Raw genomic sequence first — 144,179 nt, forward strand, 5'->3', positions numbered from 1 at the left:
GCAAAAAGCTGTTAATTGGTAATAAACAACTATCGAAAAGCGCTTTAATATGGCTGTTTCAGAGGCTCCGAAAACAATTTACTCAAATGTTGCATTATATAAATTCTTTATAACATATTTATGGTTAAAACTTAAACTAAGGGGTATAAGTATAATTAAACGAATCTTTAAAATACGAGAGAGTGGTTTAGAAAGAAATATATATAGTTGCAACGTGCATCATGTCTTATATTTTTTTATTTATTAACATGATACGTCAGCATCTTTCTCTGTAACATTTATTTTGCGGAAAGCTTGTCATTCCCAAAAACTACGGTTCGCCCGTAATATAACTGAAATTATTCCCGCACTGTTATTATCACTTAATACTATGTTGTAACAATCATATTTTCTGTATCATCGGCAGCTAAACTTCGGGCGAGTTCGTGCGTTTCCGCATACGTCCGGAAATACCACGGAAACGGCAAATAAAGAAATAATCACCAATTTTTAAACGTCTAGGGAAGCAAGAAGACATTAAAATAATTTCAAAGTAAAAACATATATAAAAAGTTTATTGTCTGTAGAATACTTCAATAGGATAATAAATATTCTCAAAATATGAATAAAGTGGCTACAGGGAAAAGAATAAGATACGTATCACAGGTTTTTGCTTATTTTATTCAGTAACTATATGCAGTAAACAGAGACTGATAGTGATGTTTTTTAATCGCCAAGGGAAGCATTAATTCTTCATTTTAGATAAATATTTTTTATATCTTTGTAAAGAGAAAAGAATGACGAACACTTCAATAGGATAATAAATATTGTGTGTTCATTCTAATTAAAACAATATTTGTTCGTACTTTTTTTCCTTCTTTGTTTCTATTGGAAAATATCAACCAGATAAAAAACGATATCGCACTGCCAGGTGATTTCAAGGGGGATAATTTTACCGATAAGACGACAAAATTTACCTAATTGTTGATCATGATGCTTTCTGACACGGCAGGCATGTAGGGTGTGATCGAACTGTCCATCCGTTCGTCATTCCGAACTCAATAGCTCCTATAGTTTCAATCTATTTCGAATGCAACTTGGTATACATCATCAACATGAAGTGGACATCCGGTTAAAATAAACTTATACATTCGCAGCATGAAGTAGACATTAACAGATTATTGTCTGGACTTTTCATGTACGATTTTTTTTTTGCTGGAGTTGCGGCCCAGTTACGCACTTTCATCATGCAATTGCAAGGAGCATGTATCATACAATGTTGACATCACTCTCGTTACGTTTCTCAACTGTTGAAAAACACATATTGAAAACAACTGGATATATAAATTCAATTAAAATATAGCTTTGAAAAAAATATTATTCCCTAATTTTAATATGAAAATGGGAGCTGCCTATTTGATGGGAAACCTGATCATGTTAAGTGTAATTTTTTGGTCTTTCCGTGGAATCGCAGAAAGGGTCATTTCATTACTTTTCTTCCAATAATTTTCCGTTCCGTTATTTTCAGTATCATTTAGGAATAGATAAATCTGAGGCGAATCTTTCAAAAATATATATATCTTAATTTTTAACTTCATATGAAGGTAACGAGTTACATGTATATACAATTGATTCGAAACCACTCCAATAAGACTTTAGAGGTGATAACTTAAGGACAATTATATTTTGTTTGTCAGTGTAAGATCAGCGAAGGTTTCGCTGAGGGTCGCCGGAATAAAGATATAAACAATGCCATTTTTAACCAAACTTCTGATGTTTAACTGGCTCTAACAGGTTTCCGCCACATCGACGTTTCTGTTTCAAAATGATTATATTGCGACAAGGAAAACCAAAAAAAACTCCTCCATGGTTGTTTGCCTCAGTTTTGTAGTGTTTAAAGTCGGTATGTGTTGTGAACTGCCGATAGAGGATTTCATAGATATTGCAAATTACCCTTTTCCATCAAACTTAATACGGTATGCTTTTTCTTAAACTTCATTCTTTTGCACAGCATGCATGCATACATTTTCATATGCGGACCTGTTTTGCCTATGTCTTCTGGCCTGTTTCGTCGGGTGTTTTGATACTCTTTCTTCTGCAAAAGCATAAGGTATATGAGTTTTTGGAGTCTTAAAGTTTACTTTTTATATTAATGTACAAGAGCGGCTTTGTGTTTTACATGACATACCTTCTGTTGCTGTTGCGTGTGCTTGGCATTCACCTTGGAACAATGGGTTTAGACAGATGTTAAGTGCGCACTATAAACCGTTTTGACCTTCCCAGTGGTGGTTATACCACTGACCGTTCCTAGGCAGTGCCCACTGTGTTGCTTTGTTGGTTTTGTCATAGTGTGTTTGCTTTGTCTTGTTTAAGAACGTAGCTTTACCTGTTAGATACCTATCCTTGTGTTTTCATTTCATATTCGTCCTTTCCTTATTTGGACAGACATACTTGGAACAAATTTTTGCAGAGTATCGGATGAATTCTTATCATCGCATGAATCTTTTTGTTTCAGTTTTACAAAGAATGGGTGTAACATTAAACTAAATATTATATTTTACTGTCAGAAACAATAGCACACAGTTTAGTTTGGTCCAAAATAGCGGTTTCAGCCAATTCAAATGGACCGTTTACAGGATAGTTGTTGAAACAACACCTGCGGTTTAACACTTCAGCCATGCTATCCCAAATTTTCCTCATACATCTAAGATGCCGTTGTTGTATATCTCACGGAAACTGGGAGTAAAATAATGTATGATCATTTAGGTCGAAGGTTCTTGAGAAATCAAATTCCATTTAGCACCTCCTTTTCACATCCTTGTCTTACAACTTGACATAATGCATCGTAAAGCCACCTGTGTTTAGGATAAAACCAACGTATACACATACTTTTCGCTGAGTTTGTATACCTACATTAGGAGTTACAGGCTGCGGTGCATTTCAGGATTGTGCTTATGTTCATTTACGTTTTCCTCATCGAAGTAAGGGCAGCATGTGCCTTTCTCAAACGAGTTAAATCCCAAATGAACGCTCCTAGTAATATTTGGTTTCTAAACTTTTATGGAAAAAACATTACATTTTGGCAATTAAATATAAACTGCTGGAGGAATTGAGGCCACAAGGCTCAGCTGAAGTTGTAATGTTTCGAAGTCCATAACACACAAAAAAACGGACGCGAATGTCCCGACAATATGCTTATGTCCGCTTCATGTTGATTGAATATACAAGAAAGTGTTTCAGACGGACATAAACTATATGCCTCCAAGGTCTTCAACACCAAGGACATAAAATACTGCGTTACGAGATCTGGCAGAGAAAACCGATGCTTCTGTCTTGTCAGCTGTTAGTCGAAAATAGAAAGAAATGTTTCCTTTTCTTTTGCTTAATATTTTGGTTGTTCTTTGGTCTTTTTCAATGGGTGTGTTTGCCCGCTCAATTAGAGTAGTCAGTTAAATGATAAGCCTATCACATCAGCTGACTCACTGCATGAAGTCATTCACCGTCCACCTCTTATCCATGTGGAAATGTTGCCAAATACTTACGGATACCAGTAACTCTTCTTACTTTAACTACATGTACATATAATCGTAATTGTTTTGAAAAGATATGGCTTTTGTTAGTCTGCAAACTGCATACCAGTTTAAATGGAGATAAGGTTATAACAAGTTAAATTTTGTTTCCATGCTTCTCATCGGCGTCCATGACAGTTCGTTAATAAAAGTGAAAGAAGAATTATTTGAGATGCCCTGTCATTCCCTTTCTATGATTAGCTCCTCGTTGTCAATCATTAACTATTCCTAAAGGATAAAACTGAATTTGCCCAGTCTAACATGAAATATCATCTGTTTTCAGACGTCAATGGACATATTTTACACAGCCTTAGTATTGATAAAGTTAATTTGTATTTCCGAGCAACATAGATTAGCTGATTCTATTCCCAATTAAAAGCTTTAAATGCAGAAATACCAACCTTCTTGGTTTAGATCTCGGTTGATTACTAAACGTCTATAAAAACTTTTTTTCTGCTTACTGAAGTAATTTGCAGTGGTACAAAGAATGGGTGACAAAAACATAAATCTTTCAAAAGCGAGGAATGGCTTTCATACACTCTTTGATTTTTGCATTGAAGATTTCGAAACTGAATGTGAAATATTTAATCAATTCTTCATTTCATCAAACGCATTGACGAAACGTCAGATCCTGGAAATCATTCCTAATTTGCATCGTTTCGATATTTGCAAGTATTTTCTCTAAAAATGTACAACTGTGTTTTGCATAAAACATATAAAACAGAAAGAGAAATATTAAGTAATTTTTCATTTATTGCAACGAGGACATTCAGCAATTTATTATAGTATGCCTAACATCAAAATAAAAAATAAAATAAATGTTAAATCCACATGATACATAGATGTGTGATTAATTTTCTGTTAATACATACCATAAGCAGGGCATTGATATTTTTCAACGTGACAAAAAATGCTAGTAGCAATTCAACAAAGATCACAAGAGTAAGTACATTTGTATTACAAAAATCCAAACTTTTGATGAAAACAGCACCAAAACTTGGTAAGCTTTATATAAACTTTGACATAAACATGTACACACAGGATGTCAATGTCTATACATCTAAGATGTTGTAGAAAGTAACGATATTGTCTTAATGAAATCTGATAGACATCGAAAAATTGGGGTGCAAAACATAAGAGGTAAATATTCTGTCATGAGCGTAAATTATCAATAATAAAAGAAATATTTTCCAATATTACGGACTTCTTCCATGAATAATATGATAGCCAATGTGAATGCGAGGATTGACAATATTGAAAGAAATATTGAACACAAAGTCACAAACATTTTGGACAAGAGGATAAACAAAGAAATGAAAAAGGTTCGGGATGAAATAGAAGAGATTAGAACAAACTTATCCGCAGAAATGCAAGCGAACATGGAGAACACAAGTGAAACAATAAAAGATATTCAGACAACACTTGTAGATATGGAACACTTTAGAAAATGTCAATCAGATGACATTTCGTTAAATATAGTTATACGCAAAGTTCATGAGACTGGAAATGAGAACACACTGCGGAAGGTCAACGACATTTTACGGGATGGAGTGAAGGTGTCTGCAAGAGCGGTTAAAGCGGTCCGTAAGGGTGCATCTGGAGGAAAAGACGATCGAGTGATTATTGCGACTATGGCAAATGCCGAGGATAAATCTACTGTGTTGAAAAATAAGAAAGTTTTGATGGAAAATGAAAGATATAAAAGTGTTTTTATTCATAATGACCAGTCTAAGGAAGAGCGGCTTTATGCAAGCAACTTAAAGAAAGTGATTGAATGTGTGAAAAAAGGTGAAGCTAGTCAGTTGCAATTTAGGGGGTCACGTGTAGTGGTCAGTAATTCTAATCGGAGAAGGGAAAGTAGTTGTGATCGCTCATCCGGTCGTGAGCGCATGGGCGAGAGAAAAAACGACAGTGGAAGCTCTGTTCGGTCAGGGCAGGGGCATAGAAACTATGATGACAGTAAGAATGAGCACAGGCGCGGCAGTTTCAGAGGTCGTGCTGGCAACAGAGGTCGACGATAGGAATTGCATTGTGGGCTTTGGAACATACCAGGATGGAACTGTGATATAGACTCGGATAACTTTAAGATTCGTGAATCTTGTATTGGCTTTTGTAATTGTGATATATTGGCTCTTACTGAAACACATCTAAAAGGAAAAGATAATATTTCTTTAGATAATCATTTTTGGATTGGCCAAAATAGGGTTACTTTACATAAACGGGCAAAATTGGGATCTGGGGGTGTTGGGTTTTTGATTAAAGAAAATCTTTTAGATGAGTTTCACATTGAAACAGTTGATGATAGCTTTGAGGGTATATTGTGGATTAAACTTACAAGTTTGTCAGATTCTACATACAGTATTTATACATGTGTGTGCTACTTGCCACCTGAAAATTCAACTAGACAAATTGATGTCAATGAGTTTTTCGACCATTTGCTTTGTACTATTGCTGAATTTCAACATTTTGCAAATCGTATGTATGTTTGTGGGGATTTTAATAGTCACTGTGCTGATAATTTTGACTATATACAAGGTGTGGATAGTTTGCCGGACAGAGAGGTCTTAGATTATTCACTGAATGCCTATGGCAATATTTTTACTGAATTTCTGATAAATACTAATTTCTGTATTTTAAATGGCCGTAATACAATCAGAAATGATTTCACATTTATAGGGCCACAAGGCACTTCGGTGGTTGATTTTTGTATTGTTCCGTATGAAATGTTAAATTTTTGTAAGGATTTTGAAGTTTTAAGAACAACAGATTTAGTTTCACAAAGTCAGTGTGTTTTTTAATGTTACAAATGGCGTGCCAGACCATTCCTTTTTAAAATGGAAATTGGACATAGATGTCTATATTCCAGTAAACCCTGCTGTAGAATTATCATGTAATAAAACCATTTTTGAAACAAATGTTTTACCTCCAGACTTTTTATGCACAAATGATGTTATTGGTAGAATAAATGCAGCAATTGTTAATTTAGAAAATGGTATTTGTAATCAACAAACACTAGATACAAATTACTGGAAAATTGTTAGTTCTATTTATTCCGATATGAAGGAAAAACTTAATTCTAAGTCATTTGTGTACACTTCGTCCAAATGTACAAACAAAAGGTTACGTAGAGGTAAACCATGGTGGACTGATGAGTTGACTCTACTTTGGAACGAGGTGAGTGTTGCCGAAAAAACTTGGCTAAAATGCAAAACACTACAAAAGAGGGATCTTAAACATGTATATTTGCGAAAGAGAAAAGAATTCGATCGTTTGGTCCAGCGTAAGAAACGTGCGCATTCTCGAAGTGTACAAAATGACATAGAAAAGCTAGCAGATACTAATTGTAATGATTTTTGGAAAAAGATTGGGAATATAGGTCTTGGTACCGAGAGACGTAAAAATGTTCCTTTTGAGGTTGTTGTTGATGGTATGGTTAGTAAAGATCCTGAAATTGTTTTAGAGAAATGGAAGTCTGATTTCTGCACTCTGTTAAACCCGGTATATATTGTCAATGAGGATAATGTAGTGGGTAGACCGGTAAGTACATGTCTGGAGCTAGGTGATGCCTCTGGGGAAGTGTTTGATTGTATTATTACTCATGAGGAAGTGTTGTATGTCTTGAGAAAGGCAAAATAGGTAAAGCACCTGGGTTCGATGATATTCCTGTGGATTTACTGAAAAATGAAACAGCCTTGGTAATGTTGATAGACCTCTTCAATCACTGTTTTACCAATGGAATGGTTCCGTCTGATTGGTCAAAAGGGGTCATAACACCTGTTCCAAAAATTCTACAGCAGATCCTCGTGACCCGCTTTCTTACAGAGGCATTACCCTGGCCCCAGTCATGTATAAGTTATATGCCAGTGTACTAAATGAAAGAATTTACAAATGGTGTGAAGAAAATAACATCATAAATGATGAGCAGAATGGGTTTGTCAAGGGTAGGAGTACCATAGACCATGTTTCTTCGATTACTAATATCATAGAGACAAGAAAACTTAAAAAACAGTGTACGTTTGCAGCATTCATAGATTTCCGAAAAGCATATGACTTTATTAATCGGAGCAAACTATGGGATAAGTTACAGAAATCAGGTCTGAAGGGTAGACTACTTCAAGCAGTACATTCTCTTTATAAAGATGTAAAATGTTGTATTAGAGTGAATGGTTTTGATACATCATGGTTCAATGTAAACTGTGGATTGAAACAGGGCTGTTCGTTATCACCTATTTATTTAACATGTACATCAATGATCTGGTAGATTATTTGAAAGACTAAATGTTGGTTTAAAGATAATAATGAAATTGTATGCATAATGTTATACGCGGACGATGTTGTCCTACTGGCTGAAACGGCAGAAGACCTGCAAATTTTACTTGATAGTCTTAAAATGGTGTGATACAAATGCTATGTCTGTAAATTGTGATAAGTCAAAGGTTATACATTTAGAGCTAAAAGTACAAATCTGACATCTTTTAGCTTTAAAATATGTAACCAAAATATATGATATTGTCATAGTATAGATATTTGGTCTAATATTGAATGAGTTTATGGATTACGCTGAAATGGCAAAGTCAATAGCACTGTCTGCTGGAAGAGCACTTGGTCTGCTCATATCAAAAAGTAAACAGGTAGGGGGTTTTCAATACACGACATTCTCGAAGCTGTACGACAGCACAGTTTGGCCTATTTTAAACTATGGTGCTTCTATTTGGGGTGACCAGTCCTTCTCCTGTATAAACGCTATTCAGAATCGAGCAATGCGGTACTTCTTAGGGGTCGGAAAATATACCCCAAATGTGGCGGTAATTGGAGAAATGGGGTGGAAACCATCCATAGTACGGCAATGGGGGTCGGTTGTACGGCAGCTTTGTAGAATGTCAAATATGGATAATGGAAGGCTTAACCAAAAGATCTTTGATTGGGCCAGACGGAGTGCTTCGTCCAGGTGTAAAAACCAATATTTCAGAATATGTAAAATGTTTAATAGCATTGATGTAGATGTTAATAACACACAAGTTTTAAGTGCAAAGAATGTTGTTGACATGGTAGAAAGTAAAATAGTATCAGTTGAACTTGATAAATGGAAGATGTTATTAAATAGGAATGTCTCAAATAGAAGTAGTGGTGGTAACAAACTTAGAACTTATAGACTGTTTAAAGAGGAACCTGGTGTTGAAAAATATTTGCAATATAATTTACCATTTCATCATAGAAGTGCTTTGTCAAAATTTAGGTGTGGTGTGGCACCAATCCGTCTTGAAACCGGTCGGTTTGAAAATCTGGATGTTAATAGTAGAACATGTTTTAATTGTAATTTGTGTGTTGAGGACGAGATCCATGTCCTTCTGCACTGTCCGGTATACAATGAAATCCGTGAGGAATTGTATGTGGAAATACGAAATGTTTGTAACACTTTTGAGATGTTGTCTGATAGAGAGAAACTTTGCTTTATACTTCAGAATTCTGATATAGTAAAATTTTTCTGCCAAAGCCTGCTTCCAAATACTTCAATTTAGACGCTTAAAACTGTTCAGGAGATAAATTTTATAAATTCAGTGTTCACTGATGAACTTTGTTTTTAGAACTTTTAACAAGTAATGTTTTAGAAGAAATTTTAAAATAAGATGGTAAGCGGAAATGACTCTGTAGTTGTAATATATAGTATTCTGGTTTTATATTTTACAACTTAGGTGCAGATAATTTTGACAAATCTGGTGTTCACTGTGAACTTTGTTTTTTTTTTTTTTTTTTTTTTTTTTAGAACCTTTGAGAAGTACTTTTAGTTTAAGTAGGAATTTTAAAATAAGATGGTAAGCTGAAATGACTCTGTAGTTGTAATATATAGTATTTTGATTTTATATTTTACAACTTAGGTGCAGATAATTTTGACAAATCTGGTGTTCACTGTGAACTTTGTGTTTTAGAACCTTTGAGAAGTAATTTTAGTTTAAGTAGAAATTTTAAAATAAGATGGTAAGCTGGAATGACTCTGTAGTTGTAATATATAGTATTCTGGTTTTATATTTTACAACTTAGGTGCAGATAATTTTGACAAATCTGGTGTTCACTGTGAACTTTGTTCTTTTTAGAACCTTTGAGAAGTAATTTTAGTTTAAGTAGAAATTTTAAAATAAGATGGTAAGCTGAAATGACTCTATAGTTGTAATATATAGTATTCTGGTTTTATATTTTACAACTTAGGTGCAGATAATTTTGACAAATCTGGTGTTCACTGTGAACTTTATTTTTTTCTTTTAGAACCTTTGAGAAGTAATTTTAGTTTAAGGAGAAGTTTTTAAAATAATATGAATTTTTGGCTGTAAGTTTGAAATGACTCTAGCAGTAATAAGTAGCAGTTTGTTTATATATTTTATCAATACCTTCTAATGACTCAAGAAAATTGGAAATTATGAATTAGCTTAATATGAATTTTGTACATCATGCTTAAAAGATTATAAATAGGAATATTCATAAATTTTAGCTAATTTTTTTTTTTGTATATATATATAACTATATAATATCATAGCCAAACAAAATAGAATATATACACTTCGTAATTAATGAGCTAAATATTGGTTATAATATTTAACAGAACAGAACTGTTCGGGTTATAATATTGGTAGAATGTAAATAGAATTTTAATAATGATTTTTAATAGGGATGTTTTATAGTCTCTTATAATTCCTATGAAGGAGTGGCTTTGTGTTATGTTAATGGTTTTATCTGTATATTGTAATGTACACAAAGATGAGACTCTAATAAAATATGACTTGACTTGACTTGACTTGACTTGACTCCTTTTTCCTGACAAAATTATCTCTATTAAACTGTGTGATTTTTTTCTTCACACATTTTTCTTTCATTTCTCAGTTTTGACTAGCGACAGCACATTATAAAATTATTGTCTGTCTTCTTTGCTCATACCTACAAGACGTATCAACATTACGTAATTTGTTAGCATTATAAGCTTCCATTTAATATTAAGAAGTTTCTTATTTTATTCCTGCTGTGTTCCATCCTGTTTTCGCGACTCTCAAAGTTACAGACCTAAAAAGACATAAGTTCGGAAAAAGTCAGTTGATCATATATGTTTGATCTGCTGATTTGTAAAAAATGCCTGCATAGGTAAAACTATTTTCTATTACAAAAATTAGTTAAATATCAGAGAAATCTTAAAACATGGAGAAAATCTTTTTATTTGTTGAAACAACGGATATTAAAAAAAGTTGCCCTATTCTAGGAGATCCGCAGCAGAATCACCAACAGCAGATTGTGATGTCATTCAAAGATATAAATAGTAGAAACCAATGGACTCGATATGAAATAACATTTGGATGACTTTGAATGTACCAAAGTTTATTTTTCTGCAAAATGGAATACATTGCAAAACTGTATGAGAGTTAGGACGGTCACAATGACTTTAAACATAAAACTGAAAGTGTATGTAAATCTATTGGCGTGTGTGCCAGGACGACACAAAGAAAGGTATTGCATAAACCGCGCGCAAGCCAACGCAACATCACGAAACATCCTACATTATCCACCATAGGTAAACCAACGACAGCCTTTACACCTGACGTACGTATATAAGAATTTAAACATCACGCAAAATATTTGAAGACGAGTTTCAGATGTTATCATCGACGAAATGACACACGTATTTGTTTTAACGGGCTGAATACAAAAAGACAAGTTTTAAATGAAAAGTATACAACAGTTGACATTTTTGCGGCAATATTTTTCGCATGTATTAATCATGTTTTTTTATCAGTGACGATAAAATGTGAAGAACATCAAAATGTGAATAAATGCAAGAGTCATAACGCCCCTCTAATCACCTGACAACTCGTTCTGTAGATTCTCATTAACCGTGACTTGCTTTTTAGCTCAATATATGTATATATGGATACAAAATATGTCTCATTTTCAAATGAGGCATATACAATTTAATTATCGTTAAAACAATATGAAACCAAAGTAAAGTAATACCATGAGAAATGAACAAAGGATACTGCATTCTTTATATAAAAATAATAGTTGGTTAAATACTTGTGAAAAGGAATAAGAAATGTCAAAATACAATTCTTCTCAGATGACATTGACCTTTATTCTGTTGACAAAAAGACACTAACATTGTGTTCATCTATAAAGTTTATAGAATATTAAAATAGTTGATATAGAAATTACTTGATATAAAAAGTATCTATCTAAATGTGTCATTTTTTTTTCAAAATTGGTGACATGACCTTTGACGTGGAAAGAACAAAATGGGATAATGACGGCAATCGTAAAAACGTAACAACGCGATTACATTGTGATCTTAGACCAAAGCATTTTCTAGTTATTTGGCAAAAATGTTCTACTGTTCTGGGTCAATGTGACATTGACTTTTGATCTACTGACCTCAAAATCAATATAGGTCATCAACCTCCATTTCAGGTTTCGTAGGCCCAAGCGTTCTCAAGCGATCACCCGGAAACGGTTCAACTGTTCCGGGTCACTGTGACCTTGCCCTTTGACCTATTGATCTCAAAATCAACAGGGGTCATTTGCTGGTCATGATCAACCACTCTATAAAGTTTCGTGATCATAGGCCTAAGCGTTCTCGAAACGCGTCCGGAAACCGTTTAAATGTTCTGTGTCACTGTGACCTTGACCTTTAGCCTACTTACCTCAAAATCGATAGAGGTCATTTGCAGGTCATGACCTGTCTGTCTGTCTGTCAACGTTAATGATCATAGGCCGAAGCATTCTTGAGTTATCATCTGGAAACCGTAGACCTGTTCTTGGGCAATGTGACCTTGACCTTTGACCTACTGACCTCAAAGTCAATAGTGTTCACCTGCTGGTCATGATCAACCTTCCTATTAAGTTTCGTGATCCTAGACCCAAGAGTTTTCAAGTTATCTTCCAGAACTTTTAAACTGTTCAGGATCACTATGACCTTGACCTTTGACCTACTAAACTCAAAATCAATAGGGGTAATTCGCTGGTCATGATCAACTTCCAAGTCAAGTTTTGCGACCCTAGGCCCAAACGTTCTCAAGTTATCGTCCGGAAACCGTTTATCTGTTCCGGGTCACTGTGAACTTGCCCTTTGACCTACTAATCTCAAAATCAATAGGGTCATCTGCTGGTTATGGCTAACGTTCCTATCAACTTTCATGATCCTAGGCCTAAGCGTTCTTGAGTTATCCATCTGGAAACCGATTGGTCAACATACCGACCGACCGGCAGACAGACCGGCCGACATCTGCAAAACAATATAACCCTCCATCTTCGAAGTGGGGCATAAAAATAGTGTTTCATAACCCATAAGCACGTCCTTTACCACTTATAACATCGTTTTTGAAAAGATAGCAAAACAAAACTATTCAAAAACCAAACTTAAAATGTACCATTAAAACTGATGTCTAATTTTTCTATAATTTGACAAATTAAAGGCCGCAACTCCCATATATGCACATTTTTGTTCTGAGTACCCAGACCGATTAATAATTTCCGCCGACATACATTTCGCATAAAATGATGGGACATTTATATTACATAAATAAGTATATTGTGGGTTTTGTATACCAAAGCCTTTTATAAATGATTTCAAAAGGACATAACTCTGACCCTTATAATTTACCATTAAAAAGGTGGGTAGAGGTTATGTTATTTCAACATTACTGTGGTTATTCAAAATGCGCATCGAGTTGACAATAATGCCATTGATACAAGGAAGAACTATGTCGTATATAAAAAGTTATTGTGTGTTAACTGACAACTTTTGCTTTCTCGTCAAGGAAATGTTTATCAAAAACCTATCAATTTGGATCTATTTTGGTCGGGTAAACTTTGCTTTTTATATTTTACATCGTGTTAATATACTTTACTGGAGGCGTGTGACCTTATTTTATTAATAATAGATACATTAAGAAGCTGCATCGCCAAAACATGTGGTGTACGAATGCATATTAGTTTGATAAACTTAATGTACGCTCAAAATGGTTGGTTTTAGATTAATTGTGTACATATAATTGGCACCATCGAGGTTATTTTTCATATCCAGAATATGTATTTCTAGAGACTAACATATATTGGAAGTTGAATGATAGCACAGTCAATTTATTTTGCGTCAGCTCCAGTCATGTTCCTTTGTGACAGGCATTCCATTCTGTTTAAGTCTTCCCTTTTGCTTTATTTGTCAAGTTATTTTATTTTTTCTCAGTTCGAATATGCCACGTTACAAGAAAAAGTCTAGACTAACGCTATACTTGAAATAATAAATATATCATCAGGCAGATTACAATGGCGTAACGTCATAACAATAAAATAAAAAATGTACGGAAAACGTGATAAATAGACGGTGCGGCAAACTCAACATGAACATTCATGACAATGCTGTGAAATGCATCTTAAGAATATCCCTTTGCACATACAGAAAAATCCTGAAGCAAGCAGAAACAGATACCGTTCTAATAAAAAGGGAGAAAATAACAGTTACTATAACTAAGTTACTGTAACTCACTTCTGCACGACGCATAAGTTAATGAGTAACATTTCAATACAATCGTCATGTAATTAAAACATATGTAATAACAGTTCAAAAATCAGTACTGCAGATAGAAAACATACTCAATCTACTCACGAGTCGTTTATGAAAACGGTGATATAAGTAAAATTTATAAATTTCACCAAACGTTCAACAATATCAATGGCCATCTTCCTCTATAATATTTAACAAATAAGATATTAACTTCACATGTAGAAAATCCTCATCAAATGTATTTAAGAAATAATTTATTACAAAACCGTGTCTTAACACTATTTTTACACGATGGCTGTTATACGCCGGGCGTAATAATTTCACGAGGGCGCAGCCCAATTGAAAGTACTTCGAACTACATATAACCGCCCGAGTGTATATTTCTCGATGCATACAATATGGCGCTAAATATCACGTCGACGTAACGTCAACATAAAATTGTTGTGATTATTTAAGCATTGCTAATCAAATTAGAATTAAGAAATAATTTATTGCAAAAGAGTGTTTTAACACTATTTAAGCACGATGGGCGGTTATACGTCGTGCGTAATAATTTCACGAGGGCGCAGCCCGAATGTAATTATTTGTACGACGTATTACCGCCCAAGTGTATAAATAGTGTCAAGAAGCTCTTTTGCTATATATTATTTCGATTCTAATATTCCCTTAATCTTAAACAGTAGATAAAATATAGTAGCGCTTCTTTCTGGTCGCAACAAAAATTTTGACGTCACCGCACGTTAACGTGACGTCATTCTAGAGTAAGCGTGTTTTAACAGAGACAAGTATATTAGAATTATAATTTAAGTAACGCAGAAATGGTATATTGTTTAAAAAAACTGCCACTTTTTATTGGGAGTGCACACTTAACTTGTGTTTTGCTATATAGGTTTAAGAGTGTCAACTTTTTAAACCTAATTCATTAATGTTAATACATTTGTACATATAAACTATATAAACATTATGTAGTATTTTTCCATATTTTCAAATATGTAAATTGAGTCTAGTATATCTTTAAAGGTAGACAATAAAATTTCCAAAACCAACTGTCTTTTTAGGAAAAATTTGAACACAAATACAAATGACAAAAAGATTGAAGGCCTTAATATTACGTACGAATTGACAACATCATATTTACCAACAATGTATTATCAATGAGTAATCATATAAATTGAAATTCTAAAATGTACGCCATAAAAAAAAAACATATTAGTTTTAAAAGCCTGCCGAGTGTGCGGACTTAAAATATGATTGCAGTCTCATTAGTATATACAGGCAGCAATAGTTTGGTGGGTTGATAACCTAACTAGTCTTCCTGGATTCTGTACTACCTGTTCTCCGCACGTAACTGTCAACATCTCCGCGTGAATCAGACGAATGAGTTCAGACACATTGTCTCTTTTTATCAAATATATATAATATTAAATCAAACTTTTTCTTGAATTCAAGCTCTAAGAAGTACGGGAGCTAAATATAAAATTTAGTTTTTATAAATTCTACATCAGATTAAGCGATATTGCCAGATATGTGTTGAAACATAAATTAATTGCTTCTTATTTGTAGAGCTTTATTTACACTTTATCTGCCTAAACAAAGCATATTTTAGGCGTACAGTTATGTTATTGGACCAGTAAACATACTTACACTTTGTGAATGCGTTTTCTGGATATCATGCACAAGTGAGTGTCACTTTTTTTTTTTAATTCATTTTGTCATATAGCTTGTTTGCAGAATTTCTTTAATAAATCATAATCTGTGAGTGTCATTTAACGGTAATATTTCATGATTTCAGATGGCGTGTCCGCGTGTTGTTAACAAACACAACAACCATCCCCAGCTTTTATTATATTTGACTGGCTTATTATAGTAGGTTGTCCCCCTTGAAAATTATCCGATACGCAATATTGGTTTCCCTATTGACATTACTTTGAGCAAGAGATTATATAGGAAATTTATTTGTAATGATTAATTTCTAATATGTCTTTTGGTTTGTGAATATTTTACCAGATATGACAGGAAACTTCAATTTCTTCTCTTCAAGTTAATGTGAAAATATTTATTCTAACTGAACATCTTCTTGCTTCCACTTTTGTTTTAAAAGTATCACCGTCGCTTATATTGAACATATAGTGAAAAACAGTAAACTTTTCAATTTCTTCTACTTTAGAGGCAAATAAATCATATTTTCCAAAGCATGACAATTTATTATCACATATGTAGGTATTTTTGACTTTATAAACAATACAATAATATAATTTTAAGTGTAATAGGGTAAAGGCTTCCTGCTTCCATTTTACTTCAAAGTGTACCAAGAAATAAAAAAAACTTGTGGATTTCTTAAAGTTCTGATGTAACTTAAACCGTTTTAATTTACGGAACTGCATATACCAACAACTGATGTACGATTCAATATAGTCTTTAAAATAATAACGTTCATAATTGTCTAATTGATAAAAAAAAATACAAAAGAATGAAAAGAACAGAATAGAACAAGCAGAGCTTTGATTTTTCACCAAACTTTTTATGGAAACAATACGAATGAACATAAATTACATAATTTCCGACTGAAAGCTAAATATCTTTGGAATATTGAAACATTCGACGACAGGAGAAAAACTACTTCAAAGAATACTTTTCTAATGAAATAGTGTAATTTGCAAGTTAGGCCCTCACTGAAAGCTGGAGAGAGGGGGGAGAGAATGTGTACATTTATTTAAACAAAAGACACAGCATGATTTCCACGATGTGCAAAGACAGGGTGAAATTAACAGACGCGCAATATCATGTCTACTTTAGAAATGAAATCCAAGCTTGAAAAAAAAACAATTGCATGCTTTCCATGAGTTTGCACGGTAGGATTATCTCTTTAGAACGACCTACATTTTTTGCCACGGTTTTGTTCGTGGAAAACATGAAAAACAGTCACCTTTACAGCTAAAGACTTCAGTTTACACGATAAATTTGATTTCATGATTGAATTGTATAGTATGTACAAACACATATCTGAATGGCATGTTTGATTTATGTATAATCAAGTAACTTGGACACTATAAATAAGTAGACAGGATGAATCAGAGCTAATTGTTTAAAAAAATGAGTTAGGATCTCTATGATACACGTAGAAAAAATCAGAAACTTGATTCATAATTCAATAGATTCTTTCTTTCTTTGATTTCTATGGAAAACCTTGGATCAAGACCAGTTAATAAAACATGTGTGCGCGTGTTTTAGTAACATGTATGTTTTTTAAGTTTGTTAAATTGCTCGGGTTTTTCTTTGCCATTGCCTGTCAAATACAGTATTGTTTAGTTTATTACTTTAATTTATTGTAATACCATGTTTTAAAAGGCAAACTTCTAGACATGAAAGTTAAACAAAAGTACCGTTATATGGACAAGAACAATCAGTCAAAATGGAATACATGTATCTTCACACAAGTTTCGTTTTTCTCGAGGAAAACTATTATGTATACATGCGTTTGTTGGAAAGCTCGTTTATGAACTAATTTTCGGAATTCAATGTTCGCAGGATTCAAAAAAAAAAGTTTCAAAAGAAAAGAAATTTATTTAAATGTTTTCATTTTCTGTTACATGACAGCACGAATTTAGCAATATCATAAGCTAACATAGTGTTTTTTACAGAAATGTTTTATATCTTTACATGAATAATACTTCTATATGAATCTATAAAACAACATGATTTATATAAAAAAAAAACTGGCTACATGTTTTGTTGCTTTCTATGGAGTAACATGCGACCCTTATTTCCGTGTATTACCTAAAGCAAAATGCATGTATTAGATCAATGCAAAATCCATGACAGAATTATTGACTTAGGTAATGAAAGACACGACTTGAGCTAATGTAAGGGAGGAAATCCAGTTTGAAGGGAATTGCTTTAACACAGTCAATAATTAAGGGAGAGAATTCTTGCAAATTCTCGTTAAAAGCTGACCATGTTATGCATTCAATAACTTTTTAATACGATTCATCGCGCGTTGCTAAAATTTGTAATATACTCACCAATGTAGTCGTCACATGATGTGTGGACGACTTTATTCTTTAAATTAACAAACTTGAGATAAATTAGGTAAAATTAGGTAAAATGTGTATTTACCTACTTTCACTTGCGCTGATATCCACCATTTTAGTTTAAGGAGGTAGGTTACCTTGTTACCCGGTAGGGTAAATTCAAATTAGTTGAACCGCAGTGATTTTTTGTATTTCGTGTAATTTAATGTTTTAACTGCTACAATCTCAGTTCCGTTTATCTCTGTTCCTTCAAGTACAATTTTTATCCAGGTTTGAAGTACATGACCCTCTTCAGGTATTTTATATAGAAAGAAGCGGGAAAATACGGATATTTAACACATTTCAGTATATTTTGGTTTCATTGTTATCCGTAGAAGTCTGCATAATTAATAGTTTTACTAGTATGCGCATTAGCTTTCTAATAAAAGCTTAAAATGTATATGTCGTGGGGCGTATGAAAACGGGTTTTTCGACGGCTTCAGTGCCATTCTGTTATTGACCAACATGGAATATTTGGGTAATATGATTAGCGAAATACCAAGAACTTTAAATTACATGGTACTATGTTTTTCTTAAAGTTTAGAGTAACCATGGCAACAGAGATGTTTAAAATAGCTTATATGTTGCTTTTAATCGTAATTTCTTATAAAAAATATTATATAAAATTATCTTTCTTGTTAATGTAGCTTTAAAACATCTTATTTCTAACGTTAGTAATATTTTCGTATGAATTGCAGTTAATTTAACAAATTTCACAGCTTAAAATATTTACAGCAGTGCCTTTCGTCTGACATTTTTATTGAAAAATCGTTCTGCATGCTGCTATTATTCTCATGGATATTGTTGAAATGATTAAAATAAAAAGCCGAAGCTGTGTTCCTTAAATAGACCAGTGCCAACGCTTTTGAATTTTACAATTAGACATATAGGTCACGGGCTTCGTTTCCATGGTAACATCAATTTAATTCAAGACACCACAATTTTATACTGAAATTTGAACAATTTTAGAGCTTAGTTTTAGTATTTAAGTAACAAATTATCAAAGGAAACTGGGAAATAGGTTTAACAAATCAAACTGCCCAATTTTTATTTGTAAATGACCGTAATAAGTTACCTTTCAGCCAACTATATTCCCAATCACATCAGTTACCATCATCCATTTTCTTACATTCCGCATAACATTTCAATATAATTACATAAAAGAAGCAAAATATTGATCATTTTTCAGAGCAAAAGACTAATAAAAAGTATTTTAGCAAATAATGGCTGTTTAAAAATAGTTCAGATAAAGAAAAAGCACAGAATAACGTACTTTCAAAATAAAAGCTATTAATTTTGCGCGGTAGCTGACACGTAACGTCATGACGTCAATGACGTCATTTTAAGGCAACAATGTTTTGAAGCGTTTCTGCGGCAATTTATTCATTATTCCTGCATTATTAAACCATTAAACATAAGATCGGAGGCAGGTTCAAGATTTATTTCCAGAAGAATGGATATACAAACACATTTAGTTTGTCGTAAACGTCGTCGTAAATCGTCATGTTAGCTTCCGGTTGGACATGCGCAGTTACAGATATCAAGGTAACCTACCTCCTTGAAAGAAAAAGCGAAAAGGAGTAAATTTAGCTGGTTGTAGCCTGGAGTTACCAGTATTGGTGGGGTTATGCATTCATCTCTTATGCATTTATCTAAACTTGGGTTAAATGTATACTAATATGAAATAAGGCAAAGCCTTAAAGCGTGCTCAAAGAAATCGGATTTAGCTAAAAATATTATGCATCATTTTCTTGTCACAAAGAAACTATTCCCTATTCACAAGAATTCAGGAGAACCCATTCACTTGAAAAAGTCTACATTTAGTGTCACCATACCTGTAACAGTGAATATCATACGTGCAAAAATTATGGGAAGCCGGTGTCACGAATTGAGGACGGATTACACCAAACCGGAAATGACTACTCAGTGTTACATGTGAAGTAGTCCAAAATGTAGTTCCATGCTATGGATGAAATCTGGTATAATGAGTGACATGAGGAGGTGACAGTTAAATTTTTGGCTTATGTTTATTGCTTATAGTACTGAGAATAGATCTAGACCATTTTCATTGTAAATTTCTTGGAACAAGTTTTATTCTTTGCGAAAAATGTCTACCTACGCGTAACTGCTAAACGGCTGTTTTCATGGGGGCATTTTTAGAGGGTGATGTTTCTCAGAACAGATTATTTTTCTTATATTCAACATAACATGTCAATATTTTTCTATTTTTGATAAGAAGACATGTTATACTAAATGACCATATATGGTTTTCATATCATTGAAATGCTCTAAAGTGCTGAAAATGAGGTCTGAATGTTTTGTTATTAATATGAAATAAATAAGGACTTGAATTGGTAGAGTGTAACCTTGAATGAAGTTCTGTATTCACTCCGGAAAGAAGTACTTCCTGTGAGCACCTATCCGCTAGGGTGCGCTTTTTAAAAACTTCCGACGAAACTTTTCAAATCCATCACCAAGTGTGCAAGTATACTTGCATTACCGTAAAGCTCGATTCTCGAGGAGCTCCCTTGGGCCTGCTCTTCGAGCTCACTATTAAAATGAACTTATTTTGATACATTATTTACTTGTGCATCCTGAAGAGATCCAAATTATTTAAAATCAGCTTTCAATTTCAAAACAGAGCCTTGGTAACAACATGACCCCTAATATGAAAAAGGCAAAGCCTCTGAGCGAGCGTAGCTTAAACGACAAAGAAACTATTCACTGCTTAAAATAAATCCGAGAACCTATTCACTTGAAAAGAAACAAAAATTTAGTGTCATTATACCTGTAACAGCGAATATCATACGTTGCAAAATTTATGGAAAGCCGGTGTCTCGGTGACGTCATTACCTGTTTGCGGCGTTCTTTTGGCTTTATGCTTATTTATGACATTTTATTCCATTTTCTGGCCAATGCTTGATCTTTTAAAAGAAAATCATATTTTTTTCTACCAACTGGAAATCTTTCTTGCATTATATTTGAGTGCTGCATAATATTCAGCAATCAAATGAAGTTTTGTATTCACTGCCAACAAAGCATTTCCTGTGAGCTCCTGACCTCTAGGCATGAAGGGGGCAATTGGCCGGATATACCTCCGTGGTCCACTCGAATGTAGTCCATATCAATATATAGTGCAATTTTCCCGCCTAGTAAAGGCCCTTTTCATGCCAGATATAAGCTTTATTGATGCTTGATTGTAAAAAGGAATGTCCGCAGATGATTTTAAGCTACGTTATATGCTTCAAAAGTTGATTTGAAGCTGCCTTGTAAAATGAAAGTGAAAGTAGGTATTTCCTGATGTCTACCTACGCAATATTAGCGTTTCCATCACGTGTCTCAGTCACGTGACCATGGTTTCGCTGCATTATGGTCGACCCCATATTTTTTGGGTATATTTTGATTGCCTAAAGACAGACCTTCAAGACAAGGGTAGTCTCGCAGGAAGTGAAAGGCTAAAAGTCTTGATAAAATTATGTTATAAGTTGTTAATTTTATATAGAAAATAGTAGCGGATGCATTTAATACCTTCATACCTAAATCTAGGGACACGCACTTCATAAAATAAAAGCAAAATTGAAATTATTTCCATCACATAACTTTTTTTAAAAATAAAGACACCTAATGAACATAGAGATTGTAACTCAAATATAAAATTTAAAAAAAAAAAAAAAAACAACAATTTTCCCGACTTTGATGGAAGTAGAACAAATGGCGGCGCCAGACGAGAGGAAAATTTTTCAGCTACTTCACTTTGCCCCATTCGGCACACCTTTATTATATTCGCCTACACATTGCCGTAAGACGAGCTACGTGCTCGCAATTGCGCTTCGCGCAATTGCTCGCGAGCTACGCTCGCTATAAACAGTATGTCTAAATGCCGCCACCTGAATCAGTGTACTCACAGTCCATATGGTTAAGTGATATTAATGTCCAAAACATTAAAGTTATCCTAAAAGCAATACGTTCTTATCATGAAGAAGAATATATTTACTGGTATTTGTAATATTTGTATCAAGTAAGGTTAACCATAGCACTGGCAGTGAAAACCACCTAACCGCCATTTGCATGCATCAGTATAAGGAGTGGATGATGGTGACATCTTTTGTAGTTACATTGTTCCAATCGAGTGAATACAAATGAGATGCAATTATTCAACTGCAATCTTTCCATTTCTGGCCGAAAAAAAAAACAAGATTCATTTACATCCACATATAAATGGAGGTAAAGCAGTACATTTTACAACGAAAATATATAAGAAGATGAAATTTTGGGATTAAATTGTATGCTTAGTCTGGGTAATGCATATTATTTTACTATATATTTGTAGGCTGAACACCACTAAATCCAGCTGTTCTTTATTTCATATAAAATGCACTCACTTCATAACGGTGTTTCAACATTTTCTAGCATATCAGATTTTCAGAGACTTATATTCCCATAAAGAACTAGATCGCTACTTTAGAAAAACAAAAAGAAAAGGGGGTGTTAACTTTTATATAAGAAAACTACAGTTCGTTAAATACAACCCGCTGAATTTACTACTTTTCGCTTCTTTCAATTTCTCTTTTCGTGACATTAAATTCTTACGCCGCCATTTTTATCTAGCATGCGATAGGAACATGCCGATTTCATTACAATGCAAAGTGATACATACTGAAACGCGGTAGGGTAAAAGTAAGCACGTTGCTGCCGAGAAAATGCACTAGGAAAGGAAAAAAGATTAGTACTATTTATATTTGGACTACTTGTGACTAGACCTGCGGAGGCTTACATTCTATTTGGTAGTGATCAGCCTATAAGAGAAAATTTTTGTCTGATTTTTCCATGAATTTGCATTCATTCTCAAGGTACACCTATTTCACAATGATTCTGCTTTGTTTTGGTGCAAAATATTGAGAAAATGTAGAGAAATGACAATTCATTACAGGTCACCCCCATCCCCAAAAATATGCAAAATTTAGCCCTGTGCAAGCAATATTTCAATTAATTTTACCTTATTCGTGGAATTTACATTTACCATCCATTTAATCGTTACGATGTTTGTCATTTTCATTCAGAAACATGCTAATTTCAATATTATTTAGACAACTGAAGTGCTAAACTGCGAGAAAAGACATTTACTAGGTCCTAAAACGAACCAAAATAGTGCCACCTGGTCGAAAATTCGATCTAAATTCCAAAAACACAAGAAATTTAAGCGTTTTCAGCCATTTGTTACCGTTTTACATCATAAAGAATAGATTAATGGCATTTCCATTCATTTTCGAGGGCTTTCAGAAAATAACATGTTTTGCCCCTTATAGGCTGAACACCACTAAATCCAGCTGTTCTTTATTTCATATAAAATGCACTCACTTCATAACGGTGTTTCAACATTTTCTAGCATATCAGATTTTCAGAGACTTATATTCCCATAAAGAACTAGATCGCTACTTTAGAAAAACAAAAAGAAAAGGGGGTGTTAACTTTTATATAAGAAAACTACAGTTCGTTAAATACAACCCGCTGAATTTACTACTTTTCGCTTCTTTCAATTTCTCTTTTCGTGACATTAAATTCTTACGCCGCCATTTTTATCTAGCATGCGATAGGAACATGCCGATTTCATTACAATGCAAAGTGATACATACTGAAACGCGGTAGGGTAAAAGTAAGCACGTTGCTGCCGAGAAAATGCACTAGGAAAGGAAAAAAGATTAGTACTATTTATATTTGGACTACTTGTGACTAGACCTGCGGAGGCTTACATTCTATTTGGTAGTGATCAGCCTGTAATTTCGGCAGATGTTGAAATACATCCTACAAACCACTGTTTCAATTGGTTAAAAAGTGTGGAAAGTCGAGGAGATTTTGTAACAGTGGTAAAACCTAATAAGAAATTCATGAAAATTTATATTGGTATTTCAAAATCATCATCACATTTTATTTAAGACGCATTTTGCAAAGTTTGACAGCAGTGATGTAGTTAGTAAGTTTACACAAGCAGTGCAAAAACTTATTATGTCATACGACTCCCTGTTCAAACAGAGTACAATATAGAAGATACAAATTTTATTCAAAGTCGGTGTTACATGTATAGACAACATTATGTATAGCTATTGACCGACATAAATAACAAAAGTATAATTAATAACATAATAATTAAAGGTGTAGTGCCTGCCTATTAAATAGAGCTACAACGTTAGAAAATAACAGTTAATAAATAGTACATGAATTATACATACAAATTGGTTAAACCTGAAATACATCTGGTAATCTTGACCTAGGCCTAAAAGCTAATTAAAAGCAAGCAGAGATTAAAACACTGAATTGAAAAAGAACACTAATGTGTTTTTAGAAAAAAGTGCATGCTTAAACAAAATACACCGATTCTGGTGACCCACTGATTTGAAGGTAGCTGTACGATAAGATAAGATAAGATAAATTTTATTTTGAGTCGGCAAGACAAGCAAACAATACAACATAAGCACTCTAGGTGCTTTTGAACCGACTATATGTTAACAAATTAATAAGGAACAAAAGTAAAACAAGCTGTAAAAGAAGGACATGGTTAAAAAACATATGAACATAAGAATAATTATTGTTGCAAATTAACCTAAAAATTACATCTAGCACAAAGACAGAACATTATAATGACATTGTACAATCAGGGAGATCTAGTATATAAAACAGACCATGCATATTAGCACATGAAAAGAAACATAAAAATGACATGGCAGCATTTTGAATGTGATACTGATATATTTTAGATTTAACAGCCATGTAAAGCAGTACATTTAAGACAATATAATAGATTTAAAAACCATGTAACAGCTGCTGTTCTAGGTCGGTGACCTAAACACTGCCATAAGAAAATAAATGTAAAAAAGTGAAGCCATCAAAACAAACATAAAAATGCATAATTTAAAAGAAAGCTAAAGGAAGTTATCATCTCAGGATCAGACATGAGGTGAACTGAACAGCAACTACTACATGATAGCAAGAAAAATTAAAGAAAGCATAGCTGCAGGAAAAGCCAAGCAAATACCAACTGCATGCAAGACATAACTGAAAGACAAGGCAAAATAAGAAAATAATACTACTGCATGATGAAAATCAAGAAAGCACAACTGCAGGAAAAATAAATAATATACAACTACATGCAAGCAAAACCAAAAAAAAAACGATATTCAATTAGCTTTAGTTGTCTTATAAAAGCTAGAAGCACTTTTTCTTTTTGTATAGTAGTGGCTAGAAAATGTCGGAAAAAAGTCAATTTTATATCAAATAAAGAACAGCTGGATTTAGTGGTGTTCAGCCTTGATCTGGAGGGCTGGTACTCTACACACCGAAAATTATTGCGCGCAAAGCGGTAACCAGCCTGTATTCCGGGTTATTCGGCGCATATATAATAGGAATCAGGGAATCAGGAACCAAAATGTCTGCCAAAACAAAAACCAGGTGGGGGTCAGATGTCAAGCACTATCAAATTTCACACAGTGTTCTTAGGGAGAGTAGGCTTGTGATGTGGCAGTTGCCTGAAAAAGATTAAAGATTATCTTCATTATTTACAATATAAATAAAATTTAAAGAGAGATTATCTGCCATTATTTAAAAGGAGCTACTGAAACATGGCGAGGATCTTGCAGTTGTTGGTGCTGGTGTCTGCAATGATTCCTAGTTTTTGTGTTGAAAAAGAAAATCAAGGTACATATAAAACTTTACTGTTATAAATACTTATGCTGTAAATTATAATTTATACTTATTGAAAAATTAGATACACAAGCGTAGCCTGGTTAATGAGAGGAATTATCAAAAGTAGACATTGTGTTTTTTTGGAATGTGAAGGTGATTCCGCAATCATTTCCAAGTCTACGTGACTAGGTACATGTATATGTAGAATGTCCCAGGTTTAGATTAAGCTGATAAAGATCTACAAAGGTTATAGGGCGTATGGTAGCCTTACTCATTTCAGTCATTAGGCTTATGGGATGGCTTATTTTTTGTCCAGATGATATTTTACTAACATCGTTGGAATGCTGATTTAATTGAAAATTACATCAAAATTAATATGAATAGTAAGTCCATTTATTGAAATGAATGATATATACAAAAATTATGTATACATGGTTGTTGGAAATAAATTATACTGAATACTAGATATAGCATCAGCGATCTAGTGAGCTTCACAGATCTTACACAACTAGACGGTACCCTGTGTAAAAATTGCATGTCCATGCATATATTAATAAGTAAATTAAGAGCTTGAGTCCTGCTGTAGAAACTTACGTCTGGTGAACCCAAAAGCTTCATCATTCAGAAGTTACACAAAAAGAATTCATCATTTCAGTAAAATGTTTGCATCAGCTACTACATAATACATATCGAAAAGTTAAAGCTATTTTCATTTTATATCATAATTAAATGCTTTTGACACCTAAGCAAGTGCCTAAAACAATTATGAAATCAATGTCTACAAGTCACCTTTGGTCAGACTGACCAGTGCTCAGTCTACTGTACCTATATCTGTTTAATCAAAGAGCTATAAAAAAATAATTACTTCTTTGGTTTAATCAACATTGGTTTGTTTGCAAGTTGTTACTCTAGAGATATTCTAATTTCTATATACAATAATTGTTCAAGAACCAAAAGTACTATATAAAAATATGCTTTCAATTACCCACTTCCTACATAGTTTAACTGTTACTTCGGTTGCTTAGTGGAATTTTAAATTGAGGTACTTCTGCATGTTTGATTAACAGAAAGTGACAGTGTATTTAAACTTTTATCCAGAAAACCTAAAATAATGCCTGGTAGCCATAATACAGGCAGCATTTATGTTGCTTGGAATCTATTATATATTCTATGTATTCAGTGTAAAACAGTCTGCACTACTGTCTTCCTTAAGATTCCTTTTGACAAAGGGTTTTGATATCAAATAATTCAAAACAGCAACATTAAAATAAGCAGCAAGGTAATGACTACATTATTGTTATTTGGCAAACTGTGAAAAATATGAGCAAAGTTATTACAGACTTATACAATTTTATTTATGTGTCCATATGATTGATTATAGTTGGATGATCTACAGGCTAAAGCTGTGAATAGTTCATTAAAATCTCAATCTGTTTTGTGGTACTTTTTCTGTACACAAAAATGTCATCCAAACTGTGATTTTCCCATACAAGGTTTAAGCCCATAGTGAAGATTGACTAGAGGACCATTACTTCCAAATCTGCCTTACATTGAATCAAGCACATAACACTGTCTTTTGAACTGACTGAATTTCCTTCATGTACAATGATGCTTTGAAGAAATACACATTCTGCTGAAATATTTGTTTCAAACATGCATTTAGTTTACTTTTTTAATGTGTCAGGTTCAACATTCTCAACTGTCTGCAAATATTTTTCATCCAAATATGATTGTTTGTTCTATACTCCTTTTGCAGTAGAAACTAATAACAGCTGATCTTTTATTGAGTTGACATCCTCTTATATTGTGCCAACATACCAGTTACAGATGGTCGTCATTAAGGGTCAGGGGGATTTTCTCCCAGCTGTAGGGATATGAGCTCAGCTGCTTTTCCGGAAGTTCTAAATGGGAGGGCCCCCAGACCCTGCTCTGTTTTGCAATTTTTGCCTTTCTGTTATATTAATTTATGACACTGCTGATTTAAATGATTTTTTTTCCCATTCAAAAACATTTTATAAATTTACCTTTTAAGGGCCAAACTGACATTCATTGATTGCCAATGTATCTTCAGTGTTTGCCTTACTTATTTCTCTTGTATTATACAGCCGCCTAATGTTGTTAATTTTTGATATTTTTTATGCCTTTTCAGAGTTACTGTTGGTTACTATAGCAACAGAAGAAAAGGATGGTCTGAGGAGGTATTTGAGAAGTACAAAGAAATACGACTTAGACACAAAGGTATCATTATGTTGATAATTCAACAACAAATGTAAATTTACTGCAGCAGCAATTAATAGACAATAAACATTACATTACCAATTATTTCTTTGCAGGTTACAATATTTAAGACATGGTTTGGTGAAGTCTCCAGTGCCATTTACAAAGGGGCAATTTAGGAATCCGTTATTAGAGTTAAATTTTATTTCACTGAAAAACGCAAACTGTCAAAGTCATTCTCATGTTTGTTTCTTAGAAAAGCCTGCTGTGGTACCAAGAATAGAGGTTGTTCCTCCAAAATTAGTTTTTAACACATGAGCTCTCAATCTAGTAGCAAAAATGTTATCTACTGCCATACCATTTGCCTAAAATAGGCCAATTTGTTTTACATTTGCGGGATAAGCCATTTTGCCACTGGCAACTATTAGGCATTTGTTTGGCTTTCTGACACAACCCGCATCTATCCGTCATACGCATCTATGTGCTTGTCTTTTGAGATACCTTACATGTAGGCTAAGTGTCAGATCATGTATTTTCATATAAATTCGGATATACATTTCGAAATTTGTGGTCAATTCCTGTAAAGGTAGAAATATACCACAAAAAAAAATTTGTTGACTTACTTGGAATGGGTCACAATAGAAACTTATATCAGTATTAGAACTTTGTTACTTTCTACCTGTACACATGACCAGCATACACCGGAGCATTCTTTTATTCTAAAACCTGCGAGAATTTTTTCTTTTTTTTTTCTTCGTACCCAGATACTGGTTGGGAACCATTTTCCGGACACATTTTCATATTTCGGATCCATTATTCCCTAAAAAGGTATTTGACATAAATGAAACCCACACTGTACAAACTTCAGCTCCTTCCAAGTCCGATGTTGTAATCAGCATCGCGTTGTGACGTAAAATATGGGTTCCATGGGGCCTCAAATGGGGTCACTAAAATAAGTTATTTTTCCCGTCAGGTAAGCCAGTATCCGGACAAATATTTTGACAGTGTTTTGTTTTTAATTTGATATCAAAATAAGTAATAAAACTATTTCTACACATTTCTTTATCATTCATCTCTTCAAAATTGCACATGAAACATAACCCGACGTTCAATAGCAGCTACGAAAGCAAACCGAGGTTGACTATAAAAAAATCAGATTTCGTCTTATACGAATTCTTGATCATTCCAATAGATATAGAATAAAATTAGTGCAAAAATCGACAGCCCTGCATCTTACGTCACCTTTAGCGTGAAATTAAAAGTAGAACATATCAGCAAACAATCATTATGTAGTTTGATTATTTCTTCCCCACTTGATACCTCGGCATGTGTGAACTACTGCGCATGCGCAATGCTATCTTCATGCCCCGTTAAGACAGAAAGTTGTTTTGTAAACGCAGGTGAGTTATCATCAAATACCCAAACATTATACAGCCTAATAAAATAGTGGTTTGTTGTAGACATGAAGAACAAACATCTAAATTATCTAGATAAAACAATTACACAAATAACAAAGAAATAAAGCGGATAATACATGTGTCCGGAAACTGGTCCTGTCCAGAAAAAGGTTCCTAACCAGTAGTGTAATAGGAATTTGCCCAATATAATTCAAATTTTTATCCTATTTGTGATAATTACTTGTTGCAAGTCACTAGATTTATGAAGATCATGCTTTTTATCTGTATAATAAACAGACATGGTTTCTAACATCCCTAAATCTTGATCATTGCTTTAAACTTAACTTTTTATTAATTAATTTAATCCATAATTTTGTTAGCAATATAAGCTTTTTTACCCATTTAAACTTTGGTATGCGTATGCTCTGGGGGTGTGGGATTAATTAGTAAATGAAATACTGCTTCCTAAAATACATAAAAATTCTAAATATAGTAACTACTACTTGCGACTAGAATGTGATGAATTTTAAGATCCTTGTACTTTTCGCTGGTTGTTCTTTTCTCATGCGTAACAAACAACAGTAAGTGTTGTATTCATAACAGTAAAGGCATTGTTTTGTACATGAAATATTTGTGTTGGTGTAACTGCTGATTATAGAGCTATATTGTTGACCATACTGGTTTGAGTTAAATATGATAAATTTGTGTGGATGCAGTTACATGTAGATCTGTAATATAAAATTTTATTGGCGTACATTTTGAAAAAATTAAATGAAAAATTCTGATGATTCTTCTAATTTAAAATATGGCAGCTGAAATTTTCAAATTTACTTTTTTCGTAGTTCAGTTAAATAGTGCAAAAAAAGTATATCTTCTAGAATCTAGGGAATTATGTAACTATTTTTCATAGGTTTTTTCCTATGTCGGTTATCCACCAATTATTCTATCTAGTCTGTTTAGAACTAGGAGGACACAGTGTTGTCACAGTGACTTGGAAACTATTCGAAGTTATTTTTCATTGACCTTAAAACATGTAAAATGGGAGAAAATGTTTTTTTTAATTGAAAAAGTTTTATTTAGATATAATTTAAGGATTGTTCCTAGCAAACACACCACGTTGTTATGACGTTTTTCTTTGACATTGCTTTTTAGTTGATAATGGAAGGTGTTTTGACATCTTTTTGGTCATGTTGGAAAGACGTCTTTTTCACAACGTTGGAAAGATGTCAATTATAATAGCAGTGCTTGAAAGACGTCTTTCCACAGCGTTCATCCACCACCGAAATCAAGACCAAAACATAATTATAATTACTGTGTCTTGTCTTGTATACAAGAGTGTATTGAGTAATGGAATAGTCTGGACTCTCAAGATGTATCTTAACGTATTGGATTGAGTAAGAAAACACATCAAATATGATTCATTCGGAATGTTTTTATTATTAAGTACACAAATATACCATTCAGTTAAAAGAAAATGACATTTTGTGGATACACTTAATCTTGACTATTCAAAAGCCTTAAATGTAACAAAACAATCAGTGAAATACAATGACATACCTAGAATAAATGGGCAACCTTTATGCTTGTATGTAACGAAGCATCATGCAACATTAAACAACAGCTGTCAGAGAATATATAGCAATCATGCTCAACTATTTCAAAGCTGAATAGAGAAAAGGGGCATATATCTAAAGACACAATTAAGAACCATCACAGGATTGGTAACCCGTGTGTCATATGATTTGGCTGATGATGTTAAAGCTCGCCCACATCTTGGGTGAAATATTTCAACCAAGTTTGGCATAGAATGTACATGTATATATGACACTGTGGGTTAAAATAAAAGTTAGATATTGGTAAAAGTTATTATCTGGATCAGGGGAAAGAACTCTTTCAAGTTAATCTGACTAACCTCACGAATTGGGCTATTCAAGAAATTATCACCCCCCCCCACATGTTGAAGCCTTTTTTTTTTTTGGAGGGTGGGTAATTTACAGATAAGGGAACAGAGGCGTATATAGAGGGAAGGAGTGGGGCAAGCGGTATTTTGTTTTTGTATTGTGGAAGCAATTCTCTAAACCTATACTGTGTTGGTGCATCGTAAAACCCAAATAAATAAATAGCTAAGCCGGGGAAGAGGGATTTTACAGATAAATTGAAAGCAAATTAATGGAGGGGAGGGGGTATTTGGAGGGAAGATGTGGAGGTGGGTATTTTGAGGTAACCAGGGTGTGAAAGGGAGAGAGGGGTTAAAATGTCTTCAGAAGAGAGGGCAATTTTCTTTAAAAAAACTGCTTTCTCACATTGGGGGAATATTTTCTGGAAAAACTCATTATGCTCAACACTGAAAGAATAAAAGGCATACACTTAATTTGCAATAAAGTATTCATGCAGTTGAATTATTTTTTGAACTTAAAAGATTTATAAAGTATCCTGGAGTTACCAATATTTGTGGGGATAAGGATTCAACTCTAACTTGTGCATTTACCTCATCTTGGTTAAATGTATTAAAATGGACTGACTATTTACATTTGTGCATCTTCAAGAGATCCAAATTATTTAAAACCAGCTTTCATATTGAAATAAGAGCGTTTTTGATAACATGACCCGCTATAAATATCATGTGACCCCCTATAAATATCATGTGACCCGCTATAAATATCATGTGACCCCCTATAAATATCATGTGACCCGCTATAAATATCATGTGACCCCCTATAAATATCATGTGATCCCCTATAAATATCATGTGACCCGCTATAAATATCATGTGACCCCCTATAAATATCATGTCTACTAAAATGCTGTCACCACATACAGTGCACTCATAGTCCATATTGTTAGGTGATATTAAAAAAACTGAAAGTATGTCAAAAAATTAAAGTTACCCTAAAATCAGTACTTTCTAATCATGAAGATGAATAGAATTACAGGTATTTGTAATATTTGTGTCAAGTAAAATTAATAAATTCATAGCACAGGCAACTTAGAAGCCACCAATCGGTCTCACCACCATCTGCATGCAGTAGTAGAAGGTGTGGCTGTTGGTGACATCCGTTGTAGTTACATTTTCACAGTTGAGTGAATAAAGATTGGGTGTAACTATTCAACTTGTAATGAATCTTCCAATTTCTGGCCTGAAAGCATGAATCATTTACACCCACTAATATAAACAAATGCAGGTAAAAGATGAAATTTTGGGAATACTCTGCATGCTAATTCTGGTAATACAATGTTATATCATTTTACTGTATGTTTTTAAATTCAGCAAAATTAATGTTAAAACTATACCCTAGAAGTTCATATTTCAACTGGTTAAAAAATTTAATGAGGAATCTGGAGAATTTGCAACAGTCAGGTAAAGTGTAATAAGAAATTTTTAAAATTTACACATGGATATGCATTTTAAGTCATTGTCACTTTCATGTTTAAGACACATTTTGTAAAGTTTACACAACCAGAGCAAAAACTGATGATGTCATACGCCTCCCTGTTCTAACAATGCACAAACTTGCACCGATTTGTGCCCCACTGATTCAGGTACCTGTATGATGATAAAGATAAGGACATTGTTTCAATGTTTTTACAACATTCGAATAGCTACGCCAGAATTTGGTCGTTGCAAAGCTGTTGCAACGTTGGATTCTGGTCACGGACACCGAAACTTTAAATCCTTGGATGTGTTTCTTACGTTGTGTTTTGCTGGGTTTATTTACAGTACATTGTGAATTTTATGTACAGTACAACCTCTCCAGAGCAGCCCTCTATTAAGCAAAAACCTCTCTGTAGACAGCATCATCAAAGTTTCCCTAAGCTGAAATATACTATCAAATTTACCTCTCCAGAACAACAACCTCTACATAACAGCCAATATTTGCACCTCCCAAAGGGTGTTGCTCTACAGAGGTCGCACTGTAGTTTGCTTACAACTGAATCAACAAAATAAAAGAAATCTGATTTTTTTCCTGCTTATGTTGTACAGTAAATCATTGATGTTTTGTTATGTTCATCAAAGACATAATTTGAATATTTACACTAGGTTTTTGGTCTGGGCACGGAATGGCGGGGTGGAGATATGACAGCCCAGGGTGGAGGACACAAGATTAACATTCTGAAAGAAGAACTGGCCCAGTATAAAGACAGAGAGGACCTTATCCTTATGTTCACTGACAGGTAGGGTTCATTATAGATGAAATTAAATGAGACAGACTTTTGAAACTGTATAAAATGATTGCTGCCCAGGGTTCACACTGGCTCATTAAAGATTGTTACTTTCAATGTAAAAGTGACAGAGAACTTTTGGTAAAATAGTCTTAGTTTAAAGGTCACATGAAAAAATACATAGCCACTTTCATAGAATTGTTGCATACAGTTTAGGTGTAGACTGACAGGTACCTTCCTGCCTCTGAAGATATTTTACATGTATTTAAAATAATAAGGTAATATCATTCATTTAGTCATTTTAATTGTTTCTACCAAAGGATTTGTCATGTCAGATCTGATGCTGATTTTTAGCTCACCTGTCACAAAGTGACAAGGTGAGCTTTTGTGATCGCGCGGTGTCCGTCGTCCGTCCGTCAGTCTGTGCGTCCGTCCGTCCGTCCGTAAACTTTTGCTTGTGACCACTCTAGAGGTCACATTTTTCATGGGATCTTTATGAAAATTGGTCAGAATATTCATCTTGATGATATCTAGGTCAAGTTCGAAACTGGGTCACGTGCGGTCAAAAACTAGGTCAGTAGGTCTAAAAATAGAAAAACCTTGTGACCACTCTAGAGGTCACATTTTTCATGGGATCTTCATGAAAGTTAATCAGAATGTTCATCTTGATGATATCTAGGTCAAGTTTGAAACTGGGTCACTTGCGGTCAAAAACTAGGTCAGTAGGTCTAAAAATAGAAAAACCTTGTGACCACTCTAGAGGTCACATTTTTCATGGGATCTTCATGAAAGTTGGTCAGAATGTTCATCTTGATGATATCTAGATCAAGTTCGAAACTGGGTCACGTGCCTTCAAAAACTAGGTCAGTAGGTCTAAAAATAGAAAAACCTTGTGACCTCTCTAGAGGCCATATATTTCACAAGATCTTCATGAAAATTGGTCAGAACGTTCACCTTGATGATATCTAGGTCAAGTTCGACACTCGGTCACGTGCCATCAAAAACTAGGTCAGTAGGTCAAATAATAGAAAAACCTTGTGACCTCTCTAAAGGCCATATTTTTCATGGGATCTGTATGAAAGTTGGTCTGAATGTTCATCTTGATGATATCTAGGTCAAGTTCGAAACTGGGTCACGTGCTATCAAAAACTAGGTCAGTAGGTCTAAAAATAGAAAAACCTTGTGACCTCTCTAGAGGCCATATATTTCATGACATCTTCATGAAAATTGGTCAGAACGTTCACCTTGATGATATCTAGGTCAAGTTCGAAAGTGGGTCACGTGCCATCAAAAACTAAGTCAGTAGGTCAAATAATAGAAAAACCTTGTGAGCTCTCTAGAGGCCATATTTTTCATGGGATCTGTATGAAAGCTAATCTGAATGTTCATCTTGATGATATCTAGGTCAAGTTCGAAAGTGGGTCACGTGCCATCAAAAACTAGGTCAGTAGGTCAAATAATAGAAAAACCTTGTGACCTCTCTAGAGGCCATACTTGTGAATGGATCTCCATAAAAATTGGTCAGAATGTTCACCTTGATGATATCTAGGTCAAGTTTGAAACTGGGTCACGTGCCATAAAAAACTAGGTCAGTAGGTCAAATAATAAAAAACCTTGTGACATCTCTAGAGGCCATACTTTTCATTGGATCTGTATGAAAGTTGGTCTGAATGTTCATCTTGATGATATCTAGGTCAAGTTTGAAACTGAGTCAACTGTGTTCAAAAACTAGGTCAGTAGGTCTAAAATTATTAAAATCTTTTGACCTCTCTAGAGGCCATATTTTTCAATGGATCTTCATGAAAATTGATCTGAATGTTCACCTTGATGATATCTAGGTCAGTTTCGAAACTGGGTCATGTGCGGTCAAAAACTAGGCCAGTAGGTATAAAAATAGAAAAACCTTGTGACCTCTCTAGAGGCCATATTTTTCATGAGATCTTCATGAAAATTAGTGAGAATGTTCACCTTGATGATATCTAGGTAAAGTTCAAAACAGGGTCACGTACCTTCGAAAACTAGGTCAATAGGTCAAATAATAGAAAAACCTAGAGACCATATTTTTCAATGGATCTTCATGAAAATTGGTCAGAATTTTTATCTTGATAATATCTAGGTCAAGTTCAAAACTGGGTCACATGAGCTGAAAAACTAGGTCACTATATCAAATAATAGAAAAAACGACGTCATACTCAAAACTGGGTCATGTGGGAAGAGGTGAGCGATTCAGGACCATCATGGTCCTCTTGTTATACCTATTCACACATTCTTTGTTAGATAGACATTTATGTATACAGTATACTATATTCTGACTGTTGTTGTAGCATAATTTGTTTGCTATTTTCCAGTTACGATGTTGTGATCACAGCAGGGGCTTCAGAGGTCCTAGAAAAGTTCAGCAAGTTGGATGCACGTGTTCTCTTCTCCGCTGAGGGTTTCTGTTGGCCGGATTCTTCCCTTGCTGTAAGACTGCTTTATGTTTAACCTGTAGCCTCCTAAATTTCTGAAATGGACTAGTCTATCATTCAATTTGGGCAGTACTATTTATAAATTCAAAGGGGTGTTTACTGAAAATTTACTGACTGAATAGCAAACAGTTCAGACCATGATCAGTCTGCACAGAATCTGCATATTGTACCAGTGATAAAGATCAGATACAAGTTTTTACATCTGTTTATATTTGTTTTAAATAAGACTTCCTTAATCCGAAGAGTGGTGGCGCGGACACATGTTTGCAATTTTAAATGTTTACTTATTCTTTGTGGCAAGTAGGAACACCACTTAAACACCACCTCGTGACTTGTCATATTTGTATTATGTTCAGCAACAAAGCAAATATTGTAATTAGTATTTATTACTGATGACAGGTTTTGGTTACTTAGGAAAAATCATCATACCAAAAAAGAAATAATTATTTGATGGCTAATCTTTTAATCCAGCAAATACATTTTACTGCAGTGCTGTTTTGCACTGACTAAGGATCAAGTCAACTGTCCTTGGATTTCTGATTCCTTCTTGCATAATTTACATGAGATCAGTGTCGTTATGTATTTAATTTAAAACACACACACATGACTCTTGCATAAACCTTCTCTCCAAAATATAGATATATTAATAGGGTTATTATAACAGTAGCTCGATCTGGGATGCTGTATTCGGCTCGAGTGGATTTTTGCCAGACCGAATCTCGTGAGTGCGCAAGCGCCGATTGTGATCCAACTTTGCAAAATCCACGACACGAGAGCCGAACACAAAATCCCAAATCTAGCCACTGTTATAATATCTGTTCAAAAAGTTATCCTTTAGTCATGCTTGTTTTAAATAGGCTATCTGTAAAAGGAGAAAATTGCAGTTCCTATCAGTTTTAGTATAAAAAAGATTTTTTCTTTCCCTAGCAAAAAACATTTGTTGAATTTTGATTAAATAAAGTATTGTACTAAAGGAAACATATAGTCAATATCGACAGCTGAATTGAGTCTGAATATATCTTTTTCTTAACCAGAAATGTGCTGTTCTTGGCATAAGAATTGCTTTGATTTTAACAAAATTTTGATAACAGAATTGTTGTCATGCTCTTCTTTTCCCAAGAAGGATGGTAAAAACCGTTGATGATTTAATGTTACAATTTCATTTTAAGTTCAGTAATTTACTGCAATGAAGTTCAATCTTTGTTTAAAAATTATCTAGGTGCAAATTCATGTAACTTTAACAACAAGCAGGTATTTAACCTTTAGCCCGCTAAATATCTATAATGGACTGGTCCATCATTCAATTTGCATGGGCAGTACCAATTATTATTTGAAGGGGTGTTCGCTGAAAATTTACTGATTGAATAGCGAACAGTGCAGACCATGATCAGACTGCACGGATGTGCAGGCTGATCTTGGTCTGCACTGGTCGCAGAGGTAGTTCACTTGCAGCCAGTATGCTAAAGGTTAATTGTATCTCCATATTTTTTTTTACAGAACACATATCCTGGTGTAAAACTTCATGAAAAAAGATTTCTTTGTTCTGGAGGTAAGTGGAAGAGACTGCCAGTCTTAGATACTTTTCCTGTCACCATCTTATTCTACTAGATCTGCTGTAACTTTGACCTGTTCCTTTTTCTGAACAAAAATAATTGTGTCAATTTCAACATCTTGGACTCCTGGTTTATTGTTTTCATTTATCCCAATGAAATTTAGCTGTAACTGGTTGAGAAAATTTGTAGAATTGATCACTCTTGCTGTGCCTATTCAACTTCCTGGGGAAAAGCAGTCTTTGGGTCTAATTTTAAAGTAGAAATGATCATCACCTAAGTAGGGTTTGAATCTGTGTGTTGTCAGTTCAGCAACCCATATCTTGTCCACTACTTTATCACCGGCTTGCTGGATCACACAAGACTGTAGACTTAGTGGGACATGTCATCAGCTATGCAAGGCAGTATCTTTATTTTTGGTTAACATAAATATGGATTTCAATCTATGTAATCATACAGGTCTGAAATATTGAGCTGTTGTTAAATGTTGATAACTTTTGCAGGCTATATCTGTTGTGCAAAACATGTTTCAGATTATTTCCCTTGTTAACTTTGCAGGTTTCGTTGATTATGTACAAGGTGTGTATGAGATTATTTCCCATGTGAACTTTGCAGGTTTTGTTCATTATGCACAGGGTGTGTATGAGATTATTTCCCATGTAAACTTTGCAGGTTTTATTGATTATGCAGGAGATGTGTTTGAGATTATTTCCCATGTAAACTTTGCAGGTTTTGTTCATTATGCACAGGGTGTGTATGAGATTATTTCCCATGTAAACTTTGAAGGTTTCGTTCATTATGCACAGGGTGTGTATGAGATTATTTCCCTTGTTAACTTTGAAGGTTTCGTTGATTATGCACAGGGTGTGTATGAGATTATTTCCTATGTAAACTTTGCAGGTTTCGTTCATTATGCACAGGGTGTGTATGAGATTATTTCCCACGTAAACTTTGCAGGTTTCGTTCATTATGCACAGGGTGTGTATGAGATTATTTCCCATGTCAACTTTGCAGGTTTCGTTCATTATGCACAGGGTGTGTATGAGATTATTTCCCATGTAAACTTTGCAGGTTTCTTTCATTATGCACAGGGTGTGTATGAGATTATTTCCCATGTAAACTTTGCAGGTTTCGTTGATTATGCACAATGAGATTATTTACCTTCTTAACTTTGCAGGATTTATTGGCTATGCACGAGATGTGTATGAGATTATTTCCCATAATGCAGTGGCAGATTCTGATGATGACCAGCTGTATTACACAAAAATATTTCTGGATGAATCACTTAGGGTAAAAATTATTGATATATTTTATCGTGATGAATGATCACTGTAGTGATGAATGATCAGGTAATGTTCGGTGTGCATGAAGATCACTTGTTATTATTAAGGTTGAAGATTTCGTTCAAAATCAAAATGACAAACAAAAAAGTAGAGGTATATATTAAAAGATTTATTATGACAATAATTCAATCTGGAATTTTGTATTTGGCTCTGGTGGATTTTGACGGGTCAGATCACACTTGGTACTAATGCGCACCTCGATTTATCCGACTTGCCAAAATTCTCTTGAGCCGAATACAGCTTCCCATGTCAAGCAAATGTTATACATGTAATAACCCTATTGTATTTATTGTCAACTCATTTTCTTTCTTTCAGGAAAAATGGAATATTAAACTTGACAAGAGGTCTGAAATATTCATGAATCTACATGGAGCTCTTAGTGAGTATATAATATTATGTATAAAGCACTGCACCACTGATTCAAGTCCCTAATCATTTGTCTAAGTTGATTATATTTTAAGACTTAGTCTGCAGGCAGCAAGTGATTCTGCCTTTGCAACCAGTGCAGACCAAGATTAACCTGCACATCCATGCCATTAAAGTTTAAAGTAGAAAAATCTTTAAACAACTTCTTCCCATGAACCGATAGATGGATTTCTTTAAAATTGGTATTTAGAATCATTATTAGGTCCGCCCTCATATTTGTTCAAATGAGGGCATTTTACCTGTTTTATGTTTTTATATGCTTGACACATATTCATGATTCAGTGAGTGAGTGAGTTGGGTTTTACGGCGAATTGACACAAAATGGTCATATATGGCCGAGGATTCATGATTCAGTGTGTCATACATATATTCAAGGTCAAATAGACAAGGTCAGATGAGTGAAATAGGACTACTTTGGTCCTCTTGTTCGCATATTGGAAGTCTACCTCGGTACTCTGAGAGGTCTACCTCGGTACTCTGGGAGGTCTACCTTGGTACTCTTGGTCATTTTGGATGAAAGTGATTGTTAACAGAGGAGATTACATTTGTTGTTTTTTTTTTCAGGTGACATCATGCTTAAGTTCAAAGGTCAGCACAGTTTTCTCTACAATGTAAAAACAGGGACAGTACCTATTGTTATACATGGAAATGGCCCAATAAAGGTTAGTAACATGAAGTGATCGGTAGAATCGGTATATCAAAACACGGTTTAAATAAGACAAAATTTAATGTTATGTTCAGAAGGTTTGAAGGTAAGGATACAGGGTTTTTTCTTGCTGTTTTGGGAACATAGCATATACCCTCAAAATTGGGAAATTTGATGCGTAAATGTTCTGCATTGGGAAATATTTCATCCCATAGGATATAGTAAGGATGTATTTAATCACTTTCTCATACACTTGTTTGACATGTACAACCTCTTTAACATACTGTCATCACAAAATTGTCCATAATTTGGTTAATGTTTGTGCAATTTTGATGAAGTCTTTTTCAGAATGTAGTTTGGGAATTTTTGAACTCATTTTGGGAAAAATGCATACTTTTTGGCATTGGGAATATAGACCAATAACAGCTGTTAACAGCTGTAGAGAAAAACCTGGGATAGTCTCATTGTTGGCATTAGAATAAGGCCTGAAGATATTAACTAGCCAAATGATACAAAGAAAGTTTTTACTGAGATGAAAGGTTCTTTTCCCACCTATTTCAGTTCAGGATGTACCTGCTGTTAATAAACCCCTGCATCTGATATCTTGAGATTTTTAATTGAAAAGTTGCCAGGCTTTCTACTGTTTGCTCAGCATAGTGTATACCAGTTCTAATTGAGCCGTGCCATGAGAAAACCAACATAGTGGCTTTGCGACCAGCATGGATCCAGACCAGCCTGTGCATCAGCGCAGTCTGGTCAGGATATATGCTTTTCGCTAACAGTTTCTCTAATTGCGATAGGCTTTGAAAGCGAACAGTAGTGTAGGGTAACCAGAAACTATGAGTATACCATAGGTTAAACAGACACAGTGATAATAACATAGATTAACCAGACACAGTGACAGTACATTTAGTTAACCAGACACATTGACCATATGATAGGGTAACCAGACACAGAGACAGTAGTGTAATTTAAGTAGACACAGTAGAGGTACGATAGGCCAACCAGACAAAGTGACAGTGTGATAGGTCAACCAGACAAAGTGACAGTGTAGTAAGTCAACCAGACAAAGTGACAGCATGGTAGGTCAACCAGACAAAGTCACAATACAGTAGGTCAGCCAGACACAGTTACCGTGTGTTAGGTTAAATAAACAAAGTGACAGTACAGTAGGTCAACCAGACAAAGTGACAGCATGGTAGGCCAACCAGACACAGTGACAATACAGTAAGTTAGCCAGACACAGTTACCATGTGTTAGGTTAAATAAACACAGTGACAGTACGGTAGGTCAACCAGACAAAGTGACAGCGTGGTAGGCTAACCAGACACAGTGACAATGCAGTAGGTTAGCCAGACACAATTACCATGTGTTAGGTTAAATAAACACAGTGACAGTATGGTAGGCCAACCAGACACAGTGACAATACAGTAGGTCAGCCAGACACAGTGACAGTACAGTAGGTCAGCCAGACACAGTGACACAGTAGGTTAGCCAGACACAGTTACCATGTGTTAGGTTAAATAAACACAGTGACAGTATGGTAGGCCAGCCAGACACAGTGACAATACAGTAGGTCAGCTAGACACAGTGACAATACAGTAGGTCAGCCAGACACTGACAATACAGTAGGTTAGCCAGACACATTTACCATGTGTTAGGTTAAATAAACACAGTGACAGTATGGTAGGCCAACCAGACACAGTGACAATACAGTAGGTTAGCCAGACACAGTTACCATGTGTTAGGTTAAATAAACACAGTGACAGTATGGTAGGCGAACCAGACACAGTGACAATACAGTAGGTCAGCCAGACACAGTGACAGTACAGTAGGTCAGCCAGACACAGTGACAATACAGTAGGTCAGCCAGACACAGTGACAATACAGTAGGTCAGCCAGACACAGTGACAATACAGTAGGTCAGCCAGACACAGCGGCAGTACTGTAGGATAACCTGGCACTGTAACAGTATAGAAATCAACCAGACACAGTTACAATACAGTAGGTTAGCCAGAAAATAAAATTAAAAAATGAAAGAAAAATCATTGTATTTTTTCCTTTGATTCACTAAATAAAAATGATGTTTGTTCACTTACAGCCTGAGTTTAACAGATTGGCCAATTATTTGGCAGATAGTTGGACAACAAGTTCTGGATGTTCGGCTTGTGAGGAAGATACTATAAGTCTTGAGGGGCTGCAGGTTTGTACATATATGGACAAAACGTTTTAGGGGTGACAAGTTTGGGAGATGATAACTAAAGAATCTATGAATTTCATTTACATGTAGGAAGGGAGATGTTGAAAATAACTTACAATAGGGTACTTTTGGGTAAAACCTAAATCTTACGTATATTGTAAAGATAATTTGAATGTTTGTTTATTAGCTCACCTGAGCACAAAGTGCTCAAGGTGAGCTTTTGTGATCGCCCTGTGTCTGTTGTCGTCTATCGTCCGTCGTCAACAATTTGACTGTTAACACTCTAGAGGTCAAAATTTTGGCCCAATCTTAATGAAACTTGGCCAGAATGTTACCCTCAATAAAATCTTGGATGAGTTCGATATTTGGTCATCTGGGGTCAAAAACTAGGTCACCGGGTCAAATCAAAGGAAAAGCTTGTTAACACTCTAGAGGTCACAATTTTGACCCAATATTAATGAAACTTAGAATGTTACCCTGAATAAAATCTTGGATGAGTTTGATATTGGGTTATCTGGCGTCAAAAACTAGGTCACCAGGTCATATCAAAGGAAAAGCTTGTTAACACTGTAGAGGCCACATTTATGGTTGTATCTTCATGAAACTTGGTCAGGATGTTAATCATGATGATCTCAAAGTCCAGTTTTGAATCTGGGTCATGTAGGGTCAAACAAAAACTAGGTCACCAGGTCAAATCAAAGGAAAAGCTAGTTAACTCTCTAGAGGCCACATTTATAACCGTATCTTAATGAAATTTGGTCAGAATGTTAATCTTAATGATCTATAGGTCAAGTTCAGATCTGGGTCAGGTGGAGTCAAAAACTAGGTCACCAGATCAAATCAAATGAAAAGCTTGTTAACACTCTAGAGGCCACAATTATGACTTATCTTCATGAAACTTAGTCAGAATGTTAATCTTGATGATCTTTAGGTCAAGTTCGAATCTGGGTCATGTGGGGTCAAAATCTAGGTCACCAGGTCAAATCAAAGAAAAAGTTAGTTAACACTTTAGAGGCCACATTTATAACCATATCTTAATGAAACTATCTTGATGATCTTTAGGTCAATAGGTCAGGTGAGCGATACAGGTCCGTCATGGCCATCTTGTTTTTTTGTTTGCTTTGTGTGATCTAAATGATAAAATGATGTTTGTTGATTTCGTATATATATATATTTGTCAGGGCTTTTCTTGGCTTGACTTTGAATTGCTTGCTTCTCACAGCTACGAGGTGGGGACTTCACAATGCTGTGTAGAATTATTTCATGTGGGGAATTTGTCCATTTGGCTCGCCGTAGGTAGGTAATCCTACCCAGATGCTGAAATAATTTCCGGAGCAGCACCTGGAGTCTTCCTTTACCAATGAAAGTCAGAAGAGTGTGATTTATTATAAATTCTAAAATTTTGTCAGCATGCTTCGAAATCCAACAATAATAAAACATACTGCATGGTTTCAGGATGTAGATTATCCAACAATATTGATGGGCATATTTGTGGAACACCCGACTCCATTCTTGAGAGAAGCATTGCAGAAAGTGGCTGGCCTCGATTATCCTAAACAGAAAATTGATCTCTTAGTCCATAACAAAGTAAGTTAAACTTGCAGTAATCCCATTCAAAATGTAGTCAGTTAGCCTTTTGCTACACACATTTTATTCTTTCCTTTTGAAAATAAAATTGTGTGGCAATGATATATTTGTGGGAAAAGCAGATGATGTTGTAATGTCGTATAATTTTAAAAGTACCACTATAAATGAATAGTCTGTCTAACGCATCTGAAGTTATACTGATTCTTTAAGTTCTTGACCTTGCCCTCTGTCTTTTGAAAGGGACAGTTGATGAAGACAGGTAAAGATAATGTAGTCTTAATTTTTATTTTAGTCAACAAGGGCTTAGGTTAATGATTTTACTTACCGTGGGATTAAAGATACTAAAAAGCTACATACCTCCATTTGTTTAAAGTATTTGTACAGGCTTTTAGCTTCCTTGTATTTCAAAATTCCCCCAGTTGTGTTTGTACTCCAGTAGATCGCACATGACTGAAAGTTAGCCCATAACTTGAATTTATCTAATTATTTAAAACTGTTAAAACTCCTAACTGTATTTTATTATTACAGGTAAAGAACCACCAGAAAGATGTTGAACCTTTCGTGTCACAGTACGGCAAGTTATACAAATCTGTTAACACAATAAATGCTGCAGATAGTGTGAGCGAGAAAGCTGCAAGGAACTGGGCCGTGTAAGTTGTCACAATTGTGTTACTTATTTCTGGGTTTAGGTGAAAAGAGCCTATCAGTAAGATAGTTGACTCAAATTTTTATCATTTACAGTCAAACTTTGTTTGCTGAAACTTAAATAATTCAAACACCAACCTTTGCTCTAACTCATCATTACATTCCGGCAAAACCTCTATACAGTGCATTTTTTTGGTGGACTGGACAAATTTTGCTGGTCCGGTTTAGACTGTGGAGACTAGATAAAATTCCACACTCACTGGGAATTGAAAAACCTTACCACCAAGATGTGAGGGTGTAGGGTCACCGGGTGTCTTCTTCCTTAATTAAAGATGATAACATTCTGTATGACCATAGCTTCTAAATCCAATGAAATAAGAACTATAATTCTAATATAGAATCATACCTTCTTACTATTAATGCTGATTTACACACAAAATATTAAGGTATTTCACATCTATGTTTGTAGGGAGGAATGTATCAAGAAGGACTGTCAGTATTTTTTCAATGTTGATGGAGAGGTACATCTTGATAATGATCAGACTTTAAAACTGCTCATTCAGCAAAACAGGTGAGACAACTTTATAACTGATTAAATAATGAAAAAGGGGTCTCCATGGCCGAGTGATTAAGGTTGCTGACTTCAAATTACTCGCACCTCACCAGTGTGGGTTCAAGCCTCTCTTTGGGCATTGAATTCTTCCTGTGAGGAAGCCATCTAGCTGGCTTACGAAAGGCCAGTGGTTCTCCAGTGGTGCCCACCCTTGATGAAATAATGCACCAAGGGACACCTTGGGTCTTCCTCCACCACCAAAGCTGGAAAGTTGCCATATGACCTATAATTGTGTCGGTGCGACGTTTTACCCAACAAAAACAAAAATAACTAATGAAAATGATAACCTATTGTTTTCTGCCCATTTTATTTAGGTTTTAAACTTGTCTTCACTTCATACTAATTAGATCAAGCTTCAGTGTCAGATTTCAGAGTTGTGTAAGTTAAAACTATACAACAGTGGATCAGTTAACGAGCATAGAGCTGTTTAGGTGCACGGATAGCTCAGTGGTTTGCACACTGGCCTTCCAATCCTGAGGTCAGGGGTTCGATCCCTGGCAGCTACTCGGGAATTTTCAGAAACGCTTTACAGTGTTTCCCACCTAACTAGAGGTGTACTGGTCAGGAACCCAGGCAATCCTTGCGTGTACCAGTGCTATACACTGGGCACGTTAAAGAACCAGGCTGTCTATTCGCAACGAGCTAAGCTAAGTTAGCCGGACAAGCCTGTATCTGATTTCTGATCTCCCTGTGGTGGGGGCTTTGTCTCACTCTGTCCCTCTAGTCAGATCGCTCTGTGTCTGTACTAGTAGAGGATGAATTATGCCCCCTGTGTGGCTGCATTTGAACTATGTAAAGCGCCTTTGAATGTGAAATTGATCATGAAAAGGGCGCTATATAAATCTGGTATAATAATAATAATAATAATTAAAACAATGTGTATGAAAAAGAAAAAAAAATGTAAATATGATAATTATATTATATGAATTGTGATTTTGTAATAAAGATCTTCATGTGTACTTAAAACACACTCGTATAATTCATACCCAAATAGAATTTATTCGACTTGATCCATTTCTTAAATGAAGAATGATGTTAAACATAGCTAGTACAAAAGAAAGTCTGTTAAGGAATACTACAGCATCTGTGGTTATATTGTAGGTCAGTTTTAGCACCAGTGATGACCAGACGAGGCAAGGCATGGTCAAACTTCTGGGGAGCACTTAGTGCTACAGGTTTCTATGCTCGTTCAGAAGACTACATGGATATTGTACACGGAGATAAAATGTAAGTTTTGAGACAAATCTGAAAAGATTTGAATAAGAAATAAATTTATGTCAGTTGCAAACATCTGTTTTGTCTGTAACTAAATGGTTTGAAGCTTTCATAGCTTTGCAGAGCTGATCAATAGGGAAATGCAAGACTGTCAATGAAGAGGTTGCTGTTTCATGGCGAAGGTGACTGTTCTCTGTCGGTTTACACAGTATACGACAGCAGAAAAGTCATTTTCCTCTATCTCTCGATTTATTTACTAAATCCAGGAACAGAATCACTTAACTCAACTCAAATACCAACAGTGTTTTTATTATGGTTGTTACATGGGTTATTTATTGTGTAAAAAATTACTTTGGGGGAAATGGTTGGGGGAGTCTTTTTTCTAGCAAATATAGACTGTATATCCAACTTCAAATTTAACAATTATGACACTTTCCTAGTACTTTGTTTTTACTTATAACCTTAATGAACTTAAAACATTATTTTTTAAAAAGATATGAGGGGGGCGTTTTTTTAGTGGGAGGACATGAATAAGGAAATATATGGTGAAAGAAAAACCCATGACATAAATGTTATTTTTTGTTATTGTAGAGGACTGTGGAATGTTCCATACATGACAGGGGCGTATCTTGTACAGGGTCATGTTTTACCTTCGATGAGGAATGGTTATGACTCCAGTAGCCTTGATGCAGATATGGCCTTGTGTAAAACACTGAGAGAAAAGGTAACCAGGCCACAAAGTTCTAAAACTGAGTTTTGAAACCAGTCTAAAATTCTACCAATTTCATTGGTCAATTTCAAGATTGTGCTCAAAAACAGCCAATCAGATGCATGAAGTTTTGGACTGGTCTCCAGATTTTGTTTTCTTAGGCCCCTGCTGCTGTAGTTGTCAACAGTCAATTCAAAACTTGACAAAATTTTGCTGTAGCCTTGTTCACAATGAATTAGTATGGCAGAAGGTTTCCAGAGATTCTGGTTGTAGTGGAGGCAATACTCGTGCAAACTTTAAAGTATATTGGCGTTTGATAGAAATGAAGCATAAATACATTCTAAGATTTTTGATGACTAACTTTAAAGTCTAAATTTCAGTCTTAAAAACTTACAAATATGGTCTTGAAGTGCCATTTATCACTCAGTGTTTTGTTTTATTTGCCACTATTTGAATTTTTGTGACAATTTTAAAAGTATTCTTGCATTTCTTCAGATTTTTGTTCTATAATTAAAGATGAATACGTGTACTTGTTTCGTCTCCCCACATGTGAGGGAGATATATTGATTTTGTCTATCAGACAGTCAGTCTGTCCACCCTGTCTGTGTGTCATAAGTTTGTCTAGATTGCTGTTAAAGCTACTGGTAGGATTTCAGGATTTTAGCCAAACTTTGCAGAAATGCTCAGTGCCAAGGCTAATTTCATATTTCCACTTAATTTTTAGCTCACATGTCACAAAGTGACAAGGTGAGCTTTTGTGATCGCGTGTCGTCCGTCCGTCCATGCGTGTGTAAACTTTTGCTTGTGACCACTCTAGAGGACACATTTTTCATGGGATCTTTATGAAAGTTGGTCAGAATGTTCAGCTTGATGATATCTGGGTCAAGTTTGAAACTGGGTCATGTGCGGTCCAAAACTAGGTCAGTAGGTCTAAAAATAGAAAAACCTTGTGACCTCTCTAGATCTATACTTTTCAATGGATCTTCATGAAAGTTAGTCAGAATGTTCACCTTGATGATATCTAGGTCAAGTTCGAAATTGGGTCACGTGCCTTCAAAAACTAGGTCAGTAGGTCAAATAATAAAAAAACCTTGTGACCTCTCTAAAGGCCATACTTGTGAATGGATCTTCATGAAAATAGGTCAGAATGTTCACCTTGATGATATCTAGATCAAGTTTGAAACTGGGTCACGTGCCTTCAATAACTAGGTCAGTAGGTCTAAAAATAGAAAAACCTTGTGACCTCTCTAGAGGCCATACTTGTGAATGGATCTTCATGAAAATAGGTCAGAATGTTCACCTTGATGATATCTAGGTCAAGTTCGAAATTGGGTCACGTGCCTTCAAAAACTAGGTCAGTAGGTCAAATAATAAAAAAACCTTGTGACCTCTCTAGAGGCCATATTTTTCATGGGATCTGTATGGAAGTTGGTCTGAATGTTCATCTTGATAATATCTAGGTCAATTTTGAAACTGGGTCAACTGCGATCAAAAACTAGGTCAGCAGGTCTAAAAATAGAAAAACCTTGTGACCTCTCTAGAGGCCATACTTTTGAATGGATCTTCATGAAAGTAGGTCAGAATATTCACCTTGGTGATATCTAGGTCAAGTTCGAAACTGGGTTATGTGCTGTCAATAACTAGGTCAGTAGGTCAAATAATAAAAAAAACTTGTGACCTCTCTAGAGGCCATATTTTTCATGGGATCTGTATGGAAGTTGGTCTGAATGTTCATCTTGATGATATCTAGGTCAAATTTGAAACTGGGTCAACTGCGATCAAAAACTAGGTCAGTAGGTCTAAAAATAGAAAAACCTTGTGACCTCTCTAGAGGCCATACTTTTGAATGGATCTTCATGAAAATAGGTCAGAATGTTCACCTTGATGATATCTAGGTCAAGTTCGAAACTTGGTCACGTGCCATCAATAACTAGGTCAGTAGGTCAAATAATAAAAAACATTGTGACCCTCTAGAGGCCATATTTTTCAATTGATCTTCATAAAAATTGGTCAGAATTTTATCTTGATGATATCTAGGTGAGATTCAAAACTGGGTCACATGAGCTCAAAAACTAGGTCAGTATTTCAAATAATAGAAAAAACAAAGTCATACTCAGTTCAAAACTGGGTCATGTGGGGACAGGTGAGCGATTCAGGACCATCATGGTCCTCCTGTTTAGCAAAGTTATGGCCCCTTCAAGTTCAGTGTTTAAAAAGTTTTTTCCAGACTTTTTTCATACAGCTGACTTGATTTGAGTGAAGCTTTCTGGGATGATAAGTACCATGCCAGTTTCACATGAATTCTCCTGTATTTTACAAATTTTAAAGCTAAATGAAAATAAGCATAAAAAGTCTTGCAAATCTTTATTTAGAAGCAGAGGTGCATATATTATAATCAGTTATGACACATAACCATTGATCATGATACATGTTGTAGTTACTTGAATCATGGAATGTATCTTTCAAATTTATGAAAATTATAACTGTTAATTACCAAAGGTCCTTTTGTTACTTGATTTGTTGCAGAAAAATGAGCTCAACAAAACACAAAATTGAAATTAACTCCTTACATGGCATAATGGCATGCTCCAATAAATTCAAGAGGTGACTCTAAAACTTTAGGCTGCCTTAACATAAACCACTCCAAGCTATAGAATTACATGTCTTAAATGGACCCATGGAAACACTAATTGTGAAAAGATTGATAAAAATATTGGCAAATGCAGAATGAAAATCTGTTGTCAGATATTTTAACCCTTTCCCTGCTAAATTTTTGTGCCCCCCCATGAGTGGTGGGGGCATATAGATTTGGTCTTGTCCGTCCGTCTGTCCGTCCGTCCGTCCGAAGTTCGTGATGCGCCTAGCTCAAAAAGTATTTGATATAAATTGATGAAACCTTGCATGAGTCTTTATCATGATATGAACTTGCGCACCTCCTATTTTTCGTCTGGCTCCGCCCCCTATTTTCAGAGTTATGGCCCCTGAAATAGTCAAAAATGCACATTTTTAGCTCACATGTCACAAAGTGACAGTGTGAGCTTTTGTGATCGCGCAGCGTCCGTCGTCCGTCGTCCGTGCGTCTGTGCGTCCGTGCGTAAACTTTTGCTTGTGACCACTCTAGAGGTCACATTTTTCATGGGATCTTTATGAAAATTGGTCAGAATGTTCATCTTGATGATATCTAGGTCAAGTTCGAAACTGGGTCAACTGCGGTCAAAAACTAGGTCAGTAGGTCTAAAAATAGAAAAACCTTGTGACCTCTCTAGAGGCCATATTTTTCAGAAGATCTTCATGAAAATTGGTCTGAATGTTCACCTTGATGATATCTAGGTCAAGTTCGAAACTGGGTCACGTGCCGTCAAAAACTAGGTCAGTAGGTCAAATAATAGAAAAACCTTGTGACCTCTCTAGAGGCCATATTTTTCATTGGATCTGTATGAAAGTTGGTCTGAATGTTCATCTTGATGATATCTAGGTCAAGTTCGAAACTGGGTCAGCTGCGGTTAAAAACTAGGTCATTAGGTCTAAAAATAGAAAAACCTTGTGACCTCTCTAGAGGCCATACTTTTGAATGGATCTTCATGAAAATTGGTCTGAATGTTCACCTTGATGATATCTAGGTCAAGTTCTAAACTGGGTCACGTGCCATCAGAAACTAGGTCAGTAGGTCAAATAATTAAAAAAACCTTGTGACCTCTCTAGAGGCCATATTTTTCATGGGATCTGTATGAAGGTTAGTCTGAATGTTCATCTTGATGATATCTAGGTCAAGTTCGAAACTGGGTCAACTGTGGTTAAAAACTAGGTCAGTAGGTCTAAAAATAGAAAAACCTTGTGACCTCTCTAGATGCCATATTTTTCACAAGATCTTCATGAAAATTGGTCTGAATGTTCACCTTGATGATATCTAGGTCAAGTTCGAAACTGGGTCACGTGCCATCAGAAACTAGGTCAGTAGGTCAAATAATAGAAAAACCTTGTGACCTCTCTAGAGGCCATATTTTTCATGGGATCTGTATGAAAATTGGTCTGAATGTTCATCTTGATGATATCTAGGTCAAGTTCGAAACTTGATTAGCTGCGATCAAAAACTAGGTCATTAGGTCGAAAAATAGAAAAACCTTGTGACCTCTCTGGAGGCTATACTTTTGAATGGATCTTCATGAAAATTGGTCAGAATGTTCATCTTGATGATATCTAGGTCAGGTTTGAAACTGGGTCACGTGCCATCAATAACTAGGTCAGTAGGTCAAATAATGAAAAAACCTTGTGACCTCTCTAGAGGCCATATTTTTCATGGGATATATATGAAAGTTGGTCTGAATGTTCATCTTGATGATATCTAGGTCAGGTTCAAAACTGGGTCACATGAGGTCAAAAACTGGGTCACTATGTCAAATAATAGAAAAAAATGACGTCATACTCAGTTCAAAACTGGGTCATGTTGGGACAGGTGAGCGATTTAGGACCATCATGGTCCTCTTGTTATCTTGTGACACGCCTAGCTCAAAAAGTATTTGATATAGATTCATGAAACCTTGCATGAGTCTTAATCATGATATGAACTTGCTCACCTCCTATTTTTCATCTGGCTCCGCCCCCATTTTCAGAGTTATGGCCCCTGAAATAGTCAAAAATGCATATTTTCACCTTGTGACATGCCTAGCTCAAAAAGTGTTTGATATAGATTCATGAAATCTTGCATGAGTCTTAATCATGATATGAACTTGGGCACCTCCTATTTTTCGTCTGGCTCCGCCCCCTATTTTCAGAGTTATGGCCCCTGAAATAGTCAAAAATGCACATTTTCACCTTGTGACATGCCTAGCTCAAAAAGTATTTGATATAGATTCATGAAACCTTGCATGAGTCTTAATCATGATATGAACTTGTGCACCTCCTATTTTTTATCTGACTCCGCCCCCTATTTTCAGAGTTATGACCCCTGAAATAGTCAAAAATGCACATTTTCACCTTGTGACATGCCTAGCTCAAAAAGTATTTGATATAAATTCATGAAACCTTGCATGAGTCTTAATCATGATATGAATTTGTGCACCTCCTATTTTTCATTGGGTCCGCCCCTATTGTTAGAGTTATGGCCCCTGAAATAGTCAAAAATGTACATTTTCACTTTGTGATGCACCTAGCTCAAAACGTATTTAATATAAATGGTTGAAAACTTACATAAGTCTTAATCATGATATAAACTTGCACACCTCTAATTTTTTGGCTGGCTCCACCCCCTATTTTTAAAGTTATGGCCCCTGAAATAGCAAAAAAAATGCACTTTTTCACCTAATTATGTGCCTAGCTCAAAAATTATTTGATGTAAATTCAGAAAACCTTGCTGGAGTCTTTATCGGGATGTGACCTTGCACACTTGGCATTCTTCTTAAGAATCTTAGCTCTTATTACAGAGTTATGGCCTTTGAAATAGCCAAAATAGTGGATTATTTGTTTGTGATGCACATAGCTCAAAAAGTATATGGCCTAGAATAATGAATCCTTTTCATAAAATGTTTGTTGAGGCTATACCCTCAAACTGAGACTACAAACATTTGAATTATTGCCCCTTATTTGTGACAAATGTACCAGTGGGGGGCACACCCTGTGTCCTACAGACACATTCTAGTTATAATAAAGTTGTCCATCTTTCAATTTAGACAGTACCATTAACTGTTAAAAGGGGTGCTTACCAAAAAGATACTGACTGAATGATGAACAGTGCAGATTTTGATGAGACTGCATGGATGTACTGGCTGATCATGATCTACACTGGTCGCAAAGGCATAATCAATCATGATCAGTATGGTAAGGTTTAATACCAGGTCCTATAGTTTACTTTGAATTTTTCAGGGACATTTTATGTTTGTCACAAACAGAAAGGAGTTTGGATATCTAATCAACTGTGATGAAGCACAGACAGGACGCCTAAATATTGAATTGTGGGAAATTTTCAATAATCCATATGACTGGGAGAAACGATACATTCATCCAAACTATTCTCACAGTTTAGAGGAGACGTCCGTTATAGAACAGGTAAAGAGGTGGATTTTTATGCAGGAAAAAATAATGATTTAGCTCAAATTGATACAGAACTGGTAAATACATAAATTCTTCTATGCTTTAAAGATTATATTTTATCAAAGATGCTAGTTTTGAAATTGGCACTTAATTGTAAGAACAGTTACATGGTACAGAATGAAGGAATGCTGGTTTCTTTATCTGACGACTATTACATAATGAAAAGTGATATTAAACCCATATCAAATAAACAAATGATCTGACCAAAGAACTTTTGCCAGGAATGTCTGAAGGTTTCTATCTATGATTATATCTAATGTCAGTCACATAGATGTCTGTCGATACTATTTGGCTAAACCAACTTCATAATATATCCCCAATACAATAGTCATTCTTTATGATGCAGCATTATGTTTCCCAATACAATAGTCATTCTTTATGATGCAGCATTATGTTCCCCAATACAATAGTCATTCTTTATGATGCAGCATTATGTTCCCCAATACAATAGTCATTTTTTATGATGCAGCATTATGTTCCCCAATACAACAGTCATTCTTCATGATGCAGCATTATGTTCCCCAATACAACAGTCATTCTTCATGATGCAGCATTATGTTCCCCAATACAACAGTCATTCTTTATGATGCAGCATTATGTTTCCCAATACAATAGTCATTCTTTATGATGCAACATTATGTTCCCCAATACAATAGTCATTCTTTATGATGCAACATTATGTTTCACATGTCTTGAATTATAATGTATGATTTTCCCGAAAGTAAAACATACAATATTCATGTTGTAGCCGTGTCCCGATGTGTTCTGGTTCCCGATGATGACGGAGGAGTTCTGTGATGAGATGGTTGCAGAGATGGAATACTTTGATGGATGGTCAGGTGGCAAAAGCGAGGTTTGTAGCTTTTTCTTCCATGTTATGCTTAAGCCTTACCCTGCTAAATTTCTATAATGAACTTTTCAAACTTTTAATTTGATCAGAACCATTAACTGATAAAAGGGGTGCATATCAAAAAGATACTGACTGAATAGCAAATAGTGCAGCTCTTGTTTAGACTGCACAGATGTAATATTATGTAAAAGTTTAGTAACAGTTGATGAAAATTGAATGTACTTGTATATGACATCTAGGCATTTTTATGCCCCCGGCATCTACTGATGCGGGAGGCATATAGTGATCGTCCTGTCCATCCGTCCGTCCGTATGAGGTTAACCAAATGGGACCGTTTCGTCTAGCATCAATAGCCCTTACTAGAATGACTTGATACTAATGCAGATGTAACCTGTGACCATTCCTCATCTTCAGACATCACCTGACCTCAGTTTGACCTTGACCTTGACCTCAATTTGGACTTAGGTTGCTTTATATGGGCCATCTCTTGACTAACCAAATGGGACCGTTTCGTCTAGCATCAATACCGCTTACAAGAATGAATTGATACTAATACAGATGTATTCTGTGACCATTCCTCATCTTCAAACATCACCTGACCTCAGTTTGACCTTGACCTCATTTTGGACTTCGGTTGCTTTATATGGGCCATCTCTTGGTTAACCAAATGGAACCGTTTCGTCTAGCATAAATACCACTTACAAGAATGAATTGATACTACTACAGATGTAACCTGTGACCATTCCTCATCTTCAAACATCACCTGACCTCAGTTTGACCTTGACCTTGACCTCATTGTGGACTTAGGTTGCTTTATATGGGCCATCTCTTGGTTAACCAAATGGGACCGTTTCGTCTAGCATTAATACCACTTACAAGAATGAATTGATACTAATACAGATGTAACCTGTGACCATTCCTCATCTTCAGACATCACCTGACCTCAGTTTGACCTTGACCTCGTTTTGGACTTAGGTTGCTTTGTATCGACAAGGATGCCACCAGGGGCATCAAGCGTTTATTGAACGCAGCTCCTTGTTTAACTTACTGTGATGGACCTTTTTAATCTGTTAATGAAAAAATTCTTGGCAATATTAGTTTCATGCACTGTTCAGGCATTCTTCAGCAGTTAAAACATGGCTATAGAGAGAATGCCAAACTTGCGTATAAATACAGAATAGAACAGAAATTTCTGACTGTCATAAAGGGGCAAACTTTATTTCAGGGACTAATCCACATATTTCAGGCAGAAAATAATTTCTATCAAAAATCCATAAAAAGTGAGTACTCTGAAAGTGACTAGTGTTACAAACTTATTGACTTAGGATTTTTGCAAGATTTTCTTATTACTAACCAAAACTAGTGTGCAGAAGGTGGTAAACTGTTGCAGTACTATGAAATAATGTGGAAAATTACCATTCCTCTTGCATTTTTAGCTCATCAGATTTTTAGCTCACCTGAGCCAAAGGCTCATGGTGAGCTTTGTGACCGCTCAATGTCAGTCATCATTTGTGCGTCGTCAGTTTGTGTCTGTCAACATTTTCTAAAAAAATCTTCTTCTTGAAAACCACTGGGCAGAATTACTCCGAACTTCACAGGAATGATCCTTGGGTGGTCCCCTTTTAAAGTTGTTCAAAGAATTTAATTCCATGCAGAACTCTGGTTGCCATGGCAACCGAAAGGAAAAACTTTAAAAATCTTCTTGTCTAAAATCGCAAGGCACAGAGCCATGATATTTTGCATGTCACATCATCTTATGGTCCTCTATCAAGATTGTTCAAATTTTGCCCCTTGGTTGAAAAGAGGCCCCGCCCCGGGGGTCACAAGTTTTACATAGACTTATATAGTAAAAAACTTTAAAAATCTTCTTGTCTAAAACCACATGACCTAGGCCTTTGATATTTTGTTTGTAGCATTGCCTTGTGGACCTCTAACAAATTTGTTCCAATAATGCTCCTGGGGTGAAAAGAGGCCCTGCCCCGGAAGGTCTTCTGTTTTACATAGACTTATATAGGAAAAAAAAAATTCTTGCCTGAAACTGCAAGGCCTAGGCTTTTGATATTAAGTATTTTGCCTTTACTAGTGTTTCTCTACTAAAATTGTTCAAATTACATCCCAAGGGTGAAAAGAGGCCCTGCCCAGGGGAACCAAATATAAATAAACTTGTATAGGAAAAAAATTAAAGATCTTCTTGTCCGAAAATTCAAGGCCTAGGCATTTGATATTTGGTGTGTAACATTGCCTGGTGAGTTTGCCATTTGAAACATGTGGCTCATATTACGCAGGTGAGCGATTCAGGGTCATTATGACCCTCTTTTTTGAAAAAAATTATGAGTTATTGTCATCACTTGATCGGCGTCGGCGATGACAGGTTAAGTTTTATTTTTACGTCAGCTTTTCTTCTAAACTAACAAAGCTATTACTTTCAAACTTGCAACACTTGTTCACCATCATTAGCTGACTCTGTATAGCAAGAAACATAACTCCATCCTGCTTTTTGCAAGAATTATGGCCCCTTTTGGACTTAGAAAATATCAGATTTCTCGGTTAAGTTTTGAGTTTAGATCGGCTTTTCTCCTTTAGGGTCAAAGCAGTTGCTTTAAAACTTGGAGCATTTAGTCACCTTTAAAAGCCGACACTGCACATTAAGTACTGTAAGTCTGCATTGCTTTTTGCAAGAATTGTGGCCCCTTTTGGACTTAGATAATCATGGGTACTTCAATATTCTATAATACAGAGACAAAAAAATCAGAGGAGCGTTTGCACCTGCAAGGTAGGGTTCTTGTTAGTATATCTGTATTTTATTTCCACCCACTTTAACATTTATCAGTGTCATATATAATTCAGTGCCTAACTTGGTGGAAATGAACATGTTGAAAAATTTCACCCGACCTGTGGACACTTAGTTTTAAGGATTGAAAAACCATGAAACCTAATCATCAATATTTAGTACCGTCATTGTCAGTATTTAGGTAACTGTTGACATATGCCAACCAGGCATTAGAAAATTTAAAAAGATTAATACTTATTTTAGCTAGACAGTTTTAAAATTTTTCATTTTCTCTGTTTATTTGATTTACCGTTAATCATAACCTCTCTATAGTTTCCAGTTTATCTGCATTTTAGCAGTTGATGGATTTATTCTGTTATTTACCTTTTATATATATATTGATTTATAAATATATAAGATTGTATTCTGTAGGATGCAAGGTTAGCGGGTGGTTACGAGAATGTACCTACTGATGATGTGCACATGACTCAGGTTGGACTGCAGAACCAGTGGCTCGAGTTTCTACGAGCTTATGTTGCTCCCTTAGCAACGAAAGTTTATCCCGGATATTATAGCAATGTATGATTTGTGTGTAATGTAAACAATGCATGCTTGTATGATAGCCATTCCAGCCTTGCCTGCTATTTAGTTTAACCCTTTCGCTGCCTACAAGACGGATATACCCGTCCCACTTCTATGTCAACCTATTTACCCGTCTTTGGATTTCCCAACATTTATCCTATAAACAATGCAAATGACGTCACATGAATTTATCCCAATGCAACCAGTCATATTAAATGAATGTTTTCCATCTGTGCTTGCTGTTGTATTTTTAGAATACTGTACATAGGAAAGCCCATAATGACATAAGTGACTGGTAAATTTCCACATTTCAAAATGATAGACGGTGATTCAACTGCAGGGTAAAGTAAACAAAACAACTGCAATATTCCCTCTAAACATTAAAGATTCAATAAGGAAATTAGGTACTTCATATTGCTTTGTTTTCTAAATATAAATTTACAAACCAAGCGTATTCTTCAAAAATTTATAGCTTTTTAAGGTGATTCTTTCCCATCTAGCCCCTTCACTTTCTACATGTATGACGGGTATACCGGTCTCACATTTACGACAGCACATTTCAAAGTAAAACAAGATATTTTTTTTAATAAATCTGTTCACCTGTAGGTATTTATTATTATTCTTGCTAACAACTATTGGTTTTTGTATACTTTCTGTGAAAATTAAGCCGCTAAACTATTCTGTCAAAACTAAGGTGATTTTCAGGAAAGTGCCTTGGCAAATACAGTGTACATAAAATTATCAGGTCCTCGGCAGCGAAAGGGTTAACATTTATGTGTACTCTAATATTATACATAACTGTGGTATATGTCAGATTCTTCCTGCATTGTGAATGATGATTGAATGGCTTAACCCTTATATTCTAGGAGAGATGCAGCATTTGTTTTAATTGGCCAGTGATCAGCAAATTTGAAACTTAAAATATGTAAAATGCCTTGGGGAATTTGTGACATTTTCTTCAGTAAAATTTGTCCAACAAACAGCATTTTGAAAAAAAAAAATGGGAATGGAAATATTTTTAAAAAAAAGCTACTTTTGGCAAAAGAAACATCTCCGCTGCCTGTATGTATGTATGGGACAGATGTCTTCCAAGTACAAAAATGTACCAATAAATCAAGGAAAACAATTTATGGAATGTTAGATGCATGACTGGGTTATTCTTTTTTTTTGCAGGTAACATAAATAGATTACTTTTCCATTTCATTGAAATAGGACCAAGGTTGACCTTACCTTGAATAGGACTAAGGTTGACAGATGGTGTTCTCTCAAGCCACCAGTTCACTTTCTATAGGCAAGTTATTTTCCTTGAGTGAAGAAGGTTTATACTATTGAAGACAAAAGGGCTGTTTTGTTAATAAAAATTGTATGTTTTACTACAGCAGGGAACTGGATTAATATCAGAAATTTAATCTACATGCCTGAAATAACCTTGATTATTACACAAACAACCTTTAGAAAAATAAATCTATTTTTATCATATCTTGCTGGGAGGCCTGTTTATTGTAATAGTACTGTCCTAAAATAAAAAGTAATAAAAAATGACAAAATACTTTCAAATAATGAAGTTCAGAAAAAAAGTGGGTAAGACAAAATTCTCCGTGGAAAAATTTTGTAAAATTACTAGAATTTTTTTTTGTAATTGTGAGTTTTGTCCGATTTTTGCAATTAAAAAAATAATTGACAGCATTAAAGGTAATGGAATAGAGTAGATCTTACTATCACCCTCAGACACCTTTATAATGTTATTCAGTCTTGAAAATCACTTAAACACCTACCATGCTAAATTTCTAAAAAGGACTGGTCCATTATTCAATTTTTGCAGTACCATTTGTTACTGAAAATTTACTTACTGAATAGCGAACAGTGCCTGCATAGATGTGCAGGCTGATCTTGGTCTGCACTGGTCGCAAATGCAAATACTAATTAAAACCCTACCATTAATTTGGTGAACCAAACAGTTGATAGCTAAACTCCAATTAAAAAAAGGCATAAATCAAGTTAATGACTTCCCAGTCTTTCAGCACTTAACCATGTACTTTTGTGTTTTAGAGAATTCATTCCAGTTTGTGTAGAACTTGATTAATATTTCTTAACCAAGTCAGACTAGATGTCACAAGTTGAATCACCAGCAGTTCTAGAGATCAAGTGAAGGATTAACCCTGGCTTGGATGCTGGATTGAGTTTATATGATTTGTTTGATCAGTGTTTGCATGAACCTTGCTCATTTGTTTAATTTTAGGATCCACGTTTAGAATCAGGTTATGAAAGTGTTCCCACAGATGACATTCATATGACTCAAGTGGGCTTGCAGGAACATTGGCTTGAGGTTTTGAAAAACTATATAGTACCACTAACGCTTAAAGTATACCCTCAATTTTATGATGTTGATGATGTGAGTAATCTACATGTTTGAGTTTAATCCTTACTCTGCTAAATTTCTATAATGAACTTGTCCATCTTTCAGTTTAGACAGTACCATTAACTGTTAAAAAGGGTGCTTACCAAAAAGATACTGACTGAATGACAAACAGTGCAGACCATGATCAGACTGCATGGATATGCATGCTGATCTTGGTCTGCACTGGTTGCAAAGGCAGAATCACTTGCCGCCAACAGGCTTGAGGGTAATGTTAAATTAACTGTACCCAGCCTAATATATGGCTGTTGATGGACCAGCTTTTTATTTATGATTTAAACTTAAAAATATACTGTAGGTACAAGGTTTGTTCAGACAGACACAATTATGAAAATGAAAGATAAAACGTTGTATGTTAGAACCATAGACGTATGTCATGTGTTGAAGTTGCTCGATTGATCCAGTGATGAAAGTCTTGTTTAGAAACTGTAAAATTGGTCCGGAGAATATAAGTCATGTGAAGAAGCTATAAATTGAAGATTGATCAATGGTCGAAAGTCATATTTAGAAGTTATAAGATTGATCCGTAGATGTAAGTCATGTGAGAAAATTGTCAAGTACTTTTTAGTACAATTTAAGCACTTAGGAGAAGTCTTTGAAAGAAGCAATTATTGCTGTTGTATAAGAAATAAGGAAAAAGAATTTTGTTCAACACTGTTACTGCTTGAAGCTATAAACTTCAACTAAGTGATAAACTAAACAAAACATCAAGGAAATCCAGAAGTGAACTCGGACTCCCAAGATGATAGCAATATTTTTAATGATCTTACTTTAAGGTAGTTCTGCACGTTTGGATCAGTTTTTTTTCTATAATGTAGAATTTGATTAAACTCTGATTTTTCAAAACTTCAGAATATACCTAGAAAATTCAGCAAATAAAAAAGATAGGGTCGTATGGTTGATTTTTTGCTAGACTGATTTGAAAAATTTGGACCTCACGCAATATCTTATAATGGGAGTCTATGGGAAAATCATTACTTTCATAACATTTTCACGAATAGAAATTTTTCTACAATGTAGATTTTGAAGAAACTTCTTACAGTTGTAAATAAACACATGGCCTATAATTATGACTCCCACCACACAGTGGTGTGGGAGACATATTGATTTACTCCAGTCTGTCTGTGTGTCTGTCACAAAGCTTGTCCGCACTCTAAGTTGAACATTTCTCATCCGATTTTCACCAAACTTGAACAAAATGTGTTTGACCATAAGACCTCGGCCAAGTTCGATAACTAGCCAAATCGGTCCAGGCGTTTTGGAGTTATGGCCCTTGAATTACCAAAAATCGGTCTTTTTACTCTTGTCCGCACTCTAATTCGAATATTTCTGATCCAATCTTCACCAAACTTAAACAAAACGTGTTTGACCATGAGACCTCAGCCAAGTTCGATAACTAGCCAAATCGGTCCAGGCATTTTGGAGTTACGGCCCTTGAATTATCGAAAAATTGGCCTTTTTATACGCCCGTTTGAAAAACGGGACGTATTATGGGAACGCCCCTGGCGGGCGGGCGGGTTGGCGGGCGGGCGGGCGGCGTCCACAGACCTTGTCCGGAGCATATCTTCTACATGCATGAAGGGATTTTGATGAAACTTGGCACAGTTGTTCACCATCATGAGACGGAGTGTCATGCGCAAGAACCAGGTCCCTAGGTCTAAGGTCAAGGTCACACTTAGAGGTCAAAGGTCAAATTCAAGAATGACTTTGTCCGGACCATATCTTCTTCATGCATAGAGGGATTTTGATGAAAGTTGGCACAATTGTTCATCATCATGAGAAGGAGTGTCATGCGCAAGAACCAGGTCCCTAGGTCTAAGGTCAAGGTCACACTTAGAGGTCAAAGGATACAAGAATGAAAACTTTGTCCGGAGCATTTCTTCTTCATGCATAGAGGGATTTTGATATAACTTGGCACAAATGTTCACCACCATGAGGCGGAGTGTCATGCGCAAGAACCAGGTCTCTAGGTCTAAGGTCAAGGTCACACTTAGAGGTCAAAGGATACAAGAATGAAAACCTTGTCCGGAGCATTTCTTCTTCATGCATAGAGGGATTTTGATATAACTTGGCACAAATGTTCACCACCACGAGACGTAGTGTCATGCGCAAGAACCAGGTCCCTAGGTCTAAGGTCAAGGTCACACTTAGAGGCCAAAGGTCAGATACAAGAATGACTTTGTCCGAAGCATTTCTTCTTCATGCATGGATGGATTTTGATGTAACTTGACACAATTATACACCATCATGAGACGAAGTGTCATGCGCAGTTCCCTTCTTTCGAATTACTTCCCTTTGTTGTTACTATAAATAGCTTATATTGTAACTTTTTCATTACTAGTCGTAGGGAAAAATCGAGACCACTTTTCTGTAGTACAACATGCATGCTACATCCAATTTTGAGGTGTATTTTGACCAGTCTCTACCTGGTAAAGATTTTTGTGAGGACTTACAATTTTTTTTATTTTTTTTTTTTTAAGATTAACTTCCCTTAGTTGTTACTATAAATAACTTATATTGTAACTTTTTTATAATTGACCGTAGGGAAAAACCAAGACCACTTTTCTGTGGTACAACATAGATGTTACTTTCCAATTTTAGGTGTATTTTAAGGTATCTCTACCTGGTAAGGAGTTTTTTTGTGGACTTAGAAAAACAAAACACTTAGTTATTACTAAACAACCACAAAATTAAAATTCCATTTGCAAATACAGGTGCTAGAGTAAAGAAATTTGCTGTGACGGGCGTATATTGTGACATTCTTGCACTCTTGTTACTCATGTCCGCACTCTTAATCGAACATTTCTCATCCAATCTTCACCAAACTAGAACAAAATGTGTTTGACCATGAGACCTCGGCCAAGTTCGATAACTAGCCAAATCGGTCTAGGCATTTTGGAGTTACGGCCCTTGAATTATCGAAAAATCGGCCTTTTTACTCTTGTCCGCACTCTTAATCGAACATTTCTCATTCGATCTTCACCAAACTTGAACAAAATGTGTTTGACCATGAGACCTCGGCCAAGTTCGATAACTAGTTAAATCGGTCCAGGCATTTTAGAGTTACGGCCCTTGAATTACTGAAAAAATCCGTCTGTTTACTCTTGTCCGCTCTCTAAGTCGAACATTTCTCATCCGATCTTCACCAAACTTGAACAAAATGTGTTTGGCCATAAGACCTTACCCAAGTTCGATAACTAGCCAAATCCGTCCAGGCACTTTTCATTTATGGCCCTTGAATTATTGATTGGATCCACTCATCCAGACCATCTAATTGGATCCACTCGTCTAAAACATCTAGAGAAACTAACATTTTTCATCATCTAAGGGGCAGTTGTGGGAGACATGCGCTTTTCTCAAAAGCATCTCTAGTTTGGTGAAATAAAATGTATAGGTCCGTGTGCTTAATTTTGAGATATTTGACCATGATTAAAGTGAACCGGACATTTCACGCTATTTTAAGACATTATTTTGAATATTTTAACGTGTTATATGTTTTAATATCATATTTTGACTTTAGAAATATAGCAACAGTGCCATTGTAGTAAATTTACTCACATATTTCACTTAATTCATAAAATGATTTTCATTTCCGTACGCCGAATCCAGGCTTTATTCTACGTTTTCCGGATAAATGACATTACGCCATCACTTCCGGTTTATCAGACGTGCAGAACTACCTTAATATTGTTTTCATTCTCATGAAATTCTGACAAGACAGGTACCTGCTTGAAATTCAGAAAATATGTATACAATCAGACATAATATTATAATGCTTGATACTTTAGTAGCTGTCTATGTTTCTGTCTGTTGTTTTGTTATAGTTTTGAATGCTTTTGCTAGAAATGCTATGTTATTGACTTGTTAACATATGAGAAATTGTTTGAAATAGAAAGAATGAAAATAAAAAAGGTTAATGTAATGGATAGTACCACCTATTGGAAAGACAAAAAGTTACCACATTTAGCTTCATAGTACAACGTAATTTGTTCATTAACAACACAAAAAGGAACAAAAAATGGTGTCTTAATGCATGTGGTCTGTTAAAGCAACTGGACTCCAGATTTTGGCTAAAAATGATCTTTCTTTAAAATTTAAGTTTTGTTGTATTATGAACATACTGAGCATGAGCTTTCATTTCTAAACTATCTTAAAACATGTGAAATCAAGAAAAAATTGTGCCCAAGTCAGGAGTTGCACATGGGCTGTGGTGGCAGTAAAAAACTTTCACGTGTTCTTGACCAGTACATCATGGAGGAATATGCACTTAATGATCGTTGAAATATAAAACTTCATAATTATGGCAGTGGTACAAATGCTTCTATTAATTTTGAATGCAAATTATTTCCTAATATCTAAGATTTTTTTCCTTTTCTTTATTGTCTTATTGACCGGAGGTCAGTGCCTTTAATAGAAATACTGGTAAGCAAGATTGTCTGTATGAAGTTAACATGGACAAGGACTAAAATCTGACTGTTGATTGTAACCGGTTTGTCTGATATGTTGCGCTAAGATGCACCAATTCTTTTTTCTTCCAACATTTAAAATACAGAATATTAAAATACTGCTTATACAGCTATATTTAATTAGTCTAATGTCATAAATGCTGAAATTTTGAATTCTATAAATTATTCTGTTATTGTACCCCCCGACAACAAAGTTGTAAGGGGGGGTATACTGGTTTCAGGTTGTCTGTCTGTCTGTCCGTCTGTCTGTCTGTCCGTCTGTCCGTAGACGCAATCTTGTGCGCACCATCTCTCCATATCCCCTTGACAGAATTTAATGAAACTTCACACAAGTGATCAGTACCAACAGTAGTTGTGCATGGGGCATGTTAGGTTCTTTTAGAAAAAAAATTTGCAGAGTTATGGGACTTTGTTTTTTTGTTACTATACTATATACATAGACACAATCTTGTGCACACCATCTCTCCTCATCCCCTTGACACAATTTAATGAAACTTCACACAAGTGATCAGTACCAACAGTAGTTGTGCATGGGGCATGTTAGGTTCTTTTAGAAAAAAAATTTGCAGAGTTATGGGACTTTGTTTTTTTTGTTACTATACTATATACATAGACACAATCTTGTGCGCACCATCTCTCCTCATCCCCTTGACACAATTTAATGAAACTTCACACAAGTGATCAGTAACAACAGTAGTTGTGCATGGGGCATGTTAGGTTATTTCAGTGACAAAAATTGCAGAGTTATGGGACTTTGTTTCTTGTTAACATACTATGTACATACAGTCTGCATATGCAGTCTTGTGCGTGCCTAATCTACCAAACCCTTATACACAATTTAATGAAACTTCACACAAGTGATCAGTACCAACCCTAGTTGTGCATGGTGCATGTTACATTCTTTTAGATAAATATTCTGCATAGTTATGGGACTTTGATTTTTGTTACTATACTGTATACATACAGTCTATATACATACAGTCCACATAATTATGCAATCTTGTGTGCGTCAAATTGCAATGTACTTTGTCAGTGCATGCGGGGGATACATTCATCACCTTTAGTGATAGCTCTAGTTTGTTATATATTTAGGTGGTCATTCTCTTTTTATTTTCAAAATGACGAGAAGAAAATGTAATTTGGAAAGTTTTTGGATTTTTATACGCCTGAAGGGACGTATTATGATATACCCCCGGTGTCCGTCTGTCTGTCCGTCCGAGTCCACATTTGCATATTTAAGTGACTATAGGAACAATTATAGTTAACTGTACTTTTTCTTTGATGTCATTCATTCCGTAAGGCTTTTATGTGGCTATTTTTCTTTTACGTGGCTAAAAGAACAATAGAGAGAACAAAAGAGTAGCCACATAAATACCAGTATGTAGGAACTTCCGTCTGTCCATCCGTCCGTTAGCAATTTCGTGTCTGCTCTGTAACTCTTGAAGCCCTTGAAGGATTTCAAAGAAACTTGACACAAATGTTCACCACACTGAGACGACGTGCAGAGCCCTTGTTTCGGATGACTAGCTTCAAGGTCAAGGTCACACTTAAGGGTCAAATGTCATATGAGTGTGTTTCGTGTCCGCTCTGTAACTCTTGAACTGCTTGAAGGATTTCAGAGAAACTTGGCACAAATGTTCACCACACTGAGACAATGTGCAGAGCGCTTGTTTCGGATGACTAGCTTAAGGTCAAGGTCACACTTAAGAGTGAAAGGTCATATATGACTTTGCTGTGTCCGCTCTGTAACTCTTAAACTGCTCGAAGGATTTCAAAGAAACTTGGCACAAATGTTCACCACACTGAGATGACGTGCAGAGCGCATGTTTCGGATGACTGGCTTCAAGGTCAAGGTCACACTTAAGGGTCAAAGGTCAGATATGACTGCTTTATGTATAATTCTTTGCATTGCAGTGCTCTTGTTTTTATTTGGCAGATCCCTTTTTTGTTCTCTTACAATAATTTTTTTTATATTACTTCCCTTTTTTTATTACTATAAATAGCTTATTTTGAAACTTTTTTATTATTGGCCGTAAGGAAAAACCAAGACCACTTTTATGTGGTACAACATGGATGGTACATCAAATTTTTAGATGTATTTTGACATAACTTAACCTGGTAAGAATTTTTACTGGACTTAGAATTTTTTTTAGAATTTCTTCTTTTTGTTCTTCCTGTCCTTTGGGCTTCAGCAGTCAAGTTCTTTAAATTTTGCTCCCATCCTCTCATGTAACCCTTCGGGCGTATATTGCCCCACTTGGCGGCGCTCTTGTTGCTAATGTTCAAATTTATTAAGATTCATTTCTTCTGTTTACCAGCTTCAGAATTCTAACATGATTCCTATGTATGAGAAAGTTTTTATATAAAAACAAACATAATGATTTGAAGTCTTGCATGCTATGTGTTAGATGTGTCTTTTGTCTTAATATCACAGATGCTAGACACAAAATCTTTTTCTTGTCTTTCTCTATATAAATAACAGGTCTCTTGCATTTAAATATTGCTATGTGTCTAGCACCTGTGGTTTATATATCAAGATACCTTGTTACAGATTACCTTTTTCTTACAGCCTCCAAGAGCCATTTTGAACTTTGTTGTGAAGTATAACCCAGAACGGCAGAGAGAACTGAGGCCCCATCATGACTCCTCCACATTTACGATAAATATTGCACTCAATCGTCCGAAAATAGATTACGAGGTAAAAATTCAAATTTTCTTACAAGTTCAAAAGAATTTACATGTATTGGTAACCATAGACAGTAGATGTTTATTGTGTATCACAGTGTTGCAAAATTATTTTGAACGCTGTTTTATGATACAAGTAAAAGATTTATTTTCGCTTGAAAACGAAACTGAATGTGTACAAAAAATGAGCCGCGCCACGAGAAAACCAACATAATGGCTTTGCGACCAGCATGGATCAAGACCAGCCTTTGCATCCAAGCAGTCTGGTCAGGATCCATGCTGTTCGCTTTCAAAGCCTATAGCAATTAGAAAAACCGTTAGCGAACAGCATGGATCCTGACCCGACTGCACAGATGCCCAGGCTGGTCTGGATCCATGCTGATCACAAATGCACTATGTTGGTTTTCTCATGGTGTGGCTCATATAGCATTAGGTGGGTGCTTTTAGTATCGGTATTAAATACTCACATTTAGAACAGAATATAAATTTTACATTGTAAAAAATTGTACTGTTTCTACTTTCAGGGTGGTGGATGTCGATTCTTGCGATATAACTGCAGTGTAACTGATTCACGTAAAGGTTGGATGATAATGCATCCTGGGAGATTGACCCATTTTCACGAAGGTCTTCCAACCACCAAAGGAACCCGCTACATATTCGTCTCATTTGTAGATCCATAAATGCTCAGTGATTAGGGTGTATGCTAGATATGTGTTCATTACATTGTTTACTAATTAGAGCGTATGTGACATATTCAGCATGTAGGAAAATAATGTTATTCAGTTTAATGCTGCAGTTTAAGGCCAGTAATTAAAGATGTTCATTTGTATTTAGTATGTTGTGTTTATAAAGCTTTTAGATGAATTGAATGAAAAAATAAAGTGGAGGTCCCTGCTTAAACCGGTGTAAAAGTTTCATTATTATGTATGACTCGGATTCTGTCTATCAGTTGTTCATAGGAGTTATCACCATCTGGTAGTATTGCAACCTCATGAAAGAACACGTCAATAGGGTGACTGTATGTACGTATGTTTTAAAAAGAAATTTGCTATGTAGGGGTAAATTTAAATAAACTGGTACCAAAATGCTGCTGAATGTCGTATCAGTCACCTGTAAGACATGTAAGTGACCACTTGCCTTAGGCAGCTTGTCTGCTCACTTCACAGATTGATATTTTGTTCTGATTTCATCTTGTCTTAAATGGCCAACTGCTGTAGAAAGCCATATTGCTGGCTGCTTGATCAGGTCTGAGTGTGTAAAAGATATTGTCTAAGAGCTGTGTTTAATTCAGTGCTTCTGTAGTGTGTTGAATAGTATGTGAGCATAATTATGCTTTTTCTAGTCAAATATTTTGTGTATATTTGTTTAATGGATCAACGCCAAAGAATAATTTGTGTTAATTTGCAAAGCTGAACATTTATTAGCATTTCTGTGGTATTTTATGACTTGTTTCTGTATTTACTATTTTGTGAAACTTTCTTTATAAATCAGAAGGGGAAAACGCTTACTGAAGTTAGGAAAAGTTTCTAGGTGACCCATTTTATTTTGGAAATTACCGAGATTTAGCGGAAGTTTTATGTTAGATGGATATTGTGAGTTTTTATATCGTAATACTGTATAGGGCTTTGAATTCGCAGTTGTTTTTTTTTTCGCTGTTTTCCAAAATGGGCTGGTTCACAGTTAATATATAAATTAGTGCAATTACATAAAACGCAAAATGATGTTTTTGCAACAGTGTTTTTTCTATAGGGTATATAGTGCGTTTTATTCGACCTGGCTGGGCGCAGTTAATCTGTGGCTTATGCAAATAATTGTAATCTTAAAAAACAAGCAAAATAGGTAGATCTACAGTGTAAGGTAGATGGCCAGTGAATAGGTAGATCTACAGTGTAAGGTAGATGGCCAGTGAATAGGTAGATCTACAGTGTAAGGTAGATGGCCAGTGAATTAGAAATCAGGCTACAAAATATACTACATATCTTGCACAATAATGCAATGGACAGTCGCGAAACCCCGCCCCACCAGGTCGATTGAAATGCACTGTACTTTATTGCGTTTCTGATTGTCCACTTTTCAGCACATGTTTTGAAAATTGGGTATAGATAACTAAATATGGGTAATCCAGAATAATTTGATTCGCTTACAACACTGGGGATTGCTGATATGTATCATAATTCTAACAAGTCGTGCACACTATAATCGCCTCGCTTTTTATAATATTACCTTGTTTGAAAACAGTTCACCAGCTGTCGCAACAAAATTGAGCTCCTAAAAAGATCTTTTGTATGGGCAGGTTTAATCCCACCAGACAAAAACTGTTGGTGTAGGCACTTTTTATGGGCATACAGCTGTTGTGTGTGTCAATAAAAACAATTATCAGCTATTTAGAGAAAATGCAGAGATCAAATAAGACAGACTTTATATATTTATGTATGAATTATGTTTATTTACATGTAATTTAAATAAAGTTGAAATTATGATTTGATACAATTATTTGATGACTGTTAGAATAAATTTATATAGTGAATAGAATAGTCATGACTTAACTTGGAGTTATGTCCCATGGTATGAAAGACAAAAAAACATGTAACATACTGAATATGTCCATTTTAAAATCACAGATTTGGAATTTGCTGATATTCAAAATCCATGAAAATTGCAAAAATAAAAACTCTGCAAATAAAAGCTCCTATACAGTCTTAGTATTACATTTCACTTGTTTACATTTTTGGAGTAAATAAACCAGGATGTGTTAGTGTTGTAAATACAAATACAAGGTCTACAATTTTTGTATAGAATTTTACCAAATTGTCGAAAGATACGTCTTTACATGAGAATTATGTCAAGGATGTATTTATCATGACAAATGATTTTACTTTCTATTGTACTTCTGTTGCTTTATGTCTATAGCCTTTTATAAGTGACACTTTTCTAATAAGTACATTGTTGAATTTGTAATATTTTGCTGCCACATATATGTATGTTGTATTTTATTTGCAATTTCAGGTACATTTCTCTTACTCAGTTTTTATCTTATACAGATATATGATTTTTTTTAACTGCATTTAATATGGATTGCATACTTTTAAGTCCACAAGATTGACAGATTTGTTCACAAAGTGGTTTTATTGACAGATTGTGTGTAAAAAAAATATGTTTTTTAATAGTTTTCAATGCTTTAGATAGTTTTGTGTCAGCTGAGATCTGATTGGTTTTTCAAAAGTACCATGCAGTTACATTAGAAATGAGCTAAATTTTGTATATTTGCTTTCATCTGGATGATTTGGTATAATATTTAGATGTATAACTGTTGGAATAATGCATTGTTATGCTGTATCTTCCCTAATTAATACCCTCTTCCAACCCCACCCCCCAGCCGCCCATCTTAAAAAATGAAGTTATGCCCCACCAGGTCGATTGAAATGCACTGTACTTTATTGCGTTTCTGATTGTCCACTTTTCAGCACATGTTTTGAAAATTGGGTATAGATAACTAAATATGGGTAATCCGGAATAATTTGATTCGCTCACAACACTGGGGATTGCTGATATGTACCATAATTCTAACAAGTCGTGCACATTATAATCGCCTCGCGTTTTATAATATTACCTTGTTTGAAAACAGTTCACCAGCTGTCGCAACAAAATTGAGCTCCTAAAAAGATCTTTTGTATGGGCAGGTTTAATCCCACCAGACAAAAACTGTTGGTGTAGGTACTTTTTATGGGCACACAGCTGTTGTGTGTGTCAATAAAAACAATTATCGGCTATTTAGAGAAAATGCAGAGATCAAATAAGACGGACTTTATATATTTATGTATGAATTATGTTTATTTACATGTAATTTAAATAAAGTTGAAATTATGATTCGATACAATTATTTGATGACTGTTAGAATAAATTTATATAGTGAATAGAATAGTCATGACTTAACTTGGAGTTATGTCCCATGGCATGAAAGACAAAAAAACATGTAACATACTGAATATGTCCAATTTAAAATCACAGATTTGGAATTTGCTGATATTCAAAATCCATGAAAATTGCAAAAATAAATACTCTGCAAATAAAAGCCCCTATACAGTCTTAGTATTACATTTCACTTGTTTACATTTTTGGAGTAAATAAACCAGGATGTGTTTGTGTTGTAAGATCTACAATTTTTTGTGATCTACAATTTTTTTTATAGAATTTTACCAAATTGTGGAAAGATGTCTTTATATAAAAATTATGTTAAGGATGTATTTATCATGACAAATGATTTTACTTTCTATTGTGCTTCTGTTGCTTTATGTCTATAACCTTTTATAAGTGAAACTTTTCTAATAAGTACAATGTTAAATTTGTAATGTTTTGCTGCCATATATATGTATGTTGTATTTTATTTGCAATTTCAGGTACATTTCTCTTACTCAGTTTTTATGTTATACAGATATATGATTTTTTTTTTAATTGCATTTAATATGCAGGTTTTTAAGTCCACAAGATTGACAGATTTGTTCGCAAAGTGGTTTTATTGACAGATTGTGTGTAAAAAAAAAATGTTTTTTAATAGTTTTCAATGCTTTAGACAGTTTAGTATCAGCTGAGATCTGATTGGTTTTTCAAAAGTACCATGCAGTTACATTAGAAATGAGCTAAATTTTGTATATTTGCTTTCATCTGGATGATTTCGTATAATATTTAGATGCATTACTGTTGGAATAATGCATTGTTATGCTGTATCTTTCCTAATTAATGCCCTCTTCCACCCCCCACCCCCACCCCCAGCCACACCATCTTAAAAAAAATGAAGTTATGTTTTAAGGGAATTACCAGCATTATGGTAGTACTATAATTGTTCAGTTCATTTATTATATGTTGGAATTTTTTGGTTGATATTTCCTAAAAGAATATAAAAATGTCTTATTTATGGTCTTGATAAATATACTTTTTATTGAAAAACGTATTACCCCTGAGGGCGTTAATTAGGGAATTGCCTGTTTGTTACTTTTGAGTTCTTGCATTTTGATAACGGTGATATTTTCAATGTGTATTTGAATATTTTTGTGTTTCATTTGAAAGTTACAGTGCAATGGTTGTATATATGTGCTGTCTTGTGCCATATATTTGATTTTTAAAAAAAGTATGCAAACTCCTATGTTGTTGAATCCAGTTTCTGCCATAGATCTGAAAATAATGTTAATGTTGTTGAACTATGTTAATGGCATTGAACTCAGTTCATGTCATTGGGCTGAGTTTATGTCAGTGGAATGAGTTTATGCCAATGGAATGAGTTCACATCATTGAAATTAGTTTATGTCAGTGGAATGAGTTTATATCATTGAACTTAGTTTATGTCACTAAAGGTAAAATTGCTAGAACACATTTACTTTTGATATGACACATCACATCTGATATTTGTTCTGTTATAAACTATCTGAGTATACTTGATGTAGCAGTGTTAGAAAAAAAACTTTTTTCCGTCCATTATGTTGTATCAGTGTTGTGTGTATTGTCACTGAACATTGCGTTACTTGTACATTGATACAGTGCATATGTACACACATAGGTTTATATGGGTGACTCGTTGGTCTAGTGGTTACATGCTTGACTTTCAATCCAGATGTCTGAACTTTGAATCCCAGTCCAGGCACTGTTAATTTCTGAGATGCTCTTGAGTGTCTCCCACCTAAGTAAGAGGACAGTACTGTTTCTTCTCAGGAAAGACGGCTTCGTATGTATGCTATACACCAGGCACATTAAAGAACCAGACTGTCTATTCGTAAAGAGCTAGGCTAAGTTAGCCAGACAGGTCTGTATCTTAAAAGGATTTCTCTCTCTGTCATGGGGGCTTTGTTTCACTCTGTTCATCTGGTCAGATCGCTCTGTGTCTGTACTAGTGGTGGATGAATTTGGCACCCTGAAAAGCTGCCTTTGTGCTGTGTTAAGTGCCTTTGAACATGTTTATCATAAAAAGGGCCCTATATAAATCTGGTATAATAACTATATTTTTTGGAAAAGTGTTTTCTGTGCAAAATGATTTTATAAAGTGCAAAATACTGTAGGTTTATCAAGAAATGACAATGCTGTCAGAAGTCTTAAAAGAAGTATTGGTCATTGCTGCAAACTAGATTTTAAGGTACATGAGGTAGTGATATATAAATTAATATAAATATAAATTATGGTAGAAAATTGCTTGTTTTTATAATGGGTATGTCACTATTGTCCGCCCCATTAAAATATTCTGATAATCAGATCTTAGTCTTCCACTGAAGTTATCAGTATCATTTTTAATTTCTTCCACATTTCTCTTAATAGAAGGTGTTGGTGTAAATTTAGACCATTTACTTAAAATTACAATTTTCAGCAGTCAGAGATCATGTTTCATACCTTTTCTGTTCATATTAACATTAGCCACATTTGCTCTCATCGCTTGTCCCTTCACAAAAAAGAATCACTGCAAATTCTTCCTCTGTTATAATATGTTGCTTTGTTTCTTGCAGTGGTATCTTGAAATATATATAATTGAGCTGCACCATGAGAAAACCATCATAGTGCATTTGCGACCAGCATGGATTCAGACCAGCCTGCTTATCCACGCAGTCTGGTCAGTATCTATGCGGGTCCCTTTCAAAGCCTATTGCAATTGGAGAAACCGTAAGCTTACAGCATGCATCCTGACCAGAATGCGCTGATGCGCAGGCTGGTCTGCATCCATGCTGGTCGCAAATACACTATGTTGGTTTTCTCTTGGTGTGGCTAATATATGTTTGTCATACTGGTAATATGATAAGTGTCTTATACTGAAAAGACACTTGATACAAATTCTTATGTTGTTAATTAAACTTTGAAAATAATATATCCCAAACAGTGATTTCACTAAATAAAATCATTGTCATTCAGATGCAAAGAAATTATATCCCAAGAGTGATGAGTTCTTAATGTACACTGGAATGATAAACAGTGAGTGTATTCAAGAGAAAAGCACCGTTAGGTATATGATCCGTGCCATGGGAAAACCAACATAGTGGCAGTCTGGTCAGGATCCATGCTGTTCGCTAATGGTTTCTCTAATTGCTATAGGCTATGAAAGCGAACAGCATGGATCCTGACCACAGACTGCGCAGATGCGCAGGCTGGTCTGGATCCATGCTGTTCGCAAAGCCACTACGTTGGTTTTCCCATGGCGCGGCTCATATATTGATTCAAACAGAATGTCCAGGATTTGATTTCTGTGCCCTTGATGACACTGACCAATATTTGCATGTAGTGAGGTTTTCTTTTAAAGTATGCTGCTTTAACATCTGAGGCAATGATATAACTGTTGTTGATGTACAAACAGTGATTTTATTGTATAACATTACTCTTGCAGTTTATTAGTCGATTAGAAAAACAAAACAGATTGTGTTAAAATATATGTTAAATATATGTACTAAGTGTTAGAAATCCAACATTAAAGAAATTCATATTTGAATGCTGCTGTGTGAAAACCTGCATTTGGAGTTTTGAGACCCTTATGGATGTAGATTATCAGCTGAAAGTGCTGAAATCGATAAAACAGTCTGGATGTGGGCATAAACAAACAGTTTAGATGCATACTGATCTGGATCACTACTAGTCACAGAACCCTAGTGTTTGTTTTCACACAGCTGTCACATAGTACTCATATAACATTTGCTTCAATATTCATGATAATTTCATTTTTAGTTGTATATTTTTGCTCTGATTCTTTATTTTGCATTGTCACGACCATCTTGCAATATGACATTTTTATTAAACTAACCTTTTGTATGGAATGGGGATACTTACTTCATTTTAATGGTGACATGCTTCCAGAAACACATATTTTTTTTCTAAATGCTTGGTTAGGCAGTAAATGTATGTAACATTTACCCTTACCAGGCGGTACACAATTGATTCTGCCTTTAGGACCGGCATTGATCTTTATCGGCCTGCACATCCATACAGTCTGATCAAGATCTGCACTGTTCACAATTCAGTCAGTATCTTTTGATAAGCACAACTTTTTAACAGTTAATAATACTGTCCAAATTGAAAGATGGACAATTTCACTATAGAAATTTAGCAGGATAAGGGTTGAAAAAGTGATATAATAAGTTCCAAGTAGCATTTGTTTGTAAAGATTCTCCTGTAGCTTGTAAAATGTAAAGAACAAACAACTCTAAATCACTAGTAAGGCAACAGAAATGTGGTAATAAATAGAATGACTGTAGGTCTTCTTTATGTCATAGAAAGTTAAATGATGCTCATTTATGAGTTTTAACATCAGATCAGAGAAGTTTTCAGTTTTGATGTTTATCTAGAAGCATGTCACTATATATAGGTTGTATATATCTTAAGAGGAGTTATTGTATAATACCAGTGTAAAGAAATTGAATTTTTGGTGAATGCAGTAAGTACATGTATAACAAATGACTGCTTATGAACAGAAGAAAAAATAGCCTTTCATTTGTTCCATCTGACAATGCTCGAGCAGTTATCCATCCGGAAGCTTTGAAGTTTACCTTATTTCATGAAAAATACAAGCTATAATTAGTTAACAGCAATTTTTGAATTGTGGAGAGTGGCAAGTCAAGTATTCAAACTAGCAACATATTATTTATGCTTTATTTGACGTTAGATAAAAAAACTACAAAATAATGACATGATATCCAATAAAGGATCTGACTTAACGTGTTTTTTTTTATGTTTTGTTTTATTGGATTTGAATGAAGAATATTGTGTTAGTGTTTGTTTATCGGATTCATGTTTCAATATAGAATCATAAACACAACTACAGCATTGAAATAAAAGCTTGACTGAAATGATAGTTTTACATTATAGCCACGATAATGCATGTATATTCATGACGGCATAAAGTAATTATTTTCCAGTTATATTCCGCAAAAAGATTTTTGGCTTTTTGGCATATTTATGACCTCGAGCTGTACTTGTTTCCGACATTACAGTACACTATATGCAACATTTTTCGGAACAAAAACGAGATATTTCAGTTTTGGCATGTACGCTGATCCATGGTAGTGTCGTTTACAGTATAGGTTTGATTGACTGAAACAACTAGCGTAAAATCATAGGCATTCGGTGCATTTGCTGCCATATACATTTTATTATAAAAACATTTATTAGTATAAAATCCAGCACCCACTTGTTATCACGGTATAGAATGACTTCTAAACAAGACACCGGTATTAAATCACTAGTGCAACTTGTATGTTCTATTGAAGTATCGGTGTTTTAATTCAAAGCTGTAATATTATTTGAACTTCATTATATTATTTTTTCTTGTATTTGCTTTCATCCATTGAATTTCTTTTCAACATAAGAGTCTCTTTTTCGTTTTTATTTTTTTTTTTTATGTTACGTTTCTGCATTCTTGATATATTTACTAAAAATCTTTTATCCAGTTTACTTTCGAATTGACACAGAAAACTCCCCAAAATTTACAGATAGTACAATAATCTTCCACTGTGTCATACGACTTCATGGAATTTTTTGTCTAATAAATAATGTACTTTTCCACTGGGGAAAAACCCAGATAGACTTTATTGTCGGGTGATAACAATAGTACGGGTTTAGCTGACACCAATGTAATATATCGTGAACACGGAGTTGCATATTTCGTCATATGTAAACGATATTGTAGTGTACTATAGATCCGCATAGAAATGAATTGAAAGAAGTTAATGATCTTGTAAACGAGGTCAACACAGTTGAGACCAAAACAGACTTGATGGCCCGTTTGCATGGTGCCGTGGGGGTGGGGGCCGGGGGAGAGAAAGGTCTGGGAGCCGCCGTACACGTTCTAATGTTTTTGCATTTCAGCATAGTTGAAAACCCTGAACTACTAGTACCTGATTCGCTAAAGGATTTTCGGTGTCTACAAGACCCATGCAAGAGGTTGCAAATCCCATGCATGAGGTTGCATGAGCCGTGCAATAGGTTGCAAAACCTGTGTCCTCAACTATGATTGATTTTACAAGTGTAAATACAATATCTCATTAGCCATACTCACACAAACACACACACACACATATATATATATATACAATGTAAACGTATATATATATATGGATCTAAAAACGTACTCGATGACCTATCTGCGTGACGCAGGACTACAAAAGCATGGTAATGTCAGTTAGAAGTCTAGCTATTTCATTTAAAATCCCTAACATTGTTTATGTTGAGTCTTGTATGGATACTTCACGCTAAAGAGAACAATGACGATGATGATCGTCTGCTACTTTCAAAAATGTCTAGTATATAGAACTTTAAAGGGCAACCGATGGCGACATCAAAATAAGTTTAAGATGCTTATATGAGACCAATAAACGACTTATCAGGCTTCATAGACGTTTGAAAAAACGTAAAAAAAAAAGAACCGAACCTGTTATCAGACTTGATTACAGCTAGGGTCAAGCTGGGTCATCTGAAGACATTGCCAGACAAACGTCTAACTTGATGTTCACAAGGAAGGAAACAATTTTACAATGGAATTTAATACGTCGTGTATCGGGATATTTTCGTCATAGTAATATAGCGTTCATCAGATGGTGGGCTATTCAAATCACTCTGCGTCCTTTGTCCGGTCCTTCCTTCCGTCCGTCCTGTCGTGCGTTAACAATTCCTTGTTATCGCATCTCCTCGGACACTACTTGGGGATTTTGACCAAACTTCGTCAGAATGATGTATTGGTACCCTAGTTGTGTCCCACTGAAAATAAGACAGGTTCAATTATGGCCCTTTGTTTATTTTTATAAGTTGCATAGATTTATATCGGGAAACACTTTGAATATCTTCTTGTCCAAAACCTCAGAGCCTAGGGCTTTGATATGTTGTATGTGACATTATCTAGTGGTCCTCTACTAAGATTATTCATATCATTCACCAAGGGTCAAATACGGCCCCGTCCTGGGGTCATATGGTTTACATAGACTTACCTAGGGAAAAACTTTGAAAACCTTGTTGTCCGAAATCACCAAACCTAGGGCTTTGCTATTTGTAATGTAGCATCATCTGGTGGTTCTCTAAGTTTGTTAAGATAATCTCCCTAGGGTCAAATATGGCCCCACCCCGGGGATCACATGGTTTATATAGACACTTATATAGGGAAAATATTTAAAAATCTTCTTGTCCATAACCTACAACGTTCAGCTTTGGACCACATTATAGCTCTGAGTGGCTAAATGAACCTTGACATGAGTTGACCTTGATCTTGACCTAGTGACATCCTTTCACATTTCTGTAGCTACATCCTACTTTGGACCACATGCATAGGTTTGTAACGAAATAAACTTCGACCTTGACATTGACCTTGTGACCTAAGTTCAAATTTTTGAAGGGACATGGAAATACGGATTACCTTTATAATAAGACGATAGTGGGTAGGATGGTAAAAGTAGCGTGGGCACTGCAGTAAAATGTGACGTAACGTACAGTTTTCTGTCCCATGTTACAACGCAATATCCGTAAAAGTCCAAAGCTGACCCTTAATACCACAGTTGCTTATATGTATATACGGCAACAATTTTCCTTTGGACAGAATTTCTTTAAACTTTGTGTACTGGCGGAGAATCAAATTTAAAACGGAGCTTTGTGTTAAAAATCACAGGTACCCAGGCTTGATATTGAATTATTGAATTTTTCAGTATTTTCCTACTTTCAAGCACACGTGCTATGATAGAGGGGTAAAATTTCTTTTAAATGTTTTTAAATGAAATTCAAGAAAAAAAAATACATATAAACCATATATAGAGACAAGGGGGATAACATGGTGAAATTCATTTTTCTCCTACGTTCTTGTACCCCATTCTATCGCGCAACATTTTGGTAATAGCCGACTCATAACTACCGAACTACATGAGCAAAGGATGATACTAACAGAAAATGTCAGATAATTCATGACCAAGGCCGGGTACGTATTATTAATTTATTTCATATTTCTGTTTTTGATTTGATTCTCTGTCAGTAAACACAGATTAAAGAAGAAATTTTGTCTGTAAGAAAATTTTGCCCCATTTCACTATAGACACTGTGGCAAATGTCCTTAACTATGAACATGACAAAATAATACAGCAAAGTCCTGGTCTTTCCCATGGGCCAAATTTCTTTAAAAAACTTATATACTGACTGCAAATGAAGTCTGAAACAGAAATATAAATTAAAATGCACAGTTTCCTTGTCTTGATCTTGAATTATCTGCCCTTGAAAATTGGAGTTCTTCTGATTTTCAAGGGCAGATAATTCACCCTCAGTCAGTTTTAAAGAAATTCTGTCCGTAGGTAAAGTTTTGCGTTTTGTCGATATAACGAACGGAAACTGCCGAAATAGCATACGGAATACGTAAACGAACGGAAACTGTCGAAATAGCATATGGAAAATAAGTAAACGAACGGAAACTGCCGATTGTCATTGTAAGTCCATTATCTAACATTGATAATACTTTGTCTTGTAGATAGCATTGTTACAGTCTGTATCAGTCAGTTAAAAATACGTAAACAAACATTTGTCCGTTATTTGCTAGGGGTTTTATAAACTATAACATAATACTGTATAACATTTAAGTACATGTATGCAATTTTTGAGACAAACAACATGTTTTGCGTCTATAATTCTGAATGAAGATTAATTTGGATTTTATATCATTTGTACCAGCAAAATAGTAATTTTACATCAATGAAGGCAACTGTTTGAAACTTAACACTTAAATCTATCTAAAAAAAATTTACAATGGGGAATGATTGTCACTGAAAGTAATCAATGGATTAACTGTTGCCATTACGCCACCGTGTAAAAGTTGGTCAGACAAATTTATATTTGGAGCCGGTCCCTGCTGGTCAGTCAGTGCAATATTATTGTGTATCTTAATATAATCGGCGCTGCTTGTGCTCGAATCCGACACGGCATTCTGTTCAAAACTTAAACAGTTTGAAGGGGGCCCGAGCCTGAGACTCCATTAGGTGCAAAGCTTAGATAGCCTCCATTAACTGTTGGGTTTTCGTCGAAAGTTGGCTCCGTGCCCCTGGAAATTCCAAAACTTGTGTCACTTCTGTAAGAGTTCATTCTACTGATGGACTCTATTGGGTGTATATATTCATTCACGTAGCGACCTTGTCTATCTGCCTTTAGTCGAGGTCCCCAGTCTTTGGCTTCAAATGTTGCCGCATTCACCTGATAATATTGAAAATGCATTAAAACAAATGTAGATCGACCACATACTTTGTACTTTAAAACACGAACGCGCACGCGTACCAGTTTGTGCGCGAACTTGAATCTGGGTTCAGGTATGCAAACAATTATCGCTAGTAAGGTCCCTAGTTGAGTCAGAGGTAGGGACAAAATTTATGGAAGTAGATCTAACACATTTGTACTGTTGCTATATACAAGTTAAGTTTAACCCAAGAAATACAAAATGTACACCTTGGGGCACCTGTTTTAAATATATTTACTTTTAAGTTTTTTTTTATTATTTCGGCCTTTAAATGACCTCATGTAAGTAGAATGTCATCAAAAATTATCTTTATATTCAATATTTATAGGTTATTAGCTTTGTATCGGGAAATATGCACGAGTTCTTCAGCGAAAATACATTATTGCGCGACTTTAGGAGCGCAATATTCTTCCGCTGTAGAACGAGTGCATATTTCTCGATGCAAAGATAATAACCTTTTTATTACATACTCATCTACACGTATAAATATAATGTAAGTACCATAAATTTGTTCAATAGCCTGAATAGGATTGACAATACTGAGCTAAATAGAAGAAAATAGTGCAACAACACACACTGAATTACGTCACGCACCCGATATGAAATTCAGGTGTCAGTGTATGGAAAAAATATTGACGTTTCCGATACCAGCGTAACTTAACGGGGAATAGAAACGAGTATGTAATAATAAGAAGATTTATTACATACTCATTTCTATTCCCCGTTAAGTTACGCTGGTACCGGAAACGTCAATATTTTTTTCCATACACTGACGCCTGAATTTCATATCGGGTGCGTGACGTAATTCAGTCTGTGTTGTTGTACTATTTTCTTTCTGTTATTTCAGTGTTGTTAATCCTATTCAGGCTATTGAACATATTTATGATATTGTCATAATATTTGTACGTGTTGATGCGTATGTAATAAAAAGGTTATTAGCTTTGCATCGGGAAATATGCACTCGTTCTTCAGCGGAAGAATATTGCCACTGAAGAACTCGTGCATATTTCCCGATACAAAGCTAATAATCTATAAATACTAATAACAAAATAAGATATCAAAATTATCCTGATCATCCTGATAACCTGATTATCTTATTTATGCAACATATTGGCAATTTAACGAAGAGAAAAAGAAATATGAATTTTAACAAGAAATAACACCGCTTGTATATAATGTCTTTTACATTTATTATATATGTTATTGTATAATTAGCCTACAAACCCCTTTATTTTTCTTGATTTGGTATGCAGCCACGCCAAGCGTGATCACGAACGGTGTTACAATCAATATCCACCCGAACGCCTCGCCGCCTGCCGTTGTCTGTATTCCGTTGTAGCTGACTGACGTGTATCCAACCGCAGAAGCAACAAATATAAACTGTGGACAAAGAACATATATGACGTCATCGGCGGATAAAATTACGGAAGCTGACTGAGGCTTTACTTGTGATCTATGACTTCTTAGGACCTTAAGTTAACAGAAACGGCTGATGGATAAAATATAGCTACATTAATTTTGATAATTTGGATGGTGACTTTTGTCTTATCAAAAATGAATTATCGGTTATAACAATTTTAGAGTTTGTGCGATGATACCTTAACATCTTAAAAACTTAAAAACTTAGAAGTTTAAAAGAAGATGTAAAAAAGTTATGCATGCAAAAGAATTATGTTAAATGTATTTCACAATCATTTAAAAATACTAACATTAGCACTAAAATATATTACGACTAGTCTAGTAAATATCCTACAATGTCATGAGATTAACATTATTCGCGAGTTTTAGTGAAAACCCATCACACATACGATGTATTTCACTATATAATAGTGTAGGTTATTGTTCCTCTTGGAATGTTGGTGTGAACTCAGAAATTAAAGCTATATTTTTTATGGAGGCATCTGCTTTCCGGAAATGTCAGAGAGATTCGTTTTTACTTCTAAAAAAATGACGCGTTTGGATTAGGAATGAACAAATAAAAGTGAAAACTACACAAAATCTTCCATGGGAAATTAATCAAATATAGGAACCACTGCGGCCGAGTGGTACAGGTCGTTGACTTGGAATCATTTGCGACTTACCGATGCAAGTTCGAAACGTTGTTTGGGGTGTCGAATTCTCAATGTTAGGAAGCCATCCAATTGGTGCTTAAAACGCCCAGAATGCCCGTCCCAAAAAGAAGGGCTAGTCAACATATTAGTATATATGATATAAATAAATTGTCCTGGTGTGACTCTAACGCCCCCCCCCCCATCCCAACACACACAGCCCCACAATTAAGAAAAAAAGACCAAAGCTCTTATTAAACTTCGCAAGGAGCATTGATATACAGTAATGTAGTATTTACTACAAACATGCACTGCTTTTGAAGGTTATTATGATAACACTCTTATTATACACTGATATAGGTATACCATTCCAAAGGCTGGAGCTGTGACACCCCAAGTTGCCATCCAGTACCATTTGAAAATCTTGGATTTCTTTCCAGTCATCATTTCCACATCCGCAATGAACCGCCTCAATCCATAAACCCAGCACACCGCAACGCTCTCCAGAATTAGAAACAGCGTTAACGTGAAATCCGCGGTATAGCGGTCCATGACAACAAGCAAGTGTATACCGCCATTAGTGATTAGTGGAAGTCCAAGAAGGTACGGCACGACACACATGACAACGAGAATTAATTTCCCTCTTTTCTGAAATATCACCGGGAACACGTCTTCGATTGCTCTATAAACAGTCCACACCATAATAAACACAGAGTCAACGCCCAGCGTTAGTACGACCATGAAAAACAGGAACGCCCATACCGCGGATCCTGGTAATTGCGAGATTCCTTGTAGATAGGAGATGAATATTATACCCGGCCCATCGTCGAAGATGGTATCGATAGGTCGGTTCAATGTGAACGAAGCGTGCCCAAGGAACGCAAACACTACAAATCCTCCGCCGATACTGGTAAGGGTATTAACACAACCTAAAAAATATTACGATGGTTTAGCAACACACTACGTAAACTTCTTAGTGTAGACAATGCAGATTGCCTACTAATCTGTATCTTCAATTCTGCTTTTATGCCATTATAGATATAGACTATACATTATTCTAAAGGTCTCCGAGGGTGTAGGCCGGAACTTTTAAAAATTTAACCTGTCAGAATGATGTCCATTTTGTGGCCCAGAAAGGAACGAGTATTTTTTAAGTGTGTGAAACTCAAATAACAATCAACAAAAATTAAGACTTTTGTGTTTTATGCAAATCAAAATATCCTGAAACCTAGATAACAATGCATCAAAAATTAAGACAAGTTCAAAGTTTTTGTCTCCGAATGGCAGAATTTTACAATGACAATTTTCTTACCAAAATCCATAAAATCGAAATATTGTTAACTTATATCCTGAATATGTTTAAAGTTCGTTTTTTAAAGAAAGAATGACAAGAAACCCTTGTTACGGAAAACGTGGGACAAACAGTACTGGTTTCTTTTGAACTGAACTAATATTTCTACCAGCTATTCATGACAAATTATTTGATTTGTGAAACAACTGACTTGCTAACATACTAGCTATACATATGCATACCCTGAATACCGAGACGAATTAGTAAAACAAACACAAGCGTAAAACAAAAAATAATAACATCAAAATAAATACGTCACATTTTCATGTCAAAAGTATGTACTATTACCAAGAATAATGGCATCCCGAAAAACGCTGTTATTGAACTTGTTGTGGCTTGCAAGAGCGATATGAGCACCAAATGCTACGCCTAAAGAGTACATTGCCTGCGTGGCGGCGCTCGACCAGATCGCCATATTGGAGAGTTTCCCGTAGTCTGGTTCCGTGTAGTATTTGATCCCAATTTCATGACCTTCCAAGGTTATACCGCGGAGGAGTAAAATAAGCAAAACCAGGAACGGAAAAGAGGCGGTAAAATATATCACCTGCAACAAAGAACGACTAAATTTTGCAAATATGAGTAATTTGTTGGTACAAAAAACGGGTCTGGGAAATGGCTGCTTTGACAAACTGAATTGGTGTTCACGGAGATATATATATAAACAGCTGACTTTGATTGATATTTGGGCACAAATACGTGCCCCCCAACACCCCCACCCTTCCCCATTCCCGCCTCCAAAACAGAAAGATACAGGAAACGTATCAAAACGGATTGCCTGCTTCCTTGTCGACAATTTACGTAGTTTGGTATATACAGGAGAGCTGATCGAGCGTTTATTATAACACTGTTTGAACATCTTAATTTTAAGGTCACGGTTGCTGTCCTATAATTTCTCAGATTGTTTTTAAAATAGTATATGTGAAAGACCGATACAGAGCTACACAAGTAACCAGATAATGTAAAACGCATTTAACTTTCTGAGTGTTTTATTGTCCAGTGTTCATTGAATAAAGATTCTTTTTTCGTTCAAAAAATGTACAGACACAGTACTTAACTGCTGTTCATACATTGAAAGTTGTTCCTGTTTTGACGATAGTATGAAATGCTTTGAATATAGCCTCATAAGGAGAAAAAGACAAACTTCTTAATTAGTATATTAGCCGCGCCATGAGGAAACCAACATAGTGCGTTTTGCGACCAGCATTAATCCATACCAGTCTGATCAGGATCCATGCTGTTCGCTTTCAAAGCCTATTGCAATGGGGACCATTAGTCAGTTACTTCCCCTGATTATGTCCAAGAAGTAGCCTGGTCCTTCCTCTGTTTTTCGGCGAACGCCGTCTAAGAACGAATTCGTTACCTATGCCACGTGACTTCAGTTTGCAAATCAAACTACTTGATAACGAATTATAGATAATTTATCAAAATGGAAGATTTATGCAACATTCTGCCTGATTGGACGAGAGTGTCAACATACCGAAGAATATTCCTCCGGCCACAAATCGATAGCGGTCAGATTTTCTATATAGAAATAAGAAGGGCATGTACACATTTTACTTAAAGGCCTAGATTTTGGCAGTGGGCCAAGGGATTTCTGTCTTCACCAGCACAGTTGGGGGCTAATGACCAACACAGTATGGTTCCAATAAACAAGGGTCATTGTTTATTGGAGAGTCAGTCTACCTTACAAGTGTATCAATTAGTAAGAAGGGGAAACAATGTAATTTATTTTAAATTAATGAATAAATGATAACTTTTAAAGTTATACTAGTTTTTTTTGGCATTTCTATGTAAAGAAAAATATTTGTTGATCAAACACAATAATAAAATAATCATAAAGTTATTTTCATAATAATGAAATAATGAGAAACTTACTTAAAGAAATATGCAAGCGTTTTTTTTTCAAATTCTGTCTGGAGAATTGTGATATTTTAGAAAAATGTGACTTTTACTCATCTAAAGCTTGCAGAATACTATAAATAACATTTGTCTAGAATTGAAAACAGAATGTGCATTTCAAAATTACAAAGCAAAGCATGAAAAAAGTCACTTTTGGCAACATACTGAAAAGGCAAATTGAGTGTAGATGGAACACAATAATTTTATATTCAAATAATGTATCTTTCATCATCCTATATGTAATATATTAATAATAATAATAATAATAATAATAATAATGATTATGATTATGATTATTTTTTATTATTATTATAATCATTACTATAACCATTAAAGTAATAGTTATTATCATCTATATAATATCAAAATAATAATTATTATTATTATCATTCCACATTCACTGAAGAAAAATTAATTTCTTTCAACTCCACTGCACACATTTTCATGGTCTAGTTGGGGTCCCTGCTGTGCTAATTGCCCTCTAATCAGTTACTGTTACATAATCGCTGATAAGCAGCAGATAAGATGGGAGTTGTATATTGGATTTGGGGGGGTACACTTATATAGTAGTGAATCTAGGCCTTTAAAGGCCTAGATTCACTACTATATAAGTGTCCCCCCCCCCCCCCAAATCCAATATACAACTCCCATCTTATCTGCTGCTTATCAGCGATTATGTAACAGTAACTGATTAGAGGGCAATTAGCACAGCAGGGACCCCAACTAGACCATGAAGATGTGTGCAGTGGAGTTGAAAGAAATTAATTTTTCTTCAGTGAATGTGGAATGATGATAATAATAATTATTATTTTGACATTATATAGATGATAATAACTATTACTTTAATGTTTTAATAATCATAATAATAATAATAATTATTATTATCATAATTATTATTATTATTATTATTATTATTACTATATTACATATAGGATGATAAAAGATAAGTTATAATATTGAAAATGATAATGATAATAAAACACAAGTATAGTGAAAACTTCACGAGTTCTTTGTGCTGACAAAAAAAAATTAATATAAACTTATTGTGTTCCATCTATACCCAATTTTCATTTTTAGTATATTGCCAAAAGTGACTTTTTTCATGCTTTGCTTTGTAACTTTGAAATGAACATACTGTTTTTAATTTTAGACAAATGTTATCTAAAGTATTCTGCCAGCTTTAGATGAGTGAAAGTCACATTTTTCTGAAATATCACAATTCGCCAGACAGAATTTGAAAAAAAAAAAAAAACTTACATACTTCTTTATGAAAGTTTCTGATTATTTTATTATTGTGAAAATAAGTTTCTGATTATTTTATTATTGTGTTTGATCAACAATATTTTTCTTTACATAGAAATGCCAAATAAAATCTAGTATAACTTTTAATGTTATTAATTATTAATTAATTTAAAATAAATTACATTGTTTCACCTTCTCACTAATTGATACACTTGAAAGGTAGACTGACTCTCCAATAAACAATGACCCTTGTTTATTGGAACCATACTGTGATGGTCATTAGCCCCCAACAGTGCTGGTGAAGACAGAAATCCCTTGGCCCACTGCCAAAATCTAGGCCTTTAATAACAAAATTACTAAAAATAAGAAACCTTAGGTGCAAAAATATTACCAAAGTTCAACATTTGACTCATCACAAGGTTTTTATAAATTAAATTTTAATTTAATTTTTGATTCGTTCTTCGGATGAAGTTTAATGCCATCATTTCGTCATTTTTTTCCTTCTTTTTTCCATATGAAATGTGCAAAAATCTCATACATACGTTGCTTCAAAACATGTTTTTGTATAAAACCATTGATATGAAAGCTTAGGTGCAAAAACTTTCCTACTCTCATTAAATTTATCTTTTGAATGATATTTATTTTATTTTTGTGAAATAAAAATTTGATTCGTTCTCAGACAGTTTATTTCCACTAATTTGGAAGAAAAATTAACTTCAGCGCGAAGTTGTTGTTGTAGCGTCATAAGCAGACGATATTATTATGCCGCGTGAACATGCGGTATTGTGATCAAAAAAGGTTTAAGTAATGATTTAATCATTTAATGTAATTTACTTCGCGCGTAATTCATTTTGTGCTAATATCACAAATTAATAATATAACGAAATGCAATTAAATATTGCAATTAATATTTCGGTTCTAAAAAGAAAGAGATGCGCGTTTCTTCTTACGTTGTTGTTTTCACCTTATTTCATATACATTTAAATATCAGTGTCAATTATGCAAATTATGTCAATTAAACATTAAAAAAGATAGCTTTTCTACCGGCCATTGGATCACAAATGCAAACTGTTGCTATTTTTCTACTCAGTTACAGTACAATAAGGTAAAATTTAGATTTTTTGTATACATTTTACTTAATAAATTTTAGTAAATAAATTAAAGGTTCGTCTTGAAAATATGTCAGGAGTATTTTTGTGTACAAGAATGTTTAAGCAATGTAGATAATATCTGCATTTGAAACAGAATTGAATTTTACTTCATTAACTTAATGATATCTCTTTGTTTTTGTGAAAATTTTACCTGATTTCATGATCTTTTCAGTTATCATAAATGTCTTCGTGATTAACTTACTTTCATTATTTATTGTACATGTTCAATTCAAGAAAATTTTACATAAAGCCAATTTATATAATGTAATCCTATTGAATGGTAGTTTATAGAAGTAATAAAATGTTGTATGCATCACGCATAAATCCTTTTTATTGGACCTGTAATTAAACTTGGCGATTACCTCTAAATAAGGAACGTTAAAACAACACAGACGTTTATAACCCTGATAAGGCTATAATTGCGTTTTGAATTACGGGTATTTTCTTTTTGTAATTACAAGGTATAATTATCATGTGACTTTAAAATTTCGCATATTTTTTATTTTGCAAACAGTTTTCATAATTATATTTGTGGAATATGTGTAGCTACATTAAAATGAGAATTGTCTGCTTGAATACGGCAAAATACAATACCTGTACAACCCTAATTGCCACTATCTTTTTTTTTTTTTTAAATTTTACAAACATACCATAATTTTCGATTCATTTAACTTCCTTTTTTCCAATATGTTAAGAATTACTGAATTGATATACGTATGATGGTCAACCATTTCAGAATAAAAAAGTTCAAAACCTAAACCTGTGTAATTATATAAACAGCTGTTTAAAAAATCTTACGTATGTATTTTTGTGACATAAGAATGGATGTGGTAGGGGCAGCAGGTATAATACATATCAATCAGACAATTTTAAATGTCAATTCTAAAATAATGTGTTTTGGCCGTAAAATTATAAAATCGTAAAAAACATAGTTCGATTTTGTGTGTGTGTGTGTAGTGTGTGGGGGGGGGGGGGGGGGGGGGTACTTAGGTCTTTTACACATATTATACTTAAAGACAATGTTATTTAAAACAACTGTAAAATCAGATCATATTTCTTAAATATATCTGTCAGATTTTATTTTTCAACGACAGCGTATTTGATAGATGGGAGACGCCGTAAAAATATCAAAGCTAGTGCTATATAAATATAAAAGGAAGTGTCTAGGGGTACGAACCTCCCTTTTCCTAGAGATTAAGGGTCATTTACATTTCAGATTTGGTTGAAAATGAAAAAAAAAGTAAGACTTCATCGATATTTGCCTTTAACTTGAATCTTAATGGTTTACAGATAGCAATGTTCACCCGATTTGTTTTATTGTTTTTCTAAATCATGTTAAAATATACATTCTTCTCATATAAGAATATGTATGAAAATGTGGTTTTTATTGCTGATAGATATGTTATATTAATATAAAATTAATTTAATTATTATAAAATAACATGTTAAAAATGCTATGGTTCAGAAAATTACATATTAAACATTCTTTTATTTCAAATGAAAAATCCCTTTTTCAGAGGTTGTAACTCCAGTGACGTTTCAATCTATAAGCTCGTTTAATTATCTTATATATTTATTTACGTCTCATCTATATACATCAAATACATAGAACATAGTCAATTATTTAACAAATAAAAAGTACACAGCCGCTCTATACAGAGCTACAAGAGACAATGCATACTTAAAACCTATCAGTCTTGTGAAAAACCTTCTCTTATTACACATGATATTGAAATAAACATCCAGGTGACAATACCCGGAGGCAATAGATGCCTGATTGGACGAGAGTGTCAATTTCTTTCACTCTGTTGATTGTGCTACGCTGAGTGAAATGTAGACAAAGCGTTTATCCTAACAACGCTGTTCACAGTTTTAAAGCTAACTTTGGCTCAGTATATTTAGAAAGAATATTGATATATCTTAAAATGATAAGTAAGTTTAATAAATATGATAAAAACCTGTTCAAACCTGTTCAAATAACAACATATATCAAATTAAAGAAAGAGCTGAATACGGTCTGCGTTTCACATGAATAAGGATGTGATAAGAGTCTTTTATGTAGAGAAGTGCTTTTTAAAAGATTTTCCTTGTTACAATTGTCGTCTGTATATGAAAAGGTTTCTTGCTTTTGTGACTTATTCAGAATGCATATTAAAATGAGTATTTGTTTGCTTTGATGTATTTGTTATAAATTATTTAACTGATTTATTATATATGAATATTTTTCTTTAGTATGGTATGCAAATATTGAACTCAGTTGAAATCTGTTTCCATTATATATATGCTATATAATGACTGAATCTCATTACACTGAAATGAAGGTACGCTGCATACAGTTTATCTATGTGATATGACTACGGTCAAACTTTGCTTATAAAACAGAAATATTGAAATAATTACAGCTGTATGTTTTGCTTGACCTTCGCTTTTTTACAGGTGTGACGTCATTGTCCAAAGATTCATGAATAGCGAATATGCATTTGTTAAAGCGTTATCAGTTGACTTATTTTAGAAATAGATAAAAATAATCAATAAAAAATGCTTTAATTGATTTTCTCATGTATTCTAATCAAACTTGATTTGTAGCATCTGTATTAGGCCCACAGCCAACTTTGTTCAGCTGGAACATTTGACCCCTTTGAGGGGCTGCTAGAGCTAAAACTAGAAATGCCTTTATACAGCGTCTCATGAACAGCTTGGTGGATCTTTGTCATACTTGGTCTTGAGCATCATTGTAAGGTCCTCTTCCAAATTTATTAATAAGGAACTTGGGCCCTATTAGGCACCACTATAGCTAAAAGTAGATATGCCTTTCTTCGCATTAACCACTAAAATATAATGGATTTTTATCAAACTCGATGTGTAACAATATCGTAAGGTCTCCTGCTATTTTGTTACAAATGGGGATAGGGGCCAATTTAGCTAAAAATATAAACACGTTTAATGACCTCTTCTCATGAACCGCTTCATGAATCTTCATCAAACCACTGCTGTGATTATTCGTCTAAGGATAAACGAAACAAAATTGCAACCCTACGAAACCTTTGCGAAAAATTAAAAGAGAACCATTTAAATTGTTAAAGTGCGGTGTTTACTTTTGCAATTTGAAAAATGTTAGATGAAAGGTGAATGTATGAAAAATTCATAAACTTCTTTCCTTATTACAATTCGCCGACCATCATTTTTAAAGATATTTCTTGTTATCTTTGACTTCTTTGTAATTTTCAAAAGCAATATCTATACTAAATTTCATTGGATTGGAAAATGATTAAAGACTGGATATTTTTAGTGACCCTCTGCTAAATTTAGGTTTGATTAATTATTTTTATTCAGAAATCTACAAATAAAAGGCATATTTATTTTTGACCAACCACAACATCTTGGATAAAGGTTATAACGAAAAAATCAGAGGAATCCAACTGAAAGGGACCAATGTAGCATTTGATTATCCTTGCGCTTTTTCATACAACTTTTCAAGGGAAGAAACAAGCTAATGTTCGTCATAAGAGAAACTGTTAGCGAATAACGCGGATGCAGTCTGGTCTGGATCCATGCTTGACGCAAATGTACTATGTTAATTTTCTCATGGCGCGGCTCAGTTATGTTTTGATGGCAGATTTTTCTTCCTTTTCCAAATGTAATATACTCTGGATTTAGAACAATTATTTGTCAAAATAAATAAGCATTTATAACAATGTAAAAGTAGGATTGTTCCTCTGAAAGAATATATCATATTACGTACTCGTTTTGTCAGTGAGACAATAGATAGTAATTTCAGTACCATGTATTTTAAGGTAGTTCAATGTGCTTGATATTTTTTTCTAAATTGTTTTGAAAGAATGTAGACCTCAGACAAGTTTTATTTTGGAAGTCTATGTGAAAATCATTTCTCTGATGACATTTTCGCGAATAGAATAATTTTCACGAAGTAAATTCTCACAGTCGTAAGTAAAGATACTGCATGTATTTTATAACTGGATAACTACTTCAATGGCAACGAATGCCCGGCAATATCTTAGTCATTAAGCCTTTCCTAACACTGAAAGTATATTAAAGTTTAACTACTTTTGAAAACAAAAATATGGTAGTTCGAAGTTGAAACTATCTGATCATGAAGGCAGCCAGCTAAGTTAGTATGTTTATGACGTCATTTAAACACTGCTGATTACTTCTATTTTATTACTTCTTTTATCAATTTGAAATAACCTTTAAAAAGGCTCATTTCTATCATTTCTTGAGTGTGAAATATATAATTTGGTTATTTTTTTTATAATAGTTGGGAAAATACGGTATATTATTTTACAGAAATACGGACATACGCTTCAAATATGTTTCTACAAAATCAAGATATCCGTCATTGTTTTTTATGTTGCCATGGAAACAATATGGCAGCCATTTTGATCAAATACTGAAATGTTCATAACTCTCTCATTCTTAGGCAGATTTCGAAAAGTATTTCACTTCTTTGAATGGTTTACGAAGCTGACAAAACTAACATTATAAGAACAATGCCTTTCCATTTAAGACATTTTCTTGGATGCCACTGGGTTAGTTTACTAATACCCTTTTATATAGGACATTTTTAACGGTTATTTTTAATTGTCATATGCATCATAGGTAACAGGCCTGTGATATCTAAGTATCAAAACTCAAGTTTCGTAACAGTTAAAATCTATCCCAATTTTGATGATATAAAGCAGAAAATTTAAGTATATGATTATTTTTAATAACCGTTCACAGGTTTCGTTTAAATGACTACTCTAAGCTAATAAAGATACAAACACTGAATCCGACCCTGTTGTGTTAAATGTCATTCTTTTTTTTGTGTGTGTGTTTGAACCAATATTCAAAGGAAGGAAAATTTCAATTGTTTGTTCATTTTTTTAAAATAATCCGTTATCGTCAAAATAACCTGCACAATAATAATCATAATTTAATCTTAGATTATTTTTACATAATCCCACCATCGCCGTTGTTTTTCACAAACAGTGAATTATGAAATAAGTGTTAATGTGCAATAAATGTTTTTTTTTTCTCTTTATGTAACCGATTAATTATGGTTGAACGAAAACGTAATATACAATCATACAAACCTTTGCAAGTGTTCGTATGCCTCTTACGCAACAGTAAAACACCATTAGCCAAACAAGAAGTAGTGTTAAAGCGTTCCTGCCTACCACTGGACCAAGGTCATCTAGCCCGTCAGACTCGTGAACACCAAGCACGAACCTTTAATTACAAATTACATCATTATCCCAAATTGTCCCCATTACAAATTTAACTAATTCATTTTGAGCATGAAAAGGAGAGTAATAAAACATTTTCAAAGTTTCAAAATATATTTTTGAAGCGGAAAAGATTAAACTTGTGTTAAATATTTGTCTTAAAAGTAACTGCGGCAGGATCTGCACAAGAGTCCTTTATAAATAGAACACCATTCCATAATTCAATGTAAATATAGGAAGTCGTAAATTTATAAAACTGTTAGACTGTATTTATTAAACTGGTTATTTATTATTATTTCTCAAAGGTGACAGGAGCTAGTGAACAAGGATAATGATTGGATCTTAACTGCACCTCCGCAAAAACATCTGTATGGACGCTGCTATTTCCAAGAAAATGGACTGACGGCTGTTTCTTTCAGCTTCACGATATCGATACAATTGAACCAATATGAATAGATGTAAGTCATTTAAAACTTTACCTGTTCCAATATTCTTCCTCCGGCGAGTGGTACATTATTTCACACGACCTGTACACCGCTCTAAACTCACTGAACAGAACTGGGTCGACACTACCATTGAGTGTGTCCCGTATTCTCTTTATACAAGAATCATCCATGAAATTTTGCAATGTACTTATTTTCTGGCTTTCGTCCCCAATTGTATCATAATTGGGAAAGGGTTCATTTCTACATTGTGACGTGGCCCAAGGTTTTTGACACTCTTGCCATTGTAACGGTCCGCCAATGTTTACAAACGCTACGAGCATGTAGTAAAAGGAATACATGACGATGACGATGTAATTCACATTCGTCATGAAAATATTGAAGATAATTGCCCATCCAACTCCTTTAAAGAGTGGACAAAATTTCCAAACGGTGATTGGTCCCTCTGACGAAAACTGACCCATGAACATTTCTAGAAATAAAATTGGAAATGAACAAAGCACGACCGTCAGCAGATAAGGTATGATGAATGCTCCGCCTCCATGGATATAACATTTATAAGGGAATCTCCAAATGTTTCCCAGTCCTACAGTGTATCCAAAGCACGTGAAAAGATACTCTAGTTTTCCTCCCCATTGCATGCGATCTCGATCCATTGCTAGAACGTTTTTGAAAATAGAATAATTCTAGTGTCATATCATATTACAATGTAACTGTATAATTCGCTTTGGCTATTCAGACGCGCCTTTCTGTTAAAACAATTGATTTGATGTTTCAGATAATTCCGTTTCTAGTTTCCTTCCTATCAAACAGTCTTCATATGGTGTATCACAGTTTATTCCATATCTACGACATATAAAGTACAGAACCAAAATATTTTTTAAAAATAATATTCTTTACGCACGAGGAAGAAAATTGCACAAAACATTTGGTGTCGAATCGAATCGGGTTATTGAATACGTTTGTAATCTTGATTATACGCACCCGATGACTTAAGTTATTGTATCATAGCTCGGTGTTTTTCTTTAAAAAATGGTGCAGGTAATTCTTATACACTGAGTACAGGGTGCGGTAACTAAAAGTGTGCAGGTATTTAATACCCACATGCTAGTTACCACACTGTTGCATAGGAAAGTATGCCAGCGTGTCTGGAACTGTAGACAGCGAAGTGTTTTAGTAATAGAAAAAGCATTGAAACTCGAAGGTAAACGATTTGTACGAGGGGGTATTGTAGGCGTTCCACATTTCCATATACAGCAGTTCAGTGAGAACTTAAAATCCTTGCTTTACAAATGTGTAAAGCCCAAGTAAAATAAACCAATGCAAGAGCAAAAAATCAGTAAGATACACTTCGCTGTCTACTGTCGTTTTTCAACACGTTTCTGTTTTTTTACGTTGGGATTTTGACAAGTTTTGGGTGTCAGACATGAAAGCAAACACTTATAATCCATCCAGAACAAAAAATATGTATTCCCGTTTCCTAAATATCTTTTAAAATCCAAATAATTGAGAGAGCTAAAAGTCCATGTCTTACTATTACATGATCACGTGACTAATATCTAATTACTAACGATATCTTTAAATAAAGGCAATCGTCTGATACCCTTGATTAAGTATTCTTGCATAAAAACTACTTTTTTCACTGGATCCGTCCATGTATAAACGGGAGAAAAATCGTGTGCAAACAAGGCAATTCACGTGCTGTTAATACATGATTTTTATTTTTGAAATGCTTTGCCAGGGACGTATGTATGTATTTCTGCGCAGACTGATATTTGGCATCTGCATCTTGTTTCTTCCATAATAACCTTTTCTTGTAGCATTATAGATACAAAGTAATCCATAGTATGTTTAGCTGTATCATCTTCCAACCCCAAACGTACTGCCCCCATCAATGTACGCTCTAGCTTCTGTTAGAGTTTACTCCCTTTACAAAGCGTCTGTTCAGTTGTTGTAAATAACTGTGAATAAATAAGTATCGCGTGTAACTTGTGCTATTGCCCGTTTTTAAGTATTATATTAATGATTTTTGTTAGTATCAGTCGGTTTGTTTTTACCTGATTTTTCGCAGAATTCATATAATAAACCTCGAAAGCTAGTCACTAGCTTCGTACTCATCCGTACTGTGTTTGTTCGTACTCAAAATAATTCGAATGTAAAGTTGTTATTGTTAAAATAATTGTGTTCCTGTTTATCAAATTTTTAAGTTATATGCAAAATTATGTGTAATGTAACGTTTGTAATAACTAAAAATAAAAATAAGATGCTCAAAAACCTTCAAATCACGCTTTTAGTAGTGTTGTTGTTATGTGTGCCCCGGTTATGGATATTTAAAACATGTTTACCGTTTCCAAGAACAACAAGAATGGTAAATAAAAAATGTACCGGAATCGTCAAGTCATCACATATGAAAACAATGCATTTAGTCGTCGTGTAATGTTTTTTATGCAAGAATAGCGTCAATACACGTTTGTTTTGTGTATTAACGCCTGCAGAAGCCCTTGGGATATGTTTGTGACCTCGACCTTCGGTCTCGGTCACAAACAATCCCGCGGGCTTCTGCAGACGTTAATACACAAAAAAACGTGTATTATCCCTTCAATCATACACGACGCTTGAGAGCAAACAGTGGGATCAGTCGTGTGTCTCTTTGACGCTGGGTTAATTTAGGAGGAAGGAAGTACAGAGCAGAGCAGAACATGATCTTTATTACACCCAAGTAGTTATTCAATATAGGGGTAAAACATAATGTCAAAACGTAATAACATGATAGCAAGAACTTCCGATAGACAAATATTTTTGAGTTGGGAGAAAAAAAAAAGATAATATCAAAATAATTATACAATAGAATCGCTATCCCTTAGCAAATGCATTTCGATATTTTCTTATACTCGCACAGAAATATAACATAGCTAACACATATTTGAGACATTATAGTTTATTGACGGTAGGTGGGTGGGGCTTTCTGCAAAAGACCCTTGTTCCTTTTTCTAACTTTGACGATTCTTTGTTCTGAGTTTAACGCCGTTTCTGCATAGTATTTAAATCATGTAACAGCGGGCAGTTACCTAACCAGTGTTCCTGGATTCTGTACCAGTACAAACCTGTTTTCCGCAAGTAACTGCTGATTTCCCACATGAATCAGAGATGAACTACGAATGATTTCAGACACGATGTCTTTTATCAAATCGTCACGGAGAACATACGCCCCGCCCGGGATCGAACTTACGACCCTACGAACCGTAGATATGTGCCTCCTATTAAACTAAGCGGGCGGGCCGCTTCTTACTCTGAAGACAATCCATAGCCTCTGCACCTCTAGCGCGTCTTCATATATGTAAAGCATAAAGATATGCTATTGCTAAATTTCGATTGGTATCGTTCTCTATCGCTTAGAAAATGAACGATTTGATAACTTTTCAGAAAGTCAGCGTGTTTGCCCACTATGTAAAATGTCAATTGAAACAGAAACACGTACATGTTCTGTTTGAATGCATTGGTTACCAAGATTTGAGAGATATACTCAATGCTAAAGCTGTTGATGTTAATAATAAGTATGTTAATCTTGATAACCAGGAGAAATTGAAGTGTGTGCTCTCCAACAATGATATTGTTAATGCTGCTGCTATTTCTAATTTAGAAAATGCTTTGTTCGGCAGTAAATGTATATAAATAAAAAGTTAAAAAGGTGATTTGGTAAGTTCCAAGCAGCCTTTGCTTACAAAAGTCCCCATGTGGCCTGTAAAATGTAAAAAAAAATATGTAAACCATCAGTTACGCAACAGAAATATGATTCTTACATTGGAATAGATGGAATGTAGATTTACTTTATGTCCTGGGAAGTTGAGTAGTATGATTAAAGTTTTACATCAAACCAGAGAAGTTTTCAATTCTGATTCTTTATGTCCCTATATATAGTCCTTGATTAATATAAGATAGTATATATATAAATTTTGGTGAATGCATTAAGCAGGATAAATAAATGCTTAAAATTGCCTTTCATCTGTTCATCAACTATATATTATATCGAGGGTTCAACGCAATAAGGGCGTATCTACATATAGTTATTATATGTAGATACGCCCTTATTGCGTTGAACCCTCGATATGAGGTTCTCAGGTAGTTGTCTCTGTGGGAAGTACTGGAGATAATATATTAGAGCAAATGTTGTCCGTAGTTTCTTAGAAAATAACTCCATACTTTAATATCAAATTATAAAGCTTTAATGTGTATTCTGAGTCATCGTTGTAAACATATCTGAGAGTGTTTTAGTGAAAAAGAATTTCAAACCTACCGGCAACCAAGTTTTTCATGTTTGATTTGACCGTACTATAGATAATACAAATTCAAAAAGATATGTCGATGATTATAGCCTCAATAAAATGGAATCTGACTTTAACATGTTCTTTTATGCTTGATTTCATTGGGTATAAATTAAAAACGAAAGACTGGTTAGCTGTCAGTGTTATTCTTGAATTATATAGCAATAAACGTTAATACCACAGCATTGCAAATAAAAGAATGGATTAAAAGAAAACAACATAGTTTTACATTACAGCCACGGTAGTACCTTTATTCGTGACGTGATACAATTTTCCAGTGTTGCATTCCGTAAAAGAGATACATGGGATTAAACATATTTATAACATATATTTTTGTTTGGTATATGTCACCACTTTGAACAATTATTTTGAAGGTGCACTTATTTTCGATATAAACTGTATGCATTATTTTCGAAAAAGCGAGATATTTCAGTTTTGGCACATACACTGATCTATATTCATCTTTTACATTACAGTTTTGATTGATAAAGACAGCTAGCTTTAAGACTTATAAACAAGACACCGGTATATGTATTAAATCCGTAGTGCAACGTCTATTCTTGTATTGTGCTTTCATCCGTTGAATTTCTTTTCAACACCGTTGTTTTTCATGTACTGTTATTTCTACAATGTTTACTTACATTCTATTTTTGATCCATAAACCCCCACTTAAGTTTATATTTTCGCTGTGACTGCATGGAATAATGAGATAGTTTCCACTGGGAAAACCCCCAAATTGACTTTATATTCGGGTTAATGTGATACTGAGAAATTATAGTACAGGTTGTAATGCATTGTGAGCATCAAATTACGTACTTCTCCTATGAAACATACATTACAGAATACAACATAACAATAGATCCGCATAAAAATTAACCGAGTCAAGTTAATGATGTCAATACAGTTGAGACCAAACAGATTCGATGGCCAATCTGCATGGCGGGTAGAAGGAGAGGGGCTTGGAGCCAGCGTACATGCTCTTTTGTTTATTGCGTTTCGCATAATGGAAAACCCTGGCCTGCCTGATTCACTATACGATTTGCGGGCCGACAAGACCCATGCAATAGGTTCGAGACCCTTATCCTTACCTACGATCTATTTGACAAGTGACAACGACTTAATCTCAATAGTCTTACTCATATATACATTGTATCAGAGCCGTGCCATGAGAAAACCAACATAGTGCGTTTGCGACCAGCATGGATCTAGACCAGCCTGCGCATCTGCGCAGCCTGGTCAAGATCCATGCTGTTCGCTTTCAAGCCTATTGGAATTAGAGAAACTGTTAGCGAACAGCATGGATCCTGACCAGACTGTGCGGATGCGCAGGCTGGTCTGGATCCATGCTGGTCGCAAACGACTATGATGGTTTTCTCATGGCGCGGCTCTTATATAGTTTAGGGTTGAGTCTCTTGTAGGGATACTTCACGCTCCGTACACTAAAGAAAACAATAACAATTCTAGACTTCGATGGTCGTCTGCAAATTGCTCTAGTTACTTTCAGAAAATGACTAGCATATAGTTAAAGGACAACTGATTGAGACAATGCATAAGTTAAAGATACCTGCATGAAACAATTTAAACTACTTATCAGGCTTCATAAGTTATTAAAGATGTTATCAGACATGATAATATCTAGGGCCTAGCAGGGTCATGTGAAGACTACCAAACAAAATTCTGCATTGAAAGAAGTCCAAGTTTGTTTTTTCACAAGGAAGAACATAATTCGTCTGTGGAATTTGATATGATCTTTCTTTTTTTCATTCGACGTTCGTCCTTGAAAAATTCCTTTAAATACCATAATACTAGCGTTTTTATAGTTTTAAACTTTACGTTAAATACGCATGATGGGCCATGAATGATTTGCTAATATCACTTGATACGGCTAGAATATTGTGAACAATAGACCTAGCACAACATTTAACAGTGAAGAGCGCATAATATTCAGATTCTGGCGGCATGCCATGACCAGACGTGAAAGAAGGAAGTTAAAATCAAACAAAATATCCTATGAATTTAGAAACGTAAACTATCCAAGGTCGAATAATTGTTTAAACAACTAGTGTTTGTTTTAATTTTTCATCGAATAAACACGAATTTTAGTACAAAGACTGCAGCTTATAAAATGAAATAGTCTTTTTTTAAAGCAACTGCAAACAAAATTTTACAATTCCTTTTATAGTTTATATTAGTCTTTCAAATAATTGAAATGTTCGTTGAAATACAAAGTATCAAATATATGAAAGCAATTAGAACAGGTCTTGAACACAACACATACACTAAAAATATGTTTTGATTTTATTTGCTATATTTTATAGTTAACAGTGTATTTACATTATGATTATAACATGCACGTATACAGACAAAAGTACAATAAGCAACAACTAGAATTTTGATTCTATGCACCAAAATGACACAAAACAAGTTTATTTAGAAGGAAAGAATTTCTCCCTTTAACATTCACTAAAATTTATTTTAAAAAAAGAAGCGATAGTTTATGCATATGCTTGAATAAAAACTATGACAACAAATAAATACCAATTAATATCTAATGGATTGTTTTTCAAGATGAGTTTTACTAGCAATACTGTGGGTACTATTCGCGCATAAATACAGCTTACAAATAAGAATCTTTCTGTGGCTGAAGATACGGATTGAAATATCTGGCTCGAGGGTAGCTGTTTAGTCGGTAACGAGGCCCTGGAGAGTAACCATAAAAACTGTTACCCGAGAGCCAGATATTTCCATACGTACATTCAATTGGTGATAGATTCTTTCCCTTGCATACCGTATTCCTTAAATAATAGAAGAAATAATATAAAGTGAATGCTTTTCCTTTAAGCACTATTTTATCATAGCAGTGTATGAATTTACGCATCCATTCACAAAGTTCAGCACGTAAGTGATATAACACCCCGAGGTATGGGACGAGTTTTTTCCAGCACCGGCAAAGTCACTAGAAAATCCTGTCCGCTATGCAAGAATATGCATTTCCGGTACAACAAAAATAAAGAAAACACTGGATTCAAAAAGAAATAAAGACAATCTAAATTATTTCTTATCCGTGGCAAACACTTCGCTAAACAAACATAACATCTCAATATTCTAACATACTTCGTAGAAGAAACTGGCCATATATAAAGTTTCATTCATATAAATGAAATGCTCTAAAGTACTAAATATAACATACGTTGAAGTAACTGTTTGTATGAAAGGAAAAAGGAAACGGATTAGTAAGTTGTTACCTATATGATATTAGGTAAAAATTGTTATTTCTTTAGCAAATAATATTAAAGAAGCAACATAGTAAGTCCAAGCATCTAATACATACTCTGGAATAAATTGTTATTTCATCGAAGTTTCAATGATCTGTTCAGTGCAATTTTGAAGAAAACTAGGTTTGAAATAATCATTTTTTCCTAAAAGTACGTCCATTAGATATACTTCTGTCTATATTAGATATACTTCTCTTTAGTTTTTCAATAGGTTTGTATTACCGTGATTCATAGCTTTATATACTTTTTACATAAACACTTTATTTCAAGGCGAAAATAATGATATAATTATAATATAAGCTTGTCAAGTGGTTTTATCTCATTGACTTGCTATTTACAAGTAATCTGTATGCAAACGTGTATATTTATGGTACTTTGAAAGAAGTCTGCCACCAAATAGACTGACCGTCACATTTTAAAGAGAAAATGCAACTCGTCTTCAATTTTAAATGACATGGTACACATATTTTCTCATTACTTGTTACATTACTTGTTACAATGAAATATATTCCACGTTCAATCTCAAGTTCAAGTGTTCCTAAAGAAAACTGGGCTTTTTGTGTGTATATACACTGTCGTTTTGGAACATGGCCAACGTCTAATTGATGCCAAATGAACAAAATGTTAATCGGAGCAATGTGCTGTAAAATGTGACATGGAGTGCAAATTTCTGTCCCATGGTACTACGCTATACCCTTTAAAAGTCCAAAGCTGACTTGTACAAAGTTACGGTAAAATTTGTAATGGGATCGTGCGATTATATGCGATTTCATGCGATTTCAGCATCCTTCGACCAAAAAAAATTTTTTTCCATAACACACGGAAAATGCCGAAATCGCATAGTTAGAGGAATAAGGCCAGTAATTCGGTCGAAAATGTGCTTCCGTGGTGTAGTCGAAAGAAGTCCATAATAAATAGATCCTAATTTTCCCATTTTCTGCGAAAATTCGTGTAGAACGAGTGCTTTAAGCACACTTTTTCGCTACTAGAATACATTCTGCATGAAATGAGACGGTTTTCATGTTCATACAACCCACATGGCAAGTTTTGCAGATCGAAACCGGAAGTAGGTGTTTATTGCGCAGAGGAGAGCAAATATGCGCCATTTTTAGGGTAGCTGACTGGCATTTCACTAGGAACTATTCGACCCCCTATTTTCTTTTCATTTTTGCGTTAATTTGTGATAGAACTTTCATGAAAAATTGGTGTAGGAAAAAGTGATGTTCTCTAAAGATACGTAAAGACGACATGAAGTTGTCGTTTTTTATATGAAACAAAGAAGGATTTGAATTACTGACCTTTAACCTAGATAACACGGAGAATACGTAAACGGACGGAAAATACCGAATGTCATCACGTGACCATTACCTTACTCGTAGCATTGATACAGTGTGTATCAGTGAATGTCATCACGTGACCATTACCTTACTCGTAGCATTGATACAGTGTGTATCAGTGAATGTCATCACGTGACCATTACCTTACTCTAGCTACAGTGTGTATCAGTCTTCGTTCCGAACTTTGACTTTAAAAATGCAAACATTTATCACATTAATTGATTCGATTTTTATAAACTGGCATATGTGTAGCGCTTTACATTAAAGCATGCTCATTTTGAAATAAACAAAATGTGTAAATTTCTCGTTTATAATTCTGAATGTAGATTAATTTGGATTTATGTCATGTGTATCAGCAAAATATTATTTATGCCTCTAAGAAGATAAATTCTGTCCGTAACTGCATGAATGCCTAAATCTATCCATAATTTTCTAGCAGTAGGGAATTATTTCCATTGAATGTTATCAGAAAATTAACTCTGTTGCCACAGTGCTACCGAGAAAACGAAAAGTGAAGATAGGTATTTAAACAAAGTTTACATGTGGAGCCGGTCCTTGCTGGTCAGCCAGTCCAGTAGCATTGTGTATCTTATTATCGTCGCTGCTGCTTGTGCTCGAACCCGGTACGTCATTCTGTTCAAAACTAAAACAGTCTGAAGGGACGCCCGAGCTTGCGACCCCATCAGGTGCAAAGCTTAGATAGCCTCCATTAACTGTTGGGTTTCCGTCGAAAGTTGGCTCCGGGTCCCTAGAAATTCCAAAACTTGTATCACTTCTGTAAGAGTTCATTCTACTCATGGGCTCTATGGGGTGTATATACTCATTCAGGTAGCGGCCTTGTCTATCCGCCCTCAGCCGAGGCGCCCAGTCACTGGCTTCGAATGTTGCCGCCCTCACCTGATAATATTGAAAGTGCATAGAATGACTTCATATACCTGTACATTAAAACAGAAGTAGATAAAATAGTCTGGTTTCACTTCGACCATTTCATCCCTGGATTAACTATGAGTGTAAAACATTCCATTCAAAAGCTGAAAGCTTAAAAATACTTCTGTTACAAGTATGGGTAAACGCATATTTAAAGGGTAAGGAAAGTCTGACAATAAGTTAATTTTATATGAAACCAGTCCTCAAGTATTTCATAACGCTGAAAGAGTTTTTAAAATCGGACCACTATTGAAAAAGATATGGCAGTTTGAAATTTAAGAAAATGGCTGATTATGGAGGCAGCCATTTTAGTGTGTTTATGACGTCATTTACACACTGCTGAATTCTTTGTTTAGCAAATACCCTTTTAAATAGATAAATTTTCACGTTTCTTGAGTGTAAGGTGTAAAACATGATATTTTTTTCATTATAGTTGGAAAAAGTAGAGAAATTATATTACACAGATAAGTAAATACAGTTCATATGTGTATCTACAAATTTAATAAATCCGCCATTTGTTTTTTGTTGCCACGGAAACAAAATGACCACCAAATTGACCAAATATTTAAATGCTCATAACTTTCTCATTTTTACTCCGATTTTAAAAATTATTTAACTTTTTAAAGGATTCAAGAAATCCCAGCTGACGAAATAATGTAATAACAACATTGCCTTTCCCTTTAAAAAAAAAGCATACTTTAGATGAATTTTAAAGCTTGTGGGAAAATCGACTATGAATTTACACGTGCACTTACAATTTCATATACGGAAATTTCATTTCAGTTATTCAAACAATTATCCCTGGCTCCAGCATCGCAGTAAGTTCCCACGTGAGTCAGAGGTGGAGACAAACTTCATGACAGTAACGGATTTTTTAACTGTTGCTATATACCTTAATAGAACTTGTAAAAAGATCCCTTGAAAGCATAGAATGCAAGCAAAAAAGAATAATAACAGACTCGGTTTGATATGAGTCTGTTCATGAGAGGTATTGAAATGTGCAACACCTCTCACGCACCCCCCCCCCCCCCACACACACACACACACACCACCCTCTCCAGCACCGGCTTAAGCGAAACTCTCTTACACATCTATTGAATGGATTCCATGACCCCAAAGGACCAGTCAATATTATTCCCTATACATTCTATATAAAACTGACATTTTTAAAGAACTACCAAACATAGCTAGACCTATTTCAGAGAACAAATTCTTACTTCGTTTTAAAGAGTTATGATAAAACTGATATAAAATGAAGAGAAAAGCAGGGGTCATGTATATTCTAAGAGAGATTTTTCTTGTCACATTTTCTTACTGTAAAATCACACCAATATCACACTGCTGTGACCTGGAAGTACTATTCATACTAAATTGAGTTTCACTTCACCAAATAAAACCTCTTCTCCCATTATTTCTACCAAAATGTCAAAAATACATCCACAATGAAATTTAAACAGGCACCAGCTTTAATTTATACATCTGTGTCCATGCAAAGTGAAAAATTAGTGTTCAAAAACCTGTCCGCCATTACGCGACTAGACCAGATTGCTCCCACGCTGGTTCCTTTACTATAATTAGGCCTAATATCAGTACAAGTTCTTACCCCTTGAAATATTAAATGTACTCGTAGAGGCCCCTGTTTTTGAATATAGTTTTATCGAGTACAATCCGAAATAAATTTAACCAATTAAGTCTAATATTAGATTCGGCCTTTAAATGACCTCATGTAAAAGGGATGTAATCCAAAATTATCTGCTTCAATATGACGGGCGTGTACTGATAGAAACAAAACTTGTTAATAAAACAATTGTTTACGTAAATGAAGAAAGATGAAGGTCTTACAGATTATGCTCATACTCTTAACCTACTTAGCACTATTTTTTTATGCAGCATATTTATTGAAGAGCACCATTCGACTTTCCGTAGAAATACGATTTTCAACAGGATTTGTGTTTTCCAAATATCACTGCTTATATATAATGTTTATTACATTTCCTGCATAATTTATGTTATTGTATAATTACAAACCCCTTTATTTTTCTTGATTTCGTATGCAGCCACGCCAAGCATAATAAGAAACGGTGTAACAATTAATATCCACCCATACGCCTCGCCGCCTGCCGTTGTCTGTATTCCGTTATAGCTGACTGACGTGTATCCAACCGCAGAAGCAATAAATATAAACTGTGGACAAAGAACATAAATTACGTCATCGGCGGATAAAAATTACGGAATCTGACTATGGCCATACTTGTGACATATGTATAAAAACTACCTAACAAAAGCAGTTGATGAACAAAATATTGCTACATTAATATTGATTATTCAAATGATGACTTGCTTTTGTCTTATTAATTAAGAAAATGAACTATCGATTATAACAATTTTAGAGTTTGTGCGATGATAAGAACAATACTTTCTCTTTAAATCTTGACACTTACAAGTTTAGAAGAAGATGCAAACAACTGATTCATGCAAAGCAAAATATATTAAATGTGTTTCACAATCACTTAAATAATACTAGTAAAATTACACTAAAATACATTACGACCAGTTTAGAAAAACACCTACAAGCGATTGACAAAATAATGGCGGAAATATTAGTAAAATTAATCTCCACGAATATAACACAAAATGCAGTAGGAGGATGTTTCTCTTGGAATGTTGGTGTACCAAGATACTAAACAGAGCTACATTTGCATCTGCTATCCAAAAACTGTTTTTAGAGAGATTTTATTTTACTTCTAAAAATTATGACGTCTTTGATTTGGAAATAAACAAATAAGAAAATACAGAAAAAAACTTTCGATGAAGGGCACCTGGGGTCTTCCTGCACCACCAAAAACCTGGGAAAGTCACCATATCACATGCATAAATTCTTTTAAGACAAGCCATTCAAAATTATCACAAAACTCTTATTAAACTTGTTGCATTGATATTTGATATAGTATTTACTACAAATATGCACTGCTTTGGAAGTGCACTTTAATGGCACAATATACATTAATATAGATATACCGTTCCAAATGCTGGAGCTGTGACACCCCAAGTTGCCATCCAGTACCATTTGAAAATCCTGGATTTCCTTCCAGTCATCATCTCCACATCCGCAATGAATCGCCTCAATCCATAAACCCAGCACACTGCAACGCTTTCCAGAATTAGAAACAGCGTTAACGTGAAATCCGCGGTATAGCGGTCCATGACAACAAGCAAGTGTATACCGCCATTAGTGATTAGTGGAAGTCCAAGAAGGTACGGCACGACACACATGGCAACGAGAATTAATGTCCCTCTTTTGTGGAATATCGCCGGGAACACATCTTCGATTGCTCCATAAACAGTCCACACCATAATAAACACAGAGTCAACGCCCAATGTTAGTACGACCATGAAAAACAGGAACGCCCATACCGCGGATCCTGGTAACTGCGAGATTCCTTGTAGATAGGAGATGAATATTAGACCCGGCCCATGGTCGAAGATGGTATCTATAGGTCGGTTCAATATGTACGAGGCGTGCCCAAGGAACGCAAACACTACGAATCCTCCGCCGATACTGGTAATGGTATTAACACAACCTAAAAAACATCACGATGGTTTAGCAACATACAAGCCTGCCTTTACAGGAGCAGCAAATGTTAAGTGCCAGTGCAGTACAGTTTTACAGGTACATATGTATAAAACAATAATCTAACCATTCAAAGTGTGTAAACAGTCTATGAAAAATATGTAATTAAATGCAGAGCAACAATTAGTTAGTGGCGACTTATCAACTGCACATAATGCCATCCTCGCAATCTGTATCAGGGCGCTTCTTGAAATTCTGCTTTTTATAGAAGTTCTTAATATAGGGTATACATTACTCAAAAAGTCTGGTAGCTTCAACTTTTGAAAAAAATATTAACATGTCTAGAATGATGTCAATTTTATGGCCAAAAAAAGAGAGTATTTTTCAGATGTGTGAAACTCGGGCAAAATAACAATCGATAGAAATTCTATATTTTGTTTACATGGAAACAGTGTTTTATGCAAATCAAAATATCATGAAAACTGGATAATAATCAGTCAAATTAAAACAAACGTTTCAGTTTCCGAAATGGCAGAATTTTACAATGGAATTGACTATCAAAATCCATAAATCGAAATATTGTTAACTAATGTTTTGATTTTTTTTTTGTAAAACAGTTTGTCCTATCTTTTTTGATTAGGAATGAAGAGAAACCCTTGTTACGAAAAAGGTTGGATAAACAGTAGTGGTTTTTTTCTGAACTGAACTAATATTTCTGTGAGTTATTATGTCTACCTGCCTCCTATTCATGAACTTTAATGACAAATTCTTTGAGAAACAACTGACTTACTAACATACTAGCTATACATATACGTATAATACCGAGGTAAATTAGTCATTCAAACACCAACGCAAAACAAACAAAAATCAAAATAAATAAAAATAAAATCACATCATCATATCAAAAGTATGTACTATTACCAAGAATAATGGCATCCCGAAAAACGCTGTTATTGAACTTGTTGTGGCTTGCAAGAGCGATATGGGCACCAAATGCTACGCCTATAGAATACATTGCCTGCGTGGCGGCGCTCGACCAGATCGCCATATTGGAGAGTTTCCCGTAGTCTGGTTCCGTGTAGTATTTGATCCCAATTTCATGACCTTCCAAGGTCATACCACGAACGAATAAAATGAGCAAAACCAGGAACGGAAAAGAGGCTGTAAAATATATTACCTGTAATAAACAAGTAAGACTCTGTTGTATTAAAATGAATGACTAAATTTTGCAAACACGAGTAATTTCTTAGTAAGAATATGTTGGAAATTGCTAAACGCAGACAATGTTTCAACGAGTTTTCATACTTTTCGTTATCAAAGAAGCATAGAAAATTAAGCATAAATTCAGACACAAGCATACAAAAATTTGACAAAATTAAGATGAGACAGTTATGGTTAATAAGATATGTTTCTTGGTCTGGGGAAGGGCTGCCTCGACAAATGAATCAGTGTTCGCGAAAATACAAGTAAACAGCTAAGTTTGGTAAATATTCGGCCACAAATGTGTGCCTTCATGCCGACTTTTCATTGCCCTCGTGAAATTATTTGTACGACGTATTACCGCCCGAGTTTATAAATAGTGTTAAAACATGGTTTTGCTATAAATCATTTCAATTCTAATATGACTTTAATCTAAAACAGTAGATAAAATATAGAAGCGCTCTTTCTTGTTCGCAACAAAACTTTGACGTCAACGCACATTAACATGACGTCATTCTAGCGTAAGCGTGTTTTAACAGAGACAAGCATATTAGAATGTTCCATGTTCATTTAATAAAGACTAAAGGACTAAAGAAAAATGGACAGACACAGTACTTATTGCTGCCCATACACTGAAAGTTGTTCCTTATTCGACAATAGTATGATATGCAAGAAACGAAAAAGAGACAAACGTGATAAAATGTCGTTCTTCATAAGTAAAAATAGTTTGATTCGTCTGAAGGAAAACGTTTTATTTTTTTACGGCATTATTTTCTTTCTTCTCAAATGTAATAAACACTAGGACTATTATTTGTCAAAATAAATAAGTATAACAATATAAAAGCAGTGTTGATCCTCTTAAAAGATTATATCATATTACGTAGTCGTTTTGTCAGTGAGACAATAAAATAGTTACCTCAAGGTATCTTAAGGGTTCTACATTTTCTACAGTGTCGAATTTCATAAATCCCTTAACTTCTTGATATTCTAAATACAAAGATATTTGGATCTCAGGCAAGTTTTATTTTGGGAGTCTATGTGAAAATCATCACTTTGATGACATTTTGGCTAAATTAAATTATATGAGCCGTGCCATGGGAAAACCAACATAGTGGCTTTGCGACCAGCATGGATCCAGACCAGCCTGCGCATCCGCGCAGTCTGGTCAGGATCCATGCTGTTCGCTAACAGTTTCTCCAATTCCAATAGGCTTTGAAAGCGAACAGCATGGATCCTGACCAGACTGCGCGGATGCGCAGGCTGGTCTGGATCCATGCTGGTCGCAAAGCCACTATGTTGGTTTTCCCATGGCGCGGCTCGTATAATAATTTCTACAATGTAAATTCTCACAGTCCTCAGTAAAGATACTACATATATTTCATAATTGGATTAATACTACAAAGGCAAGGAAAGTCTGGCAATAACTTGCCTAACACTGAAAGAACTTTTAAAGTAGAGCACGAATGAAAAGCAAATGGCCGTTTAAAGTTTAAGAGAAAGTTTCCTTCTGAAAAAGACTGGCTTGGCTAGTTGAGGTGTAAAGTAGCAAGCTGACATCTTTTTTGCGTATGCACTTCTCTGCTAAAGATGTATATTTTTTATGTTGTGTTCATTAAAAATACCCCCTTTAGACACTAACGGATTCGGTCCCAACGTAAGCGCAGAAACTGACGGCAAATTTTTCTCCATTTGGCAAATTACATTATTTCAGGGACAAGTGTTAATTTTCATAAATTCTTTATAATAGTAACTAAAATAACAGAAATATGAAACGATCTTCATTTTCAATTAAATCTTAATATATGTAATTGATTTACATTTTGTTTTCAGCTTATTGTTCCAAACTCCTACGCAGTGATCTCCTTTGTCGCTACCTTTTCATTTATCACTTCCATATTCACCAAACTTACTGACAATGTTTGTGGCCATAATATCTCGTCTAAGTTCGATAGCCAGCAAAATATCTCCAGGCACTCTTGGATTATGCCCCTTGAATTACTCAAAAACTGCGAATTTAACCTTGTCCGCTCTCTAAGTCAAACAGTTTTCATCCTATCTCAACGACCTTGCTGACAATGTTTGAAGGCATAAAATCTCGGCCAAGTTTGATAACCAGCCAAATTGCTTGAGGCATTCTTGGATTATGGCCCTTGAATTACTAAAAACTGCGAATTTAGCCTTGTCCGCGCTCTAAGTCGAAGAGTTTTCATCCGATCTTCACCAAACTTGCTGACAATGTTTGTGGGCATAATATTTCACCAAAGGACGATATCACTCAAATCGCCCCATGCACTCTTGGATTATGCCCCTTGAATAAGGCCAAGTTCTATTACAAAGAAAATAATTAAGGGGAACCGGTCATCACGTGGTAAACAATTGTCATTTGAATGTGGTTTCGGCAGTGATCAATGAGAGCGTAGCGGCAAAGGAGATCACTGTGTAAGAGTTTGAATAGTGTTCGCATGATCAACAATTAGGTGAAATTTGTCGTCTTATCGGTAAAATTATCCCCCTTGAAATCACCTGCCAGTGCGATATCGATTTTTATCTGGTTGATATTTTCCAATAGAAACAAAGAAGGAAAAAAAGTTTGAACAAATATTGTTTTAATTAGAACGAACACACAATATTTATTATCCTATTGAAGTGTTCGTCATTCTTTTCTCTTTACAAAGATATAAAAATTATTTATCTAAAATGAAGAATTAATGCTTCCCTTGGCGATTAAAAAACATCACTATCAGTCTCTGTTTACGGCATAATAGTTACTGAATAAAATAAGCAAAAACCTGTGATACGTATCTTATTCTTTTCCCTGTAGCCACTTTATTCATATATTGAGAATATTTATTATCCTATTGAAGTATTCTACAGACAATAAACTTTTTATATATGTTTTTATCTAGAAATTATTTTAATGTCTTCTTGCTTCCCTAGACGTTTAAAAGTTGGTGATTTTTGTATTATTTCTTTATTTGCCGTGTCCGTGGTATTTCCGGACGCGTGCGGAAACGCACGAACCCGCCCGAAGTTTAGCTGCCGATGATACAGAAAATATTATTGTTACAACATAGTATTAAGTGATGATAATAGTGCGGGAATAATTTCAGTTATATTAAGGCCAACCATAGTTTTTGGGAATTATAAGCTTACCGCAAAAGAAATGTTACAGGGAAACATGCTGACGTATCATGTTAATAAATAAAAAAAATATAAGACATGATGCACGTTGCAACTATATATATTTTTTTCTAAACCACCGTCTCGTATTTTAAAGATTCGTTTAATTATACTTATACCCCTTAATTTAAGTTTTAACCAAAAATATGTTATAAAGAATTTATATAATGCACATTTGAGTAAATTGTTTTCGGAGCCTCTGACACAGCAATATTAAAGCCCTTTTCGATAGCTGTTTATTACCAATTAACAGCTTTTTGCAAGATTATTGCTTATTAACAGCTTTTTATTAGGGGATTAGGGACGATCAGGTCTTTTTATTACACAGATAATAATCTTCTCGGTGACTGCGTAAGAGCATTTTGAAAATTGTAACATGTTTAATGAACGAGACTTAAATACACAATAAATATTTTGTTTCATTTTCAACAAAAGTACAAATGTTGTTAGATACATAAGATAATGGGACAGTGATTGAGTATTTACTTGTATTTGATTAACAGTATTTTTTCCTGAATACAGGTTAATTGTTCGATATTAAAGTATAGATATATAGAATACGTGTTAAAAGTTCGCCTAAGAGTGAAAATATTATAGTATAGAAGTTTTGTGACAACATTGTGAAAAATTGTCGTTTATTAATTTATTAGTTTATTCAAAGAAGTATAAAATACATTTTTAATTTTTTATAGCTCTTTGGTTTATTGTCTCTCCTGAAAATTATTATGTACTTTCTCTGCACCATATTATATAATGCTTTCACTTGCTGTAGGCATTGTATTTATGCAATAAATCGAAATTGAATTGAACTGAATGTACGCACAGCTAATCTCAAGAAGGTATAGCACGCGCTAAAAGATATGAAAAATCTGTAATCCCCTGTTCATTATAGTAAAAATATTCGTGATAGTTATTATGAATAACCTTTACACTACATTAGTGTCACTTTATCCTAAATCTTTTCTACAAGACTTTTTTCTATGGTGTGTTTAGTTTATTCTAAGGTTTTCCACTTTTTATTTTAAAAATCTCACATTTATTAAATCAGTCAGCCAGTCCCTTTTGAGAAACCTTGAGAAGTCATAATTCGCACATACTTTATTACACAATGACTGGCTCGGGGGCAAATAGATCACACTTCCAATTAACAGGCTCTGGTGTCATAAAAAGATACCTTTTACATTGTCAAGTATGTTTGCTAGTTTGTTTTCTGTTCATTTTTCATCAGTGTGTGACAATATGTTTTTCAAATGTTCATTACATAGCAAAATTAATTTTAACAAGTTAAAAAAGATTAATAATAATAATAATAAACGCATTTCACATCCATTTATAATAACTGAAAATGAAATTGTCAAGTTTGTAAGCACTTTTAAAAAAAAATTTTCCCCCTGCTTTCTATTTTTTAAGATAATAGTAGTTTCATGTACATGTATGTTATGCTCGCCTAATATACATGATTTTGTGCATTTATATTTGTTTTTATGTCTCAGTTTCTTTAATGTAAAATATAAAGAAGATAATATAGTGTTGATCATATTTTCATATACTATGCCAAAGAAGTATAAAACACTTTTTTATAGCTCTTTGACCATGCAAAATAAAAGAATAAATAACGTAGTGTCTTCCTTTTTCCGTTCCGTATTTTACATTATTGAAAAACAGAATTAAACCAAGTTGATGACAATATTTGCTGTTGTTGTTTTACCGGTACTTAAAATTGGTGTAAAATAAATCACCCTTCCCACTACGTTTTTACAGGAGATCTCTAATCTATAATCCTTGTTTTTTTATGATCGGCACCTCCCGTGATACGATAAGCGGAGATAGCCGAACCATAACGATCTAAAAAATATCCGATAGTGATCGATATTTAGCTAGACGGTCGAAGGGAGACAACAAGGTATAGCATTGATCTCAATAAACAAGGAAAGATAATAGAATCGATTTTTGCCCAATTCTTCAGTATGTGAAACTCTCTCGAAATATTAATAGAGTGTCACAAAACGCAAACGCCCGTTCGACCGAAACATGTAGGTGTGACCAATCTGTGGTCTCTTAACATCCTGTCGCTTGGATATATTCTGCTTCCCGGCTTCTTGTGGTAGACACGACTACATTTGGGGAGGCAAAATAACTGAAAACAATATAGAGCCGTAGCTCCAAGCCAAAAATAGCTGATCATGGAGGCAGCCATTTTAGTATATTTAAGACGTCATTTACATACTGCTGTTTACCTTATGTAGCAACTAACATTTAAATAGATTAATTTCTGTTGTTTCTTGAGTGTAAGATGTAAATCATTGTAATTTATTTCAATACAGTTGGGAAAATGTTGCATGGAGTCCAAAATGGCAGCAATTTCATAAAATACTGTAATGTTCATAACTTCTTCATTTTTTAAAGCAGATTTCGAAAAGTATTTCACTTCCTTAAATAATTCAAGAAGCTGACAGAACTAACATAAAAACAACAATGCCTTTCCTTTTAAGACTTTCTTTAGGCTGCCACTGGCATAGCATATAAATACCCTTTTATAATTATATGACATTCCTTAAATGTTTTCTCTAATTGTCATATAAATCATGGGTAATCGATATGTGAAATCCAAGTATCAAGAAGCAAGTTTTGCGACAATGAAAATTCAAAATTTAATAATATAAAGCGGCGGCCAATTTAAGTGTATGATTATTTTTAATTACCGATCAGGCTGTCATTTAAATGGTTATTCAGAGCTGATATGTAAGCAAACAATTAACCTGACACCGTTATATTGAATGTCATTCTTTTCTTTACAAGCGCATATTTAAAAGGAACGATAAATTTACTTCTTTGTTCAATATTTTTAAATGATCCGTCATCTTCGCAATAACCTGCACAACAATCATACTTTAATCTTACTTTCAACATAATCCCACCATCGCCGTAGTCACAAAAAAAATTAAATTATGAAGTAAGTGTTAATGTGCAATAAATCATTTTCCCTTTATCTATCCAATTTTTAAGTTTCACACTGCTTATGAATAAATGAAAACGTAATATACAATCATACAAACCTTTGCAAGTTTTCGTATGCCTCTTACGCAACAGTAAAACACCATTAGCCAAACAAGAAGTAGTGTTAAAGCGTTCCTGCCTACTACTGGACCAAGGTCGTCTAGCCCGTCAGACTCGTGAACACCAAGAACAAACCTTTAATATCAATGTTCCCTATTGTAAATTTAACTCAATGTTTTTTAGCATTAAAGGAGAAATATAAAACATTCATATTTTATAGTTTCAAAATACATTTTTGAGGCTGAATACATTTTTGAAGCTTGAATTCGTTGTTGTAACTGCGGCAGGATCTGAACAAGAACCCTTTATAAATTGAACGACTTTGATTCTACGATTCAAGGTAAATATTAGAAGTTGTTAATCTGTAAAAGCTATTTTGAATGCATTTATTAAACTATCTTTTTCAAAGAGGATAGGGGTTAGTGAAAAAGACAATGTTTTGATCTTAATTGAATCTCCACAAAAAGTCTACGCTGATGTTTCCAAGAATATTGACTGTCCGTTGTTTCTTTCACGATATCGTGACAATTTAACCAAGATGAATAAATGTAAGTCGTTTAAAACCTAACCTGTTCCAATATTCTTCTTCTGGCGAGTGGTACATTATCTCACACAACTTGTACTTTGCTCGAAAATCACTGAACAGTTCTGGGTCGACACTGCCATTGCCTGTTCTCTTTATACACGATTCATCCATGAAATGTCGCAATGTACTAATTTTCTGGCTATTGTCGTCGATCGCATCATAATTTGGAAAGGGTTCATTTCTGCATTGTGGAGTGGCCCAGGGTTTTTGACACTCTTGCCATGGTAACGGTCCGCCAATGTTTACAAACGCTACGAGCATGTAGTAAAAGGAATACATGACGATGACGATGTAATTCACATTCGTCATGAAAATATTGAAGATAATTGCCCACCCGACTCCTTTAAAGAGTGGACAAAATTTCCAAACGGTGATTGGTCCCTCTGATGAAAACTGACCCATGAACATTTCTAGAAATAAAATTGGAAATGAACAAAGCACGACCGTCAGCAGATAAGGTATGATGAATGCTCCGCCTCCATGGATATAACATTTATAAGGGAATCTCCAAATGTTTCCCAGTCCTACAGTGTATCCAAAGCACGTGAAAAGATACTCTAGTTTTCCTCCCCATTGCATGCGATCTCGATCCATTGCTAGAACGTTTTTGAAAAAAGTAAGAATAAATCAAGTGTCATATCATATTACAATGTAACTGTATAATTCGCATTGGTATTGAATATTCATTGTATGCTTAACCTGTGTTCAAATGCGCCATCCTGTTAAAATAATTGATTTGATATTTCAAATAATTCCGTTTTAGGTTTCTTTCCCGTGGAACAGTCTCAACATGGTATATTACAGTTTATTCCATACTTCTGACATATAACAAGAACAAAGTTATTTTTATATTATATATAATTTTCTTCACGCACGAGGAAGAAAATTACACAAACCTTGGATGAAGAAAGAAACTTTATATCATTGCTCCAGCACAAAAGAGTTGGTGTCGTAACGGATTAATAAATCCGTTTGTAAACGTAGTTTTACGCTCCAATAATGGTAAATGATATATCTCTCTTTTAAATGTTCACAGGTTATACCAATAAAAAAAATTAACTTGCCTTACAAGATTTGATCTAAATTTAGGAGATCACTACGATAAAGGTAATCGTCTGATACGCATGGTTAATACCCTGGTCACAAGAACGCTACGAGCTCCGTACGAGTAGGTTTTTCAGTCGAATTTTGGCAAATTCATACGGCGGCCTACGGACTTCGATGGCTATTACGAGTGTCGTGCGGATTTTTTGAACTCGTCCTGGAAGAGTTCATACAGGCATCGCAAAATGTCCTTGCGGATTTGGAAAACTGCTAGGCTTGCCGTTGTTCGCACGACTATCACAGAGGACTCGCACGGTCAACCTACGATGTCCGTACGATATTAATGACACCGTGCGGAGAACGTGCGAACATGCGGCTCGGGCTGCACCAGGCTCGTGTCCATAATGACATTTATTTCATAGCACAGTTGCTACAAGAACAGCTGAACGCTTGGCGGCGGCAGCGGAGACGTACGCGTTGGGTTAAGCCATGGTTGCAACGGCGTCTCCTGCTGGGCCAGTACGATACCCTCATGCAAGAACTAATACGAGAGTCTCGGGGGACTTTAAAGGGTTCTTTCGGATGGAACCCGGGATATTCCGGGAGATACTGCAGAGAGTTGTTACCCGCATACGAAGGTATACAGAGTAAGTGTAAATAGATTGTTGTAAATATGTGTTGGTATGTTTAAAATTATGTAAATAATTAAAATTGCAAAAGTATACAATATAGAGGCATCTTAACTTACGGTATCTTAATTAGTATTGATTAATTATTATTGACTTTGGATGTAATCATTTGAGCTGAGTAGCTACAAATGGACAATTTTCAGACGCCGCAAAACTGGTTTATTCCTGCGCATGTTTACCGTACCAGCGCCGTACGGGCCAAAGGATATCGTACGAGGTACGGGCGGGCACCTTGCAAGCTTCGCACGACTTGTCTGCGATGTCCGTACGGACAGCCTACGATTGCAGTCTCTAAAGACCGTACGGGGCCAGTACGTACTGTTACCACACGCTTCCGTTTTACAGAGATCGTAAAGGATTCTACAACTGGTGGACTCGTACGATTTTTTTAAAACCGTACGGACATCGTACAGTCTTGTGACCAAGGTATAAGAAATCACATATTATGCTTAATAATTAATGCTTCAAAGCATAGATAAGTGGAGAGCAACAGGGTGGATCGCCGACGTTGAGGTAATTTTGGAGGTACATGTACCAACTTCTTCAAACAGAACAGAACATGATCTATGTTACACCCAGATAGTCATACAATATGGTGAAAAACATAATGTCAATACATAATAACATAATAACATGTACCTCCAATAGATAAATGTTATTTAGTCGGGGGAAATCATTATTTATACGAATTATCATACATTAGAACCGCAATATCCCTTTCGATATTTTCTATCGGCGTTTAACACAGATCTTAGTATAAGACATATTACATATAGCCGACACATATTTGGGGCATTAAATTTTTATCTAGATTGTACTTACGGACTGCGAGCTGCAGACTTATTTAATCAGTAATTAGACGGTAGATTGGAGGGGCTGTTGCGTAAGAACGGTTAATTTAATGTTGATGAAGTTTTGACAGAGATTATTTGTGTTGCATCTCGTCCTTCCTGAAGTTTTTCACTACCGTCAATTATTTTTCCGATTCTTTTAAAGGCCTAGATCTTGGCAGTGGGCCAAGGGATTTCTGTTTGGGGGCTAATGACTGTCACAGTATGGTTCCAATAAACAAGGATCTCTGTTTATTGGAAAGTCAGTCTACCTTATAACTGCATCAGTAAGTGAGAAATAGAAACTGTATTTTATTGCAAAACATTTATTTCATAAATATGTGACAACTTTAAAAATATATATCTATTTTTGGCATTTCTTTATTAAAAGATAAATGTTTATTGTTCAAACATAATAATATCACAATAACAACTTACTAAGGACTACATAACAAATGTCACCATGTTTTTAGAAAGAAAAGAAAGATTTTATTTTTTTCAGGTTCTATCACATTCAGATTCGATATATAAAAGAAATGAGAATTTACCCATCTAAAGTTTTATTTAACTGCTTTCTGAATATTGTTAAGGACATTTGTTTAAGATTGAAAACCTATGTTATAAAGTAAAGCATGAATAAGTTACACTTTGTGCAACTTCCTCATGAAAATGTCGAAAATAATAAAAAAAAAAAATAAAAAAGTAAGAGCATTTTATATGAAATAAAGAACAGCCGGATTTAGTGGTGTTCAGCCAATAGTCTGATGAAACACTATAATTTGTTCATATCCTGTCATATTATTTTTCAATAATGGTGATTGCTGGTATAAGAGAAAAATCCTTTTTTTTTTCCCATTCTTTTTATAAGTATTGTATATAAATATTTTAGTTGTGTAATTAACCTATCTAAAGTTTTTACCAAAAAGTTTTTACTAAAGTTTCTAATTAAGAAATTAATTCTATTGTTAATTTAAATGACAACATGGTATCTAACAACACTTAACTGAGAAATTAATGGCACGCGCTATTCAAAAGTAGCGACGTATTAAATTGATACTTAACGTGATGAAATAATGACCGTCATTAATTGAAAGTTAAATTGAGTGACACGTGTGTTACGTAATTAACAAAACGTTTTGTCTAAGTAATAAACTGTTACCTTTAATTACGGACATCCTTGAGTAATTTAGAGCACACTTTGGTTTTGACACGTGGAAAGCACGAGTATAAATATAACACGTTGTTTAAGAACTTCATAACCAAGTTAACTACATCCTATAAGTTCAGCACTTTCAAGCAATACTTATTTAATTCTAAAAATATTTGGTATCTTGGAGAAATGGTTGGAACGAAGCATACCCACAGCGAGGACATGTCTTATATTAGAAAGGCAAGCATTTTCCAAAGATTATTTTTTATCAATTTAATCGAAGATCTGTAAAAATAAAATATAAAATTTCATACTTCTTTTCAACAATTGCAAAATATTGATTATAACAAGTGCAAAATTTTAAAATCGACTTTCACTAATTTATGGTAAATACAAGAGAAATTTTTTTGTTCCTATAGTTTTATAAGTATATATGTTTGGTATTCACAGATACGGAAGCCGCTGGTAGAGAAAAAGAGGCGGGAGAGAATGAACCAAAGTATTTCGCAGCTGAAGTCACTGATCACACAGACAATCAAACAAACAGTAAGTATAGATGATGACTTTTTTACATTTTTTCTTTGATCAGACGGCTGTTTGCTTACACAATTCAATTCAATTCAATTCAAATATTTTATTAAAATCTCATTCACATTACATGTACATTATAATTTACGTATACAATTATCGAAATATCACAAGAACATGTATGTGACCAATCATAAATTAGTTATATTGAGACTATACATATGGCAGTTTGTACATTATGGCAATAAAACAATTCTATACCATAAAAACCTTATCATCATTAAAACCAATGATATACCATAAAATCACATGATACATCAATGAATCTTAAAACGTTTCTATGATGTTCTTAAAATAACACTATGTCCAACAAGAGCCGTCCATAGGACAGCACTCTCCAACCTTAGTTAGTGTTTGACTTTGAATTAGAGCCCTGCCAATAAAAACTTTATAAAACCCTAATAAAAAAGGATTCCAAGTTCAAAAGGGGCATAACCCTTGTCAAAATTCAAGTGTAAGTTATGAGAATTGATTTTGCGTGGGTGTTTCTTTGTGTCTGGAGTAATCAATTTGAATGGTTGTTGTTTGATTGATCTCAAGCCAGTGTAAAAGTTAACATATTTTGTAACAAGGTGCTTCATAAGGTTAGTAAATATTTACACCCGGCGGTTAGAATTTTATGCTTAATAAATTATAATAAATGATCTTGAAAAGCAGTGTTCCGGAACAAACCCTGTCACAATGTAATCAGTGTTTCAACCTGCCACTTGTAAAATCTCTAATGAATGACATCTTACATTTTTAGACTGCTCCTATGACTCGAGTTGACAAAGCCGACATTCTCGAGCTTACCGTCTACCATCTTACACAGTTACGACAACAACAACGATCTGTGACCATGGCGACAGAAGCTGCAGCATTCAGTGCGGGATACAAAGCGTGTGCAAGTGAAGCCGTGACGTACTTAGCAAACACTAAGACAAGTTCTACAGTCACTGGATCTCTGAGCAATTATCTTCATAGTTCATTCCTGATGCACAGCAGACGACAGCAAACAGCAACCCATCTGCAAAATTATCCAAGAGGCGCAACTTCTCAGAGAAACATAGATCGCCTGTCGACCCCGCTCAGATCTTATGACAGTTTAAATACGTCTTTACCCGAACTGAATCTGTCCGGATATTCGCCTATATTAAACAATACACAATATCTACCGGAACTTACGTCATCATTTGTGCACGCTGGTCTTAATTCCAGTTCATCATCAGACTATTCCAGTACCAATTCGAGTGTAAGCATTTCGTCCAGTGAATCGTGCATGTCCTATTCTGATAACAGCACAGGCGACGATTATAGAGCAGAAAATGAAGCGAAGGAACTAGAAAGTATAAATGTTGTTACCATTGGTAACGGGGAGGAAAACAAGATTGGTCACGTGATTAAAGAAGTTCCATGGAGGCCATTTTAAGTCTTTGTAACACTTAAATATTGAATTTGTTTGAAACTGGAACATCCTTGCATTGCATGGAAAGTTTTGTGAAGAAATGAAATGTGCTATATTTGATTTAATTTTGTAAAATTACATGATTTCAATAAGGTTTGTAAATATAATATACCGGTTAATAAAGCGGAAAATGAAATTGACTTTTATTTATTATGATTTTGTTTTTAATCTTTACTTGAGTCTCTTCAATTAGACCCATATCTTATATACATATACAATAAACATCACTAACATGGAAAACATTGCATTCATGATAACAGTATAAGAGTTTTAATATGCACAGTGCACTATGCACTACAAATAAGTTTACGCAAATATCTACAAAATAAAATTGCTAGGGTACCCAATATGAAGGAAGCGGGATGTTAGTAAGATGGGAGACACTCGAGTGCATCTCAGAAATTTCCGGTACCTATACTGGGATTCGAATCTCGAACCCATTTGGATTGACAATTAATATTTACCAATATAACAAGACTACCCGATAGAAATAACACAACGGTGAATTCTCTAAAATATTTTTAAAAAATCAGTAATTTCAGTGCTTTTTCAATAAAGAAACTAATACATGGCGGGTTAACTGTTCATGTTAAGATTACAATGAACAAAAACCAAACTTTTGAAGAATTTAAGAAGTTAATAAGGTTCCGTGAAGTGTTGTATGTCACTTCAAATACAAATAATCTATTTCTATTTCTGTGTAGATTAAAAAATATGTTTTAAAGAAAACTGAATCAAAACCTGTGTTAACCTTGGTGCATGTTTCGGTAACGGCCCTGTTATTTAGATATTCAAGTTTCAGTATAATATAAATATTTGTACGACATTCATTTTAAAACAGGAAGTTTATTATGATTGGGTCGTCTTCTCGCCACATGATTAGCGTTTTATAAAGATAGCTATCTAGCCTACATAAATTACACCACAACAATGTATGATTATGTTAATATATTTGTATGTCACAAATAACTGTACATGTTTACATTGCAATAATTGAGCCGCGCCATGAGAAAACCAGCCTAGTGCGTTTGCGACCAGCATGGATCCATACCAGCTGCGCATCCGCGAAGTCTGGTCAGGATCCATGCTGTTCGCTTTCAAAGCCTATTGCAATTAGAGAAACCGTTAACGAACAGCATGGATCCTGGCCAGTCTGCCCGGATGCGCATGCTGGTCTGGATCCATGCTGGTCACAAACGCACCACGTTGGTTTTCTCATGGCGCGGCACGTATAATGTGATAATTTGAATTAAAAAAATAGAATTGAAACTAATTATTCACGCTCAGTGGAACGCTTACAATTTTGTGGCCATGCATGCCAGTTTTGATGGTGATTTTATGGTGAATTGCTACATTATAACCTAAACCCTTACCAGAAGATTGAATTTAACGACCCGTTATGCCCGAAAGCACGAGTAAATTTGATAAAATACTGCAAACCGAGCGAAGGAAGGAAACATGATAAAATGTCAGTGTCAGACAGAACATCTTATAATCAGAACTCGGTGTCAGAAAGAACCTTCCCTGTGAATTATGTGGTCTCAGACAGAACACTTGTGGTCTACCCATCAGACTTAATATATTATAACTGCATTAGGTTTGCGAACATTTCGCCGTGCACTTGATGTCTGGGGAGAACAATATCCCGGTGATTGTTGATTTATGTAAGACTATTCTATGTACATAATCAATGTATCATAACGTAGTTCACAATAGATTGTACATGAATATAGCCATTATATACAGAATTATTTGAGCTTCAATTCATGCTTGGTAAAACAATGGACATTTGAGCCGCACCATGTGAAAAAAAACATTGTGGCTTTACGACCAGCTTGGATCCAGACCAGCCTGCGCATCCGCGCAGTCTGGTTATGATCCATTTTGTTTGCTGTCAAAGCCTATAGCAATTAGAGAAACTGTTAGCGAACAGCATGGATCCTGACAGACTGCGCGGATGCGCAGGCTGGTCTGGATCCATGCTTGTCGCAAAGCCACTATGTTGGTTTTCTAATGGCGCGGTACATATACAGAATTATTTGAGCTTCAATTCATGCTTTGTAAAACAATAAACATTTGAATTGTACACAAACAATTATCACATATATTATAACATAATATAAAGCAAATCACATCTGTTGTCTATAAGCTTCTAAATCTTGGTTCAGACTGAATTTGAGAGGCAACTACCTCTTTGGTCCTTTACACCCACTATACACGAGAGAGTAAAACATTCTAACACTGCATTTTTTTTATAAAGCGTGTACGGTGACATACCGTAGTTTGAAATGATGAACGGCAATTACATATGTAGTTCGTAAAATAATGACAAATTACTTTTTTGCCGTTCTTTTGTCGAAACTTCTGTAATTTAAACGTTAATAAAAAAAACGGTTCCAGAACTTTTAAAAGCGGCTATGACCATTCAGTTAGTAAATGCTTTAAACAAGCCAAAAGTAGCAGGAAAACTACCTGTTTATTATGAATCGCGTGCTCAAAGTCAGTCACGTTAACGTGCAGTGACATCAAAGTTTTTGTTGCGACCAAGAAAGAGCGCTACTATATTTTATCTACTGTTTTAGATTAAATGCATATTAGAATCGCAATAATTTATTGCAAACCCGTGTTTTAACACTATTTATACACTCGGGCGGTAATACGTCGTACAAATAATTTCACTCGGGCTGCGCCCTCGTGAAATTATTACGCCTGACGCATAACCGCCCATCGTGCATAAATTGTGTTAAAGCACTCTTTTGCTACAAATTATTTCTTAAATGTGCAGTACAGCCATATTTCTTTCATATGAAATCGCGAATACCTATTTGGTTATGTAAATACGAAAACTCGACTTCTATATCTAAATTAAAAAAAAAAAAAAAACTACGTGAGACGTGAACATATAATTACAAATTTAAAAATGTATTGCCCTACATTAATGCACCGGGATGTTTACGATGACTTGTATATATACGTTTCCGTTATTTACCCGGATGTTAAGACATCACATTTGAAAACAGATTGAAAATTTCAAAAGATATGTACTGTTGTGTAAGTGATTTATATACATATCTAGAATGTATGAGTTCACATTTGAAAGTACATTGTATTCTTAGGACGACTTTCATTCACCATTTTCGAGTTATATTGTATAACTATATGAGCCGTGCCATGAGAAAATCAACATAGTGGGTTTGCGACCAGCATGGATCCAGACCAGCCTGCGCATCCGCGCAGTCTGGTCAGGATCTATGCTGTTCGCTAACAGTTTCTCCTATTCCAATAGGCTTTAAAAGCGAACAGCATGGATCCTGACCAGACTGCGCGGATGCGCAGGCTGGTCTGGATCCATGCTGGTCGCACACCCACTATGTTGGTTTTCTCATGGCACGGCTCATATAAATACTACACATTCTGTTTTAATTTATTTACGTTTCGCCTTCAGGTGCAGACCGTCGTGTCGTCTGGACCCGGAAGTTGTACAGTCTGTGGTCAGAAACATTAATACTAGATAGATAGATTTATTTCTGTGTACAATGTACATATTCATGGCAATATAAATAACAACATGAAGATAACAGTGAACAAGTAGATCTATGCATGTTAAATTAAGTCATGTCATATATATTATAACACAAATGATAACACAAAAAAGAGAAAGAAATCATCTCTTATTTCCATTGTGGTCCTTGTGTAGTATAATATGGTATGACATGGGAAGACATATCACAGAAAAAGGCGAAAGACTTAGGTTATGGTTATTAATTCATAGATATAGAATCATAAAAAACTAACATCATCACAATAGATGGAATAAAAAGATAAGTATTATATATCATTATCTAACATATTATTTTGTATAACTTATATTGCAAAATTAAATAGTAAAATAAGGTAACAAGTACGCTGCCTGGGCAGTCCAAGCGCGCAGTACTGCACTCTGTTTTGACTTTGGTTTAAATGCGTTTTCGAACGGTTTTATTTTTTATTCCTGTTTGCGTCCACACACAATGTGTATTTAAGTGTGAATTATTTGAAGGTAAAGTGGATTAATAAAAAAAATCTAACATTAGAGCATTGTGACCGGTCTATGATAGAAGATAAATTAGCAGTTATTCAATGAGTGATTTTAGTGAGTGATTTTAGGTAAAAAATGAGCTAGTGTATTTTCTGTTCACGGCCTTATTCATCATAGTTTATATAGGGATAGAGTATAATTTTCTCTCTGGTTTTGTACCAGTGGCTCAAACGGCGTGACTTTATCCCGTACTTTACATATCAGATATTGGTATATCTATGATACCATTATTGCCTTTCAGGAAAGTTTATACGAAGAATTATTACATACTCGATTTCTATTCCCCGTAAAGTTACACTGGTACCAGAAACGTCAATATTTTTCCATACACTGACGCCTGAATTTCATATCGGGTGCGTGACGTAATTCAGTGTGTACTGTTGCACTATTTTTTCTATTTAGTTCAGTATTGTCAGTCCTATTCAGGCTACTAAACATATTTATGATATTTACATAATATTTATACGTGTAGGTGCATCGGGAAATATGCACGAGTTCTTCAGTGGAAATATTGCACGAGTTTAACTAATAACCTACAGTTATCGACCCGGAAAAGTGACACTGATCCTCGGTTTTCCCAGGACTATTCAAAATTGCGATCGCAATTTTTACATACCATTGTATCATACAAATATCAGAATCTGGGCAATAAATGTTTGCACCCACATTTCTATACATGAATTTATTCTGCAAAACTTGTTTTGAGTCTGTCTATACTGAACCCAAAGAGTCCACTGATGCACATGACACAACGGCCACGTGACTGTGGCGAGAAATGCGAAAATTCATGTCAGCTATTTTTACCGGGATAATAAAAAGTAAATCATAGTTTATATTTTTATTATATTCAAATGGTCTACGTTCAGCTGGATACTTATAAATAAATGTTCTTTCGTTGGTCGAATAAAAACCTCATTTTTCCCCTAGCGAGGATATTTCCTTAATTTCATTGCAGTACATGTATCTTGCTGCAAACCCACAGTGGGTCAATGACTGACTTATTGGTTGCTATATTAAACTTAGATAATACACGGTTACAACTTGTTTTGTCTTATTTTTAATTTTCACTGTATGTTTGACTGAAACTAATGTCTTGCATGAAACATGATCCAAACTATTAATACTGAGATTGATTTACAGGTATATTTGGGTTTAATACTTAATAAAAAAAGGTTATGGTTTTCACTGCTTTGTTTAAGTTAACGGTTTTTCATCCAACTTTAAGCCTATATGAAAAAGTACACACTGCTGTCGGTGTCATTAACATATTATTAGTCGCAAAAAGGCAGGATGAAAACTATATGTACACATGTAACAGGTAAAACCACGTTCGAAATATGCAGCCTTCCACAAACCGCAACTCACATTGTGCGGACGCGCAATCTTACATATTAATGTCGGGAATAAGATACAGGTAAAACTTTCATCATCATTATCATCTTTGTCATTATTATCATCATATATCAGTCGTCGTATAACCATTCATGTTAATGTCTGGTTGTTCATCACTGACGATATGTGTAGGTGAAATATACGGTATAGGTAACCTTTTGAATCTTTGACAATCAGAAATTCAGAAAGTAATCACTGTTGTTGTTTTTTTTTTTGTTTTTTTTTTTTTCGTTTCTTTTCTTCTTATTTTACTACTGTCTGGCTCTGTCTGTCTGCCATGATGTAACGCTACAAAACGCGTACGAATACATACAGGACATTTGTTTATTTTGAGTGATTATGGAATATATCTCACTGAAAAGTGAGAAAAAATCAAATATTTACATCAGAGCGTAGCGCAAGTGAAAATTAGAAAATTTTCTCACCTTGAGGTAAGATAGTGTATATTCACGAAAAACAAACAAATGTTATATTTATTTTATGCTTAATTACGTTGAGATATGCATTTTGCAATCATTTTTAATCTCAGCGCGGGAAACAGAGGCGCGTAAACGAACATGACGTCAGACGTGTTGTGACGTTAGAAAGACGCACAAGACATAAAGTTCCATTTTATTTTATTTCTTGCTGCATAACGTTATGAAATGCTCATTAAGTAAAATAATTTGAATAGAGAAATATACTATAAAGAACAAAGTGCGACTACAATTTTGATCCTGTTTTAAGAAATACTTTAAAGTTTATACACAATGCACAAGTAGATCGGCAAAGCTATATCATTTACAGTGAGTGATATGCATTGAGTGATATGGGTTATATCTCACTGTTAAAACACAGAATTTCAGAGCATAAAACAACAAATTATACCGAGATTATATGAAAGTATTCTGAACGCCGCGCCTGAACCAATCAAAACCCAAATTGCATTTAAAAATAAATACATATTGTATATTTAAGAAATGAAACGATTTTTTCGGTGTTCATGCGAAATAAATTTGCTGATCCTATTCTGTCGTTCATTTCGCATGAACACCGAAAAAAAATAGTTTCATTTCTTATATTTACATTATATTTCTTTTCCATTTGTAAACAAGATAATATTATAAGATGCACATATTTTGTGGCATTTAACATTAAAATAAGCTTCCCGGCCATTCCGTGCACCAGACGGAACAACTGCGACGTCATCTAAGGAACGTTCTTCCTGACTATACTATGACAGCAGCGATGACGTAATTTTAGTGCCTTTTCTTTTGCTGTTCAAATGAAATGAACGTCATAATTTTCAATGGAAAAGAATAGGGCGAATGTAAATATTTAACAAATAATCAAGGCCTTCGAGTGGTTTATCGTCTGATTTACCACGGTTCAGAGTTCAGATGCGTAGGAATTGAACCACGAGGGCGTTAACCCAAGTGGTTAAATACCGAAGCATCTGAACGATGTATAGAAGGCCTTGATTGTTTTCATTCTGACATGCTCCTTGAAATATTTTAATAAATATTATGCTGGACTTCATTTACCCAAGGAGTAATGTATCGGACGTTAAGCGGCAATTTGACGTCATAATTGACGTCATTATGCTCTCTTATCGGTCCGCGCATCAACTGTTATTTATCGAAGAATAAACAGAGCCTGAGTTCCTTTTTGTTGAACTGAAAATCAAACCAAGTCATGTTAGAATAGAAAATAAAAGGAAATAAAAATACAAAGGAAAACATACATTTTGTAGCAGTGTGTGTTTTGTCGGTTTTCCATACCGAAAGACTTCAAACACACCAAACCCGACTATAATGACAATTGGTGTGAGTATTATCAGCCAGCCAATAGCTTCACCGAATGCTGGAATCTCGGTGCCGTCATAAGCAGGCTTTGTGTAACCAACGGCAGATGCGATAAATATGAACTGAAAATTGTAGGAAACAAATGTTTTAATGAAAATGAATCAACGTGTAACAGTACATTTATTTATCTACAATGATTATTGCAAGATGTATTTCAAATATATGAGCCGTACCATGAGAAAACCAACATAGTGTGTTTGCGACCAGCATGGATCCAGACCAACCTGCGCATCCGCGCAGTCTGGTCAGGATCATGCTGTTTGCTTTCAAAGCCTATTGCAATTAAAGAAGCCTTTAGCGAACAGCATGGATCCTGACCAAACTGCGCGGATGCGCAGGCTGGTCTGGATCCATGCTGGTCGCAAACCCACTATGTCGGTTTTCTCATGGCACGGCTCATATATTAACTGACCAAGTCTATCTGTCCAGATTGTGTAGCGTAGCCGCTCCTTAATCCGCTACATGAATAACTCGTTAGACTGTTTTTGTTTCTATCTAGTTTATTCACTGCTTAGTCTCGCCTTTTTGTAGGAAAAGGGTTTATTTACTTATGAAAAAATATAAATATAGAGTGTGTTTTCTTGCCACAGAAAAAAATTATAACAATTTATTTACATCTTCCATGGAAACAAAGATTTTAAATTCATTTTAGATGAAGTTAAATTCCTAGCAAATCAAACTGCTTACTAGTATTACTTAATGTGTCGTTCTTAGTCTAACCTTTCAGTGGACATTAATATTTACCTACTTATGTAATTAGGAAGTGATTATAAAGAAACTGTACTAATTTCTTTAAAATATAGAAAAGTGGAAACTTCACAGGTCGCTCAGCACGCCATAAACGAAAATGTTGCAGGCTCGGTTTGATTAAGCCTGTTCATGGACGGTAGTGGAAATGCATGCTACCGTCCACGCCCTCTAGCCCCGGGTTGAGCAGAACTCAACATTTACACATGCTAAAAGTACAAAAAGCAATTTAGAAACATCCGCAGATGTGTTCAAACGGCGATGAACATGGAACCTTCAATGATACACGTGTTGAGGCGTGTAATTCCATGAAGAGCGACGTTTGGTCCCCAGATAAATTAAAGGGTTTGCCCCAAACGAGAAAACAATGGGCAGAACTAAACAAACTGGAATTTTGGAAGGGGATCTGAGGTTATGGAGCCTGCGTATCACAGGAACTTTAAACCTCTCCTAAAACAAAGAGTTTTAGTTTATTTTTGATACTCTTAAGTAAAATTAAAGTCTTAGCTGATAAAATCGCTTGCTAACACTCAAAAAGACAAAAGAAAAATTAAATTGCTCGAACTGGCAAAACAAATTACGTTGATTGACACTTACATTACCCACTGGTTTTAATTATTTGACATAAAAGTGTCATACATGTCGTATTGTCATTACTAATTATATATGCTTATCAGGGTTGTTAATAATTACTTGCAAAAGTAATGCATTAAATTAGCATTACTTGGGAAAAGATGGCATTAAATTAGCATTAGCATTACTCATTTTTATCAAAATAATGCATTAAATTAGCATTACATAGACTGCATTAGCATTAGCATTACCATTACTTTCTGAGAATCATTGCATGTTATTATCACATACACTGTTTGTTTTTCATTAAATCATTTTAGTTTACCAGGGTCATCTACATGAATAGTTAAATATGTGTATGACTTCCTTGTATTATATCTGATTTTTTTCTTTTACCATTACTTTACATCTAAAAAAGCCCAAAAAAAACCCCACCTTATGTTGAAATACAGCATGCATGAGCATTTAAATTGTTAGAGAAAGTCAAGTACCTATATACGAAAATTCGAAACTAAAGGAAGAAATGTTGTATGTGCAGTCACAGTCAATGAAGAACAACTTAATTTTTGGCGGTGTTACTGAACAAAAGGACGAGAGACCAGACGCACGCAACTGAGAGCCTCATACGTGTGCACCTGAAAGAGAAATTCAAAATGGCCGAAGATATATATTCAAAAGCACAGAACCCTTCCGTGAATTAAACTTTTCCGCGAAATGGTGTCTCATTGATCATACAAAGCTAACAGCAGTTAGTTTTCAAATTGACATCAGAATTTTACAAGTCAAGTCATATTTTATTAGAGTCTCATCTTTGTGTACATTACAATATACAGATAAAACCATTAACATAACACAAAGCCACTCCTTCATAGGAATTATAAGAGACTATAAAACATCCCTATTAAAAAACATTATTAAAAATTCTATTTACATTCTATCAATATTATAACCCGAACAGTTCTGTTCTGTTAAATATTATAACCAATATTTAGCTCATTAATTACGAAGTGTATGTATTCTATTTTGTTTGGCTATGATATTATATAGTTATATATATATAAAAAAAAAAAAAAAATTAGCTAAAATTTATCACTATTCCTATTTATAATCTTTTAAGCATGATGTACAAAATTCATATTAAGCTAATTCATAATTTCCAATTTTCTTGAGTCATTAGAAGGAATTGATAAAATATATAAACAAACTGCTACTTATTACTGCTAGAGTCATTTCAAACTTACAGCCAAAAATTCATATTATTTTAAAAACTTCTCCTTAAACTAAAATTACTTCTCAAAGGTTCTAAAAGAAAAAATAAAGTTCACAGTGAACACCAGATTTGTCAAAATTATCTGCACCTAAGTTGTAAAATATAAAACCAGAATACTATATATTACAACTACAGAGTCATTTCAGCTTACCATCTTATTTTAAAATTTCTACTTAAACCAAAATTACTTCTCAAAGGTTCTAAAAAGAACAAAGTTCACAGTGAACACCAGATTTGTCAAAATTATCTGCACCTAAGTTGTAAAATATAAAACCAGAATACTATATATTACAACTACAGAGTCATTCCAGCTTACCATCTTATTTTAAAATTTCTACTTAAACTAAAATTACTTCTCAAAGGTTCTAAAACACAAAGTTCACAGTGAACACCAGATTTGTCAAAATTATCTGCACCTAAGTTGTAAAATATAAAATCAAAATACTATATATTACAACTACAGAGTCATTTCAGCTTACCATCTTATTTTAAAATTCCTACTTAAACTAAAAGTACTTCTCAAAGGTTCTAAAAAAAAAAAAAAAAAAAAAAAAAAAAAACAAAGTTCACAGTGAACACCAGATTTGTCAAAATTATCTGCACCTAAGTTGTAAAATATAAAACCAGAATACTATATATTACAACTACAGAGTCATTTCCGCTTACCATCTTATTTTAAAATTTCTTCTAAAACTTAACATTACTTGTTAAAAGTTCTAAAAACAAAGTTCATCAGTGAACACTGAATTTATAAAATTTATCTCCTGAACAGTTTTAAGCGTCTAAATTGAAGTATTTGGAAGCAGGCTTTGACAGAAAATTTTACTATATCAGAATTCTGAAGTATAAAGCAAAGTTTCTCTCTATCAGACAACATCTCAAAAGTGTTACAAACATTTCGTATTTCCACATACAATTCCTCACGGATTTCATTGTATACCGGACAGTGCAGAAGGACATGGATCTCGTCCTCAACACACAAATTACAATTAAAACATGTTATACTATTAACATCCAGATTTTCAAACCGACCGGTTTCAAGACGGATTGGTGCCACACCACACCTTAATTTTGACAAAGCACTTCTATGATGAAATGGTAAATTATATTGCAAATATTTTTCAACACCAGGTTCCTCTTTAAACAGTCTATAAGTTCTAAGTTTGTTACCACCGCTACTTCTATTTGAGACATTCCTATTTAATAACATTTTCCATTTATCAAGTTCAACTGATACTATTTTACTTTCTACCATGTCAACAACATTCTTTGCACTTAAAACTTGTGTGTTATTAACATCTACATGTATCTGCTGTATAAATTTTCTAAAGAATTAATAATCATTATCTCTCACCTTCATTTACAGACATCCAAAATCACGATGTTCTCTTTATAACAAATATTGACGGGGGCCAAAATTCGAAAGTGTACCCTGCTACCTAATTAACAGAAAAATTGTGTGTAAGTTTGCGTACTTCAAAGATAAAGAGCTAGTTAAGAGTTACCGCAAAAATCTAGATAAGAAATTACACTTTGTTCATGATCAATTCCCGCCCGAAGTTGTAGCAAAACGGCGTCGTTTGATACCAAAATTGAAAGAAGCCCTCAAAGACAATAAAGATGCCTGGATTTCGTACGATACACTGTTCATCGAAGGCAAACCAATTAGAGATAATCTGTAGGATTTTTCGGAGAATGGACCTAAAATTTGTGTTTGGAATTGTAACGGATTGACTCAAACAAAACTTTGTGACCTTGAATTTGTGGATAAGATTGCTAAAAATGATGTCATTTTTATGTTAGAATCTTGGACGGACTCTAATTCAAATATTGAGTTGAATGATTTTACTTGCTTCTATTTCTATAGGAAATTTAAACATAGAAGGGCCAAAAGAAATAGTTGAGGGGTTGTCTTATTTATTCGAAATACCATAAAATCTGGAATAACCATTGTAAGGAATCATTTTGACACCATTATCTGGCTAAAATTTGATAAACACTTCTTTGAGATCCAAAATGATGTTTTTCTAGTGGGGGGGGGGGTACATGTGGTGTGATGAGTCACCAGCTTCCGGTTGAAACCGGGCGCTGGCGACAATCTCACGTTGCACATGAGGAGAGAAAGTGCCCACGGTGCCCACTTAACGATATTGGGGATGAAATGCATTACCTCTTAATTTGTCCTTTCTTTACAGCTCTTAGGAATAAATATATTCCTCATAGATTTTCCCATAGACCAAATATCCTGAAATACAAAGAACTGATGACGTGCAAAAAGGAAACAATTATTCATAATTTATGCTTATTTGTTAAACATGTATTGCGAGAATTTAAGTAATTTCCTATCTGTATACACACCTTTCTTAAACAGTGTTTACTATGTACCAAATGATTTAATAAGATTTAACAAACCAATGTAAGTCCATGCATTACGAATTCTTGTTCGTTTGTATTTCAGTCAAGAAAGAAAATAAAGTACCTTCGTGTAAGTCCACGCATTCCGAAATCTTAATCCATTTTGATATCAGCATAAGGAAAATGTACTTTCGGACTTATTTTGTTATTACAATTTAAGATAAACTCTCGATAGTAGCCTCCATTCATAAACTGTACACGTGGATTCCGTGATCTTCGCGCGCCCTGCGAACTCGTCCAATCAAAACAGAGTATATGCAAACCTAACTACTTCTATATTACACAACAAAAATAACGTGCCATATAATTTGAAAGCAATGTTTGTTTTTTGTTGTTTTATTTTTCAACTTCTATTTTTGCTTTTGTCTCTTATTTCTACTTGTTATTTAAATCTGACATTATGTTATTGATATTTTCATCGTATAGTATCAATTTTTTCTATTTAAAGTGTCTTCTTGATTTGATCACTTCCCCTTCAGAAATTACCACTCCCGTATGAACTTTATCAGTTATGTGTATTTATTTGTTCACATGTATTTACACCATGTAAACTGTGACTCTGAATAAAAGTATTGACTTGACTTGACTTGACTTGACTTCAAGCATAATTAACGAAGATTTATTTGAAATTGTTGCAAATGACATTTTTCATTTTGGAAATTTAGGTACCATACTGGTGGCTGAAGACTGGAATGCTCGTGTGGGCACCAGATCTGATTTTGTTGCTTGTGACCGGCAAATTTCTGACTTAGACTCAGTTGATTATCTTCCAGATGTACCATTATTACGGGCCTCATATGATAAGGTGTGCAATGGAAGGGGAGTTAAAATGTTAGATTTATGTAAGACTACCTCAATGCGATTAGCTAACGGTCGGCTACACAATGACTATAATAATGTTTTTTTCACTTACTACAATAGACAGTGTAGTAGTACAATAGATTATCTATTATTGAATGAACGGTATTTCAATATAATTGACTCGTTTGAAATCGGTCAATTTAACGAATTCAGTGATCATGCACAAATATTGTTTACATTAAATTGTAAAGCTTACATGCAAAATAGTGATGTGACTAGTGATGTAGACAATATGTATAATATAAAATGGTCTGAGGATCGCAAAGATGAATTTAGGCGTGGCCTAATAGGGAATTTACCAACATTTAATAGAATTGTATATGACACTGTTGTACATGACACTGTGGATGTAGACAATTTGATTTTGAATTTTTCAAAAGTTATTTGTGAAGTAGCAGATCCACTTTTTAAACGTTGTAATAATTTTAAACGAAATCAATTTTTCAATAACTCCTGGTTTGATGCCGACTGTATCACGGCTAAACGTAAATACAAACAGGCACTGTTTGTTTTTAATCAAAATAAATCACAGGAAGATAGAAATAGTTTATGTAATGCAAAAAAGGAATACAAATGTATTATTAAATTAAAGAAACGAGCACACAAAATTCAAAAATCTAAGGAGTTGGCTGAACTAAAGAAAAGTAAACCTAAGGACTTTTGGAAACACTTCAAAAAGAAAACTTATGTGTCGGGTGCTGATATAAAAGTAAATGAATTTCATGAGTATTTTTCTAAAATGTTTGATGATATAAGGACAACAGTAGTAAAAGAAGCAGAAGATTTTAATTCTAAAGATGATTGTAATGTAAATGACCCTATTTTTGATGAGTTAAACATTCCTATTACCTCTGTTGAAGTAAGAGATGCTGTTAAACGCCTAAACAGAAATAAGGCATCATGTCCTAGTGATAATTTACTGAACGAATATTTTATTGTTTCTATTGACATATTAGTTGGCCATTTAACAGATATGTTTAATATAGTTCTAGATTTGGGACATTTTCCCGAATCATGGTCATATGGTTATATTGTACCAATATACAAAAAAGGAGATGTCAGAGCTCCAGACAATTACAGGGGCATAACCCTACTAAGTAATTTTGGTAAATTATTTACTAGTATATTGACGCATAGAGTGGAGAGATGGTTTGATAAGTACAATATTTTGTCAGATGCCCAGTTTGGTTTCCGCAAAGGCTGTAGTACAGTAGATGCGACTTTTGTCTTACATAGTATAGTTGAACATGTTTTGTCACAAAAATTAAGGTTACCTTGTGCATTTATTGACCTGAAAAAGGCATTTGATTCAGTTTACCGTAATGGTCTGTGGTATAAACTTTTCAAATTAGGCATTGATGGCAAACTGCTGAGGATTTTTAAAGCCATGTACCATATTGTCAAATCTTGTGTAAGACATTGTAATAGTTTATCTGATTTTTTAACATATCAGTGGGCTTACATCAAGGTCAAAATAACTCTCCAGCTCTGTTTGCTTTATTTTTAGAAGATTTGGAACTGTATTTACAGAACGATATAAATTCTGGATTATCTTTATATGAAATTTGTGTTATTTTACTATTATTTGCGGATGACATGGTAATACTGGGCCATTCCCAAGAAGATTTGCAAACTAATCTTAATAGTTTATATGAATACTGTCAATTATGGGGACTTGAAGTCAATACTACAAAGACCAAAATAGTTGTTTTTCGCAAAAGGGGTAATATCTGTCCCCATGAAACTTGGTTTTATAATAATGAACAAATTGAAGTTGTTGATGACTTCAATTATTAAGGTGTTGTTTTTAACTATACAGGTTCTTTTGTACTTAATAACCATTACGTCTGTGGGAAAGCCTTAAAGGCTATGAATGTTTTGTCATATAATGTAAATAAGTACGAATTATCACCACATGTTGTATTGCAATTGTTTGACTCATTTGTTGGGTCTATTCTAAATTATGCTTGTCCTGTTTGGGGATTTACCAAAAGTAAGGATCTAGAAAGGATCCACTTAAAATTCTGTAAATCTATTTTGGGTGTTAAACTTAGTACCAGTAATGCGGCAGTTTATGGCGAATTGGGAAGATACCCTTTATACATAAATAGATATGTTCAAATAATCAAGTACTGGTTTAAATTATTGCATATAAACAATATTTTACTAAATGTAGTGTATGACAATGCTTTAAATGAATGTAAGAAAGGTGTTAAAAATTGGGTTTCCAAAGTAAAATGTTTGCTTGAAGAATATGGTTTTTCAGATATATGGAATAACCCACTTGCTTATCAGTCAAATGTGTTTTTACTAACATTTAAAGAAAGGGCTATAGATTGTTTTAAGCAAAAGTGGTTTTCTGATATTGCAAACAACAATGTATTAAATACTTTGTATATGTATATTAAACCTGTATTTGGTATGGAAAGTTATCTAGAAAAAATTGTTTTTAAAAAAAAATAGGCAATATTTAACCCGTATTAGGGTATCTGCACATAGTTTGCGCGTAGAAACTGGAATATATGGTAGAGATAGATTGGAGAGAAATCAAAGAATTTGTCAACTCTGTAATGTCTACGATATTGAGGACGAGTTTCATTTTATTTTGAAATGTAACTTTTATAATGAATATCGTAGCAAATGTATACAAAGGTACTACTATGAAAGACCAAATATGCATAAATTTATCGAACTATTGCAGTGTACTAAAAATCTGTTCAGTTAGGGTTATGTAGATATATCAGATTGGCAAGCGATAAAAGGAATACTATGTTACTTAGATTGTCCGCACTTTAAGTCAAATATTTCTCAATCGATCTTCACTAAACTTGAAAAAATATGTGTGACCATAAGACCTCGGCCAAGTTCGATAACTAGCTAAACCGGTCCAGGCATATTGGAGTTACTTTGGAGTAACGGCCATTGATTTACCGAAAAATCGGCCTTGTTGCTCTTGTCCGCAATTTAAGCCAATTATTTCTTATCCGATTTTCACCAAACTTGAACAAAATGTGTTTGACCATAAAGGGCCAAGTTGGATACCTAGCCAAATCGGTTCATGCATTTTGGAGTTACGGCCCTTGAATTACCGAAAAATCAGCTCTTTTGCTGTTGTCCGCACTCCAAGTTGAACATTTCCAACACGATCTTCGCCAAATTTGTATAAAATGTGTTTGACTGTAAGACCTCTGACAAGTTCGATAATGAGCCAAAGCGGAGTTTGGGCCCGTGAATTGTTGTGAGTAATCTGTATATAAAGGCTTAACTTGCAATTTAGATGATTAGGCAGTTGTGAGAGGCATTCCCTTTTCTTAAAAGCAGCTCTATTTGTAGTGTTGATATTATTGTTTCATGTGTATACGAAATTATTATCTGTGCTCATCCCACATTGCATAAAAGCATTGACAATTATAACTGCATGGAAACATTAATACCAGCAGGACTAACAACTAGTTATTTTTCGTCATAGTGAATTATACATAGTTCAGTCTTCCAGATAGTTTATGTAACTATATCAATATTGAATAGCAATCACTGATGTTGTTATTGTAACGTTTTTTGTGTTCCTTCGCAACATCATCATCTTTATTTTTAAGACCGTTACGATTCGCGGGTCTTTTTGCCCCGGGACCTCCCAGTTTACATTTTTAGGTTTGTCGCAACAATTGAAAGGGAAATAACTGCTACATCTTTATTTACAGTTAAGCGGTTTTGGGTTGTTCCCCTTGAGTTATCATTGTTATATAGTTACCCACTTAAAGTATCAAACAAGTGATTATTTTGATGCTGGGTGTTATGGTGGTTGCTGTGTTCTGGGGTGTTCTGGGGTGTCTTGGGTTAAAAAGACCTGCCCGTTACGGCTTGTTACGATCCGTTCTCCATTTAAAGTTTTCATTTTCAACAACTTTGCCACGTGATCATATCTTATATGTCAATGTATATCATGTAATGAGGTACTATATGTACAAATTACTGAATAAACTTTGTTCTGTTCTGTTATATAATTGCTCCCTAATAGCCTAATTTATCATGACATGTAAAAGCTAGCTACCTTAAAGTCTTAAACATCACTATCAGTGGCCTACTGTTAATTGATAAAAAGGTGTTAAAAGATAATAGATTCTGTCTGATATTTTGGGTGACACATCTAATTATTTCACACTTCTATGGCTATTACAAATATGATAGATAAGATAGATAACTTTATTACTTTCATATAGGCTACAAAAACCCATGATGACATATAATTTTCATAATACAAGATATAGCAAAACAGTGGTGAACATCACACTATGCGAAACTTTTCAATTGGAATTTAAAAAATTCTGTTCCGGAGAAGGTCAGAAATATCTATGAGAAAAAAAAATCTGTCCTCTAACCTTTTTACTACTGAAAATAATGCAAAAAAAAAAAAAAAAAAAAAAAAAAAAAAAACATTTACTGTAAATTGTTAAACAATTTGGGACTCGTGGCAGTAACTACTCCAAAAGTGTTTGTTTTACCTGATACTCTTAGATATTTCTGACATTATCAAAATACCGACAGTGTAAAGAGTGCAAAATTTAGAAATTATTATCGGTATATAATAGATACATTTACATACATGAAAACAATAACAAACACATATTACACCTATCTATACAGATATACATGTGGCACATATCAATATATAATTAAAAGATTACGAAAAAAATTACACTCACAATTTTACATATACATACATATAATGTAAAAAGACCTGCCCGTTACGGCTTGTTACGATCCGTTCTCCATTTAAAGTTTAAATTTTCAACAACTTTGCCACATGATCATATCTTATATGTCAATGTATATCATGTAATGAGGTACTGTATGTACAAATTACTGAATAAACTTCTGTTCTGTTCTGTTCTGTTCTATAATTATGTACCACATATAATATAATAACAAAGATGATATGTGACTAAAAAAAAAACAGAACAAAACTAAACAGTTAACCTTTAACGAAAGGAGACAAAAGACAAAGGATAACTGAATGAGTTTCATTCCGACGAGATTGTACAAAAATTCAGGGTTTTTTATTTATTTATTTTATTATATATATATATTTTGTTTTTGTTTTGGTAGCTCTTACCGAAAACCGAAAGCGTAAGAGTTTTTTTTTTTTTTTTTTTTTTTTTTTTTTAATTTTGCACACAATCGATGCTTAAAACAAAAGTCGTTCCTAAATATTTATAATGAAGATGAAAGCAAAATGTTTTGAAAATGTAATGTCCTACAAAATTGTTTTTCTGATTTCAAATGCATTATGTATGAATTTTCCTAAATTTCGTACTATATTTTGATTTTCTGAATTTAAAAGTTCTACGAATTTGAACATATTCGGTCTGTGCCACTTATGAACTTTGGAGTTGTCCCAGGCTTTAAATGTATTTTTCAAAATCTTTCAGGTGTACATTGAACAGAAGGCAATTATACCATTACACAGTTTATTAAAATCAAACAACAATCTATTAGAGAACTGCTATAACCTGTGTAAATAACAGCATACATGTGTATTATGTTTTTTTCCAGTGATACAGAAAATAATGCCTAAGTAATGCTAAGCATTAGCATTAGCATTACTTACTTTGGCATTAAATTAGCATTATTTTCAATGCTAAAATTGTGGCAATAATCATTACTTGGCATTTTTTGCAAAAAATAATGCATTACTAATGCATTAGCATTAGCATTACTACAACCCTGATGCTTATGTTTGTTAACTCAAGATAAATACAGCTTCAAAACCCTAAACATTGATTAAGACACAATACGTATGCAGCACATGCAATACATAAACAACATTTTATAGAATCGGCTGTTCAACTGTTCTGACATTGTAAATATAACAGTGTTATACATTGTGGGTCTGATCCGCTGGAAGTGCAGCCTCTGTAGATTACATTTGCATTAAGTCGTAATAAATGAACTATAATGTTATGATCTGATATGTGACAGAGCAATAAGATCATATACCTTTTACAGAAACAGTTTTATAATATTAGAATAGTATTGAAGAGTTTGTGGAATATACAGTCTCGTATAATTCACTTTGAATGACCATTTACATGTTTTATCTTATTACAATAAACATTTTTGTCTGTCTGCTGAATAATGTGCCATACTCGTCCTTATGCGACACATACATTAGCAAACTACTTTTATGTTCTTTACTCTCCTGCGAAAATGAACATTATTTATTCATATTTTCATTGATAAACAAAATTTATTTTTTTTTATCAAAAAATTTCAAAATTAAACCTTATCATGTAAATACGATTTACGAATAGTCAGGCGCGTAGCTGGGACATTCTTCATAGTACTCAAAGGTAATGGGGTGGAGGATCGTGGTACCCTCCCCTTGATTATAGTTGAATGTGAGAACCGCAAATGGTGCATTTTGGCGTGTATTTGAAGCAAAAATATTGCACGAAAACTTTGTTCGTTTTTAATCTTTCATATAAAAGGATTTTACTAGGTATGCACGTAATTTATTGCAAGTGCGATCTGTGGTTCATTGATCCATGTTATGCGTATGCAAGTATTTATTCAAAATAGATGGTTGGTGGTTACACTTTCAAAATATCATTTCGATTGGATATATCATTCAAGACATAATTATGTTTATAAGTATATACATATGCAATATAGTTGTTAAAGGAATTTTGCCCTGACTCCAAACTGAATACTAGTAATACAGAAGCGTGAAACGCAAAACCACGACGACGAAGCGCCAGACCACAATGCGAAAGTATGAATATTTCAGGCTACAGCATTAGCATTGGGTAGACATTGTACCAACAATATTGAATATCATAAAACAAATACTATAAACGTAACGTGATTGTTGGTATCTATCTAAACGACATCTAAAACCAAGTATTACACTGTATAATTTTGATATTTTTTTTAAAAATGTTGTTTAAAGTCTTCTGAAATAGATATATAATACATACAATTTAATTACATTTTACATTGAAAAAGATTAAATCACCAGTTATAAAGAAAGAACATACTGTGATATCGTATGACTTGTGTCGGTGTCAATAATGTATGATTTAACTAGGTGTAATTACTGAATTTCTATTGTATTTTATTTTCTACAACATTGTGACCATGGAATAATTGATAATTTCATACATTTAAGTACCATTATAAGATATATCTATGATATCGAAGGCTGAGCTTGAAACTATTGTATCTTGTTCTTTTTTTTATATATAGTTACAATAGTTTCGCGCTCAGCCCACAATAAAATAATAATTATCATGCGTAACAAATTAAGTCTGCAGTGTTGTACAAAAACCTTATTCAAAAGTTTACATATGCTTGAAAATGTAATTTTCCCGATTTCTCAACCAACATTTTATCAATTGTTAACACTGTGTTATAATTTTGTTTTAGAAATTTCGTCCTATAACCGTTAGCATAGACGTACGATTGTAGTATTTGATCCGTACCTGAACCGTGTGGATTGGTACGGAATGATTTAAGGTATGTCTCAGGTACGGATCGATAAGGTTTACTACGTTTCTATCCGTGGCTGGACGTAGCTATCCGCGCCGTATGTGTGACTGGGGTATAGATCACACCTACAATTCGTGGTGCAAATCTGTATCTAACTTTTCTTGACGTGAAATAGACTTATTTTATTATTTATATGATTTTTGTTTTCATGTAAAAGTTGTCAATAAATTTAAGGACATTCAAATTTTATGTATTGGTAATTTAAGAATGCAGTTACTTTGAGATTTCCTCCGAACTATAATAGTTGTCCGCTGTCCACTCAAGTGCTCGTCATAATTCATACAAGTCTACTACTTATGGAAGCGTCCTGGTGTTACGCATGTTACACCCCAATTCTTAAATTTGGGCGAAAAACGTCTTTAGTAGTGTTATATAGATGTAACAAGGATGTTACAAGGCTGTTACATGGATGTTACTTATGTTACGTGTGTCTGAAAAGTGGCGTCATTTTGTAGGCAAAATGTTACAAATGTTACACATGTTACACCTCATTACTTAAATTCGGCAGAAAAAAGTCTTTAGTAGTGTTATATTGATGTAACAAGGATGTTACAAGGATGTTACATGGATGTTACTTATGTTACGTGTGTCTGAGAAGAGGCGCCTTTTTGTAGTCAAAATGTTACACATGTTACACCTCATTTCTTAAATTTGGCCGAAAAACGTCTTTAGTAGTGCTATATAGATGTAACAAGGATGTTACAAGGCTGTTATATGGATGTTACTTATGTTACGTGTGTCTGAGAAGAGGCGCCTATTTGTAGTCAAACTGTTACACATGTTACACCTCATTTCTTAAATTTGGCCGAAAAACGTCTTTAGTAGTGTTATATAGATGTAACAAGGATGATACAAGGCTGTTACATGGATGTTACTTATGTTACATGTGTCTGAAAACTGCCGTCTTTTTGTAGTCAAAATGTTACACATGTTACACCTCATTTCTTAAATTTGGCCGTAAAACGACTTTAGTAGTGTTATATAGATGTAACAAGGCTGTTACATGGATGTTACTTATGTTACGTGTGTCTAAGAAGTGGCGTGTTTTTGTAGTCAAAATGTTACACATGTTACACCTCATTTCTTAAATTTGACCGAAAAACGTCTTTAGTAGTGTTATATAGATTTAACAAAGGTGTTACAAGGCTGTTACATGCCATGGATGTTACTTATGTTACGTGTGTCTGAGACGAGGCGCCTTTTTGTAGTCAAATTGTTACACATGTTACATCTCATTTCTTAAATTTGGCCGAAATACGTCTTTAGTAGTGTTATATAGATGTAACAAGCATGTTACAAGGCTGTTACATGGATGTTACTTATGTTACGTGTGTCTGAGAAGAGGCGCCTTTTTGTAGTCAAAATGTTACACATGTTACACCTCATTTCTTAAATTTGGCCGAAAAACGTCTTTAGTAGTGTTATATAGATGTAACAAGGATGTTACAAGGCTGTTACATGAATGTTACTTATGTTACGTGTGTCTGAGAAGTGGCGTCTATTTCTAGTCAAAATGTTACGCATGTTACTGCCCAATTCTTAAATTTGGCCGAAAAACGTCTTTAGTAGTGTTATAAAGATGTAACAAGGATGTTACAAGGCTGCTACATGGATGTTACTAATGTTACGTGTGTCTGAGAAGAGGTGCTTTTTTGTAGTCAAAATGTTACACATGTTACACCTCATTTCTTAAATTTAGCCGAAAAAAAACGTCTTTAGTAGTGTTATATAGATGTAACAAGGATGTTACAAGGCTGTTACATGGATGTTACTTATGTTACGTGTGTCTGAAAAGTGGCGTCTTTTTGTAGTCAAAATGTTACACATGTTACACCTCATTTCTTAAATTTGGCCGAAAAACATCTTTAGTAGTGTTATATAGATATAACAAGGATGTTACAAGGCTGTTACATGGATGTTACTTATGTTACGTGTGTCTAAGAAGTGGCGTGGTTTTGTAGTCAAAATGTTACACATGTTACACCTCATTTCTTAAATTTGGCCGAGATACGTCTTTAGTAGTGTTATATAGATGTAACAAGGATGTTACAAGAATGTTACTTGGATGTTACTTATGTTACATGTGTTTGAAAAGAGGCGTCTTTTTGTAGGCGACTATCTGCATGCTACTGAACACTATTTAAACGTCTTTACATGTTACTTAATGTTACATCTTGTTACTTGATGTTATTCATGTAACAAATGCAAAGTGTGTCACCAAATTGGGCCAACCAGTGCCGAATGACGGGTAACCACTGCCGATAGGCACATTAACACGGTCGAATGACAAATCACCAATGCCAAAAGACAAATAACTAATAATGTGTCAGTCACACTACACCGTATAGCGTTAACGGACGCCAAACGTATAGGAAAATTGCGACAAAAAGTTATCCAGTGACGAAAGGCATCACCCGCTGCTGCTCGATGCTCTCGCGGTCGGTGTATGGGGCGCATAAAACGCACAATGACCGCAAGATTAACGCATATATACAGGACGAACAACGTTCAATTATCGGATATAACCGTACTAGTAACGGACTTGTACCGCGTGAAACAAAAGCGCAACGCATGAGAAACTGACAAAACGTTCTTGTCAGTTATCGTCCGTTGAACATACGTTACATCCGTTACATGTCCGGTAGTAGTCCGGTTGTGAATCAGGTCCACCGGACATGAACGAATGCGAACCGGACAAGAACGGATGCGAACCGGTGAAGTTCAGAATAGGGAACGCACGAGTAACGAACAAAACGCATTGCTACCGTACATCTAACAGACAACTTTGTACGGTGGTGTACATTCTAAATTTTGAACATG

General features: G+C 34.5%; 3 protein-coding genes across 7 annotated transcripts; 1 reads left to right on the top strand and 2 right to left on the bottom strand.

The window, feature by feature from the left end:
• The first annotated feature begins 25,548 nt into the window (after nucleotides 1-25,548).
• On the top strand, nucleotides 25,549-75,164 carry LOC123527641 (procollagen-lysine,2-oxoglutarate 5-dioxygenase 2-like). 5 transcript variants are annotated; one of them, XR_008367179.1, is made up of 21 exons: nucleotides 25,549-25,841; nucleotides 27,979-28,067; nucleotides 33,483-33,616; nucleotides 35,953-36,067; nucleotides 37,570-37,621; nucleotides 38,800-38,912; nucleotides 39,281-39,344; nucleotides 39,956-40,053; nucleotides 42,139-42,240; nucleotides 43,693-43,824; nucleotides 44,353-44,474; nucleotides 44,939-45,040; nucleotides 46,184-46,309; nucleotides 46,889-47,021; nucleotides 52,866-53,048; nucleotides 53,842-53,946; nucleotides 57,146-57,292; nucleotides 59,535-59,687; nucleotides 66,747-66,875; nucleotides 67,387-68,701; nucleotides 68,739-75,164. XR_008367179.1 is itself a non-coding variant. In XM_053523869.1 (20 exons), exons 1-20 carry the CDS (start codon nucleotides 25,766-25,768, stop codon nucleotides 67,540-67,542), a joined length of 2,331 nt encoding a protein of 776 aa, XP_053379844.1. In that variant the 5' UTR covers nucleotides 25,549-25,765; the 3' UTR covers nucleotides 67,543-75,164. The 5 variants fall into 5 exon arrangements, 3 of the variants coding, with proteins under 3 accessions (XP_053379844.1, XP_045163177.2, XP_045163178.2); XR_008367180.1 differs by having other exon boundaries at nucleotides 68,776-75,164; XM_053523869.1 differs by having other exon boundaries at nucleotides 67,387-75,164.
• Nucleotides 75,165-79,374: 4,210 nt separating this feature from the next.
• LOC123527639 (sodium-dependent proline transporter-like) lies at nucleotides 79,375-94,946 on the bottom strand. Its single transcript, XM_045307238.2, has 6 exons — nucleotides 93,468-94,946; nucleotides 92,857-92,992; nucleotides 83,760-84,015; nucleotides 82,487-83,049; nucleotides 81,297-81,452; nucleotides 79,375-80,032 (listed from the first exon to the last, which is right to left on the bottom strand). The coding sequence occupies exons 1-6, from the start codon at nucleotides 94,085-94,087 to the stop codon at nucleotides 79,781-79,783; spliced, it is 1,983 nt and encodes a 660-aa protein (XP_045163173.2). The 5' UTR covers nucleotides 94,088-94,946; the 3' UTR covers nucleotides 79,375-79,780.
• A 5,091-nt stretch (nucleotides 94,947-100,037) lies between these two features.
• LOC123527640 (sodium-dependent proline transporter-like) lies at nucleotides 100,038-115,805 on the bottom strand. The gene is made up of 7 exons (XM_045307241.2): nucleotides 115,783-115,805; nucleotides 114,870-115,482; nucleotides 114,300-114,435; nucleotides 107,785-108,040; nucleotides 106,311-106,873; nucleotides 105,321-105,476; nucleotides 100,038-103,262 (listed from the first exon to the last, which is right to left on the bottom strand). Exons 2-7 carry the CDS (start codon nucleotides 115,478-115,480, stop codon nucleotides 102,891-102,893), a joined length of 2,094 nt encoding a protein of 697 aa, XP_045163176.2. The 5' UTR covers nucleotides 115,481-115,482; nucleotides 115,783-115,805; the 3' UTR covers nucleotides 100,038-102,890.
• Nucleotides 115,806-144,179: the final 28,374 nt, after the last annotated feature.

The sequence above is a fragment of the Mercenaria mercenaria genome, chromosome 14 (assembly GCF_021730395.1).
Source record: "Mercenaria mercenaria strain notata chromosome 14, MADL_Memer_1, whole genome shotgun sequence".
Lineage (NCBI taxonomy): Eukaryota > Metazoa > Mollusca > Bivalvia > Venerida > Veneridae > Mercenaria > Mercenaria mercenaria.

Coding starts and splice junctions, on each gene's coding strand:
- LOC123527639 (XM_045307238.2), bottom strand. CDS start 94,087: ATGGATCGAGATCGCATGCAATGGGGAGGAAAACTAGAGTATCTTTTC. Junction 92,993..93,467: donor GAGGAAGAATATTGGAACAG/GTAAAGTTTTAA, acceptor TTGTAATTAAAG/GTTCGTGCTTGGTGTTCACG. Junction 81,453..82,486: donor CAGCTCCAGCCTTTGGAATG/GTATACCTATAT, acceptor CTTTGTCCACAG/TTTATATTTGTTGCTTCTGC.
- LOC123527640 (XM_045307241.2), bottom strand. CDS start 115,480: ATGGATCGAGATCGCATGCAATGGGGAGGAAAACTAGAGTATCTTTTC. Junction 108,041..114,299: donor GCATACGAAAACTTGCAAAG/GTTTGTATGATT, acceptor TGTTTATTACAG/GTAATATATTTTACAGCCTC. Junction 106,874..107,784: donor TCGGGATGCCATTATTCTTG/GTAATAGTACAT, acceptor GATGTTTTTTAG/GTTGTGTTAATACCATTACC.
- LOC123527641 (XM_053523869.1), top strand. CDS start 25,766: ATGGCGAGGATCTTGCAGTTGTTGGTGCTGGTGTCTGCAATGATTCCT. Junction 40,054..42,138: donor ATGGAAATGGCCCAATAAAG/GTTAGTAACATG, acceptor GTTCACTTACAG/CCTGAGTTTAACAGATTGGC. Junction 53,947..57,145: donor GGTCAGGTGGCAAAAGCGAG/GTTTGTAGCTTT, acceptor TGTATTCTGTAG/GATGCAAGGTTAGCGGGTGG.